This window comes from Epinephelus lanceolatus, chromosome 6, assembly GCF_041903045.1.
Source record: "Epinephelus lanceolatus isolate andai-2023 chromosome 6, ASM4190304v1, whole genome shotgun sequence".
In the NCBI taxonomy this organism is placed as follows: domain Eukaryota; kingdom Metazoa; phylum Chordata; class Actinopteri; order Perciformes; family Serranidae; genus Epinephelus; species Epinephelus lanceolatus.
Window position 1 is genome coordinate 14388279 of NC_135739.1, and position 124222 is coordinate 14512500.

The window sequence follows — 124222 nt, forward strand, 5'->3', positions numbered from 1 at the left end:
CTTAGTGGTACAGCAGCCGCAGTGGTTCGAGCAGGTTCGAGTCCAGACTGTGGCCCTTTGCAGCATGTCATCCCCTCTCTCTCTCCCCCTTTCACACTTAACTGTCCTGTCAATTAAAGGCAAAAAATGCCCAAAAACTATCTTAAAAAAAAAAGATCAGTAAGTTCTCAATGGTATTTGGAAAAAAAAATAAAATAAAATGAAAAATGCCACGATGATTTAAAAAAAAAAAGTAATTTCCTGCCTATTTAATGTTCATTCATGCAGATTATGTTAATTTAAGCCTTTATCCATATAGGAGGCTGCATGCAGCCAAGGATGTAGGTACCGTTTCCACATTGTGGTGGTACATTTGAAACAAGGGGTTTGGGGGTCCTCCGCCAGAAAATTTTGACCTTTCTGCATTCGGATGAATTTTTACACACAAAAGTCCTCTGCTACATTCATGTTTTTATTGAGGGGGATGTATCCTCTGTCCCCCCCCACACACACACACACCGAAATCTACACCTACGCATACAACACTGGTGCAAATGATGGCAACACTGTGGTCAAACCATCTAACTGCTTTATGTCTGCTGCACGCACTGCTGGGAAAATCCGTCATGAAAGTCTCGTCACTGCTGCCATCAGTCTAAAATTATCTTATAAAGTAGTCCAGGCTGATGAATCATTACAATAAGGTTTAGCTGCTCGGCAGGCCTTCTTACAAAACTTTCACTTTTCATTCTAGGTTCAGTTTCTTATTGTTTTTATGGTATCGTTTTTAAATGTAATGTTCATTGCTGCTGAAACAAAAGAGCTGTTTAATACGTATTCATCGTCAGTAGTTATCATGTCACTGACCTCTGACCATATTCTGTAGTGGCCTCATAGCAGACGGTCCCCCCACTGATTGTTAGGCCTTGTTCCTGAGGCCACCAGCAGAGTGCGCTACAACACAACACTGATGGAGAGTGCTACATGCACAGCTCAAACAGTAGTTTCCTAAAAATGTACATGTTTTAAATCTGTTTCTGCCTTTTTAATATGTGTTTTTTGTTAAGTAAGAAAGGCAAACAAGCAACTGTTATTTAGATTAATGTAACATTCACACTGATTCTTGCCTACAGAAAACATGAGGTGGAACTAAATTTATTTTTAATATCTTGACAGTCCTAGATGTTTATACTATGCATATTTTCTGATTTGTTAAATTGAAAATAGTGCTGCATTTAAACAATTATGCAACACATTCTGGTTTTGACAAGACTTTTTGTCACAGTTTCATCCATCCTTGACATCTAGATTAAAAAGAAGTCTCAACATGTGCAGATGTCTGGTTCAAATACTGGAGCTTGAAAATGACTTTGTAGACGTACAGGTTACACTGTGACATATGACAACAATAAAGCATTTTCTCATCCACATGGTCCTCTGGTGCATATTTCACAACATTAACATCTTCAGCTCATCGCAACAGGAAACAAAAATCTTAGTTGTCTACACGTAATGGCGTCTCTGCATAAAAATGGGGGTTGAGGTTAAATTTCCAGCCAAAGTTAACTTGTCTTACTATAATGTAGAACAAGTGGTTCTAAAAGTCGTACCGTAAACAGCAGATCAGTCGAGGACATTTAATGTGCAGACAAGTAGTCTGCACTACGACATCTGATAAGTGACAAACACTTCTGTTTTTCTGTGAATCTAAGGTGCCAAAGATTTATTTAACACTCAAAGAAAAATATCAGTCACTTCACTTTACTCATCTCAGTTATGATTTACTGTAAATATCTGAGAGACAAGTAACTGGTGATAGCTTTTCCCTGCGTGAGGCTTTGTCTCATATACTACTACTGCTGCTTCTGCTACTCTTACTGTTGCTCCTGCTACGACTAAGTCTTTCTGGATAAGGCATCAGGTAAGCACATGACGTACTGTAAAAGTCTATGTGGATGTAACATGTAATTAAATGTTATAAAAACTATCATGAAGCAACATACTGCAAACACAAAACAAATAGCATGGATTTACTTCATGATATACTGGTGTATTACCATATTCTGGGGTGTTAGATGCATATCCTTCTGCAATCATAGTATACAATAGAGAAAATATGTCTGCTTGAAACTGACACCATTGTATGGGTAAGACCCCTGTGTGGGCACGCCACCAAGACCACAACACTATCAAGATTGAAAGCATCAGTCAGACACTTTTCATGTGACAACAGAGGTGGACAGTCGTCAGTTAAAGACAGGAAAACAGCACAAAGAGTCAGACAAAGCAAAGAAGGAGAGAGAGTAAAGACATTATGAGCCCCCCTCTGTTTATACATGCATCTATCTTATGACGCAGTCTCAAAGGAGTGCTCTAAGTTGTGTATGGTGAGAGTGTGATAACTCTGAATTGGGTTGTTGGCACCTCTGCAACAGTGGACTTTCTGCACCCAGCGGTTAAAGGTAAGGCCCTGAGCTCACTTTCATGTCTAAAATTGTTTGTACCATGCATGTGAACAGCTGATGGATTCAGGGGAGGAAATGGTTTAGGTGTTAGTGACCAAAGAAAAGATGTTTTACGCGTATACTTAAATCATCTTGTGCTCATCGCAGCTCATCACCCCAGTGTTGTACGCTGTGAAATTGGTGGTCAACTCGATAAACCTTTGGAATCATCAAACTATTTTCACTTTGTTAAAATACAAACTTTTCAGCTGTTCATGTGTTTTTTACATATCATCAAAAAAAGACATAAAATCAATTAATTCAGAATATATTAGCAGAATGTTGCCCTATTATCTGTCAAGAATTGTTTGAGGAAGAGGAAGTGTAACTACCTTGTAAATATCAAGATAATGTAGGATGACAGTTTTGTACATGGTGTGTTTCTACTATAACAGTCCTTACTGTAAAATACTTATAATATTTTTATGAACTGAGCAAAGCTTGGATTAAATAACCAAACTTTTCAAATATACATGCAATAAAAATAGCGTAATAGTTTTTCACAATATGGAAACTTGAAATATTATTTTGTTATCTGGTACAAGGGAAGGGATGTTTTACTAAAATTGTAACAATATGTAAAATCAATTAGGATAACGGGGGATTTTAAATGTCCTTGACTCATGATTGTTTTGAATTACACCTGAAACATGATCTTAAATTATGGAAATTATTGTGTGGAATGATGATACAAGACAAAGCTCCTGACACAAAAGTCTGTGTCATGTAAATTTGATTTCTTTGCTGTCAATTTTCCACTGAGTGATCAAAAAAATAAAAAACATTTTTAAAAAAATTAAATAATAATAAAAAAAGTAGAAATACTTCACTGCTATGATGTTATCTTGCAGAACATACTGCAATAAATCGTCATCGTCATACATGAATACAGTAATGTTTGACTATCGTGCATACATGAGAGGTGGAAGAAATATCAACAGTACCTTTTAATATACACTAATATTTAACACAACATCACAGAGTTGAGTCAACATACAGAGAACTAAAGCGTTGCCAAATACAGCGACATTTTTTAAGTAAACATTTAAAACAAGATGGTGTCTATTGCAGTGCTATTGTACTGCATTGCACCACACAGGTAGTTCTACTCTTTTGGTCAGTCAGTTATGAATTACCAAACAGAAACTTTTATACAGTATATTTTGGGTCCCGGTTGCACAACACACATGTACAAAGCCCGAGATTGTGAAGGGGTGCAAACACCACATGAGAAGCTGTGTTTTTCTATTTATGATCATGTTGTGTGCAGCAGCCGCATGTATTCAAACTGAGAAAAACACATGCTCTCGGTCCATACTCTATGAAAGCTGCGAACGTTATTTGCTATTTCAAGGAGTTTGGCCTGTTTTAAATTAAACAACCATCTCGCACCTGTCTGACTGATGCGTTAATATCAAGACCTTTCAATACATCTCATATCAAATGGGTGGTTTTGAGTGCAAAGGAACCCAAAGTATTAATCGTCCTCCTACGGTATGTTATAGATTACTGGGTATGAGGAGGAATCTTGCACTAGACCTCAGTATAATAGTAAAACACAGAATTTAGATTTAAATAACATACTGTCCACCCATCCATTAAAGGGCTACTTTGGTGTTTTTCAACCGGGACCCTATTTTCCCATGTTTTTGTGTCTAAGTGACTAATAAAGACAACAGTATTGGAAACAGGCTGCAATATAAAATTAATGGGCAATTGTGCGCCAACAACTTACATCCAATAAAAGTGCTTGTTTTTGCCACTGACAGCTTCAGATTATTGATAACAAAACAACAACTGGTCAGCTCACTCAGTGTAGAAGTCCATGGTACAGACAGGCAGTTCAAAAATGCATCCAAGGCTCTGAATATAGTTAAAAATCCTTTATTGATTCAAGGATAAACCCATTGTTTCAACTAGAATGTATAAAATGCACTGCAAACAAGTGTGCAATTCAAAAGTTCACGTAGAGGTCATGTGACACAGGTCATGGGTCATAAAGAGTAATGCTGCATTCAAATGATTCTCGGATGGTCACATTTCCTGAGTTAGGAAGTTGTACATCCAATTTCGGTGTGTTCATGAGCTATTCAGTCGCAATGTGGAAACAACATGGGTGCTACAAAGACGATGTGCTGTGCTACATCTTATTGCTCATTTAAAAGACATGATTGAAGCTTTATATTACTGATTTTGTCTAAGACTTGTTTCTGCACTCTCTTACAGCACTAAAATATTGGTTTGCCTGAGGGTTAATGCTGATAGTAAATAACCTAACTTGCTAAACTAGGTCATTTTAAGTAGACAGCAGCTAATGGTAAAAACCTGACACTATATTACCGATTAAATGTGAGCCAAAAATTTATGCAATACACAAATCAACAAAAAGTTTCTTATTATCAACCAAACATTTATTTTCGTCCACCATGTTTCTGTGTAATATGACATCAACGCAGCAAGTCGTGTGACAAAGTGTTTGCTGACTTTTAAAGTTGTTGTTTTTCAGACTTGAGGGGGCATTCACATGAATTTTCCCAGTCAGGAACTAGTTTTTTTGATTATTACGACACCACATGAACACACAGTAAGATCATTTTTGTTTAACCAGACACAACCCTGACATCGCTATCACAAAACCCAACGTACTCAGTTTAAAAAAACAGAAATTGTATCATAGTAAAACACACTCCACTCAAATGTGACAGAAAATATAATTCACAAAACTGTCTTGGTTGGTCTTTCCACTGTTCCAACAATTACCAACACAGGTTTGGTTGAAATAAGCCCTTAATTCACTCAGTTAGATGTGAAAATATGCTGTCTCTATGCACGTTAAAATGACTGGTAATCAAAATGGAGTCTGGTGGGTTTGCAGAAAGAGATTTCTTGCCCTTTAACAAAATGGTCTATCTCTGTAATGATCCTCTCCACAATGTTTTCAGACACACTACAAATAACAACAAAAGTCAAAACAACAACAACAACAAAAAAACACTTTTTGTGGACATAAAGTGACGGTGCATACATGCTCTGAGTGGTTACACTGCAGCCTACTTCACAATAGTCACTTTGACACAAAGACAAAATAAGATCCAGGCTGAAAAATACCCAAGTTACCCTTTAATACATGATAACATTGATGGCTTAGTACCATACTTTATAAATAGATGGTGAGAATATTTCATCTATTTGTTTCCTCTTTTCATGATGCCGTAAATACTTTAATCACAGTTTAGTGTCCATGTATAGTCATCAGTTTAAAAAAGTGAATGTTAAGTTTTTATGATGCTTTTAATTTACAATATACAAAGAGTACAGGAATGAGATGGTGCTATAAGTAATTAGCACTGCCCTTCACGGAATTTCTGCGTTAACGGACAATTTAAGCCAAGACCTGAGGCTAAATTCTTTATTTCCCCAAGGCAGCATTCACGCACTCTAATTTCCACAATGGCAGTTAACCAGAGACATGGAACAAAGTACATCGAGGTGGAAAGCCACAAAACAGGGACTGACCGATTTCTCCCCCTATGGGTATTCTTTTTAACAACAGCTGCCAGGGTACACAGCAACACAACAGCAGATGGTGGGGTATGAGAAAACGGATAGACTCAAAAAGAAGAAGTTTGAGAGTTCCTTACTAAAAAGCAGGCTGGCTATAATTAGTCAATAAGAAACAGGTGCACATGTGCAGCGGAGTAGTGAGCAGGCTCAGCCTCAAGAGAGATTTCACTCAGGAACCCTCTCTTTTTTCATTTTCTCTCTCTCTCTGTATCTCCCTGTATGATTATTGTTTTCTCTCTTCCTGCTGTTGCTTTTTTGGGGTTTGCTAGCACAGAGTATAAAACGCTTTGTGTTGCACACAAGTATGCAGGTGTGCATGTTCTCACACAGACAAACAAACACAAAGAGGCTTTGGGTCTACCTTTCTCACTGGGCACAGGCTTGATTATTTTTAACCTAATGCACGCATTCTCAACACTGCACACAGGGTGCATGGCCTCTTTGATACTTTTGTTTTGATGCTTCTGTCTCAGCCTGACTGGCACGTCAACATATGACTACATGGTCTGTGAAAATGCTGAGAAGTTGCTCGAAGTGTGAATAACAGAAATAAAAATGAGAACTAACAATTAAACAGGACACTGCATGGTAATTTTTGAGGTAATAGACTGTGGAGTTATGGTTTGTGCTTATAGGTTCCTCATGTGTGACATCCTTAGTGACAGTTTATTTCGCAGCTCATTTATGAGGTGTCACATGTAGCTGCTAGTAAAAAGTACTGCACAATGTCGAATTAGGAATTTATCAGCCATAGTATTGTTTGCAAGAATAAGGTGTGAGGGAAACATCAATGAGTTGAAAGGCATGTGTGTGTTTCTGCGTATGATTGCACGCACAGAGGGGACGGCTGCGGTTTCAGCACAATGCTCATCCTTCTTGCATGCTTCCCATGAAACCACCCACAAACCCACGCAAATGACAGAGACTATATTGAAAGCTGACAGTATTTCTCTCAGACTGATTATTCAAAATATCTTCCTGTTTGATTCTACCTTCTGCCTTGTGCAACAGAATGGACAGATCCTTACTGACTGCATTTTCTTTGCCACTATGCAGAGTAAAAGCTCAGAGTGAAGTGAGGCAAGTAGATAAAAGAGATGGAGAAGGGGGAAGTGGTGACTGGGTGGACAAGTCCATCAAAGAGGAAGACGGGGTAGATAAAGTGAGAAACACTAAGTGTTGTCAGACACAGCTAAGGAATGAACTCACTGGTGGAAAACTGTAGTATATAATTTCGACATGACAAGCTCTCAATTAATCATCTTTCCACTTAACGGAGCAAAATTCTACGTCATCAGCAACTTTCTGGCCAAGGAAAACCTCGAAATACAATTCAAGAAATGTTCATTTTCACAATAAAAGTTTTAATTACTTTGCAAAAACAGCAACAGAGAGGTTCCTCCATTGTTGAAAGTTAAATTTACATTTATCTCATGTTTTAGATAGATTAGACAAATCTGCCCAAGCTCTCCAAAGCCTGTGGTGCACATTGAAGCACAGTAGCTATTGTTTAAAATATGGAACTAGGTATGATTGTTGAAGCATGAACTCATTGTTGTAAACAACTGTATGTAAATGTATATTGATTATCAAACACATTCTTCTTTGTGTGTTTGTTTCCACATTGTCACATTTTCTCATGTGGTCTAGACAGGTAGGAGGTGTAGTGAGGTCAGGAAGGGGGTTTGAGTGCCGGAGGCGCTAGACACTGTTAGGTGAGCTGTAGCTGCCTCTACAGCTTTTCGGAGAGAAAAAAGATACATGCGTGCAGCCTGATGTACTTGTTAATGGTTTTGTGCTAGACTGGCAAGAGAGTGCTTCGGATATATAGACTTTACATGACTAACAAAAACATATAAGTGGATATAAATTTACAAAACAAGGTAAATATCAAAAATATTTCCATAATCTAAGGTTCTCATCAATATTAATCATCTCAGCACAATACAATTAATGTTTTTACAATGACATTCAATACAAACTCAGTTGCAGACAGTCATTGTATTGTTGTTCTTTTAAGGAATAAACTTGACAACATGAACCATTGTTAAATTTTCATTATTCTTTTCCCCACAGCTCTCAACTGTGGATATTACGTGCAAGAAATACTACGGTGCTTTCAAAGAGAAACCAAGATAAGACGAGGTAAAACGCAAATCAGATAAGGGTACCATTATACAAAAAGGAAGTAACTGGATTACTCAACCTCCTACATAAGGTTAAAAACTCTGCTCTATTCCTTTTGATTTCAGGTCTCGGCTGGTTCTCACTCACTTTTCATCTACCATGGAGTCCCTGTCGTCACCATTTCATGGACGCCAAGACGGAGATATTTTACCAGTGGAAGAGGAAATGGCACGTAAGGGACCCCCCCGCCGCAAAAGGGAGTTCATACCTGAGGAGAAGAAGGATGCCCTCTACTGGGAGAAACGTCGTAAGAACAACGAGGCAGCCAAACGGTCGCGGGAGAAGAGGAGGATGAATGACTACGTGCTGGAGACTCATCTCATGGCCCTGAAAGAAGAAAATACCAGGCTTAGCGCTGAATTAATGGCCATCAAGCTGCGCTTTGGCCTGGCTCACCGTTCAGCCTACACTGCTCAGAGTAACCAACTGCAACAGCATATCCCCAGCAGCACCCAGCCTATCACTGCCACCAGCACACACCACCAGTCCCTGCAGAGGGACTACTACTGGGGTGGCAGAGACTCTTCAGTTATGCCAAGACACCAACCACCGCACCCTGTCTTCATCCCTGCATATGCCCTCCATACAATGAGAGGCTATTCATATTTAAACGGGTCTGTTACACCCGGCTCTGGCCTCCTCACTCCTCTTGCCCTCCCTCGAAATCTCCTGCCTTCCCATTCATCCCGTCCTGGAGCTCCACTACTGAAGCCCATTCCTACGAGACCTGCCTCAGATGGGGAGGAGGAGCAGCAGGTCCCAGGGGTGTTGTCCCATTCCTGCCCTGCTCCACCTCGCAAAATCACCTCCAGAGAAGACAGAAACTGCTCCCCACCGAGACAATACATATTAGACTGACTGTCCATTAACAAAAGGGTGTATCTCATGGATTGACAGACTGAGAAACAAATTATTTCTCCAAACTGTCAAATATTCCTGCTGACACTGTAACTTTAAAAGGGACAGTTCACCCCCAAATCAAAAATGCATATTTTAGGGCTGTACCTGAATCAGAATTATGCTAGTCGAATCAGATTTGGCTGTTCAGTATGAATACTCGACTATTCCTTCTTTGTTTTCCATGTAGAGTTTGAGGGTTTGAACAGGGTTAAGTGGGATGTTCAGTGTGACTGTGAATATAGTTAAGGCTATTCTAAGCAATCTCAGTTGACTGAGGGGTCTCCAACTGATAATTCGAATCTCTGACTTCCAGGGGGCAGCCCTGACATATTTTTCCTCTTACCTGTAGAGTCACCTGTAGTATCAGTGTAGTTTGTTTTGGTGTGAGATGCCAAGTGTTGCAGATATCAGCTGTGGAGATGTCTGCCTTCTCTCAAATATAATGGAACTAGAAGGCACTCAGCTAGTGGTGCTCAAAGCCCCAAAAACACATTTGAAAAACCCAACAACAATGTCTTTTTTTGGAAATCATGACCTGGTTGGTCAAGATAATCCACAGATCGTATTGTGAGCAGTTTTGTGTAGGAACTATTTTGTTTATACCACACTACACCCGCAAACTGTATCACCACACTGAAAAAAGCATGCATGTACTGCTAGTTCACCTTGCACCACTGAGCTAGCTAGAGTTACAGCTCAGCTGAGGAGTACGCCAATAATATTTGCCTCTCTCACAAGCATGAGCCTCTCGTCCATGAGAAAAAGCACACTTCCTTTTGCGTGGTGACACAGTTGGCAGGTGTAGCTTAGTAGAAAGAAAATAGTTCCTACATGAAACTGCTCACAACAAGGTCTGTGGATTATCTTGAGTAAACGTGTCATGATTTCTAGAAAGAGACATTGCTGTTGAGTTTTTCAAATGCATTTTTGGGGGCTTTGAGCACCACAAGCCGAGTGCCATCTCATTCTGTCATATCTAAGAGAAAGCAGACACCTCTACAGCCGATATCTCGAACACTCTGCAACTTACATCAAACAAGCTAGATTGATTAATAGCACTACAGATAAGAGGGAAAATATGTATTTTTGATTTTGGGATAAACCATCCCTGTTAGAGCTCTATTTTTATGAGTTAATGGTGCATACTGTCGTTCAACGGAGCACTGTTAAAAAGCACACAAGGCGTGGAAACTGCCACACTTTTTGTGTCACAGCACACACTGACGGTTCAATGTTGGATGATGATCATTCACACTATAGCCACATGAAGAACATTAGCAGGCGTTTGAAAAGATTCCATTTATGTACAAGTTCACAGCACGCCCTTCTGTGTCATAAAAATAGAGCTCTGAAGCGGCTTCAGCTCCTCTTTCTCTGTGTGCTTTCATGTCAAAGTTGATGTTCAGCTGTTGGTTATGAACTAAGTAACGGCACTCGCTGATCTCAGCTCATCAGCCTTGTTTTAGAGGACCGATAACCATCCAACCACTCAACTGAACCACTCCAAGCAGCAGAAATATGACTTTACTCTTTTACATATATGAATGGTTACCACAGCTGTGAGAATTGGGTGTATGTTGTATTTTGCTAACGCATGAACATTAACTGTTACTAATATACATCTGTTAACCATCAGTGGTATTCTTGACTAGAATTAATATGGAACCCCACTTTCTTTAGATAGTGAAATGCAGTTAAAAATGTGTTAATCCAGATCAAATCTTTATAAAATATAAGAAGAAAAAACATCTGGGCAATAAAAAAAAGATAACACAGGGTTTCACCCCAGACTTATCTTACTTTATCTTAACAAACTGCTGGCTACAACCTCCCTCCAAATGGAAACAGTGAAGTCTGATGATGTATTTCTTTGGTTTTCCTGTGTGGGCAGAAACAGCCACCTTCCTCCGTACTGTGGCCAGTGCCTCAGTAAGCATGGGAACAAAATTATTTTCAATATATATCACATTAAAAAAAGATTTAAAATATCAAATGGGTATTTTTTTCCACAGACCCGAAACCCTGCATAGCTCACAAAGGTCAAAAAAGTACTCCTCTCTTCCTCCCTAACCCAGAAACTTATGTTTACATCACCATGTTGCTGGCTTTCCCCAACAGAGGAGGAGATAAAAGCTGTGCCTCAGTACAGAGGCCAACTCCTACCATGCTGTAGCCTTGGGCAGACGAAAGGCTTGTGGGCTACAGTACTCGAAAAAATAGCAGTCCTTGGTCCAGGGACCAAAAGTAAAACTATTGCATTAGACTACAGAGACAGTAGCTTACTGCGCTCCTCTTCCAGTTGGCATCTGTTGTTTCTTTCAGTGTATTTGTGAGCCATCATCACCCCAGGCTACAGCAGGTTGCTGGCTCTTTGCCTGACAGCGCTGATGGCAACATTGCTGCTGGTCAGGCAAACAGCCAGTCCTGCTGGCTCAAAGAAAAATTCAAAGAAACAGTCGGTGCCAGTACAGGAACAAGACAGCAGCTGAGTACTGAGTGAGCGTTTTTTTTAATATAACATTTTTGTTTATGGCCAGGAATGCAATAACTTATTAGCTGCTGTGGTTATCAAACGGGGCTCATGAAACTGTTGATATCAGTTAGTTAAAAGTGCCCATAAGCAGATTCATAATACATTGAAGACAGGGCAACTCGGCTAACAACTTTGCACATGCACTTACAGTGAATCTATTATCATTTTTACATTTTGTTAATGTAGCCAAATCCCTTCATTAATCCCAATTTTAAGCAATATAAAATCATTTTGGCTAACGTTACTATCAATGGTGACTACACAGAGCCTGGCAGATATTTTTCAAATAATCTGTGCACAAGAGTTGTTATTTGAGTCCAGAAATTAATAATTAGTTTCTCAGATATGCTGCATTATGTCCTCAAATTATCTAATTAGTTTTCTTAAGCAAGGTGATGTTCACAGGTTGTTGATGTTGGTCCTAGCAGGTAACTCAGGAGTGTTAGCTAGCTAACAGCTAGCTAGCTAGCTAGCAGTTCACATTATGTTGTAGAGTTACATTACAGGTGCTTACTGATTTAATCCCCTAAAATATTTATATTAAGATATTACATTCGGTAAGTTTCCCCTTTTCGCCTTAACTCTCTTCCTCGTACAGTTTTCAGTAGTCTCGCTCACCAGGCTTTTCTCAAGAAAAGAAAGTTTTCAGTGAATTAACTGGTCTTGTTTTGTAGTCAGCATAAAGGTGCTAACGGCTAGCTAACACCATAGCAGGTGGAATATCTTTCATGTTTTTTGTACAGTGTTGTTTTAATTATGTCAGAGTGAGATATACTTACCAGTGTGAAGATGGCCAAACTGGTCATGCTGGTCCAAAGTCAAACATGTTTTTGTGTATTTTTCGCTTGTTTAGTGCCAGTGAACTGTTGTGTATTGAAAACCAGCCGGCAATTTACTGCGTATGTCGCCGCCATCTTGAATCGTAACGGTTCACCTATCAGCAAAGAGCTCCACCGGGAATTTGTGTCGGTGGAGGTCGGTGTCACCTTCACTGTGCACCGACCAACCGGTGGAAGTCACTAACGGAGCGGGAACGACACAGCTGAATAATTCTATCTTGTCAAACTAAAATGGGGATATCTGAAAGCAGTAATCTGCTCAATCTGCTTAGTTGTTTGTTGTTGTTGTTAATGTTGTTGTTGTTGTTGTTGTTGTTGTTTGTTTGTTTTTCAAATAGAATTTTTCATTTTTCCACAATAAAAATTGCCATATCCTAATCTGATTTCCCTTGGAATAATTTGACACAGGTTATTTTTTTTTTTTTTTACACTTCTAGTCTTAGTTATGTTCAAGGACAACACAAGTGAATGTATTAGAAAGATATTAGACATGTATTAAAAATATTTGCACCATCTCATCACAGGACGCCCATAAAACAATGCAACTGGCATTAATTCAGTTAGGTGCATTGTCCATCCATCCATTTTTATCCAAGGCCGGGTTGAGGGGGGCAGCAAGCTGAGCAGGGTAGTATTCCAGACGTCCCTCTTCCCAGCAACACTTTCAAGCTCCTCCTGGGGGATCCCAAGGTGTTCCCAGGCCAAATGCGATATATAATTGCTCTGGGTCTGCCCCGGGGGCCTCCTACTAGTTGGACGTGCTTGGAAAACCTCTAACTGGAGGAACTCAGGAGGCATCTTGATCAGACTGGCCCCTTTTGATGCAAAAGAGCAGAATATCAAAGGCAAATCAAGAGAAAATGGCTAATGTGAAGTGCATTTCTAAACATTATGAACACATATGCACACATACACATAAAGAGAAAGTTGTAATCTTTATGAACAGACACCTGTGTATGTATACAGATATGTTATTGTTGTCAGACCATTAGTCAAAAGGGTTTGAAGACTGCAGTCTTGGTGCTACGGACCACTGTGAGTCCCCAGGCCCCTCTCTGATAATCACTATAAGCTACATTATAATGAATATTAACTATATGTAAGCATAAAATAACATGCCATTACCATATACCCGTGCAGACCTAGTTAAATGTTATCTTATCCTGTTTTTAAAGGCAAACTAAACCCTGGACAACCTTTGTGATTTTGACCCCACTTTACCTTATTTTGATTTCTTAATAATACACTCACCTGTATGGTGAAATAATATTAAGTTAAAGTTGATTTAAACTTCGCTGAAATCCCTCTTGGTCACCTCACTTCAGACAGACTCCCTCAGGGCTACGTTGCCCAGAGCCATGAGCTCTTAGCATTATGCTCCTTATTAAAGAGAATTATAATGAGCAGCCGTGGCAGTGATCCAGTGTTGTTCCTGTTAAAGGTTCTTGTATCCACATGAATATTATATACATTATCATTATTTTATAATATTATGAGTGAGCTTTTGTAATTTAATCTGCAGCTGGCTCATCTTTGGTGCCAAGTGATGTGACCGTCAGCTGGCTGCTACACATTTTAATATATTTTCATCAAAGTCCTTTTTTCATTCCAGCAATTTTTAAATGTTCACAGGTGAGTTAAAGAGGCCATTGATTCCTGCATGTTGCGGCTTTGAAGCACATAAATGGATCCAGTGTTGATGGCGCAATGTTATTTGCGGTCTGTATCCAAACATGGATACAACACCTGTACTTGGCCTTATTTCTGTTCACATCTCTTTCACTCTTTTACAGCTTCACCATCAACAACAAGCTAATGTGGCAGCTGACCCTGTACCTCACCAGTCACCACTGACCCATCTGGGTTTCAACTAATTACTCACAAACTTCAGGCACCAAAACTTAACATCCCAAATTCAAGCGATGAATTTCATGACATTTAAGTCACCAGGGTGATCCTGGAAAGCTTTAGTCATAATGAGACTTGGGTAAACCTGGGGCTCCCAACGTCATCAGGTTTCAGCTTAGTTATCACCCACTGTAAATGAAATGAGTGGATTAAAAAACAAAACAGAAACTGCCTTCAAATGATGACTAAATTTAAATGACTGTCTGCAGGTTCTCTGCAAGCACGCCACATTCTGATGTAAAGATGTGCAGACATTCTTTGCAGGTGAGTTGTTTGTTCGGCAACTGCTAACCACTACAATCCCATTTAAACCGCCACATTTTAACACCATGGTAACACAAAATGTGTGATAACTACCCCCACACACAAACCTTACACACACACACACACACACACACACACACACACACACACACTGAGTTACATCATTTCAATCAACCATCATGTTCCCATCATATGGCCTGAAATAACTGGTGAAACAGAAGTAACACGTCTCTGTGTTAAAGTATACATCATTTCCTCTCTTAACCAAATGAAAGAGAGATGCTCGAGGGGAGGCTTTCAGAACTCTGTGCTCTTTACTGCTGCTGTTCACTCTGAGTAAACAAAATAAGTTATTACATGAATAAAACGTAGGGCAGCAACCCCATCTGAGCGCTTAACGTTGTAATTACACAGTCTGATGTTGATGTCTTATGCTTGGTTGATGACGCGTCTCTCAGTGGCTCATCTGAAATGTTGATGACACATGTTAATTCCTTTTAAGAGACATCACCACCTCCTCTGCTTCGATGCCACAGTCAACACTTAACAAAGACTGGGGGGGAGGTTTCAGGTACTTTGAAGAGTACTTACACTGAAAATCACTCACTGTGATTTCAATGAATGCGATCAATTCCCGATCATATTACATTTCAGTAGAGTTTCACTTAAGGTGTCCAACCTGGTGTTCATTTCACTCTTCAGGGAAGTAACATCTGAGAACAGCAGACAATACAAGGTGGCAAACTATCTGACTGCTGTGGCAGATCAGAAACTGAGAAAGACACTGACAATACAGACTCAGTGATCACAGCCTGGCCGCAGAGACCGGCACACACACAGGCAGACTGTGCCCGCTCGAGAAGACAGGCAGTTGCAACTCTGTCCACAGAGACAGGTAGAGACAGAGCAACATTTCCTGCTGCAGCGTAGCTTATATGACATCAGAACAAAGTTCTTTACAAAAATTAAATGTAAACTCCAAGATTTTGATTCACTCTCTGACAAGACTAAAATGGTTACTTGGAGAAGATAGTGTCAGCGACATAGGTGCAGCAAGATACATCAATGCATGTCACAGCCTAAGGCAGAATTTATACTTGTGCATAGAATCGACACCATACCTACAGCGTAGGCTCTGCGTCGACGTAGACCCTATGCACCATAGCCTAACATGCACCTCCCCAGACACGTTGCAGCGATGCAGACCTCCTGCCTATTTTTGTAAGCTAAAACAATTTCCCTCAGTGGAAACAAAGCTTTTATTTACTTTAATTTAGCAGATTTCAGTAAATTGTGAAGAGAATAAAGCCTCCACAAAAACAGCATTTAAAGTCTTGTGTGTGATTTATCCTGGCTTCATATGAGCAGAGGAAATGTGTCGCTAAGCTAATTTATACAATGTGAAATGCCATAGGCTTGTGCTAATAACGTTAGCATCTTATATTTGTTTAGAAAACGTGTTTAGCTTAAGACAGTTGTTTTGTTGGTGAGCGTTGTCCCTGGTGTCATATGAGAAGGGGAAAAAATCGCTAGCTGCTAGGCTAATTTATACAATGTAAAATGCTATGGGCTTGTGCTAATAACTAAAGTGCATTGTATTTGTTTGGAAAACGTGTTTAGTATAAGACAGTTGTTTTGTCGGTGAACCTTGTGAGTTGTAATGGAGCCGAATTTTGTAACATTACCTTTGTTAAATGTTGCTGTTGTCCCTGGCTTCATATGAGAAGAGGAAAAGGTTGCTAGCTGCTAGGCTAATTTATACAATGTAAAATGCTAGAGGCTTGTGCTATAAACATTAGCATGTTGCATTTGTGGGGAAAATGTGTCCAGATAAAGACAAGTGTCTGTGAATGCTGCGAGTTATAGTGAAGCTGATTTGTGTACTTGTGTTTGAAATTGTCGCTATTAAGCCATGTTTAATGTGTGTTTGATGTGTGTTTTGGATCAACTAAACTTTACAGCACTTCACAGAAACCTCCACCACTGACTAGTGTTTTGGTGTATGGTGAATGTGCTAGGAAAGGTAGTATCAGCCCTGTTTCTACCTGGAGCTCGCATGTATGGAGCCTGGGTTTGGTTGAAGATGGCAGTGCTGTTTGGGCTGAGAAAGCCATGTGTAAGTAAGGAGGAAGTCCAGGAAGAGGAAGGTTATTTAAGTGTGGGAGTGGCCTATTTGAATCCATTTTGTTTAAGGCCCTGCGGCAAGGTGAGTGTGTTTGCTGATCCTGTAAGTTTATTTAGCTCCTTTAACTTTAGCTTATATTGTAATTATGTTATGTAGCGTGTGAAATAGAGTATGGTGAATGTGCTAGGAAAGGTAGTATCAGCCCTGCTTCTACTTAGAGCTCACATGTACGGAGCCTGGGTTTGGTTGAAGGTGGCAGTGCTGTTTGGGCTGAGAAAGCCATGTGTAAGTAAGGTAAAGGAGGTTATTGGGTTGGTGCGGGGAATGGAGCAGTGAGACCTGGCATTAGGGGAGTGTCTCTGGGACGCCAGAGATCACTGTCTAGCCTCCTGGAGGTGTCGTGGGACCAACTAGACGAAACACTGGTGAAAGGAGGTTCCCACCCGATGACCCCAAAGACATGCTAGTTATCACTGCTCACTGGTTTTTATAGTTAAGCCTTGCCATATTAGCTTATCATAGGGCTTAGGTTTTTCACTGAGTGTTGATCATTCCTCTAGAGCACAAACTTCTTGTGTTTATTTGAACTTTGGAGGTATGACTGCAGAGTGACACAGACACACCACCGCACAAGCATGCATGCTCACGGTGCTGTCGGCAATGCGTGTAGGCTACGGCGTAGGGTCTACTGCACAAGCATAAATCCCGCTAAGAGACAACCAACACAAAAACATACAGTTAATTTCATCACAGATCACACTCTGCCTTTTTATTTACTCCTTCACTTAATATGTTTTTTTCTCCTTTAAAATTTAATGTCTATGCATTTGTAATAATACATTGTTGTTAGTTGTTTTTGAATTTCCACTGTCTTAAATTGTAATTGTGCTTTGGCAACACATAAGAAAACACACACACTAATGCTTTTAATAACTTTTAACCCACACCTTTTAAGGTTGTGTGTACAGTGTATTTTAGTGTACTGATACTGCCATTTATGAACTTGTTGTTTGTCTGTCACTGTTTTGTGTGAAGTGTTTGTCTTTTTGTCAGTACCAAAGAAGATTTTCCATCTCATGTAAATTAAATGGACGATAAAGTTTTCTGAGTCTGAGTCTGAAGAAATGTTATGCCAATAAAGCTTATTGAATTGAACAGAGCAACAGCATAATGCACATTTCTATACAATCCAGTACTGTGCAGTACAGGAGCTATAATCTTTTGCCGTCTGTGTACAAACTGCTTGCATACAGGTGCATGATACACTTAAGACACTAACATCCTATCGTGACATGTATGAAAATGCTGAGCAGGCCCACATTACTCTGATTTTGGATCACAAGAAAGTCAACATCTAAGCGACCTGTCCCAAAGTCAAACACATGTTTGAGAGATCAGCAGTGCAAAAGCATGGTGGTCTATAGAGGTGTGAAATAGAAGGGATATTATGAGTCATTTCTCAGGTGTGGGTGGGTGCAAGTGACGAACACCAAGAGAGCAGATGAGGTGTAAATGCTTGACCCCCACAGTGAGGGGTAGGGCTGCATTTTCCTGGAATGGTTTGAATCCACTTATCTCCAGAAAGAGGAGGGGTCACTACAAATCCATCCAAAGTTACTCTCTTAATTCGTTAGTTACACTCTGCCTAATCAACTTTATGCTTTGGTGAAACATCTGAGCATCTGAGACGTCTGTTCCAAGATGACAATAACAGCATGATCTGTTGCAAAATGAGCAGTGATGATGATGAACCATGATGCATGATGCATGAATCATATGCTGTCACCTTCACGGTGACTAAGTGAGGCCTCACGAGACATTTCAAATTGACGTATTAGACAACGCTTTTCTGTTTCGGAGGCTTGTGGTGGCACAACACCTCACAGAGACACGTTTGTAAATGCAGGAAACCTTGGCCTGTTTCACTCAGCTTTGTCAAGTTTGAACTTAAAGGTTCAGTGTGTAGTATTCAGGGGGATATATTGGCAGTAATAGAATATCATATAATGTTTCCTTTAGTGTATAATCATTTAAAATTAAGAATCATTATGGTTTCTTCACCTTAGAATGATCTGTTTATATCTACGTAAGGAGCAGGTCCTCATCAATTGAGTCCTGCATGTTGCAACCATCCAAACACTGGCTTTAGATAGGGCCATTTGTGTTTTTGCGCCACCCACCATAGTTAGCAGGCCTTCTGCAACGAGCAGCATCGGACAAACACTGCTTTGTAACATGAAACTGCTTTATTCAGTGTTTTTACGTGTTTGAATCACTGGATCTGTTTGTTTTGGAGAGCAGGAAACCTCTCTGGGTAATTCAACTCCCAATAAAAACCCGAAAAATTAACACTGAAGGAATCCTAAGCAAGGGTTTACGTTTGGAACATGGGGAAGTTGCAATCTGCAATCATCATCGCGAGATTCAATTTTTTTTCAATTTTCAATTTTATTTATAAAGCCCAATATCACAAATCACAATTTGCCTCACAGGGCTTTACAGCATACGACATCCCTCTGTCCTTAAGACCCTCACAGCGGATAAGGAAAAACTCCCCCAAAAAAACCCCTTTAACGGGGAAAAAAAAACGGTAGAAACCTCAGGAAGAGCAACTGAGGAGGGATCCCTCTTCCAGGACGGACAGACGTGCAATAGATGTCGTACAGAACAGATCAGCATAATAAATTAACAGTAATCCGTATGACACAATGAGACAGAGAGAGAGAGAGAGAGAGAGAGAGAGAGAGATGCAGGTAATGACAGTAGCTTACAACAACATTAATGAAAGTAATAATATTATAGTTATAGTTCTGGCTACTGTGGTACAATATGTTGAAAGTATGTATTAATATCTGACAGTATACTATATGCAACTAAATCCTACACACTGTTCCTTTAAGACATAAATATACCCTGCTAACTTGTGCATCATTTCTCAACACCTGCCTTGTTGAAAAACCCAGAATCTACATTTATGCAAATTAATGTTAAATTTAAATTCTAACCACTGGACCATGATGTCTCCCACTACACTCAAAAGTCCTTCCTCACTATGGAAAGCTGCATTTTGGACCCCAATCTTTTTACAAACTAGCTGTGAAACATCACATTGCACAGTGAAGTAACAATAAACACTTGTTTAGGTGGAGGGGGATTTTAAATGTTACAAAAATGGAACAGATAACATCTTCCTGTTGCTCTCTACTTCCTCCTTGAGACGTTCTTGTCATGCATACCACTTTTTATTTTGTCATCTGATGTGTTACTAGTCAGAATACTACAGAATGAACACATCCACTGAATAACCACACGGTTTACGGCAGCTGCCTAACTTGCTCTGATTACAATAAATACAGTCATTATAGCTAAACAGTTCAAACAGGATCAAGAAAATATAGGAGTGAATGCAAACCAATTTTAATCTGCTCACAAAATTTCCTTTATTTTTGTCGTTTGTGTTTTGATGAATGCATAGAAAATGATAACGCTCCACATATATATGCAGCACCCACACATATTAACTTGAGTGAATCATAACAGTATATCTAAATGCGTAGTGCAGATGGGACATCTGTCCATATGGTTTAACTGATACCATAAAAATGAGAATATAACAAACCCCTGGGAGGAAAAAAACAGCAACACAAAATTTCACAGTGTATTGTAGACTCTCAATGAACTTCGCAGACTGCCAATGTAAGGAGTGACCAGAAGATGACTGCTATAAAAAAATGGGACAGGGCACAGACATCATTATCATCATAGCGGGTAACATAGCATGCTTTATAAACAGTGTGCTTCTTCTTCTTCTTTTTTTTATAAAACAGTACAATACAAAACAGTTTCCAGACACAATGGTTTCCATATCTACAGGATAAATTCAGTAAAGGACAATGAAAATTATCAGCAGTTTACATTTCTAAAATGCAGACAGAAACTGATTCACAGTTTGTTATTAATTATTCTATTGTGTGAGCTTAACATGTTGTGCAGTGTGTATGTGGATGAACACAAACGCTAAATGAAGTAAATGGGACTCTTCATTCTGTTACACCTGCAGAAGGGGGGAGTGGTTTGCTGTGTGATTACAGTTAGTGTCATTTAAGTTGAAACTCATTTTCACCTTCAGTTTAACTGGATCAGGTCAGCCTTCCAAGACTTCACAGCTGTCTTTGGGGAAAATGAAAAAGGTTTCTTACTTTTAAATCTAAAGGTCGGAGAAGTCAAATTCTCTCACCCTTTTAATCAATAGCGCAGAATTCAGTACCATCTCGAGCCAACAGGGGGCAGCAGAGCAACACTGTTAGACCTGCAGCAGTTGAGCAGTCAGGTAGGGTGATATTAGTTCCCAAGTACTAACCCACGGTTCAAGAGACAAACCTCAAGGATAGAATAATATCAGCTGTTCACCTGTTCTCTCACTCTCTCCAAATTACATCTGAAGTCATGAAGGAAACTGGATTTAATGGCCCCAGTTTCTGGTTTTTATAAATTATTAAAACGACTACACATTGCCTTGCAAGGCCCAACACTTACACATTTGCATTTACAGTACGCGCCATGAATACCAGCTCAGGTTAAAGTTACAATCTCAAAGATCTCCGCTTAGATCTCTGGTGGCACCTGTGGCGATAAGTGGTAACTGCAGTGTGTTTGTTGGCAGACTTTAAGCTTGAAACCAGGCTGGTGAATGTATTTATATCAGCTTGTTTTATGAGCTCTGCTGCTGGAGAGATGAAAGGGTTATCACAGCATAGATGGTGTGTGTGTGTGTGTGTGTGTGTGTGTGTGTGTGCATATATGTATGCATTGGTGTGTGGATGTATGTATGTTTCAAGGTGTGTAGAAGCAGATTAATGATGCCATTTGTAATTTTTCCTGGGAATGTCACCAGACACCCACTTTGTAGAACAGTGGAAAACTTTTATAATGATCACATCTGTCAGAAAAGTATTGTAACTCAAGTTTTTCCTTCATTTCTCATGCAGATTATCATCTTGTTGACATTTGTATATTAATTACTTGAATATAAAGTAATGAAACGGACAGCTTCACTACCAATATCAATCCACCTGATGAGGGTGGCTTCAACTACAGGTGTTTTCACTGTGTGTGCTCTTTTTCTGTCTCCATTTCTGGCAGCCATGACTGTTTCCTGTTGTTTGTGTAGACTACACAAGGTCACTTGAGGAACAAAATGTTTCGCTGCTGCATCTTGTTGGCTTGTTTTGGCAGTAAGCTTGGAGTCGAATTTTTCATTGAGAGAAAAATGACTCTTTTCCCTATCATGGTTTCAATGTGCACACAGCACCAGCTTCATGTTGCCATCCGGAAGCAGAGGGATCACCACGAGGCAAAGGATCATGGGAGTAAAGTAAAAAGTTTTTAAGAAATGGAATAACTGTGTTTTAAAAAACAAACATATGTTGACATGTATGACAAGAAAATGGACACCATAAGCAGACGTGATTACTGTAAGCAAATATTTCAACGGCATTTGTATAGGAGTGATTCTGTCCCAAGTTTTTTGATCACTATTGTAACTATGATCACTGTAACCGGCCTCCACTGTTCAATCATTGGGCAGCAGGCTCAGTCACCACTGTTACTTCATTTGGCGATAGATAGTGACTTAAAGGAAGACTTCACCTGCAAAATGACCATTTGTATATCAATTACTCGCTGCGTGTTACCTTGAATTTGTGATGCCATTTTTCTTGCATGCCTCCAAGGTGAACGGAGAATCCAAAAAAGGCGAACATTCTTCATGAATTGAAGTAATCAGGGTGTGTATTTAACAACAGCAAAACAACTGTGGTTATTTGGGGGGTCCGTTCCTGGTGGAGCGAAAGGTGTCGCTGAAGGCTGAGGACTCTTAAATCCTGGAGCCAACTCATTGGACCAAACCATGTGCTGCCATGTCATGGGGGGGATTTGGGTTTGGCTAGTTTTGCTTTGTATTTAGTTGAAGTTGCCGTCCATTTTTGTTACTTGTGTATTATTTGGTTTGGCCAAGCCACTACAAATGCTCAGTCAGGTCAGTTTGTTCGGTCAACACCTTGTTTAGTTATTATATTGAGTATAGTTATGTTATGGCGACCTCTTTTATGGGCCCAGTTGTTCATTTCTTGTTTTGTAATTTTTCATGCATTTTTTTGTTCAATAAAAATCCATGATTTTGTCAACAACTCCTGGGCGAGCTACTTGTTGGTGGAAGTGTTTATATAATGTAACATTTCAGCGAAAATGAATGTGTTTGGGAAGTACTGAGTATACAACTGGATAAATGAGACTTGGATTATACTGCAGCCTCAACCCGAACATAGGCCCTGGACAGTCTGCTCTCAACAGCAAGAGATTGGCAGGTCCTGGTTGATCTAGGTAGGCAGCTGAAGTTCCTGGACACCATCACAGCCACAACATTCAGGCTTGATATGGTCCTGATGTCTGTCCCCTGGGTAGACAGGATGGAGCATGCATCTCTGGTGGCAGAGTGTCGAAGGCAGGGATGGGAGGCCCACTGGCTGATGTCTACACTAGGTCCTGGGACTCTTAGGGATCCACGGACAGCAGCAACAAAGAGCTATCAAGAACATCTTGGAAGCCACTGAAAAGGCTTCCCGTTGGCTTTGGATTAAGAGGGGTGATGAGTGTCGGGGCCTGATCATCCCCGGCTGGATCGCCAGGATGAGGGTGTCTGAAGTTAAGACCTGAAACACCTGATGACCCCGGGTTCATCTTTGGATTCTCTGTCACCGAGGAGGCATGCAAGAAAGCTAACACGGTGAGTAATTAAAACACAAACGGTCATTTTGTGGTTGAAGTATTCTGTTAACAGACATTTACAAGTATTTAAATGCAAATCTGTGAGGTTATTACTTTAACGAACCAAAAACACTGACTTACATTCTATGTAGTAGAAATTGTATTCACATATATATGTATTTAAACAATTCGAAATCACCTTCATAACCACTTCTACTTAAACTTTTACAAAATGCTATACAGCTATCATAGGAGGCATATATAGTTCTAACTTAGCATCCAGCCCTTTGTATTATAGTGGCAATGTCCTGGACTTTCTCTCCTCTCTGGCTCAGTTTCATTATGACCTTTGTCGACAAGTTTCTTTCTCACATTTGCATTTCCCCCGCATGTCTCAAATACATCAAGGTCCTGAGGGGAACCCACTTAACACCTCCCCCCCTACTGCTCAGCCAATCCTCCCCATTGTCACTTACAGCCCAAAAAAGGCAAGTGAACTGAAACCTGATGTAAAACGACCCTTCCTGATTTGTAGCGTGGGCTCAGGCATCTGATGACATGAGCAGGTGAGACTGGATTTGGAAAAAGAGACTTTAACAGTGGAACTACAGTAGAGCAGAAAAAATGATCACTCAACAGTACTATAAACAACCACAAGGATTTCAATGTCAGTGATTACAAAATATATAATACATCTTATACAGTGTATATCCTACCTATACAGTATGAGCTAGTCAACTGTGGGATGAATGCACCCCAATTTACAAATAATACACCTTATTTAAAGTAAGAAGCCAACTCTGTACACGCCTTCGTCTTTTACACAGTTCGTTTCAGATCAGGGGGGTACGTCTTTTGCAGTGTGTGAATAAACAATGGTAAACTAGCGAAGGGTGCGTCTGCGTGAACTGATTTGTCACCACATGAATGTGCACTGGGTCCTCTAATTGTAGCTTATCCTGTAGAGTCCTGTTTAAAACAGCTTTGACCAACTTTTAGTGGTATCCAATGAGAAGCAGGTTCTCTCTACCACATTACATGGTGCTTTACGGTCAAATTGGCAGTGTTGCAGAGTCTCTTGGTGTCTAATGTATTCTGTACAAATCCACCATCAGAAAAAAAAGCAGAGCCTCTATATGTCTGTCACAATAGTGCTCTAAAGTCCTGACTGTAAATAAGTCTAAATATGCAGTATATAGCTGGAACTATTCAAATACATATTGACAAGTCCTTGGCATTCACTGAGCACCACCCTGTTGTAATGTATTCATGAGTTTAGAGATAGAGAGCTTGAATCACCTCAGATGGAGCTGAGAGGTGACGTCCTTTAAAGATGAAGAGGACGGAGTTCCTTGTCGGGAAGAAGGACGGAGTTGGCAAAAGTTTTGTCGAGGTTAAAGACTGCTGGGACTGTGAGTGCTTTTGTTGCTTGGTCTTTTAACAGTCTATTCAAGATTCTGAGACATCTTTATACCTTTACAATCCACGTTTCCTCTGCACAATAATGTGAACACACAACAAAGCGATAGAAATGTATCAAATCCATGCAGATTTCATTTTTCCTCATATATACAGTAGCTTCAATAACAAAACCTTGTCTAGATAAAATGTCCTATAAATAACTGTATTTAATGTTCTGCGAGCACAAAGCTCCACTCCAGCGTCTCGTCCCTTTAGCTTGAGACTGCTTGTAAACAGAATCAGTGGAAGAATATTAATGAGAGGAACAGATCCGAATAATCAAATCATTTTCATGTTGAACTTGCGTGCCCCACCCTGTCCTCCGCTGGCAGCGGGTCCATCCACCTTTCTGAAGGAATACTCCACTGAAAAATTGTTCTTGTGCTGCCCTCTTCCTCGACTCCACACAAACAGCAGAATGAAACAGAAGAGAACTACCCCCAGGAACATGATACAGCCCATAGCTGTGGATATGAGGATGGTTTTGAGGTCCAGAGTAAACTTCAGGAAGACTCTGGTGTCATTCAGATTTGTGTCATTAAGGTCCCCAGCATAGTATGTGCGGTTGGCCATTAGGGCTGCATCTAGTGGCAGCCCGCTAACTGTAAGTGTGGCAAAATAGGTGTCATTTCCACCAGCATTGCTGGCTATGCAGATGTAGGTTCCACTGTCTGTCACCTGAGCGTACCGAATTTCTAACGTGCCCTCTGGTAACACAGTCAGGCGTCCGCTGCTCTTTGTGGTGATGCGGCGGCGTTGAGGAGAGATCCAGAATATAACTGGTGTCGGCTCGCCTTCTGCTCTGCAAATGAATGACACAACCTGCCCCTCGCGGGCTGATACCTGCTGCAGTTTCCTGTTGCGGATTTTGGGCTTCTGGCAGGTAAAGTGATCAAAGAGAGCTGAGTCAGAGAAAGCGTTAAGAGCTCGTCCCTGCACCTCCACCGGCGTCATGCACACTGGGGAGGCACCGTCAAAATTGAGGGTCTTCCTGCGCTGTAGGATCCATAGCAAGCGGCAGTCGCAGGCCAGAGGGTTCCCATCCAAGCGCAGCATCTCCAGAGTGTTGACAGACTGAAAGGCTCCCTCTTCCAGGGACACCAGGCTGTTAGTGGAGAGGTTAAGGAGGCGGATTTGTCTTAGACCACCCAGCGCATATGGCTGCACTACCATCAGGTTTGTGTTGACCAGGTGCAGCTCCTTCAGCCTGACAAGGTCCCGCAGCGCCCAGGACTCCAGCACAGAGATAGGGTTGTAGGACAGGTTGAGGCTTGTGAGGTGAGCCAGACTGCGTAGGGCAGAGGTGGGCACAGAGGTGATGTTAGTGTGGGTGATAGACAGCCAAGACAAGTTAAGACCCTGCAGGCTGTGAGGGGAAATGTGCTCCAAAAAGGGCCAGTGGTCGATCTCGAGGCCCCTCAGGTTCCCCAGCTTACGGAAGTTCTGGTCCTCTAAAGCAGAGATACTGAGGTAGCGGAGCCGCAGAGTCACCAGGTTATGCAGGTAGGACAAAGACTGGCTGGACACAGACGTCAGATTGCACCTCTCGATGGTCAGCTCCTTCAGCCCCACTAAACCCAAAAAAGCCTTGTTGGAAATATAAACTAGATCATTGTCTCCAACCTCAAGGTTTTTCAGACTTTTTAAGTCTTGGAAAGTAAAGTCCAAAAGAATTACAATCTTATTCCCACTGAGGTCCAATGTTGTTAGGTTGGAGAGACGAGAAAAAGCCCCCATGGGGACCAGTTTTAATTGGTTACCCCTCAGTGAAAGTAACTGCAGGTTCTGGAGACTAGAAAAGGCGTTCGGTTCCAGGACACTGATCATGTTCTCGCTCAGGTCCAGCTTCTCAAGACGTGAGTATGGAAGCATGTCCCCGTGCTCTACCCAGCGAAGTTTATTCCCACTCAGGTCCAGGATCTTGGTGTCCAGCGGGATGCCATCTGGGAGGGCGGACAGGCGTTTACCGTAACAGGAAACAGTCTTGTGTTTTGCAATGCACTCACAACGCTGGGGACAACCTTGCCCCTGGGTGGGTGACACTGTGATCATCAGTAGCAAGAACAGGAAAGGCGGGAGCCAGCCTATATCCTGGCCCAGGCTCGCCCCCATGGCCCTGCTTTCCACTGCTTCCCCCTGCTCCTGAATCACTGGGCCAGACACCTGAGGAGAGAGAAAGAAGGAAGAAGAGGAGGAAAGGGGGAGGACGTGGGAGGCCAGAAAGAATCAGAGGGGGAGACAAAGAGACAGACAGTGAGACAAATTAATTAAACTCAATTCCCCTTCTACAGCAGCTATCAAACACTCTAAATGAGTGGAATTACTATTATAAACTCTAATTGACCCGGCGCAGCAGTGAAATTAAAGCTAGAGCTCCAAGATAATCCTCAAAGGACTGAGTCTGTATTCAGTTAAAACAGTTTGATTTACAATGGGCGACTGTGCCTCGCGAGCAGGTTTTAAAATCATATGCCAGTACACAAACACACACAACGAAAAAAAAATCCCCTAATAGCTATGAGTCAATTTTATATCTGATGGTTGTTTTGCTCTCCAGCTAGTTCATGCATTGTAAATGAAAACAGGGAAATGGGGAAATTGAAAATCTATTGTATTCACAAGTCCTCATGTGAGACATCTTAAAATGCATGAAAAAGGAAAACAATTGCAGCCTCTCGAAAGCCTTTAACGGCTAATAGCGCTGCAAAACGTGCCCAAATGGTCTATTTATACAGAATATTGAAAAATAAACTCAACCTGCATGCAAACAGGCTGAATTAAATATGAACATAGCTCTAAACAATCCAATCTGGATCATATAGCACAGTATGTCCAGCCACGGTGTCTGTGACTAAATGCCCAACAAGGTCACTCTCCATAGCAGAAGGTTACGACTCAGTGCATCACAATAGCTCAGTCCATCACATCATCTGCATAAGTCTCTGAGGCATGAGGCTTATCATGAGAGGAGCCTGACCTGCCTATGGGTTTCATATGACACACGGACATACGCACACATGCACAATTCCACCCCTCCGTCTGCTGGTGGATGCTGGCAGCAGAGCGGTAATCCCTTTATAAACCCATTGTCAAATACCAGCCAGTGGGATGGAAAGTAACTCCAGGAAACATATTCCATAACGTCGTCATTATTGAGTGCTGAGGCTGACGGTGTGTTAAAACATACTGAAAGGCCGCTGTGCACCGGTGACTATAAGTGGTTCACACATCAGGAGGTCACTGGTCTACAATAGGAGCTGGTTATGTTGCTAAAATGACATGAAAAATGTGCTCAGTGATACATCGTCCCTAAAACAGAGAGAAAAACTGGGCACACACATCACATGAAACACTATCCATCATTTACAAAGGAAATCTATGACTGTTAAAAATAAGGGAGGACGGCGTTAAAGGTGTCAAATTCACACCTACTACAGATGACTTCATAATTCATTTAATGACCCTCACCTCTACACGTGTTCCAATTTACAATTCACCCTGGCTCGGAGATGAATATTCCCATTAGCCAATCTGCCACTGAATTAAATTAACTGTCTGAGAATGCGAGCAGAGCTGTCTGATAGCAGACAGGCTTAAAATGAGCCGAACATTGTTAAAAATCAGTTAAGGACACAAAATATGAACGTTTCAGATTTTTACAGAGCCATTAGCAGTATCTAAAAAGACACTGTGGTAGACGGCAATGTACGCTGCCAACACTCCACGCACGCATACATGTGTCAGACACAGCAGTCTGACACGTAGCCTTTCACAGTCAGCACATTTTGTGTCACTCACTGCGGTCTAACAAGGGACCAGTTGAAAAAGCAGAAGCCTTTTTCTGCACCTGGAGGCAGTCCTTGGGTTTGGGTTCACACTTTATAAATGGAAAAAAAAATGCAACTCAGGCACTGCTAAATTTTGTCTTTTGCTGATATATCATGGCACTTTTGTGAGAACCTGGTGCAGCAGAACCTGAGATATCGTCTCCTTTGGATTCTTTTTCTTTGTCAAAACCTGACATCTACGTTACCCACAATGGCACAGTTTTAACAGCTTGGTTGCATATTCAGATGTGTTATGCTGGTAGCACCAAGCAGCAGCACCCTCTGGGGCTGAAAAATGAAAATAACATGAAGTACAAAATCCGGCAGTTTGTTGGTGAAGTTTCTCAGTCATCCAGGTCGTGGTAATCCTAAGTGCTATATTGTAGGCAACTGGATATACTTGAGTTTCTTGAAGACGTTTCACCTCTCATCCAAGACACTTCTTCATTTCTAACGGACTCTTGTGGAGTCGTAAGCATTGAACCCTGTGTGGGTGGGTCACGAGAGGTGAAACGTCTTCAAGAACCTCAAGCAAGTCCAGTTGCCTACAATATAGCACTTAAGAAAAACCTCAGTTCATTGAAGAACCACTTGAGGTTGGTTCCAGTAGTGAGTCAGTCCTTATTGACCCCTATGTTAACATGTTCAACTTTACAGCAGAAATAAACATGTTTACAGCCTGTATTAAAACAGGCCCCAGCGCTATTTTTCCTCCTTCATGACAATTGTACTCCCTAGATTATGCACAATCAAGGATGTGGCTGCTTTGAGTGACAGGCTGTCTGCAAGGTGTCACCTCAGGCTCTCCGTTAGCTCCACTGTCTGGTCCAAATATGCTCAGGTCACTTCTGTTTCAAAAAATCCTTAGATGGCAAAGACCAAAACGCCAAATTTGAGGAAAGAAACAGGAGTCTACAAACCAATGGGTAATGTCACGGTGGCTATGTCCAAATCTTAAGCCCAGTTCAGGCCAAAGATTCTCAACGAGATGAGCTGACTGGAGAGATGAGCAACTACTTGCAAAGCGCTGCTCTGCAACATTCTAAAACCTGAAAGTTCACACCAATGCAACTACATGAGACAGAGTACCATCTCTATGCAACAACTCTCTGTACATCTGTTCTGATTTCCATCTTTCCAGGCTTATTTTGTGGCTGAATATAATTTGTAGCTTCTTAAAATATGAATGAGGACAGTGATAGTCAGATACTGGCTACAGCTGCATTTGTAGTGGTGATGAAATGGCAAAAAACAGAAGCAAAAAACAAGCATCAGATGGACTGTATTCATAATAAATATGCCACAATAATATAAATAACCGGCACTAATTAATCAGTCAATGAGAATGTGTGTGAGGGAGGATAAGCACACAGCAAGAGGCAGCAGTGACCCACCGTCCAACACCAGCACACCGTGAGGACAGAAACAGAGGGTGCAGCACCTGCCACAGCAAGGAAACATGCCATCTGTGGTCATTTTGACTGGACCAGTAGACTTCACTGCAAGTCCATTGGCTGTAGAAGCAGGTGATGAGTCATACGTTCTAAAACCAGACACTGCTGATTTGACCGGCTGAGTTGCAGGTGACACCATCAGCCGGCTTGAGTCGAGCTCAGACTGGCCAGTTCATACCACTGCAATTTTTTTCTGCAATGCTCTAAAGCTGTTTTGTCTTGTTGTGAATCTTGGTCTGAACTGGGCTTTACACTGTCTATGGTAGCAGCTAACATAACCTGGAGTTGCTAGCCTCAGCCAGAGGAGCAGGCTACAGAGGTCTGGTAAGCTCACCTCTTTCTAACTCCTCCAGATTTTTACATTGTCAAACTTGTAGCCCTCAGCCCCAGTGGACTCTGACACAAGTGACATCACCTGAGGCAATTTATCAGACTTTGCTCAGCTCTCTCTGGAACCACACAAGGCTTTTATACAACAATTCAGTACATGGAAAAAAAAGTCTGTTTACAAGACCTCTGATGTGAAAAATCAGTCCATTATTACTGAAATCAGTATCTGAATAAATCGTTGGCATGAAATTGGCCTTACAGCCTCTGAATCATCGTTCACAATTTGGTGAAAGTAGGTGTTCCAAAGGTTCACGATTTGAGAGGTGGTAAGTAACACAGTTCACATTCAAAATACACCACACACTCAATGATGTCATGATCTGAACCTCTGGCCTTCACCAAGTGAACCAGCTTCCACCTACGAGAAGCAGATATTTTCAAATCTATTGTCTCACAGTGAAAAATGACACTCTTTCCTTTCTTTTAATTCTTACTGGGATGCAAATCATCACATCTATTGATGCTGCAAATAGACTGTAGTGCTCCCAGGTGTTTGTAGATATTCGTTGTGGGGTGCATATATGAAATTCATTCATTATACTGGCTATTTGATCATTCATCTGTGCTAGATTTTTCACTCACTGGTGAAAGAGACACTTCTCACATCTGGCACGCAAGAAATTGGCTCAAAACTCTGAGTGGCTGCTCTCATTAGAAAATAATTAATAGTTACAGTTTTAAATGGTGTGTGAGGCTGTAAATATTCTACAGCATTCTGTAAACAAACTGCTTGCATATGCGTTTTAGGATGCAGTGACATTTAAAAGTTGTAGCAAGGACAGCTCACCCCAAAATCCAAAATACAGATTTTTCCTCTTGCATGTAGTGCTATTTATCAATAAAAGTCTATTCCCAATTAAACACCCAGTCTCTTTAATGAGCCTGGTGTAGCTACACATTTAAATAAAGGCCTGTCTCAATCAGACGCTCGGTCTGGCTGTCAAACAGTTCATTTTTATAGAAGTTCTTCAGATTGCTGGCAACTCATTTGAGTTGAGGATGTTAGCTGTTCATATCACACAAATAGAAATGTTTAAACTTTTGTCAATATAGAGATGCTACACATTGTTAGCTCCGTTTATTTCATTTTATTAAAACCATGAGCATCAGATTTCAGATTTACCAGCATGACGAAAAAACAAATGTTGACTCGTCACTGACTATCATAAAATCAGTGTGTCCATTCCTCAATTACCTGGTAAGTTGTTTATATTCCTTTAGTCAGTAAGAAAATAATAATCAAACAAATTAATGAATAAAAATGAATCCAAGTTGTGAGTATTGCTTAAACAGGTTAAAAAAGTGGTGTTGTGTCTGATGTCAAGTGCCGTTATCCTTGGGTGCCCTGAAACAAGTGTCATAACATTACACGTAATTAATATGTTATTCGAAGCCTAATTTTTATTCAAGTTATTTTAATAATGGTTCAAATAAACAATTTGATCATGTTTTCCCATCTTTGCTGAGCAACAGTTTTGTGTAAAAGGAATTAAAGGCCTATCTCAAATATAGGCCTGTTGAGTTCAGTGATTTAATCAAATAATAGCTATTAATTGAAGTTTTATAGTAGATTGTGTTGGTGTGAGTTGCCAGGTGTTGGAGATATAGACTGTAGAGATGTCTGCCTAGCACCACTGAGCTAGCTAAAGTTACAGTTCAGTCCAGGAGGACGGCATTAATGTTTACATTTCGCACTGTTATGAGCAAGAGCCTCTCATCTATCAGTAAATGTACGCTTCCCCCTGTGTGGTGATATGAATGGCGGGTGCAGTTTGGTAAAACAAAAATGGCTCCTACATGAAACTGCTCACAACAAGTATGCGGATTGATTAAGTTATTCTGGAAAGAGACATTGCTGTTAAACCTTTCAAATGTATTTTTGGCACTTTGAGCACCACAAGCCGAGTGCCATCTAGTTCCATTATATTCAAGAGAAGGCAGACATCTCAACCGACAATATTTCCGACACTTGGACACTCACACCAAAACAATCTAGACTGATAAATAGCACCAAAGGTAAGAGAACAAATATTTATGTTTAATTTTGGGGTGAACTGTCCCTTTAAGATATTTCTTAGTATATGACTTTGTTGTTTTTTTCCGTAAACAGCACGTGGGCAGAGACTGAAACAGTAACCACAAACTCCCTCCTCCGCCCAACACCCACCGCCCCCAGACCACTTTTAAAAATGTCAGTCACATGGCCGGGTTTCCAAACCCATATCTGGTAGCAATCACTCACTAATAAGCCCAGAGGCCCCCGGCCAGCTAATGCACCACAGGTCAACAGCAGGTGGATAGAGCAGTGTGCACTCTGCTGTATACAGCATGATGCATGATCCGCCCCCTGTGGGTACCAGCAGCTCCACTCAGAGCTGCTGCTGTCCAACAGACGACTGTTTGCTGGTCATAAGCTCATGTCAGAAGTAACAGGTGTAATCTTTGATTAAGCAGGAAGAGTACAACAGTGCTGCTCCCTGCTGCCCTTTAACAAAACAGCTTCAGTTTCAGGTTACTTTATTTGTTCTTGTAGGCTGATTTTGTTTGCAGAAGACAGGGCTCCATCTTGACACACATTTTATAAACAACAGAGACAACAGACAGACATGCTTGAAGTGCTCAAGACTCCAATGAACTCAACGGCTGAAATAAAATAAATAAACGTTGCTCATAGCATCTGTGTGGTGCTGCTACGTCTTGTTCATCTGAGTGACGGCTGCTGGAACAAAGCTGTTTTCATACGGCTTTGTTCTATAAACCTCTGTTCAGTAGGAAGATGAACAGAGGTGCTGCTGACAGGAAGGAGCTGTTCTTCCGCAGAGAAGAGTGACTGAGCACCACCTTCGCTCAGTCCTCCGATTGCGTTTGTACTTTACTAAACATTAGTATTGTTCGGTAAAGTTCAGTTATGTAAAAGCTCGTCAGTGAAGACAGGATGTTCACCAGGCCGGGCTGCACCAGCTATGTCTCACAGGCAGAATCAATATGCAGCTCTGATATAAATTGCAATGCTCGGATCAGCTTCGAAAAGGACAATACTGTAGGTGTCTAATGTTGTCATGGAAACGCCTGCACCATCTCCCCCCTTCTCCCGCTTCAAAGTCTCTTCATAGTCTCCTATCTTCCATACCCGGCTGAAACACACCTGTCCACTAGACGCCCTCAGCGAGTTTCCCGCCTCCGTGCGCTGACCTCACCTAAATGTCACCAGCCACCTGCCTTCACAGCTGCTGCTCATTTCTATATTAGCTCCTCAGTAAATATCTAGGTTGGTATTTTCATGCATATCACAGACAGGTAGCCTGGTTGCTGAAGTACCTGTCTTCTTGCTCCATAGTGGTGTCTGCATTGAGGTCCTGCTTCCTGTCACCTGCTGCCAAAAAAACTGTGACAATAGCCATCTATCTTTTGTCTGTCACTGTCAAACAGATGAATTATATATGAAATAGTTGCCAGTACATACTGTACACATATCCAGTAGCATTAGGCAAGAGGTCAGTTTTCTTTATCTTATCATTTGGTTGCCAGGCAACATTTACTCATCCAGTACTTTCTATTAGAGAAACCTGAAGTGATGTTCTATTCTGGAAGTGCCTCAATATTTATACACAAGGAGGTTAAAGTGAATTCAAACATCTATTTTCTGTTAAGTGTATTTGGGCATCTCAGCGGTCAGCAGACTGTCTTTATATGTAATGACTTTGTGAGGCCAAAGGGCTTAAAGAGACGCTGCCAGAATCATTAGGTAGTTTGGTGTGACCTTCAAGTGCATGAAAGTTTAACAGATGTTTCACTTAAAAGGTACAGAGTCAGATCTGATTGAGCTGGGAGGATGGTAGATCTTTACCACAGCAGACATTTTGACGTGTTGCTGTAGTAAAAGCGCAATTAATCTATTCAAGTGTCCCAGTATGACACAACGGTGACAGTGAGCCAGCATGCACGATGACTCTGAATATTGAAGAAGCTAAACAGAATTCAGGCACATAGTATGCTTCCCCTTATTTTTCTGTCATATATGATGTTATAATGTCGGATGATCATATTAAACATGGCCAAAGTTTTGAATAATGAGGTAAATGTATGTAAAAGTAATCCCTGTGATCAAAAAACCTCGGAAAAGTGTTTCCAACAGTTTTGTCTACATTTATGACAAGCTGACGTCAGCTCATAATGGATTTCTTTATATGGTCAACTGCTCCAGCCACGTTACTGCAAGTGTTTACATTACCAACACATTCTCACTCCGACCTAGTCACATATTGACATTTGGTCATAGACCTTTCACGTCCAGATACGACGTGAAACGTACCCTGGGTGCGTTGGTCGTTGACATTTGTGTCCAGTTCTGCCTGTTACATACATTGTCTTCTTTCAAAATACACTTTCCTTTTCACAGGAAATTTAACATTTACATACAGTCTCTTTCAAAATATACTCATTATGTCGGTACAACACCGGGAATTTACTCTTTTTTTTCCCCTCCAAGAACAAACACACATGGTTGGGTTTCGGAAAAAAGAACAGGGTTTGGCTTTATAATCTCACGGGGCACTAACACCGCTCTCCTGGGTGAAAGGTGGTGTTTGTTGGACCCATCAACCGACCCCCCAACTTACTCAGACTTTCGCCGCCTTAACTTTCACTCTTGTCCCGCTGTGTTACCCTCTGAAGCTGCCGAGCGCTGTTAAACTATAGTGGCCACTGGCGACGTATCATGCCGACGTTAAAGGACGGCTTTTTCAACAGTGTCTGATGTTGCAAGTCACTGCCCAAGCACTGGATTTTGACGTCTTCAGAGTGAGCCTGGGTTGACATTACATACACTGCTACATGTAGCCACATGCTACCATCATGGGAACTTGTTCTTGGTTGCTGATGTTGATTTCTCCGTGATTTCAGATCATATTCCTGCTGGAACTTGTCCGGTCATAAAGATTTTTGATGTGTGGAAGCTTTTATTGGTGATGTTAAGAATGTTTCAAGCATCTCATTTTGTTGGGACCATCACTTTTTTAAGTTAGACTTAGACTAGTTGACTAATATAAAAGTGAGAAAACACTCAGAAAATAGTCAAAATTGAGCACAATTTAATCTATTAGGTTGAAATAATAATAATATAGTATAAGAGCCATTTGAAATATTTATTCACATTCTTTTCAATAACCAAATTGTATTTAAATGCTGCTGAAATGTGTGGCACTTTTCATACGCATTATGAACACTGCACATTATCCTACACAACATGACAACATCTAAGTAATTAAAAGTTCACAAATAACATTTATTGAAAACAAGATTCTCTAGGAAAATAAATCTTTAGTGAACAGCAGTTTCATTGGGTGAAAGCAATCATATAAAATAATAATTTTGATAATAAGTAAACAAACTTACATTTCTGGTGCTGACTAGTGAGGGCGGTACCGTTTAATCAACTAGTCCACTAACCACACACATCCCCTATTTCATGGTAGAAACTGCCGCTACACTTCGTTACATATTAATATATTAATTGCTGCAATCATAGTGCAGAGACGCCAAGATATAGAAGAACCAGAAACACTGACTAATCAGAGCAGGGCTTTTTTGGGGGAGGGAGTCTTGAAGAGAGAGGCACTATAATGGAGCATTTTAAAAAGAGGGTGAATACGGGTGTTCCAGCACAGACAGTGTGAGAAAAATAATTTGCTTTTTGAACATTAAAGTGTGTAAACAGTTGTCAATTTCACGGGCAGCGCCCACATTAGCCCTTTTTACACAGAGATTGTGTGATACAGGCCACTACAAAATCCCTTCTTCATGCCACGTTTGCATTTTTACACAGAACCAAACAACAACAGCATCATGCAGCTCCAGTGTGTTAGTTTAGATAACATGCCATCAAGGAATCAAAAGAGGTGTAAGAGGTGTAGCATGTAACACAATCGGCCTCTAGTGTAATATATAACATATGCATCGGCATATCACTTTATAAATAATATTCATTTACTGTCTCTACTTTATGGCGGCTGATCTAAGGTGCTCCCGGACCTCTTTGAGTTCTGAATTTGCAGACATTTTCAGCGGCTCTTGTTCTTCTTAGTAGTAGCTGTTAGCTGCTAACTGCTAACAGCTACTTTTTAAATCTCCCATGGTGGGTTGTATGCATAACACATCTTCAAAACATCACACCCCTACTATCCATTATCCTGTCCTGACAGCTGTCCCATTTAGACATCCTTCTGGTGGTATTACTATCTCCAATACCGGCTTAAAGGCGAGACCATTCTGTACTCCATTCTGTGATCGTACCTTTCATACAGAACGGCAAGGCAGCATAATGGCATGTTTACCATAGCAACGTGTCAAAATGTTTGCTGTGAAAAAGGCCTCTGAGCAAACACCGTGTCTCTTTAGGGACGCAACATAAACGTCTTGAAATATAACACTTACATTTCCCAAGAAGGGTATAATTAGAGAAAAAGTGGCAAAGTGTAAGTGTGATCTGTCAGTTGTGACACATCAAAATGACATGGATACATCAGAGCATGAAACACACACTGTAAAATCACAACAGCATGTTTACACACTGCCAACACATGCGGCGTCTTCCACTACTACAGAGAGAGACTGGAACTGGTCTGTCATGACAGTGAAAGACAGGAAGCGAGCACAAATCAAAGAAAATGGCTTCATGCTGTTGTTGTCTGCTCTTGAGATGCTTGAATCTGAAGCTTATACTTGCATTGTGATACAAATTTTAGGTGACATGTTTGCAACAAGGAACAGATTCATGTAGCCTAAAGCATTCAGATATTTAAAAGGGTGTTTCTGACTTAATAAAAGCTTCACTACAGAGATGCTCTGCTGTTCTGTGATCCAAGATTCTGTCATATGTTGTAGTGTGGAAACTAGCTATTATTTCCATTCATCATTTAGGAATTCTTCAGTAATAATAGTAGTAAATTCACTGAAGAAAAGCTTAATATCTTCCTTTTTTCAATCACTTATGAGCACATGAATAAACCACTGCTGCATAAAACAGATTACAATATTCAGCACATGTCTGGATAATGGCATTCGTGTGCAGTGATTGCCGTGGTATCAACAGAAAGCAGTCTTTAGTCAGGGGCTGATGGAAACAACTGGGAATATGATGTTATTAAAATTTCATTAATGAGAGGAGCTGTTGTTGATGCCCCCTTTTTCATGATGTTGTACAGTAAATAACAGCTGCTGATGCAAACAGTGGTGATGATTAGTTGCTGGTGCCGCTGACTCACTCGTCTAGATTCAACTTTAGTTGAGCCAAAAGGGCGTTCCTAAATCTTTGCTTAGCCAAAATCATTTTTGTATTAAACTCCTGTTTAATGATTTTAATGGTCACCTTTAAAGCACAGATCAAGCTGGTGGATATCTCTCTGATCCTTCTGGGTTCACCACTTTGGTTCAGACTAAAATTCATCAACAACTTCTAAATGGACTGCCATGAAATTTTGCACAAACATTGATGTTTACCCTCCTAATGACTTTGGTAATCGTCTGATTTTTCCTCTGGCAACACTGAGAGGTTGACATGGTGTTTAGGTTCAATCAACAATTACTGGATGGATTGCCAAAAAACAATGCTATTACTCTATACCAGTGGTTCTTACTATTGTAGACTTTGGTGCTTGGAGGTTAAGGAGCTCCCGGACCCCATTGTTTTCCCAACTGGCAGACATTTTTGGCTGCTGTTCTTCTTCTTTGAGTTAGCTGCTAACTGCTACTTTTTACAAGAGCTACTTTTTAAATCTCCCATGGTGGGTCACACACATACAGTAACACATCATCAAAATGTCAGACCTGTGCTGCCTATTATCCCATCCTGACGGCTGTCCCATTTATACAGACATCGTTTCAGTGCTGTTACTACATCCATAGCCCCAAGTCTTAAAATGCTATGTGGTCAGGTGCATTATTGCCGTACTGCTATTGAGGCAGCAGAAAGAAACTGCGCCTTTGACCAACAAAACATGGAGTAAAGTCAGAATGGCGGAGTATTTTCCTGCTATGTAAAGTACTAATTATTCATATAGTAAGATGCGCCTACATATCCTGGTTCACAGTGCGCTTACACTTGTTACACACCGCAGGGACGTGCAGATGGGTTGCGGGTGGGTGAAATAATACATCATTAATGAGGAAAATATTAATTACATTGTCTAAAATGTAAACACAGCAGAAAGCAGAGCTGCAGAGCTTCTGTCTGGCTCCTCGTTTACCGAGACGCCGTGTGCATTTACCCACAGGGAGTAGCGTGACTTTATTGATTTTTTCAGAAGCTGTAAGTTCAGTTCTGTTTCCTCCGTCAAGTTTATAACCACAGGATTTAGTTTGGCTGCTTAAATGTCCAACAATATTTGCTGCAGTGACATGGCTGCTCTTACTGCATCATTCTCAACAGAAATAAATGCTTGCTTCTCCAGCTTGCAGTGCGCCAGGTGGAGGCACACCTGGCTTTTAAAGGGAAGGGGACACTCTGGTTGAATTCATGTTTCGCCCAGAACACACCTACGATTAATTAAGGGACTAAATACAACCCCTTTGCCCCCTGTGCCTTACTTTAGCTCAGATTATGTGCCGTTTCTCTGGTTGGACACACCCTAAATGCACTTTACACCATGTGCTACAGACTGTTTAAAAAGGACCCTTAGTCTTATTTAATCAAGTTGCTTTTACTGATATGCTGTTTTTATTTATCCTAAGAGGTGATAATTATACAATAGTATTATAAAGATGATAATTAATTGAGTTGACGTCCTCTTGATTACAGCTGAAGTCTAATAATTTAATTGCTTAAGAGGTATGCAGTCATCTGAGAATTACAGTCATCCGTTTCTCCTCAGGTTGCCAGGTGTCCCTTCTCTGCAGCTACAGTCAGCGTGGGCTCAGAGTCTGTAAAGTGCAGATGGAAGAGTGGGTGACCCGTTGTTCATGTCTTCTCTGACCGCAGCCCAATTACCGTCCAAACACTGCAGATACCCAGTGAGTTAGAAAAGGGACGAGAGAAGTGTGGCTTTTGAGTAAAAAAAAAAAAAAAGCCAAGTGCAGGTTAGATGGCAACAGAGCCAGATTTAGACAGTAAAATGGGCTGTGAAGCTGCAGGGGCATGGGGCTCAGTGAAATGTTCAGCCCCCTCCTACTCTCACCACCTCTCCCTCCGCAAACTGCTCCATCATTTATCTCTGAGACTACCCGTACTCCGACTGTACCTCCTCTACAGCCTCTTTTTGCCATTAGGGGCTTGAAAGACAGCAAATTACGCTAATGGGCCTTATGCAAACGCTGTCCTTCTCAGCCATTCAAAATAATAGATTGTGAGCCCCCCACATGTTTCAGCATGAGGGCATTAGGATGGGATCAGACAGAGGGCACTGCAGATGCTCAGCCAAATCGAACACATTAAACTCGCACACACCCTATTAACGTATGCATGAAACTTCCCTAATAAGCTGAAAAGTCTGTGTGTGTGGCATGTGTGTGAGTAAGTGAAGAGACAAGAGATTTAAATGCAGCCCAGGAGCCAGTAGACTGGGCATGAGTGGGCAGAAGCAGAGCTGTGTGTGTCTTAGCTCACATTTTCTGAGATGTTAAAGGATAAGAGGGTGATTTTCTATATTTTAGTTATATAATGTGTTTGTCCGACGCTCAATACTTTCAGAATTCCCCAGTCGGGCTATTGTGAGACCTGCAATATGGCAATACCATGCTATTAACAAGCCAATCACAGGAGATGGCCGCCACAACTGCTATCTATGTTTACTTTTTCTCCTTTTTATGGGAGCGCTGTGTACTTTCACTCTGCCACAAATGCCAGCAGCATGCTTGCCCTTTTTTTCTGGTCAGCGAGAGTTGAGAAATATTCAGCTTTGGGTAAAACACTGCAGCCAACTGTCACTGTCACTTTTTACCTAGCTATCACATCCAAGGAGGGACAGGACAAATACCACAAAGACCAACCATCACATCACTCAACAAGAACAACAGGTGAGAACTTAATACTGACCCCACACAAACCGGTGGGTCCATCATTTCTCCCTACGTGCCTCAGCCTTCCTTTCATCCAGAGTAGGAAAGGAGGCGTGTGCTTTACTGTGAATAAGGACTGGTGTCATGGTGGGAATATGAAGTGATCCCATTCCTGCTGTAACTGCTATAACATTACACCATGCAGATGTGGCTGCAGTGTGGTGCTGCTCGTGTTCAGGAAGAGTGACCCTGCAGCTGTCTCCTTGTGGTTGGGATGTGTGGACAGTTAAATCAGTCTAAAACCAGACACCATCTAGAAACACGGACAATTATGAAGCAACATCCAACGTTGTAAGAAGACACAAAAACAAGGACTAAATCACGGTGCACAAGTTAAAGGGCGAAAATCAGAAATAAAACGGGGATCAGATAGACTGTATTCATAATAATTATGCCACAATAATATTAATAACTAGTGCTAATTAAACTGTTGATGAGAATGTGTGTGTTTTGGGGGGCGGCATAAGCACATACAGCCATCCACTGCCCACCGCCGGCACACCATGAGCACGGAAACAGCAAACGAACACACCATCTGTGGTCATTTTGACTTGACCAGTGGACTCCACCACAAGCTGGTTGGCTGTGGAAACAGGTGACATGCTTTATGTTTGAAAAACCAGCCACCGGTGGTTTGACCAGCAGAGTTGCAGGTGACACCATCAGCCAGCTCAGACCGGCCAGTTCACACCGCTGCAACTTTTCTCTGCAGCGTTCTAAAATGGTCTCGTCTTGTGACGCACAGGGAATAAAATCTGGAGCTGCTTCATAGACAGAGAAGGAGACTGATTTTGTGGACCCATAGGATGTCTGTTTTCTTTTTTTATACCCAAATAAGCTTTAGTCTGTTGTAGTGATCTCAGCTCTGAAACATAAAATGTACTCATGTACTCAGATCATTCCCCTGGGTGCTCTCAGTGTCATCTAACATCTTTCTCAATTCATTGTCTTTGGAGCAGCTCCAGACTTTATACCCTACGACATCACAAATTTGAGCTTTAGCACTCTCGTTTTTGTATTAGGGGCAGAGTTGTTAATGCTTACTAATATTTTTGGACTGTCTTAGAACATAGGAAAAACATGTATGAATTCTGAAAATGGGACGTAGGTCACCTTTAATCACTGCAGGGGAATTCCTTCACTGCCACAGCCCTGTTCCCCAGGGCCCATTTGTTTCTACTGAAGATGTAAATCTTTTAAAACATGTCACGGAATATCTTCATTCTTCAAAATGAAAATCGTCCGGGCACTCAGTATTTAACAACCGTTACTCAAACAGAAGAGCATTTGTTGGGGACTATTTTCAGCCTTGGATTAAAGCACATTTGGTGCTGTAGTGAGTGTTTCCGGCAGCCGGATGGTGAATGTGGGATGGATGGAAAATAAATGACAGTGTTAGTGTTAATAATAATGACGGAACATGTCAGCCAGTGTGACGGTGTGGGTGATTGATGTGTTTTTCATAGTTTTTGGACAACAATGAAGCTTCACAGCACAAAGGAAGGAGCTATCTGGCTTTGGATACACACAACATTCTTGGTTGTTGGATTTTGTTATTTTCATGGGATTTGCTGATCCTCTATCCTCTAAAATTGTGAAGAGAGGCATTAAAAAATTCACCATGATGTACAGTATTGTTCACAAGCTTCTTTATGCCTGTACAGCTCAATATAAGAGCCTCCAAACACAAGCTGTCTTCCTCTGTCTTTCTCCATATAGATGGGTATATATGTGTGTGTTATCTATAGCAAGAAAGGGCCTGAAGGAATCAACAGCAACAGAACAGAGGGTGAGACTGTCAGACCAATAATCATGCTGCAGGTGTAGGACACAGCTGACAAATGAGCAGGTCAGGAAGTGTGTTTGAGAGTGTGTAGGTGTAGCCAAGCGCTCTCCAGAAAGGCACACAGAGGCATAACATCCACAAACGCTCCTCAAATGGCTGCTCACACTGATTTCAACCATGCCCACTCATTGCACTTTACATAAGCACAAACCCTGTGTGTGTATGTGTGTTTGTGTGTGTGTGTGTGTGTGTGTGTTTTCCCACCAGAGAAAACACATTACTCATGTACACCGAGGGAAGCCATCGTCAGTGTCCATCAATCCGTGCAGGGAGACCCAGAAGCCCCTGGCAGTGCATGGTCCAGGGAACACACACATACTCACACAGGCCATTACACACACTCACGCTCACCTGATGAGAGAGAATGGCACAGAGAGAGCGAGAGAGAAAAGACCGAGTTGCTTGTTCCGTTTTATGACCCTGTAACTTCCACCTCGCAGTCTGGTGATGGATCGTTAGTGCTGGCAGGGCTGTGCCACCCGCCACAGGCAAGGACACCCAGTCAATGGGCAGAGGATAGAAAGCTGGAGTATGTGTATGCATGTATTTACATGAGTATATATATGTGTAAGTATTTGACCAGCAGCTGTGGACAATGACGTGACAGGAGGAGTCAGAGGACGATGGATGAGGGGCGTCATGTACAAACAGTCCACTCATTCAACGTGGTTTTGTCCTCCGGCCCTGCATAATAAAACCACCGCAGTTAACTCATCAGATCTGTCGAAAATTTCCATAACACCACCATCACATGCCGATTCAGACGCAACACTATTTTTAAAGCTGCCAAATGGGACTTTAATTATAATAATGGATTACAGTGAGATTCTTAAATTGCACTTCTGTCCTATGCAAAGCATGAGCAGCAGTGAAACCAAAGGACACAAAGGGGTGATTAAGAATGTGTCTTGCCATGTGCCATGAATCTTTAATGAGAGAGAACTGTTGCAGGGCTTATGGACGTAAAGGCTTCTACGAACTGGGGCTAAATAATTTAAGACGTTATGCTGCATGGTCATGTCCCACTGACATGGAGACTTTGACCTTACCTGGAGCGACACTGGCCCCAGAGACATAGAAGGACAAACACCTGATACTCTCATACCACCGACAATAGCACTGATAAACATCGTTGACCGACATGACTGATGGCAGATAAAACACCTCAGTCATATATGATACACTTGTTATGCAAACTTTTGTGCTACATATTAGTTTCAACCAAGGTCTAAAAAATAAAGCCTATCTCCATTTCTTCATGCGGCTACACAGCCCTCCATCTTTTTGGACATTATAACCTCCTGTCCTTTTTAAAAAACACTTGCTGAAAGACAAACATCATTAAACATGACGTACGTGAGCTGCCAAATATCTGCACGGCGTTCTAAAAATAACATCTATGCTAATGAGGTCATTAATCACACAAATTGATGTGAATGTGTATTATGAGGGCAATATCAGTATGAATTTCCAGTCTTTTAAGTCCTTAAGGTAATCCTTAATAACAGGTTTTGTTATGTCCTCATTAACATACAGCTTTATGCAGCAAGGTGCTCCAGAATCTAATCAGATCCTGTGGTCGTCAGGGGGAACTCAGGGATGAATTGTTCTTGAGTTACTGTGTTCACATTCAAATTACTATGTGACATGCAAGAAGAGTGTGTTGTGTATTTCTATGTCTCTTTCTCTCAAATAAAACTTTTTAAATAAAGTCTAGAGTATTGTAACCTTCACTAAAGATTCACGCTCTATTACTTAGAGCTGCACCATCTTTAGACCCGGGCTTGCTTGTTTCCAAAGGTTGTAAAACTCTAATTGTTTTGCCACCACTTTAAAAAAGTGTTCCCACAATTTTATTTAACATCAGCTTGAATAAGGCTGATTCAGATCTGTTTGATACCAGTTCCAACTGCAGGATATCCTCGGATCAATAACAGACCTCATTACATTAAGTTTTTAATTAAATTACATCAGTAAATTCCGGGTTAATAGAAAAACAAAGTGTTTGACCCCCTATCAGTATTGACACTGATCGATCAGGGTGAGGCAAATTCATTACAGAGGATAGGAGGATAGCCTACCAGTTCTGTCAATAACTGTAATCACAACAGACCAGAATGCAATGCATCTTTGAGACGTGCTCCCGTTCTGGGAATTACAAGTGATCAATAAACTAAGTAACATTCACATGACATGGCCGAGGCGAATGCGGGAGCAATCCAAAGGAAAAAATAACACTTCCATCCAACAGTTACTTCTGTTTCTTTCGCCTTGATCCGAGAATTATTGCAATTTACAATTAAAATATTGTTATTGGGACTTAGATAAACTACAGCTATGATTTTTGTGCCATGTTACGTCCATCTACATATTCTCACAAAATACTACATCACAACTACAGATTATAAAACCTGCCCTGTTTTATCATAAGGGACCTATTGTGCTTCTCCTAATTTTCTATTAATGTAACAATTTCATGACCAGGTAGAGCAGGTGTCCCATGTACAAAGGCCATGTACTTGCTGCAGCGGCCACAGGCTCAATTCCAGCCTGCACTAGCTTCATGCTAACATCAAAGAAACTCTTGGTTGCTTATGTTGATTTCTGCACAATATTGGATTTCTGCTGATTGAGAAGATTTTATTTTAGAAGCTTTTGTTGGGGATTTTTCAATAGAGAAAGTGCTGCTTTACTTCAATACAGTCATTCCCCTGCTGCAACTACACTGCTACATGTAGGTTTATGCTAACATCAGAAAACCTCTTGGTTGCTGATGATGATTTTTGTACAATATCAGATCACATTCCTGCTGGTAGATATCTGATCCAGAAAATTTTGGTTTAGAAGCTTTTCTTGGCGATTTTTCACAGTTGAGACAGCTGCTACACTCCAGCTCCTACTACTTATAATTATTTCCTCGGCTGCAAGTACACTGCTACATGTAGCTAGATGCTAATGTCAGGGAGACATGTAATCTTGGCTGTCAGTGTTGCTAATTTCTCCTCGATTTTGAACCATATCCTGCTGGAGTATATCTGGTTGGGCAAATTTTAGTTTAGAAGCTTTTATTGGTGATTTTCCAAGGTAAAAATGACTGCCATACTCCGTTACAGTCATTTCCTTGGCTGCAAGTACACTGCTACATATAGCTACATGCTATTGTCAGGGAGACATGTAATCTTGGTTGCCAATTGTTGCTAATTTCTCCCCAAATTTGGATCATATTCCTGCTGGAGCATGTCTGATTGAGAAGATTTTGTTTTAGAAGCTTTTGTCGGTGATTTTTCAATAGAGAAAGTGCTGCTTTACTTCGATACAGTCATTCCCCTGCTGCAACTACACTGCTACATGTAGCTTCGTGCTAACATCAGAAAACCTCTTGGTTGCTGATGTTGATTTTTGTACAATATCAGATCACATTCCTGCTGGTAGATATCTGATCCAGAAGATTTTGGTTTAGAAGCTTTTCTTGGCGATTTTGCACAGTTGAGACAGCTGCTACACTCCTACTCCTACTACTTATAAATATTCTCTCGACTGCAAGTACACTGCTACATGTAGCTAGATGCTAATGTCAGGGAGACATGTAATCTTGGCTGTCAGTGTTGATAATTTCTCTTCGATTTTGAGCCATACTCCTGCTGGAGTATATCTGGTTGGGCAAATTTTAGTTTAGAAGCTTTTATTGGTGATTTTCCAAGGTAAAAATGACTGCCATAATCCGTTACAGTCATTTCCTCGGCTGCAAATACACTGCTACATGTAGCTACATGCTAATGTCAGGGAGACATGTAATCTTGGTTGCCAATTGTTGCTAATTTCTCCCCAAATTTGGATCATATTCCTGCTGGAGTATGTCTGGTTGGGAAGATTTTGGTTTAGAAGCTTTTATTGGTGATTTTTTTTTTACAATAAAAAGTGGCGCTATACTTTGTTACAGTTATTCCCTTAGCTGAAATGGCGGTGCAGAGACGCAACTAGGAGGAACACTCTCAGGAAAATAACACAGCCAAAAGTGCCGATAGATTTGAAGGATAACTAGATACTGGATGCCAAGATGGCGCCTATTCATTCCAAGTTCTTGCCTAGTGCAAAAAAGTCTTCTAGCTTCTGAGTTTACTTCCTTGGTATTTGGCCCACTGAATATTGGCTGTAGCGTGTCTCCCTCTGACCCCGCCAACGAGTTCCCCCTCGGCTCACAGACTTTACATTGTGATGTTGCTTTTTTTCAGCTTGAGGAAAGTTTTACATACATAAAGCTACCATGGCTCAAAAATTCAGAATAGAAAGATTAATTATGGACCTTGTTTGCAGCTCAAGGCGTTTTGTCAACAGTTTTACAGATGTCTCTTTGGAACTGGTGGTCTATGGGAAAAATGCTTTCTGGGCCGCAGAGGATTTTTTCGCTGCAAAACCGTGAGTGGCCGCTGGGAAAAATTTGCTCCAAGGCTAGGCGGCTTTCCTGGGAGCCTGGCGCAGATATAGAAGACCCAGAAATGCTGACCAATCAGAGATGACTGGGCTTTTCTGAGAGGGGGGCTTAAAGTGACAGGTGCTAAACCAGAGCGTTTCAGACATGGTAAATACAGATGTTCCATGTGGTGTTTTTTGAGCATTCAAGCATGTTAACATGTTCTAGTAGAAATCCAAAATCCAAGTATGAACCTGAAAATGAGCATAATAGGTCCCCTTTAAGGCTCCTTCATGAATATCATCCCATATGAGTAATGTGAGAGGACAGGTGGGGCTGGAATGTCTTACTAAGTCACTATCATGACAGGGTCTGACCTGGTTTCTTTTTTATCAGTTTGTACTGAGGCATGTTCACAGCTGAAGGTTAAAACAAATATTGGGGTTCCTACACAAACACAATCCCTCCTAGCACAGTCAGCTTGAGTTAACACAAAGGGATCAGTGGCTCAAAAGAACATTAAGTCTGATGCCACTCTTTGAGGGGCCACAGGCCGTCACTGTAATGCAGGGTGACACGTCTTCCCCCGGCCACATATACACACTCAGTGATGCCAGTCGAGGCTTATAGGACCCCGAGCTGTGTTATCGTATCGAACACACAACCTAACACACTTTCATTAGCAGCGTTCTGTAACAGTAATTCATTACTGCGCTCCATCAATTTAGGCCTATTACATGGGTGGCAGACTTATTTATCCTGTGCTTGTTTATTTCAAGGCCTCATGAGATTTGAGAGCTTACAGTGAATAGACTAATGATGATTAAAAAATCCAATTATAGTCATTAATGATTCACATCAGATGTTTGATATTTTAGCACTAAATGCTTTTCATTAAGTCAACAGGCATTTCTCCTTTGATACGAGAGAAAGTACTGCTTAAAGGAAACTGAGCTGATGTCCGGAGTGTTGTTCAGTATTTAATCTTTCAGAATAGATCCAGTCAATACAAATGTTATTACAGTTTAACATTTTGAACATATTTCATTGACCTTATTCTTTGCCTGAACCAGGGTGCTTCAGCATTGCATCATGTTGTAATCTTACTTCCATTTTAAGTGCAATAGCTTAGCATTGCCACCTATTAGGGCTGCCCCTTGAAAGGTGGAGATTCAAATCTTCAATCTGAGACCTCTCAGTCGAACCAGATTTATTTCTATATAGTCTCATTGTGTTCCCATTGTTGTACTTTAACACTGCCTAATGCGGTCAAAAACTGACTACAATCCAAATCAACACAAACTTTTATTTTTACGCACAACGCTGTTCAAACTCTCCTTTTGCCATTCGCACTAAACTGCCTTACCCAACCAAACCTGGCGTACATAACTTTTGCCTGTAATCTAACACGTAAATAAAGTAAATATAAACAAAATCTCAGCATAGTCCACGACCAAGCATTATTCAAATTATACAGAAACTGTTGTGTAAACTTAAATACTGTAAGAACCTGTATGATGTGTCATATCAACGCTTAATTCTTACCAAATATTAATACATGCTTAAGTGGCTCTTAGACAATTGTTAGAAGTGCAAGAAAAAAATGGGCGGTGCAGCATAAAGTCAATACTATGAGTCAATTTAAATGTGTCTGTGTCACTTATTTTAAAGGAACAGGGTGTAAGATTTAGAAGGATTTAGTGGCATCTAGTGGCGAGGACTGCAAATTGCAACCAGCTGAAATGTCTCCCAATTAGGATTCCTTCAGTATTTATTGTGTATTTTTTTTACTGGGTGTCGAATTATCCACAGAGGTCTCTTCCTGTCCAAAATGAACAGATCAGGTGATTAAATCAGGTAAAAACATTGAATAAAACACCTTACTGATTCTTTAGGCACAGAGGGGCTGCTAACTAGGGTGGCCGACACAAAAACGCAAATAGCCCTATTTAGAGCCAGTGATTGGTTTGTCCATTTTGGGCTACTGCAGAATCATGGAGGTGCAACATGGCGACTTACGTTAGTAGTAAGGTAGAGGCAGAGGTAATCGGCTCATTCAAGGTAACAAAAAACACAAGGACTCTTATTTTTAAGTGATTATACACAAAAACCCCTCATATTTATACTTAATTATACTCCGTTTCTGCCAATATATTCCCTGGATCTCACACACTGCTCCTTAAATAGCAGCCATGTCATTTTGGCATAAATCTAAAAAAACTGAATGGCAACATGGAGTGATCTGGAACACTTGTGGACCCGCTGTCCTTTGCTTTTGGGCAGGATGATATGAGTGTCTCAGCGGAACAACGACACTGGTCATCCACCCGTCTGTCTTTTCAGCCAGCTTGCCATGTGGACAGGCCGCCACTGGCAGCTAGCGTATTAAATGTCCATCCTCTCTTTAAGCCCCCGTGATCAGAGTGTGTCAGTCAACCGGCAGTCCCCCTCCCCAGGCAGCCACTCGGGCTTCAGCAGGGATGAGAAGTGACAGACCACCAGGACTGAGAGGACATAATTGGGCGAATTGGTAGAACGGACAGATTGTTTGTGCTCAGTGAACAGATCAAAATGTTCATTTGTCCTTGTCCAAATCTTTTGGGGCTGGTTTTAAAAAAGGAAGGGAAGTAAAGTAGAATTTGTTATTAGGTCGCTGGCCTGATTGTGCCTGGCAGGAACCGATAAGTTGACAGAATAACACAATCCTGTTTTAAGGCGTCAGGGGCCATTTAACAACCAGATTTGTGTCCTTGAGAGCCCCCTGATCAAATACTGAATGTAATGACTTGGAAACATCCATTACTTTGTGACTCTCATAACTTCAAAGCAAATGGCTGGCTGTCAACTCCTCTGCCTTTACTGCTTCAGTATGCATGGCACCTGTTCAACCTATTACTGTATATACTCTCTTTTACTTCCATTATGCCTGTGAAATAGAGACGCAGTTTAACACAGAACACTCCTGTTGTTTTCCCTCCTTCCCAATTAACTCAGACACAGCAGACCCAAATCATGACAATTCATCATCTGGCGTCAATGCTTGTGCAAACATAAACAAACACTGGGTACTGTCAGCACAGTTATCCCATATAAAAGTAAGTCAGAAGTAATAAATCAAGAAGCAAAATCTAGTCTCACGCAAAACTAGACTGGCAATCGGAGAGACTGGACCTCTGCCAAGGCCAGTAGTCAAGTCTTCTTCACAACCACTACTTTATGTCTGGATATATTTACAAAACTATTAGAACTAGACTTTAGCAGTATCTATTTTTCCAAACCTTCATATCCTCCTGACACCGAGGTATATGATATGACTGTATGTGTGTAAAAAAAACAACATAAAAGCTGAGCTACTGATGAAAGAAGTCATTGTAGCATGTATGTTATTGTCTAGCCTACAGTGCTGTGTTTCTAATGTGCAATTAGCCTACTTAGACAAGTAGGCTTGTTTAAATATTTACGGCATATGAAATAATGAACAGCAGCACGGTGGTGCAGTGGTTAGCATTGTTGCCTCACAGCAAGAGGGTTCTTGGCAGGGGGAAGGAGAGCCCTTCTGTGTGGAGTCTGCATGTTCTCCCTGCGTCAGCGTGGGTTTTTTCCAGGTTCTCCGGCTTCCTCCCACAGTCCAAAGACATGCAGGTTAATTGGAGACTCTGTGTGAACGTGAGTGTGAATGGTTGTCTGTCTCTATGTGTCAGCCCTGTGATAGTCCGGCAACCTATCCAGGGTGTACCCCGCCTCTCATCCAATGTCAGCTGGAATAGGCTCCAGCCCCCCACGAACCCTCACAAGATAAGCGGTTACGGAAATGAATGGCAAAATGAGTGAACGAAATAATGAACAGATAGGAAATAAGCGCTCTTCTTGTTGGAGGGCTTGATGACACTCATTGCCGCAGCGGATATCAACACATCAGCGAAATAAGATGATGTGTTCAATAAAATCATGTGGCTAATAAACCAGCCCGTTCTTATACTGAAGTCATCAAATACCGCCACTTTGGGAAGTTTGGTGGATGGATCCAACAAACCCTGGAAGCCTGGTGTTCGCTTTCCATATGAAAGTAGAACCAAACCATGATGTTTTTTTGTTTTTTTTTTTTAAACCTAACCATGTGCTTTTATTGCCTAAACCTAACCACAATGCTGTTCTTGACATCCCAGCGTTGGTTGCTGTGTCCAGGAATGTCAACAGCAGATGCAGGAGGATACCTAGCATGTAATATGTAGACCTGAAAGGAAACTGACAAAGCAGTGATATGTGACGACTTTGGATGAGAACGTGTTGAATAAACTGCTTTTGTAGTTGGAAAAAGTAATTTCAAAGTAAAGTTACATGTGGCAATACTCCCCCTTGACGGTACTGAAAATCAAACCTTCTGGATTTCTCAATACCCCAGTATACAGTAATACCATGATACCACCCAAGCCTAATTATAGCTGGGGGACTGAAGATCAGAAAGTCCACAAGTGCAAACTTCAGGGTCAATAATATGGCTTGTTCTCATGAAGCATAAAGTTTGAGCAGTTTTCCATTAATATCTCTGGTGGAGTTTTGCTGTGAGTAAGGGTGTAAATTAGCTGCATAATATTTGCGTATTTCCATTTCCATAATCACACCTTAGATTAAGGGAAAAAAAGTGTTGTTACAATTGTACAGGTTCTCACATGACACCACTGTCCCTGAGTGCTCCTTAATGACTGCTTGTCTGAAGTTTAAGCAACCACATGTGTAGGCTGCCGCACAGGATAACTGGTACCTGTGAATAACCCACAACTGGCTGTTTGGCCACTTTTTGAACTTTACAACCACAGACTGGATTTGAAGATGTGTGGCATTTATTCTGCCAAGGCCAAATGCCCTATCTCACAGTGTTCCTGAAAGTGAAAAATAATTGCCGTATCTGCCCTGTGATTCGGATCTGCTCCAAAATTTACTGGCTTCTTTCTTGTTGCACCTTTTCACCAAGTTTAATAAAAATCAAGCTGGTAGTTTTTCCATAGTCCAGCTGAGAAACTGAAACAAATCTAAAACATATCCTCCTTGTCGGAGTTAATTACCCTTAGAGAAGTGACTTTCCATCTAAGCATGACTACAACGTCAGGTCAAAGGTTAACAAGAATCATTTTCACAAGCTCAAATAACCAGCTACTGCGTTAGCAGTCCTATAAACACAGAGGTGTCCTGAATGTGACCTATTTTCACCCGCACATGCGCAACTACAGCTACTTATCGGTATAACAGAGACACTTTACAGTTTTCACTTGGCTATATGGCCAAGAGACAAGGACCAGAGAGACAAAGTCATCAAGAGGTGGAGGTGAGTGTGATCAGTATCTCTGCTGGCATCTATTTCCTGCCCGGCTGGCCTGTCTGCCGTGTCACCAGCCATCACTTCAGCCCAGGCTCTTTTCATGCCAATTGGCTCGACTCTCCGATGCTCTCGCGCTGCCTGCCACATCCAAAGAGGCAGAGACAGGACATATTAGGCCGGCATCACACATCACACGCTTAAAGTCCCTTTGCACACACACACACAGATTTATGTGTACTAATTTACACATGAAAACGGATGAATGCACAGAGATACAGAAACAGACAGACAGGCATGCATATTCAAACAAACACACACAGTGTCCTCAATCTGCAGAGGCATGTGTGTGAGCTGTATATTAAAAGGTTAGTGTCTTGGGGACACTGACCTTTAGAAAAATCCTTTTTGTTTACCAACATCTCCGAATAGTCAGCGGCTAAAGATCACAGCATAACAGAGGCGGAGACAGATAAAGTACTGCATATCACATACACTGTAAAAGATGTAAACTCTCGTTCTATATTCCGACTCTAACACTTTCCTTGTCCTTTCTCAGCCCCTCAAGGTTGAGAGACTTGTGGAAGCATCATAAGCCTAAATCTGCTGGAGCCGGCTCTAATCCTTCTTGAAGCCTGCAGGCTCTCCATGTCCTTCTCACTGGCTTCATTAAAAGGATCCCTGTCCTTTCTACTTTCCTTTCACTGCCTGCTGCCTGCTCATCAACCAGGCCAATTACAACCGGTTATCTGGAGTCAACGAGAATCTGAGAGAGGCCACACAGGCACGACTCCGTCCTCTTCCTTCCGGTGGGAAAGTGAGAAATGTTATCTAAGGGTAAGAAACGATGCCACTCACGTGAGAGTCAAACGCAGGGGCAGCAAGAGGAGCGCCCATTGTGTAACTATATACAGTGCATACATAGAGATTCATTTCTCAAACTTTTTATATGATTGGCGGGGTTAGAGTTTCAGGCGGCAATCTAATACTGCCCTCGAGGTCCCTTGAGAAAGAAGTCTGACTAGCGGAGCGAGCCAGTGAGGCAGCAATGGGAGCGGTGTGCAAATTGAAAGTAATCCTCAGGCCTGGCCGGCAGTGCTGTTGAATTCGCATGTATTCATAATTCATCACTCGACAGCAGTGAGGTGGAGAAAGTTATGTCCGTGTAATAAACCAGGAAGAGACATCTTTGAAAAGGCACTGATGGAATCGGGCAGATCAGCCTCTGTACTGCTGAAGGTCCCAGGTGAGAACAGCACTTGTTAAAAGCAGAAAGACAGATGGAGCAGATCGCCAGCAGTCTGCGTATTTCACATCATATTAGATCGTACAGCTGTCCATCCGCACTGTTCAACAGATAAGCTGACTGAGCCACTGTCAGTCTAACATGAACTGTCAAAAACCCTAATTAGACAGCGGCCAAGCTTTGCTAGCAAAGACTTTCAGAACTGAGAGACCACTTTTCCTCCAGTTGGAGCCATTTAAGCTTTTACCCACATGGCCACAGGGTAGTCAGACTGCTCAGACCTCGAGTCCAATCACCAAACACAATGGAAGACATAGGGATAACTACTGAAGCTACTCTTGGGCCATTTGAGGCAGTGAGAATAGGCTGTGAATACAACAAAGGACATAACTTTACTAGGATGTCTTGATCTATGATTACTATTAGGGATGCATGATATATATATATATATATATATGTATATATATATATAAGGCAGATAAATGGGACATTTTAACAAATAAACATTATTCTGTAAATTAAAATTATAGCCAATAGGGATGGGCATCAATTTTCAATTATCGATGATTGACTGTTAGGGATTTGGATCGATCACAAATAATTTTGCTCGATAGTCGCAGTGTTTCCCCTACAATGCTACAGGCCCGGCGAGCTGCAGTGCCTACGAGACCCCCCGCTGGACCTATGCCAGGCAAAAAATCAGAAACAGACAGAGGCTCTCATCGTTCTCCAAAGCTTTGGTGGCTTCCCTTGAGGCCTCTGAAAACACTACGCCATTGAAAGACGGAGGTTTCGCTGAAAACTGAAGCCTGTAATCTCTGGCTGGCAATGGTTGTAAACAGCCAGGGGTGAACTGAGCATGCGCGCCACTCTGCCTGGGGGGTTGAAGCTCAAAACTGGGGCAGCTGTGCTCTCTTGCGGCGACAGTCTGCACTGCACTCTTTTGTTTTCTCTCTTTTGAAATACTCGCTTATCAATGAATGGATAATTGATCGTTATTTGTTTTGATCGAATAATGAATTTCGACCGCTTGCCCATCCTTAATAGCCAATAAATAGCACCAACATCTACACACCCGACAAAGTGGGTGGTGGTACATGTACCTTAAAAGTTGGTTTGCGAGCCGCCAATAAACAAACGACAACAAACTGCAGCATGCTATCTAGAGCGCAAAAAATGTTGAGGTGTGGACGCCTTTTACAGTTTCAGAGGAAGACAACTGGATCGCACCAAGGGTCTGAGCTCTGACCGCCTGACACCCTACCAGATCAACAAACATCCTGCAGCTGTTAGACACAGCGCTGAAGGACCGTCTCCAGAGTGTAGTCCATCGCACTGCATCGTGTTACATCGGATGCTTTCTGTTCACACATGGAACTCCATCACGTTGGGTGAGTACATAACATTCTTTCTTATTATTTTTTACTCAGGATTTCTTCAAAAGAATCTGTCTGTTGGAGTGGATGGTGAATTTGACTGTCAATGGGAAATGAAAATGTAAAATACTGTTTTAGTTTAATATTCTGATGACACAATCGGCTTATAATGCATCTTATTGATTATGTGCATAGGACGTTCATCTCAGGAGGTTTGGAACATAGTTTTTTTCTGAAGATACTAAAGAAACTGAGGATATTTTGCATCGAGATGACAAATACATCCATCATTGTTACCATTAGGTGGTTACTTGCGTTCAGATTCTCTGTCTATTGGAATGAACAGAATAATATAACACTAAAGTATTTTAATTTTAAAAAATGCTAATGATTTATGAGTGAATTTTTTATAGCAGAAATTTACCAATACGATATTCATTATGTGTTGTGAACATGGGTTTTGAATAGGTTAAGTTAATACGGCAAACTTGTGAGCAGATAGTCACCTATATTCACACATCCAGCAGACATGGAGCATCATTAGAATTAATTTGGAGTCATGTTCTGCCCGCCTGACGATTTAAGTTCAAATTCACTCTCATTTTAGCTCTGTTTTAGTTTCCACCAACTCCGGAGTAAAATATCACTCTCTTTAGCTGCTACATGCTAATGCTAACTGCTAAACTAGGGTCACCAGTCGCTAAATTTGTCTGTCTGCTGTTTGGCGCTGGGATACAGTGGTTTTTTAAAGGCTTTTTGCCTGCTAGTACGTCTGAATGTGACACAATGAAAATGGTGAGAGTGAACCTAAACAGAGTTGTGGGCCTTAAAAACAAATCAATGAGCTCAAAGAAGCTAAATGATCTTATCAAGCTGAGGGAACTGCAGAGTCAGGTATAATAATCTGTAGTCATTTGATCTGTAGTTATTGTATGAATATATTTGTTATGGCCGTTTTATCACCTAACAGGAAAGAGTTTAACTCCATAACATCTGAGAAATGTCACTCTGGTTGTAGCTGCATCTGTGACAAACTCATTGTATTTCAAAGCAAATCCGAAGCATGAAAACAACTGAGGCTGAAAATGTTACTCGCTCATGTCCTTGAGTCCTTTGGCGGATTGATGCTGACAGTTTTGGAGGACAGCTACAGTCATTCAAGACGATTGATGATGACTGACAAGATGACAGCTCACAAACCGCACTCACTAAGCTCAACGCGACTGAAACAGAAAACATCATGAAAGTTAAAAAAGTTCAGCAAAGAAGACAAAACTTCACACACACAACAAAGGGGGAACATTTGAGGGCAGTCTGCAGAGGCTTTTCACCTTCAACGCACATGATCACAGGTTCAATGAAGTGCTGAAACACCCACAGCTTGTCTTGTGACAACACATACTGTACTGTACACTGTGGAGGTGACTTTGGAGGTTGTCGGGGATGTTGGCTGGCCCTGCAACTGAGAGGCCACCCACAGTTATGACACCAGAGTGACCTGAAGGTGAGCAGGAAACAGTGAAAGTGAAGAAGGTGAAAACAGAGGGTGAGATGGGCACAAACCGGCAGGAAGTAAGATTTAAAGGAACAGTCTGACATTTTGGGGAAGTATTCTTATTTGCTTTCTTTCTAAGCTGAGAAGACTGATATCGCTGTTACGTCTCAGCGTCTTAACATATTTCTTCTTTATTGTTATTTTCATACATGTAAAGGGGCTTTCAAGCTGCCACATAGCAACTCGCCACCTCCAGTCATTCAATGAGGGAAAGGCAGCAGAGGGGAAGCAGTTTCTACACAGCAGGAGGGATATGAAGTGGTTGCCACCCACACAAATGCGCACAGGTTTTGCTCTGCTGCACACAGCTCCCCATGTTGAACTTTTGGTGGTTGCCGCCTGGCTTTGGCCGATCAAAGAGAGGGTATAGCAGGAAGAAGACAAGATGGAGGAGCTGATAATGTTGGTGTCTGAAGTGAGTGAGCCAGGCCCTGAAGCCAATTTTCATAGTGGCCAAACAGTGGTACTGCAACTTCCAGGGTCTGTCATGTGATACCATAAGGCCCAAAAAGAGTTTTTGTTTGTCTGTAAATCTCTGGATATTTTTTTTAGCCTCACAACCCAAGAAGACACAAGATTTAATCAATGTTGTCCAGTAACAATTGGAACAATTGGTAATTTCAGTGATTTCCATTGTCTGGCTAAAGTCGTTGTTTTTGTTCTTCCATACTGGTTGGCGTTCTTCTTCCTTTGGCATTGAATAGCAGTCAAGAACAATTGTAGGCGTATATGCTGCCCGTCAGCTCTGGAAGAACTGCATCTCTGGTACCTACTGTACTGGAGAAAAATACGTACCATCAGGTTTTAGCCAAGGACTGGTTTTCATGACATCCCTATCTACCAGTTCCTTTAAAGCTCCCAAACATGTTATATCTTCTTTGTTTCATATATTTAAAAAATGACACAATGTTTTACTGAGGTTTATGTGCAGGACTATTTCAGTCAAACCCTGACGTGCTACTTGGCATTGCCATTACCAAAATGTGCCGAGATGGGTCATACCTGAGAAGGGCCATCTCCAGAGCCAGATCAAAGCATGCCTAACCGCCTCCAAGCAGGCTGCTGTGACGTCAAAAGGCCTTTGTCAACATCAGTAACGATACAGCGACTGATTTGGTCACAACTGTAACAACAGCCTGACGATCCACGATGGTAAGTAGCTGGCTACTAACAATCATTGCACAGTGAAGAGGCCGCTGCTTTTAAATGTCATCAACTCAAGACAAGCGTGTCATCAGTTAAAGAAACACCTTCGAGCTGGTAGCCTTAAAAGACACAAGTCCCTGCTGCACTGGGCAGCTGTGCCAAGTCAAACCGAGTCAAGCCAGTACACATGTATGGAAAAGAGCAACTGGAGTGTTGTTGTCACCTCCAGGAAGTTCCTGCACTCAGCCAAGAAATAGTCTGGCACGTACCCCTCTGTAAACATTAATTTTATTTACATAGAGCCAAATCACAACAAAAGCTATCTCATGATGCTTTTCATAGGTCTAGACCATACTCTTTAATTTACAGAGACTTAACAAATCCCCCATGAGCAAGCAGTTGGCGTTAGCGGTGAGAAAAAAACTCCCTTTTAACAGGCAGAAACCTCGAACAGAACCAGGCTTTAGGTGGGCGGCCATCTGCCTTGACCGGCTGTAAACCACAGCTTAATGTTTTACACTTATTTTTTTTACATTGTTTTTTGCTAACAGTCCTTATGCTACACTAAGCGGCTGCTACCGTCACCTTCATCTTTATCGAAAAGACACAAGAGTATCTATTCTGGAAATCTGTTGTGATAGAGATGGACGCTTTTTTAATACAGTCTTGAAACAAATGCAATAATATGATGGATCAGAGTCAGTCAAGAGTGTGAGAGGGTTCCTGTGATAAGAGACAGGCTGGCAGACACACACAGTGAGTCATAAATATACCAATAACCTATGCTACCTCCTGAGTACTTCTTAGAGCTCAGACTTACATCTTGTGTCAGTTAATATTGAAGCCAAAATGTGAAATGAGGCATTAAAGCTGAGCCGAAACTTGAAGCTGGCTTTTTCTGAGACTTTCTAACTGTAATGTGATGCTAGCTGGCATTCCTGACCTCTCCTTCGCCCCTCTCATTTCCATCTGTCTTCAGTGACTCTGAGCAGCACGGGCTCATCATCTTCACCAAAAAAGCAAGAAACGGAAGTGCCGTGTTGCTTGTGTGTGTGTCATGTCATTTCATGTAGTCCGTCTCATTAAATCCCTCCTGCATCTGAGAAGGTTCGATAGGGTCGTCAACATCCATCTGTGCTGAAAACTGATATGCGTTTCAGAAAATAAGCATACACAACATCAGTTTTCATTTGGGGAATTTCTAGTTTGCCCTGGAATCACAGGACGTTGTTAAGGATCATCTGTATCTGAATTCGAAAGGCTGCTTTAAATATTATTCCCTCCTCATTGCTCAGAACAGGCCATTAAATTTGGAACGCTCTGCTCATCATGAGCTGGAACGTTTAATCTCCTTCAAAGACAAACTTTTTTTCCCCACAATTAACACCTGGCAACAAAGCTTCAAACAACACCGGCGCCGCCATGGAAAGACACGTCTCTCCTGTCTTTCATGCTTTTCTGTAATGAATACAAACAACATAAATCAAAGTCCTGAAAATAAAATGTCACCCTGTTTCGGAAGGGAGAGTACATCACGGCTTTGCCCCAGATCTTTGTTTCCTAAAATGCCGACACACATTAAATTGGATTCCTCATTTTTGACATGAAGCAATCTTCCACCAAAACACAATTTCGGATAAAATAGGGCACATCTGTGATCAAAGATTCTGCATCAAGGTGGAAACATGAAAATCCACAAGTATCCCTGACCAGTAAGTATCCTCGTGTGACACACATGCAGCCGGTGCAGTGGCTGTCCTGGGATTACAGCATAATGACATGCTGATGAAATGTACTGGGCCATCCAGCTCCGTCTATGTTATGGTCTGTTGTCCATATTTCAGCTCAGCCTGTTTGTATGGCCTACTTCACTGTCCCACCCTTTAATCCTGTTGCCGTTGGGAGCTGCCACACTGCCCGGTCCACTTGCCGCCTCTCCTCCGCCCGGCTTTAATCTCGCTGTAGCCAAGACAGCGAGCTCTGAATCGGGCACGGCTGACAGTCGAAAAGCAGCCCTGGCTAAAATGTGACCACTGAAGTGAAATCTCTTTATTTTGTACGAATAAAAAGAGCAATAAATAATCTAATCTTGCAATACATGCTGTGCGCGTCTGCATACTCGTGTGCATTTTTCCTCCTCACCGCCTTGAGCCTAATAATGTGAGAATAGCCATGTCTGGGTTTCTGGCGTAATTATCCAAGAGTGTTAATTACAGGAAGAATTCTGAAGCAATTACAGGATCTCAAGCAACAACGCTGGCACTGAATCTGCTCTCACGGCACAGAGACACAGAAAGAGTCTCACGGCACATCACAGCGGCTAATTGTTGATTAATCTTCAAAACATCAATATCACATTCAGTGCTCTGCATTCACAGGAAATGGCTGCACGAAATCTGCGGAGATAATCATTCATTTGTTGAATCACAAATGTATTCACTGCCCCCCTTTTGCCATTATGTGCTGGTTAAATAATGATGGGGTGCCTGTTTATAGCTACGAGCTAACGTACTAGTAGTAGATCCTGTTTCTGTGCCATGCCTTCTGAGAGATTCGTTAATGCAACAATGAGCTTCTTGTTAAAGGAGGGCAAGAAGTCAAGTGTTTGAAGGGACGCGGCAGAGAGGAGCGGCGAGCATGAAGGTGCTGACCATGGGAAAAAACAAAGGAGTCAACAAAATAGGGAATAATGAGAAGAAAGAGGAGAAAGAAGAACGGGAATGCCTTCAAACATTTATTAGACACAAGAAAGCAGAGGGCTATGCAAAATAAAATTGGAAATAGGAGCAAAGGAAGAACAGAGACATTTTTTTTTAACAGAATGACAGATGAAAACAGAAAGCAGAGATGTGAGATGGTTTAGGGAAGGTGATGAGGGATTATACATCCTGACAGAGCCATGGAAGGAGGAGAGCCTTAGAAATGGATTTGTCGAAAGTGAAGCACTTCAGAGGAACATAGACTGGAACCGTGTGTGTGTGTGAGTGTGTGTGAGTGTGTTGTCGGATGGGTGGTTGACAGCCGCACTCTCTTATCTCTCTGCCGTAAATCTCAACTCGAGAGAGATTCCATCAACGACTGAGCTGCTGTCCGTGCTACAGTTCTGACTAATAGGAGCGTCTAATAGGGGACAGGCAGGCTGACAGTGAAAATCACAAATATGCACACATAAATTCTGCTAAATGCAAAAAAAAATTTTGACACACATACACGCTCTCAACTGAAGCTCTGCAGGGAGTTAAAAGTGAAGCTTGGCAAATGACACAGGTTGTCAGCTCCTGTGACGGAGGCTTAGTGAGAGAAAACAGAAGGAAGGTGGAGGAAGGAGGAGCAGGAGCAGATTGAGGATGAAGAGAGGGAGGAGAGAGTGACTCAGCTGCTATCCCTGAAGGCCTTCAGGAGGAAGAGAGGGATGAAGAGGCACCAAAGAGGAGGGGTGTTGATGCTCCCTCTGCTCTTCACAGAGAATCTCAAATTCAAGAAACCAAGACAGGGGCCTCAAATAACTCCTCGGGGGGGGAAATGTACCCCCAAAGCAAACAGCAAACGTCCACGATGAGAGCAGGGGATGAGCAATCAGTGCCCTTAAAGGGGCTCGCCATGCCACGCATATCTCACCAACTGAGTCTGAGGCCGATTACGACATCATCTGGCATGCAAAGGGGGCCTCTTTAAAGTCTCTAGGTACAGCTATGGGCAGCGAGTAATTGGGCCCTGCCTGCGCATTAAACATAGATCTGTTCTGACATCACACAGGAACTCCGCATCGGATGTACTGGGATGAAACAGCATGCTGGATAGAGTAAGAAACACACACTGCACCGCACCAAAAAAAAGAAAGAAAAAAAAAAGCCTCGTCCATACAAACAGACACAACCGCAGCTACATCCTGACGTACAAATTTTTCACAGGCTTTTCTGAAACTGTTTACACTGACACACAGACGCAGCCTTCCCCGACACCAAGACAGTCGAGAGATCCACTGAAAGTGGTTCTGATGAGACGCTTCAACGTGAGACAAAAGTGAGAGGCAGTGGGAGGCTATGAAGAAAATTCTTTGAAAGCTATGGGTGTACACTATATGGGACAGAGGGAAAGGAAGGCAGGCAGGGTTGTCTTTGAAAGAGATGAGGTGAGTTCTGACGGTGTGCTGTCATGCAGGCCGACTGTCATGCAGGCGGGACGATCAATGTTTTTCTAAGGCAAAAAAAAAAAAAAAAAGATGAATAATTCATCCTTAACCAAAGACAGGCTAGTGAAGACGAGGGGAGCATCAGCCCCGTGCAACACCGTCTCCCTGCGTGTCTGTTGGCTCCCATGATAAATTCATAACCCTGATGTCCAGGAGCAGCTTGTCCTCTTTACCTCAAAGTGTGGCAAACGGCACAGATCAGGAAGTTCCCCTGTCAAACTGAGGGAATGTGACAGGAGGGCGTTGGTAATACGTAGACGTAGATGTTTAGGTACATATGCATGCGCACATGGATATTCATAGGCACACAGATCCACAGATTATGATCTATACTGACAAGCATAACCCCATACTTCTCTGAAACAGCATGCAAGCCGCCTCCACAGATAAAAATGGAGTGAGTGCATAGAGTGTGCTATTTCACGAGCCGAGTGTAGCCTCTACAATGCCCCCACAACAGAATAGAAACTGGCCACAGCTGGGAGTCAGTTCAAAGAAAAGATCCTCAGCAGACTACCTCTGATCAAACACCTCTGACAAGCAAACTGAATCTGTTTGTTCCTCAAGACAGAAAGAGAGGAAGACGAGAGGAAGAAGGCGAGGGAGGAAGAGGAACCACAGTCTGTTAAGCACAATCTTATCACGCCCATCTGTCATGGTTGCACATGGACACATACAGCTGCAGATTTATTAGTCCAAATGATGCAGAAACAAAGCGAGGGAGAGATTTTCTTCCCGGCTTTGACATCCTTTTCAAACGGGAGGCTGGAAACAGGCTTTTGCCTTAAAATACGTTGTCCCTCTGCGGGGCTGCATGAAGAGACAGACTCACTTCAACACATGCCTGCACATTAAAATGCCTAAAGTCCTGCAATATAAACCCAACAATACACCATTAGATTTCCTTAATTAGCTTGTCATCATATCATTCAAACACTCTATTCAAACTGGACTGGTATTAATAAGGCGAGCTCTGTAATTAAAATCATCAGTGACGTCATTTTTCTTTGTCATCAGTCTCCAGACCTGCCAAGCTCAACCTTCACACAAAGAATCCAGGGTGAAAACACTTCTGTTTCTCGTCAAACTAAAAAGGTCACTTGAAAATAGCAACCCAGCTCAAATTAACATCCTCATAATTAAGTAATGTGTTACACTTTTTGTCAGCTGGCAGATGGTCTCAACACCTTCGAGCTACAAGCTCAAAAGCACTAATGAACGCGGTAAGTACAACAGGACGTTTCCGACCTCGCCGCGACCTCTACGTATACTAAGGAGGAATAAAATGTCATCCCTCTGGTGCTCAAAACCTCAAATGATGATGCAAATGATCTCTTGCATGCATTAGGCGGGTAGCAGTTAGCTTGCAGTGGTTAAGCAGCGACGTGTCAGCCTGTCAGATTGTGCTGCACAGAGGAGAGTTTGTTCCCAAGACACTTGTGTGCAACAGTAGCCTGAACATGTGCGACTAATACAAGAAGTCCGGCACATAACCTCCTGTAAAACAGCAAATTGTCCTTTTCACACTTTGGGTTTTGCACGTCTTGAACAAACAAGATACAATGTGTTAATCAGGAGCTTTAGAGGTGCTGGTAGGCAGATTTTGCCAGGCAAGCTGTTTCTCTGTGTCCAATCTTTGTGCTAAGCTAAGCTAACCAGCTGCTGGCTGTGGCTATTTTTTACCTATGCACACATGCAAGGGGTGTTGATCTTTATCGTCCAAATCCTGTTCACACGGGACTAGTGTTACCTGGGGATCTAAATGGATGTGTAACACTACTGGAGGTTGACTGTGTGTCTCCTGTGAACCTGAGATGTCTGTTATCTGTCAAGTTAAAAAGTTCCACCACAAATTACCTACCATATTTCACTAACACAGAGATCATGTGTTAAAATTAGAACTGGCATCTCAGTGATTTGGGGGGCAAGGTTTTTGTTTTCTCCATGTCTTTTTCATGGTTGAGAATGGGGAGAGTGGAAGCATATTTTAAATGTGCAGAGTTCAACTCATTCAGTCATTTTCTGTAACTGCTTACCATGTTGGGGTTGCGGGAGCCTGGAGCGTATCCCTGCTGACATTGGGCAAGAGGCGGGGTATATACCGCCAAACCATCACAGGGCTAACACATAGCGACAGACAACCATTCATGCTCACATTCACACCTACAGGCAATAAGGCCCCTTTTACACTGCCAGATTTTCGGTGAATGTTGGGCCGTTTTGCCGGCAAGCTGCGAGCGTTAATACACACAGAGCCGGATTGGCGAGTTGATCCAAGGTGCCCAATTTTCCGCCGCGTAGGGGTAAACATATTGACAGAACCTTTCTGGTTGAAAAAGAACAAGGAGCCCTTCCGCCACGGGAGGGGCTGTTGGTGACTTATGGGAGGAGCTGTTGATGACGCCACATGTGCGACCCACTGGCGGTGGATAAACAGGAAACAGCTGATAGCAGGAATGAGCAGCTAGTAGCAAGAGGGAAACGCAAACCTGACACTACAGTAAAGATGAGCAACTGGGGAGACAAGGAATTGCGCGCCCTCCTTGTCCTCGTAAACAAAGAGGCCATTAACCATCAGATGACAGGAACGGTGAAGAACAGGCCGACTTACGAGAGAATCGCTGAAGGACTGACTAGCTGCGCTTCCCTCCCACGTCACTGTTTACGTCACACGCTGAGCCACACGTTTTGTTACTTGCTCACGCCCCCCATTGCCCCGAAAAAGGCACATTCTGTATAAACAAAATTAGGTAGGCGGCATTTTGCCACACTCCCCGATTTTGTTTTTATACTGCCAATGCTGAAAAAAGACTGATTGGGCTTTCCTGCAAATTTGCACAATTCCTATCTATAAAGGGCTTATGAGTGACCAATTAACCTGACGTGTCTTTGGACTGTGGAAGGAAGCCGGAGTACCCGGAAAAAACAGAGCTAACAGGAAGAACATGCAGACTGCTGTGAGGTGACAATACTAACCACTGCACCACTGTGCTGCCAGCAGAATCCAACTATTTGCCTTTATTTTTACCTCTTGAGTTGCTCAAGTTGTTATTGACTTTCTTTTTTTTTTTTGCAAAATGAACCTGTAACCTATGATAACCTTAGCTGATAGGTGCCGTGCTTAAATAAAGACTCCATAAAATTTACAAATGTATTCTTTTTTCTCAGAAAACAACAAGTGAACAAGTGAATTTCAAAACATAATTTAGACTGCAACTTTTTTCATTTTAAATTACATATTTCTACCACAGAACAATGTCTCCAAACTGTCCCGGAAAGACAAAATTTTGGGGAAAATGCACTTCTTTTACATTTACAAATGTCTGGGTGGAGCTTTAAAAACTTGATAATTCAACACATTCTCACTCCGACCACATCAAGATATGACGTGAAAGGCACCCACCCTACTCTGACTTTCACTGTCTTAACTTTAGCTGTTGTCCCGCCATGTTTACGCCACCGGGTGCCATTAAACGATAACAGCAACCAGCCATGTATCATGCCGACATGAAAGGACGCCTGTGTCCAACGCCGGAAGTCACTGCCCCAGTGCCAGTTTTCGATGACTTTGGACTGAGACAAGGTTGGATAGTTTGTTTGCAGACACTTGTATCTGTTCAGGGATCAAATTATTTTCATATTTCATATTTTCTTTTTTTTTTTTTTTTTTTTTCTTTTTAAATTTTCATAACTGTTCAGGTAGGCTGTGAGTAATGGAAGGTTGTTTTGTGTCGATACACAAATGTCCCAACTGACCCTGCTTTTCCCTAATGGAGGCTGCACTGGCAATTATAAATGAAAGTGTGACAGCATCTTGGGCACAAATTCAGGAGGCTCATCTTGCTGTGATGAATCTGAAGGAAAATACATACTTTACTTATCCCATGTGAACGCGCTGCACAAAACACAGACAGCTTCTAAATCACATGAGGTCCCCTGGTACACTAGTCCCGTGGGAATGGGGCTTAACTCTCCTCCAGATAACAAATAAGTATATTAATAAAATTGGTGAACTACTCATTTAAATATTGAAGGTCACGGACTTGAACTGACACATGGACGGGGTTTAAACCGTAGCTCTTACTCTCCAGTTTAATGCCCCTCTTCTTCCAGAAAGCAACCAAGCGACCAAGGACACACGCAAGCTTCCGAAAGTACAAAGAGCCAGAGAGCGACACACAAAGCAACAAACAGAGAGGGCAAAATCAAGTGAAGTCAAACGGAGCGAGTGCGGCTTCACTGAGCAGTTCGCTCTCATCCCCTCAGTTCTACTGATCTCCACTTCACGAAAATGATTTGATCAACCGATTATCTGATTTATGTTCAGTGGCTGAAAAGAAGATAAAAGTTGGCTTGCGTTCCGACAGTGTGATCCACGGAGCGGAGAGATAGCGGAGCACTCGGGGTCATGGGCTGATATGAAGATGCAAAAAGGCATGAATCTTTAATCTTCATTTATACCGACAGCTCGCTGGGATATTTCAAATAGGTTCACGAGGTTCAAAGACCAATTTCTTAATGAGGAAAGTGAGGGGGCAGACGATATTTGAGAGAGCTCCATAAACAAATAAACACAGACGTCATTTTTGCGCTCACTTGTGATCATGCTAATCTTCATACATCATCATCATCCCACCTGGAAATCAATGATAAGATTGTTTATTGTAAGATGGTATGACTTGCTATAATACAGAGAGAAATATGTTTAGTGTTATGTTGAAGAGGTTGTTAAATTTGTGAGGTTACTGTGTTCCTGTATATTTTGACCCCTGCGAATATCTTTATTGGTCCTGTATGGCTACCGTACATTTAACAAGTGAACAGGAAGTGAAGCCTTTATTGTGAAATTTTCAGTCTGAGAAAATACACGAGAACGGCAGAGTGACACAATTGTTTTACCGTTAGTTTGTTGGCGTGAAGCAGTCTCCTGTCGTCATTAAGATGTGGTTATTTACAGAAGTGAATGAAGACGAAGACTAAGAACCGTGTTTTTGTTGCCTTCAATTGAGCCATTTATATATACAATGGAAGTGGATCCTCTTCCACAGAGATCGCCATGTTGCACCACCATGTTTCTACAGTAGCCCGGAATGGACAAACCAAACACTGGCTCTAGATGGGGCCGTTGATGTTTTTGCATTTTTACATTTTATGTAAAATTGTGTGTGTTTTACTGGTTTAGATCAGTCTAGATCAGGGGTGTCAAACTCATTTTAGTTAATGGCTAACAGCCCAACTTGATCTCAAGAAAAATAAGTGCAGTTTCAATAATATGTCACAGTTTTCCCACATTGAGCCTACTTCCTAGAATTTACGTGTGCATTTATCCATATAATTCTGTTTTTTTAGCAGTAGGGCTCCATCAATATTGTTTTAAGATAGACTCTATTACAGTTTATTTTGTACTCAAGCTGCTGATTGAAAATATTTGCAAGATGCTTAATATCTATTAGTATTTAGTGTTTTTTTTTTGTTTTGTTTTTTTTTTTTTTTTTTCAGAGAACTATATCGCCATCAGGGTGAATAAGCCTCTGAAACAGCATTTTACATAAAGCAGCCACTCACTGTTTAACTTACTCCTAAAATCTTGCACCTATTAACCAAGTCATCTGTTGGGACAGATTGGACCCTATGGTGAGCTGGCTCTGGCCCACGGGCCGTATGTTTGACCCCCCTGGTCTACATCTTAAGTTATCAAAGCAAAAAAGTGAGCACACATTAGCAATTGCTGCATCTCCGACATGTTGAACAGCGTCGGAAAAACACATATTTTTAACGTGAAACTGCTTCATTGCGTTTTTTTGCTGGTTCTAATCACCTGCTCTGTTTGTTTTGGAGAGGAGGAAATCTCTGTGGATAATTTGGCTCCTGGTAAAAACCTCCTGAACAATGAACACTAAAGGAATTCTAACCAGGAAAAGTCTCAGTTGGTTGCAATCTTCAATCCTCACCGCTAGTTGCCACTAAATCCCTCTAAATCTGACACACTGTTCCTTTGACTGTCGAGGACGACAGCAGGCATTTGAGGTATGATTAATTAATCATGAGCTTAATACGCTTGCACAGTGTTAAGTGCATCTGACCACAACACGAAATGCTCTCATCTGAGTCGGAGTCATTAATAGGTTCAGGACATAAGGGACATTTCATTAAAAAAAAATGCTACTTGTAATTGTAAAGCACTTCAAAATCAATTGGGAAAGGCTGGTGACAAGTGTGTGTGTGTGTGTGTGTGTGTGTGTGTGTGTGCAGCTATAGGCATCTGAATTAAATTACATTTCCTTCCAATCACAGGATGTTTTTTGTCTAAATGCGACAAGGGCGTGCAACGTTTCAGGGCTGAGATAAAGACAAATGAAACACGGTGAATGTGTGTGTGTCGTAGCGCAGACCTTGGAGTCATTCCTGCAACAAAGGCACACTGCATGTCAAGTGTTAATCTAATCTCTCTTTTTTTTTCATAATTACATAATTGAAGAGAGCTGATTAAAGAGCTATCTCGTGTGCGGGGCCCGTGGAGAGATGGTATGAAAGATGTGTGTAACTTGAGTCAACCCACAGGACATGGCTTGTTCTTCACAGTGGCTCAAAAATACAGTAAAGCCGTATCTGCCTCGCTCAGCTGCTACAAATGTAGTTCTTAACAGAGCTCGAAGGAAGCATAGCAAGTAGAATCTATCATTTGGTTTGTACAAAATAGAAACAGTATTTAGTGACTGGAAGTATTTCTACATTTAGTCTTTGATCCATGAGTGGTAATCTTTTAAAAATATGTATTTTTGATCACATATAAATGCAGGTAATGGTGTGAGTGTTTCAGGTGAAATAAATAAAAGGTTACTCTTTAAACTGTCTTAACATCTTAATAGCTCCGCGGCTCATTTAGTTGCTCATTTGAAGATGCAAAACATTTCTCAAACCTGGAGAAGGAGGCAAATAGCTCTTAGGATTTTATTGAAAGGATAAAAACAACCTTTAGTGCTTGGTGTTTATACAAAGTGCTGAAGAGAGCTAAGGTTAGATCTAATTAAACTGCACGGTATGCTGCGATGCTGTAGACACATTTGTTAAGGATCAAGTTATGTGGCTGTACAGGTGAGTTGGCAAATATAATTCTGGATGCTGGAGGGATCACATGAACTAGTAAAGCTGCATCTCATGAATTTACTGCATTATAAAAAATGCCCTTTGCTCCGGTTATCTGCCTCCTCGAGCTCGCAGGGATCAGTTAGGGTTAGATAGTCGTGACACAGCAAGAACTTTCCCCGTAGCTTAACTGAGTCCGCTGAGTCATGAACATGTTTTTGGGAATATGGTATTTTTGTGTTGTTTTGAGGACTGTTTCAGCATTAGAGAGGGCATATGTATCAACACTGAACATCAGGTAGAAATCAGACTGTATAAATAATGGACATAGCTACTGTGACATCTAGGGGTGGGGGAAAAAATTGATACAGCATAGTATCATGATATTTGTGTACCGTCACACAGTGCCAAGTATCGATATTTTATTATATAAATTATTAATATGACAATTACAAATTCAATTTTAGGTAGCCTACTAGAATAAAACAATCAATTGTTTTTTTTAGTCCACTAGATACATTTTGCTGCTGCAAAAGAATGGCTTAAGTGACATGAACCTACTGAAAACTTTATCTTATTAGATAAAACGGATGTTGATGAATTTTCTGCAAAATTTACTGCTGAAAAAAAGCTAATAAATCGCAGTATATTTTATCACAATACTCAGCATATCGCAACATATTTAAAATCGCAATAATATTGTATCGTGACTTAAGTATATCGTATCGTGGATCCTCTGTGATTCCCACCCCTACTGACATGACACACTGGTTTGTCGAAGGGCAGTTTGCAGCCTCAAGTTTAGCATTTCGGCTGTCGCCATTTTGTTTTTTTGGAGCCAGAAGTGACCATATTTGGATGAGACATCTAAGCTGTAGAGGAACAAGGGGTGGATCTGACTCTTGGACTGCAGCAACCACTAGCGACACCTCGCAGACTGCCTGTCACTAAGGCAGCCACACCTTTAAATATGTGTAATTTTGGGCCTTGGTAAAATGTAAACGGGCGAGTTTATTCACCCCATTTTTTGGTACCAGGCTGTTAACATGTTTTTGTTTTTTGGTAAATTTGGGCACTTTAACATGGAGGTCTATGGGGGTTTAGTCTGTTCTGGAGGCAGCCTCAAGTGGCCGTTCAAGGAACTGCAGTTTTTGGCACTTCCATGTACATACTTTGCAGAATCAATTATTCATTTTAGTCATTTATATTCTCCTCTATAATTTATCATTATAATGACAGATTCATTAATTATGTATTTAGAATAATGAATCAGTCTAGATATGAAAAAAAAACAAGTATTAGTGCATACTAATTCATGTTGTGTTATTTCCATATATTCAGTAAAATGCTGATTTTTGAATGTGTAGAATTAAAATATCTTTTTTACTTAATTAGTTATTATTTCATTGCCATTTGCAGCACTTTTATGGGAAACTTTGATGTTTTTTCAACCTGAACCCTATTTTCCCATGATTTTGCGCTTAAATGACTACTGGGAACTACAGTTTGTAAAGTTGGTCCAGTACTGAGCGACAGTGCTGTAGCAGGCACCCGCAACACAGGTTGCAATGTTACCACTTGGGGCATTAGCATGCAGTCGTTGCACATCCACGAAAAGTGCTTGTTTTTACCAGTGACATGCCCAGGTTTTTATAAAGTGTCTGACAACATTGTGGGAAGGATCCCTTAAGAGCAATGAAGATTTTTTTCCTTCACCTTCAGCTTGACCTTTGACTTTGTCCAACAACTCACCTCTTGCGAGACTGCCTCCTTGAGGCAGACTTTATTAAACACAATAGCAAACAGACTGGACAAAACAGAAGGTAAAGAAAAAGGTTTTATTTCTCTGTAGGGTCCCTTCCACTATACTGTCAGACACTTATAACTATCCAGGCCTGTCAGAGGCAAAAGCAAGCACTTTTAATGGACGAACACTGACGGTGCATAATTGCCCCCATGGGTTAAATTGCAGCCTGTTTTGCAGCTGCAGCGCTCTCACAAGACCAATTTCAACAACTGATGTCTCCATTAGTCATCTGAGAAGACAGGGTCCGGGTTGAAAAATACTTTTCCTTTAAGTTTTACTGTAATTTATATGAAACATTTCAGCTGCTAATTCACGTCCCCTTGTCTCAAAGTAATTTCAGTTCCTGTCTTCCATTGTTTTACGAGGGGCCAGTGGCTGATCATCATATAGGTGACATATACGCCTTTTCTACTAAAATTAGTGCATGTATGCAGGTGTTTTTAAACATGGGAAAACCCACTAAAACTAGGCAATAGACTCCTTCGCCATTGTCAGTAGACTCGAGCTGTGTACATGGCTCTGAAGCAGATGAGAATACCTTTCTGTGTATTTTAAAATTTTTATTTGGTGCGTCACCTTTAACGTCCTGTGGAAACTTTACGGTGGTTACTTCGTTTCTATATATCTCTTACTTACTCAGTCTCTCTTTCAAACTTGGTGCTGACTAATTTGGAACGATGTTTGAGCTCTGGTTGGACGGAGATGGACGATATTTTGGGGCACGTCATTGCGTCTCGCCGGTAAAGGTTTTCATCAATGCCGATCCTAGCCTGAGTCGATAAATACCTGTGTCTACTGCGGAGTCATTTGACCTGGGTGTGAGTGGTGATTGTAACCTTTCCCATTGCATAAAAAGCCAGATGTTAGCCGGTGTTAGTGGGTATTTGGGCAGTGGGAAAACACAGTTACAGTTGTGAGTGTAACAATAGCAGAGTATGTGCAACAGTGGAGTCATGTGTCTGATGTGACCCCCCACAGAGAGATAAGTGGGGTATTTCACTGTTTTGCCGTGTTGGTGTTGATTGAAGGAGATTATTCATGATAAGACTGTAGCCCGCTTCAGTCTAAACCAGTCAATCGTCTTCTTGTATCAGCGCTAATGATGCAAACGCAGTATGTAATCCTCAGACTGGTAAGGATGCCACCTTCCTGATGAGGGCACAGGCAGGAGCCTTGAACTCCATTTTCCCCAGCGCTCTCACTCATGATGGTCGATCTATACTGAAGAATATTGTTTTATGGCTGGACGGCTGCAGCACTTTAAGCTGCCAGCAGCGATAGAAATACATAAAATGAAATGAGGCGGAGAGAGCGACAAGTATATAAACTCCCCAAATGCCCAGCACTTCATCTCATAACACAGCTCAGTTTTTTTCTTGTTACATGATTTCAAATATCCACTCGTTCACACCAAAGGCTCTAATTGTTGATCTTTGAGGACGCTTAGGAGTAAATGCACATTAACAGGACCGTTGCTCTACATTTCCAGAGGAGCACTGGGCAAACAAAATGACTTGATGCAAGAAGAAAAAGCTATAGCGTATTCTCCGGACTGCTTTTAGATGTGTAAGCACTGCCTACCTCTACTCATGAGACTCCTTGGTTTGCCTTTTAGTACTTATGTAATCCTACGGTCATCTCATCACACATTCTTTCATCCAGAGACCTCAGAAAACATAAAATATGCAGCATCCAGAGAGCAAAAACTCCTCTTTCTCACCCCTCCACTTCCTCTCTGTATCTCCCGTGCCGCGGCTCTTGCCCTCCTGAGACGGCCCATGAAAGCCACACAGGACATATCATCGGCTTAAATGAACCGGTTTGGTTTAGAGAAGACTTCTGTGAAACATCTAGAAAGAGTGAACTGCAGAAAGCCCCTCAGAGGTAGATAAGAAAAGTGTAAGACAGCCATCCTGGGTGAATGGTCAGAGCTCGGATAAATGTGCTGGATGATACTGTAGCACTATAGCTGTGTGTGCACTCTGCCATATAATCTATAAATAGGTCCTGCAACTGGAAATGTATGTACGCTAATATACTTCTGAATTACAGAGAAATATATTTTCTGAGAGGGCGCTGGCATAAATTGCATCATCTTCAAAAAGCAAAACCACATTCGGGGAAGATAAATGGACACCTCAACATCAGAGCACTTTTATTAGGCTGCTGTATCGTACTGGGTTGACGTATTGCTTTGGCTTTGATCCTGATGGTTTCAAAAAACATAACAAAGCTCTGTAGTTACTAGAGGCTCCATTAGAGTCATTTAAATAAATGGCACTACAATGACAAACTGCAGTGTGCAGTTCATTACTGTGCTGCCGTACTAATTTGTCTCGAGCCTCAGCCTATTTTCCACAGGTCAACAGTGTAATTTGGAATAAAAACTCTGATATCAGGCCCTGCTTAATTTCCGGAAATACATACTATAGTCTAATTTCACTGTCGTACTGAATGTCTTTTACAGACTCGGGCCCATTTTAATGTCACGCTGATGATCGTTCTCTGAGGCAGTGATTGCCAACGAGGGATACTTGTACCGCAGGGTCTTCTTATGCAGTTGCCAGGGGTAACGTGGTAGGACTGCGGAGTAGCTTAACTAATTTAATGTAATAGAAATTATGATGTGATTTAAAAAATCAAAATCATCACAAATACTTTATCAATCCCCGAGGGAGAAATTGTGATTCATTACAGTCGCTCCAGTATAAAGAAAAGAGAATTATAATAAGTAAGAATAGTAAGTATGGAATAGTGGTTGTAAATTTAAGTAATAAAATAAAATAGAAATAAAAATGTGCATTATGCTATAATGTTTAGCACAAGCACTTAAGATATTAGGAATAACATATATATCTTCAATGTGCTGAGTCTGAAAGTGTGTAAAAATATAGAAATATGTGCATTCTGCTACATTCACTGTAAAAATTGCATTATGCTATAATGGTTACTATAATATTTACATCAATAGAACAAAAATAAGAATACAAATAAACATGACACATATGTACAGTTATGTGCATTGTATGTTGAATAAATATATACATTCAAGAGGTGTTGGTGTGAATAAAGTCGTGTACCTAAGAATACTGTACATTTGAATAACTACATGGTAAAAAAACCCATTACCTTATGTCACTATTGCACAGTAGAAACATGATAGATAATTATGAATTATAAATGCAGATATTCTGCTTCCATTTTAAGAACTGGACACAACATACTGGAATTCAGAGTACTAGTTATTAGTTGAGCAGAGAAACAGTTTCCTAAAAGTAATGGATAAACGATTGAAATATTAGTAATATGAATGTAATCTTAAACGTATAATGTGCAGGATGAGGCCAAAATTTTAGTTGAAAACATTCAAAATATGAATTAACATTATAAACAGAATGTGAAGAAGTAACAGTTTTGACGTGATATCAAAGACCACAATGAGATATCTACTGAAATTAGCATGCTAACCAGCTAGCCCCGTCCTGTCTTATAAATACAAATAAAATAGTGAGTCACTGTAGCGTCCAGTCTGCCCTCAAGTCCAACGTGAGAGGACGAAGAAGTAAAGCTACAGCCCCCAGTCAGTGAATACTGTGGATGTATAAAGATAACTGGACACAGCATTGGAAGCAGGGCCCTGTTCATTCCTATGAAAGTTGTTCAGTGATGCACAAAGCCAAAAAAGCTTGAATTCCATGGTCTGAAATGAGCCCGATCTTCTGCTTTACCATGGAGGGGGCTCACTGGAGACTTCCGCCAGCCAAGCAGCTTAATTCTGGTTTAGTGCTCTGCTAACTTGAATGAGGATGAAATGATTTTATCGTGCAGCTCTTTAAAACTTTTGTAATGTTATCAGATTGAATGGATCAAAAACCCGATGGTGGAATAAGTAATTTCGCGGGGGCTGTGACATTAAAAAAAAAAAAAAAAAAAGTATCCTCTGATTTAAAGACGTCTCATTCACAATGTAAGTCAATGGGGAAAAGTCTTTCTAGGCCCCACGGCATCACATGACGGACCCAGACATTATAGTTTCACATTTGGCCACAAAGTAAAATTGGCTACAAAGCCTGGCGCTGTTTCTGGGGGCCCGGTGAAAACACAACGCTCAGTGGTAAAAAGGAGAAGTGATATATGCTAAAAAGAGTCAACACTGGCGTGGCTTTATACAGCTGAAGACAGCTCCTGGTGAGCTCACAACACTTCTTTCAGACAGGTAAGTAACATGTCGTGTCAGCTATTTAGCAAAACATATCTTAAGTGCAACTAATGACCACACATATAGTACCGCAAAACATTACAAAGGGCGCCAATATATGGTTTCGATGTGGCTGTTTTTTTGCTGCTATAATCTTGCTAACACTGGGGAATACAAACTACACTATATATCATGATCTACAGGCCGATGCCACACGTGAAGATTATAAGACAGTGGTGTGATATGATTGGCTCTCAGAAATTCAGCAGTTTGGGTCAAAGTTTGCAACCCAGTTTCACTCTGATGTCATCAAAATCCGGCAGTTGGGTATTGACTTCTGGCTTCAGACAACCATGAAAAAAAAATCGTCCTTCCACATCGGCATGATATGCAGCTGGTCGCCATTACTGTTTCACCGCACCTGGCGGCGACAGGGGAAAACGCGGCAGGACAACAAAGAGTTAAAGCAGTGAAAGCCCAACAACGGGTCCAACAACCACAGACTTTCACCCAGGAAGCTGGTGTTCACTTCCCATAAGATTACAAAGCAAAACCCTGTTCTTTTTTTCCTACATCCAACCACATGCGTGTGTTGGCGAAATGTAACCATCAGTGTTTGTATTTGAAGGATAACCACGTCAATTCCCAGTGTTGTGTGTTTATTCTGAAAGAGACAAACGGTAAATTTTCTGCCAAAATTGAAGTGTATTTTGTAAACAGTCAATGCACGTAACAGGCAGAACTTGACATGGCGTCTCAGCACATCAACAACCAACACACCCACACCCACGCATCCTGACGTGGAAAGTCTACGACCAAACGTTGTTATGTGATGAGGCCGGAGTGAAAATTTTGCATATTTTTGCCATGCTGTAAGTTAGCGGGCATCTTTTTTTTTTTTTTTTTTTTTTTTTAAATAACTAATGACTGTAAATGTAGATTGTACGGACCAGAGAAATGCTGACCCGTATTTCTTTGAAGCATGTGACCAGGTATTACACACTGCACCTTTAAACCAACCTGAACACTGACAGTTTGATTATAAAAAAAAAAATACTGCAACACCCACTTTTATATCCATTTTTATGGTCCAATAAAATCCAGAACCATGAACACATTTCTGAAATAACAAATGATGTCTACAGAGATGTACGAGAGGCCTGTGTCACTTTGTCTGATAAAAAAAAAAGGCTGGAAACCACTGCTGTCATGTAACGAGGTCAGCCAGACTCTATCGTCACGATAATGTCAAATGAATCAATCATGTTTGGAAATAAAATACTTGTAAGGCCCAAATACTCTCTAAGCTCTGCATTAAGGTTTCAGCCTGATCTGAGCATCTGTAATGGCATTACAGTAGTCCGTGAGTGGGAGGACGGCCAGCATACAAAGGCCCATGATCGTTGGAGCGGGACATCTTAACCGCAGCAGCTGACATGCCAGCGTGCCTGCAGGTATCTGACAGCCGCTCACAGGGGCACACGCTCCTTTGCCTCCTCGTCACTCCGCACTGCCCTCTCCGTAAGAGCAGAGGTGCCCTCGTCTTGCTGACAGCGGATGCATCCGCGCTTTACTGCCCTCATAAATACTCCAGAGTTGAAAACAATGAGGCTGGGCATTGGCAGTGTTAAGCTGAGGTAATGTCACTATTGAGCACGGTTGACAGCTTTATGTGCCACAGAAAGCATCAAAATGAGAAGGTAAGTGTAGGAGTAGTAATGGGCAAGACTAACAGGCCTGATTCAACAATGCACTCCAAGGGCCACATAGACTTGTCAGCAGACATTTCATTACTGACACATAAATCTGTCAGATAGGGAGGCTAAGTGGCACCTCGGGTGCCATTAAGTGCTGTTGTATAATTGCATTCACTTCAATACTGCTTTTCTCCTGTTGATTTTCAGACAGGAGCAGCCACTGTGGCTCCTGACATGCAGGAGGGAGTCCATGAGACGGTGATGGTACGTCTAAGACAAGAAAGATACAAGTCCATGTTTAATCTAAATTTAAAATGAAAATTAATTGACCTGGAAATATGCTTTTCATTAATCTATTATTTTACACACTGTGTAGGCCAGCACGAACAATTTGGGATTCGGATCCTCGAGAACACTTCAACAAGACAAAAGGAGGTGCAGATCGAACAAGCCCACCTTTAATGACGACTCCTTCTTCCTCCTGAGCAACATCTATCCAAAAATCTATAGATCCAGTTCCCATGGGGAGCATACACCAACTTTTTACTGAACCGTGTCACAGGATAAAAGTCTGAGATATTTAATTGGATGGTAAACAAACCTGCTAATGCCTCCGTCGCTGCACACAAGAAGTGAGTAATACAGTGAGGATGAAGCGCTGGTGTTTTAATTACAGAGATATTACGGCAATGAAAAATTAAAAGATGTGCAACTCAGTGCGTATGTGGATTTTTGCACTGCTGTGATTGTGATTAGTAAAATATCTCTAAGAGGGCAAGTGCCATGCCTCATAAAGCTATGCGCTTAAAGTACTACCTGCAATTCATGCGTAGGTGTAGATGTCAGGGGGAAGCATGGGACACATACCCCTCGATAATTAAAACATATGCAATGACAAGACTTTACACCATAAATTGATGCAGAAAAGGCTCAAACTGTTGCATAAAAATTCATCAAAATGCAGGGAATTACATTTTTGATGCTCACAATTTTCTGGCACAGAACCCTCAACCCCCCAGTGTTGAAACAAAACCTTCACCCTTGGATTCAAGATGAAACTCAGGGTAGAAACCCTCATTAAGGGTTTAAGGCGTTGAGCCTGAAAAGTACTGTCTCTGGTTTGAATTCTGCCAGGGACCTTTGTTACATGTCACTCCCAGAAAGAAAGATGGATGTGCAATCTCAAGCTGCGTGTCTTTGTAACACATCAGGGTAAAAAACCCCATTAAGGGTACAGATAGTCCAAGGGCGAAAGGAGTTGACCATGAACTGTAATGTCCCCTGTTCAAATACTCCTAAGGACCACGCATGTCACTCCCCATTAATCACTCCCCTAATTTCCTGTCATCTCCCTGCTGCTACCTGTCTCATAATGCCCCAAAAATTACTTAAAGAAAACCCATTACAGTTGTGGCCATCATCAAATGCACAGAAGCTTTTCAGTTATGTCAAAAATAGAAAGATGGCCGTGGAATGTCAATTAAAATTTGCATTTAGTTGCATGTTTTTGTGATGTATCAGGATAAAAACCCACATTAAGGGGTGTACCGACAGGAGTTGACCATGAACTATTATGTCCCCTGTGTGAATATGGCCAGGGACCTTTGTTAGGTGTCGCTCCCCATTTATCACTCCCCTAATTTCCTGTCACCTCCCTGCTGTCAACTTTCTAATAATGCCAACAAAATTACCTAAAGAAAACCAATTACAGTTGTGGACATCAATAAAAGCATCACAAGTCTTTCAATTGTGTTCGAAACAGAAAGACAGCCGTGCAATCTCAATTATAATTTGCTTTTTTTTTGCATGTTTTTTAGTGTGTCAGGGTAAACACCCAAGTTAAGGGGTGTACCAATAGTCGAAGGGCGACAGGAGTTGACCATGAACCGAAATGTCCGCTATTCGAACACTGCTAGGGACCTTTGTTGGGTGTCACTCCCCTAACTCCCTGCCACCTGTCTAATAATGCCAACAAAGTTACCTAAAGGAAAACCCCATTACAGTTGTGGCCATCATCAGATGCCCAGCAAGTTTATTTCTATCTTTCAATTGTGTTAGAAACAGAAAGATGGCCGTGCTTTCTCAATTATAATTTGCATTTAGCTGCATGTTTTTTAATTTATCAGGGGAAAAATCCACGTCAAGAGGTGTACCGATAGTCGAAGGGCTAAAGGAGTTGACCATGAATTGTTATGTCCCCTGTTCGAATATTGCGAGGGACCATGCGCATTGCTCCCCATTTATCACTCCCCTAATTTCCTGTCACCTCTCTAATAATGGCACAAAAATTACCTAAAGAAATACCCATTACACTTGTGGCCATCATCAAATGTGCAGCAAGTTTAAGTCTATTTTCAATTGTGTTAGAAACAGAAAAACGCCTGTGCAGTCTCATGAATTATTTCTAATTTGTTGCATGTTTTTGTAACGTAAAACATCAAGGGGTATACCGAAAGTCGAAGGGGTAAAGGAACTGACCATGAACTATTATGTCCCCTTTTCAAACACTGCCAGGGACCTTTGATGGGTGTCACACCCCATTAGTTACTCCCCTAATTTCCTGTCACCCCCTGCTGTCAACTTTCTAATAATGCCAACAAAAATTCTTAAAGAAAACCCATTACAGTTGTGCTCACCACCTCTGCAGCAAGTTTGTTTCTATTTTTCAACTGTCTTAGAAGAACAAAGAAGACTTTGCAATCTAAATGATAATTTGCATTGAGTTTCATGTATTCAGGCTAATGTATGCAAGATTTGCTGATATAGTGACAAACCATGACAGACGGGGAACAAGATTAAAGCAAAACTGTATTCAGAGCGTCCTTATAAAAACAGTTTATTTCCAGAACTGCACTCAGAAGTGAACAGAGTCTGAATAAAAGCAGGAGCAGGAGCAAGAGCAGGAGCAGAGCGGGGAGAGGGCTGAGCAAACACAGGCACAGGCTTAGATGTGTCACGCCGACGACAGGCACCGAGCCTCTCACACTGAGATGACTGCAGGGATCGATCAAAGGCTGCCTTCCCCTCTCTGCCCCCCGTTTAGATCATTAAAACCTAATTGAGAACTGGTAACAAAACACACACACACACACACCATACACACCACGCTCACACAGAGTTGCTTTTGCTTGCATGGACGCAAAATCTCCAGGATGACAAAAGGAAAGCACAGGCAGCGTGAGATAATAAGAGCCCATGTCCATCTGAGTTAGAGAGCAAATCGATCAGGCGGGACTGCACCATGACAGTGTGAGAGGAGGCTGAGGGGGTAAACTAGTGTCACGATGATCACAGGGTGAATCTCATGCTCTCTGCAGGTCATTGGTCTAACTGAGTCCTGACCACTGAAATCTGGAGGAACACACAGGTGGTGGAGGCACAAAGGATTAATCCCATGTGCATTATCTCACAGCTCAGAGCTATCTTTGGTCTATAAAAGTGTCAGATAGCACATCAAGTGGACCACCAGATGAGTGTGTGTGTGTGTGTGTGTGTGTGTGTGTGTGTGTGTGAAGTTGGCTCACCCAGGACTAGAACTTGCACAGCTCTCCTTCCACATCTGCAAGCCTGGAGGTGCTCTGATCGCTGCTGGCCGTCTGCTCTGACTGTGGTTCTGTGCAGGATAATGTTGCTCCTCCAGCCTCTACAGACACTGAGCTTCCTCCTCCTCCTCTTCTTCCTCCTCCTCCTCCTCCAGCAGCAGCAGCGGCAGCAGCGGCAGCAGCAACAGCAGCTGGACTGGACTGCATTCACTCACCTTCCCTCCTGTCTGTCTCTCCTCCTCGCAGCACTGCTGTTGAATTATCTACCGCCTCCCAGATGAGGAGTCCGGCTCTGTGCTCTCTGCTCTCCTGTCCTTTGTGTGAGGAAGGCAGCAGGAGCTCCTCTCACAGCGGGCTCTCGGCTCTGTGGCTCGGAGAAGCGGTGAGGGCTGCCACCGGCAGCGGCAGGCAGCTCGGACTGGCGGTGCTCTCGTTATTGGATTGCATGTGTATGAGTGTCCTGGCATTTGTGTGTGTGGGATGTGGAGCGTGGTGTGTGTCAGCGTGTGTGTGTGTCGATCTGAAAGAGGACCCGGCTGCTGTTCATTGGGGCTCATCTGCGCTGTTGCCTCTCTCTCTCTCTCTCTCTCTCTCTCTCTCTCTCTCTCTCTCTCTCTCTCCCTGTTACTCGGGCTGTTTGGTGTTGCATTCACGTCCTGTGGGGGGAAAACGGAAGATGAGTTTTCTACTTAAAAATTCAGCTCACTTTAGCTTTCAGCTGGCGGGTGTACTCACAACACTCTGCAGGGACACACTGTATGGAAATACATGTGGGACAAAACATACTGAATAAGACATTTTAAAATAACAGTGTGAATACAGATAAATATAAAGTGTGGTAGTGTGGTTAACAAAATTATTCGTATGAAACCTCATTTCACCGTTTTTATTTTCTCCTTTTGAGAGACTCTTTTTAAAATTACAGGTGTAGACTCAAAATGTTTATATACATATTATATATACATATTATATACATACATACATATATATATATATATATATATATATATACACATATATATATACATACACACACACACATATAAATATATATAAATATTTTTTTCCCTAGCTATTTGGAATCAGTAGGACCCAATACGTATTAAAAAAACTAAACCTTGTCAACAATAATTAAGCCCCAATGTCCTCAAATGAGATAATCTCAAATCACATACTTCCCTTAGTACACTATGTAGTATACTATGTGCACTATGTACTCATTGGCGTAGTGCGCAAATTTCGACAGGGTAGTGTTGTCTCAAACCAAACACGTCTTTGTGCACTCACTGGAAATGATGACTACAAATTAGCTAGTTAGCAAACTAGCATTAGCATTCGCGTTATCGTTCACAGTACCAAATCCTTACAGACTGCTAAATTAACCCAATAAACATACTGCTGGTTTACATCCGACAACAGTATAGTGGTGCTTAGTGCAAAACACACATGTATTTATACAATGCAGCGACATTCATAGTTGCACAGTCCTCAGACGCTATTTTCAGTTTGAAAAGTGGTCTCTCCCTTTCCGCTACGTAGCCAAGATGGCAACCTATGAGGGTGAGAAGTGTCCATAGTTCCACACTCAACTTCTTGACCTTTTGAGTGCACCATCCGGGTACTCAGTGCACTGCATTTTAACATACTTCTCAGAAGTGCGTGATTTGAGACACAGCACCAGTGTCGTCAAATGAGCGCTTTCTAATTAACAGTGTCTTAGCTTGTTACTGTTGCTACAATTGGTCAAATTTGTCGCCGTATCAAACTGCAAACATCATTAATCATAAATAAACAAGTTTCAACCATAAAATGTGATCAAGTTTTGGACCTTGTCCACTTTTGTGTCAGGATCGTCTGCAGGCTGATTTGGCAGAGATGGCTGCCATCTTGTTTTTACATGGGTTACTGTACTGTGGTCTTACTACCACTAGATGGCCAAAAAAAAGGTGTCCACGAACAAGGACAACAGGTCTAAGTTAAGCAGAATGAAGTATAAGGTCAAGTAAACTCACAATGCTATGTCGTCCATATGAGGACACAGGGTCTCAGGAGGACATAATGTATGCCAGGGGTAAGTAACCTGCAGCTCCTTAACCCTTCTCCAGTGGCTCTATGTGGCTTTTACAAAAAATTATATGGAAATGAAAAAGTTATTTTTTAACATTATAATTTTCATTTTTCATTGCTCTACGCCTAAAGTTCCATCAACTAAAGTGTGTGTCATATGTCTACAGCCTGGCGTAAATTTTGGTGAACCCAAATAGTGGTAGCTAGTTAGCAGTGGAGTCTCCCTCTCTAGGCTTGCTACTGATTCCAAATCCAAAGAAGAAAAAGTCTCAGAGGACAACAGAGAACTTAGCCTAATGGTGAGTGGGCAGATTTCCTTGCTTTCACCACCAACGTTGCAAAGTAACAAATAATCAAAATCACAAATGAATGCTCATTTAGAACGATTAGCAATATTGATAGACTAATTTAGACCTAATAGGCTGTTACCTTTATTATAAAGCACAAATATGTATTGTGGCTCCAGACAAATTAAATAAAAAACTTTAGGCCCAAAAATGCTATTTTAATATAAAAGGTTGCTGACCCCTGGTCTATGCTCTCACCTTTCAGTTGATACTCATGCTGCCTTCCAGTTGGAGGTTGAAGCAGAGAATGTCAAACCCGAAATGATCGCATTCAAGCGGCAACCTCAGGGCCTAAAAATGAGAGGCGTGTATGGCTGCAGACACATTCATTTTGTCTCTATAGCTAATTCATCATTCATGACACCTGCACATGAATTTTTACATAACTCACACATTAACATTTTATCACGGCTTAAATAAAGGTTGGGCTGCTTTTAGTGCAGACTGTCTGCACATACAGTCCTTGACTTCTCAGTCAGATCCAGTCCTCGCTCCTCATCAACACCAGCCTCTCGCCCAAATATGATGACGTCACGGTAGCTATGTCCATTACTTTTACAGTCCATGGTTCTAGTACAAGTCGAAAAGCCAACATGTTGTAAGCCACTGTTAGCAATACCAGTTTATAAGAACACATTATGGCATATATTGCACATACAATGCGTGAAGCAGCCATCTTGGATCTTGAGGTCAGAGTTAGTGAGGTTCCTCAGACTTTCTGACTTGGAAATGCAACTTCAGGGGCTCTCCTAGTTGAAATGTCTGACTTTACCAGTGCATATGGAGCTCACCATAATGCCCGCCCCTTTGCTCTTCAGCCAATCAGATGCTAACATAGTTGCTAACTACTGTTAACTGTAGCCTGCTAACTCCTGTTTAATCATCTATGAAATGACTCAACAATTTATCAGTTTATTTAAACTTCACCTGTGGACAGCACAACAAGCCATAAACACAACACAGAAATATACTGTCACCTGATGAAGTTGATGCAGGGATGTTAGCAAACTACTGTCTATGCATATGACAGACCATAGAAACATCAGCATTCATGTCAAGTTGTGTTTCATGGGAATACTCTTCACTGAGCTCTGCTTCGGCTTCTACGAACTCCCGAGGGAAATATCTGGTTATTTAGCACCTGAAGAGCCACATTTCTTCACCAACTAGCTGCCAACATTGACTGTATACTGTGTGCTGCCAGGCAGGTACTGAACAGCTGGATTTTAGATATTTTTCCCAGCTGAAAACAGTTGCCTGCAGCGGTAAGAGTAAAATGAAATAGTAAAGTTGTGGGCCATAAAACCAAAAACACTGAGATGAAAGAGGGTTGTAATGCTCCACAGAGGTGAAAGGAAGTTGAACCCACTTTCTCCTCAACCTGCCAGGTCCAATTCAGCTTCTTTAGACAACCAACAGAGAAAACATGTCTCTATACATGGACTGAGTGATACCAACATTATATTACATTCATTTGGCAGACTTATTTGAAGATATATCCACACATGGGCAGCAATTCAGGGTTCAGTGTCTTGCTCCAGGCATAGGCTGTATAAAAGAAATGGATAAAGCCACGGTGACGTCAACCATTGGGATGTAGACTACCATTCTGTAACCCTGTGTTTGACATTTTGGATGCAGCCATCTTGGTTTTTGGAGCTAGAAATGACTATATTTGGACAACAGGGTGGAGCTTTGGAGAAGTGACGGATGGATCTGACTCAGAATCCGAGAACATCGACGTGGTAGTGACTTGTCATCACAACAGTCCAGTTTAGGACTAGGTGTTACAATCCCTGATGCACATACTTGAGACTATGAGTGGGAGTAATAGTGCCATCTGGGGTTCCGAGTTGGAGCCAAAGGGTTGGATGGATAGAAAAGTAGTAAAGAGTAAAGGTAGACAGAAAAGTAAGAAGAATACTCCCTCATTTTGATGAGGGAAGAGAGGGGAGAGGAGAGAAGAAACAGGAGAAACTTTAATCGAGGTGGAGTTTAACTGGTCAATTGTTGCTGCACATACTTGTGATTGTGGGTTAGAGTTGGGAGGGTAAAAGCTTCATTGGGGTCTTCAGGAGGGTACCCTCCTTCACTGGTGTTTCGATGATAGGCCTACAACACCTCCAGAGAGCTAATCGTCATCACCTGGCGTCCCAGGTGTGCCCCCCACTGCTTTTACTCCCTCGCATTCTGCTTTTGTGAGAGGTATTTCGGGGCCACGCTCTAAAGCATTCATTCATTCAACCACTTATCCTGCGGGGGTCGCTGGGGTGCTGGAGCCTATCCCAGCTGACACTGGGCGAGAGGCAGGGTATCACCAGATGGAGCTTAAGGTGCTTACACACCAAACCGACATCAAAGAACTAGCGGCAACGAAAGCCAACTGTTGCATCGTCTAAGTCGCCTCATGTCGCCCTGTGTCAGTTGCATATGAACACACTACAAAGACTTCATCCGACGGCCAAGTAGCACATACGTTCTGCGCCTGCGTGAGAGGAAATAACGCAAAAAGGGAAACCGGAAGTCCGAGGAACGCATAAGATAAACAAAGTAGTGGGGTGAGAGAGTGGTACATCCTGTCAACCGAGGGGTTTCCTATCTGTGCAGCCGAGCACCGCAGCACCTCCACCGACTATTACATCCAGACGGTCCTGGTGTTTCCTCCGCAGGCTCCACTTTACTCAGCTGCCCGACAAACCCGCTGCTTCTTCCCACTTTAACCTGAATAACAAACCGGGGCTCGGTGCTCCGGTTGGATCCAAACAGATCAAGGCCTTAACACATAGAGACAGACGAACATTCACCCTCACAATCACACATACAGGCAATTTAGAGTCACCAATTAACCTGACATGCATGTCTTTGGATTGTGGGAGGAAGCCGGAGTACCTGGAGAAAACCTACACTGACACGGGAGAACATGCAAACTCTACACAGAAGGGCTCCCCCCTTGATTCGAACTCCCCACCCTGTGAGGTGACAGTGCTAACCACTGCACCACGGCACTGTTAAGCAGTTTTCTTCACGTGTATTCCTACCAAAAATATTTTGTGCTGGTCAGGAGGTACTTAATTGAAAAACTACTGGCCTAAATTGTACCCTGCTTTATTGCCTATTTCACTCTAAATGGGACCATCATTTACAAAATAAACACTAGGCTGTATTTAAGAAGACTTGAAACCAGCGATTGAGACCATAAACTCATTAAGAAAATCTATACTGAAGTAAAAAATCAAGAGAGAGGTGGGGTCATTGTATCATAGACTGAATCAGTGGAGTCGCCCCCTGCTGACCATTAGAATGAATGCAGGTTTCAGGCATTTCCACATCAGCTTTACTTTTCAGACCCTGAGGCTTCATCCACTTCTTTTTCACAGTTTACGGCCCCAGGACACAAAAGCAGAGCTGCAGATTAAACCACCAACTCTACAGCCAAACCCACTCCACCAACTGAGCAACAGCTGCCCTTACTACAGTGAAAGTGGAGAGAGGGTGGTGGCAAGCTGTGCCAGTTGGTTGAAACTGTTAGACAGCGTTGAGGGGTGGATTATATTTCATTTCATGGTGAGTGTCGAAAGAAGCTCTTGCTTCTTTAAATCTCCACGGAAGTGAAGCCAAAACCATTTGTATCCTTAAAATTCCATTACAGGATACAACTTAGATGTTTAGTGAACACTTGCATGAATTTGTTTTTTTAATCTCCAAGTCATTTGCATTTTATACCAAGGATATTTTCTGTTGGAACCAGTACAATATATATGTAGAATTATTCCCACAAGACACGACTCAAACATGAGTTTTCGTACAAGAAAGATAAATACATTCAGTTTATTATTGTCGTTATCGATCACAGAAAGTACACCACAGCCCACAGGAAGTGTCAATATGATCACGTTACCATATTAAGAATGTGTGAGCTAAAAAGATGTATGGATATATTTAGTTTTAAGCAGACTGGGCACTTTTCCCACACCATTCATTCTTAACTAAAGTGCTGGGAGTCCCATTTTTACTCTTTAATGGGCTCAGATGCCAACAAGGACGGGGAGACTCGCACTCTTCCTCCAGGCATCCTCACACATCTTTTACATTTCACTGCCGCTTTTTAACAGAGCATAAATCGGAGCCCGAGGCGGTGCATGAGTGTCATATCCAGGTGAAAATGGAGGCTGTGCCATGTTTCATCCTAACTGCAGTCTGCGTTGCTGTCCTCAAAATACACAATGGAACTTTCCTGTGCTGCAGTCTCTGTGCATGTGTGGTCTCTGAGCGCTTGAGTCACTCCTCGAGTGAAAAATTAAAATGGAGACTGTACACGGGCTGATTTTTATTACAGGATCTAAATGTTGCTACTGGTTATTGCATTTTTTATCCCAAACTGTTGGACTGCAACAGCCTGTGGTACAATGACCTTCATGAATGTCATTTTCCCCTCAACTGTCTCCAGGTAAAAGCTTTGCTGTGAGGACAAAGACACTATGTTTTTTGGCTGAGTAGCTGTGTAGCAGCTTTACAATAATACCACAGCATAGTAATAATCACCATTCCTTCCCTTCATGCTTCGTACCTGCGGGAGGCTGTGAAACAAAGTCCTCTCTGGATTCCAGGGGCTTTTCTGGCTGAATATTTTCAAGGGTTTCTGCAGAAGTATTGAGGGGGTGGGTGTTGATAAATACGTTATACATAAAACATGAAGGCGATGTACCTGCCTACTGTGCAGGTTGAAAAGGCTGTACATCAACTCTAGGGCTTTACAGCCATTTGTCAAATTGAAATCACTGCTTACCCTCGCTTTCTGTGTGTGGGTGTGAGGGGCTGAGTTACCAGAAAAACAAAAACCACAGTCATGGTCCTGAGATCCGAACACTGAGGTACTCAGACAGAGATCTACAGCACTTTAATGCATTTATGTAAGTACACTCATTAAGCACATTTTTTAGTGGTGGTACTTACTTTGTGGTATGTACTTATTTTAGTCTGCAGCATTTCAGAGGGAAATCTGCACACCCTTGATCGCTGGTCCTTATTTTATTAATAACATTTAAGTCCCCAGACCTTCATCTGATAAAATTCATACAGTGAAGCAGCACCACATACAGTATTATGCTCCCTGGCATTATGAATTTGACCTGAGAAAGGTCACTTGTCAACTTAACTTTAATCGCTAATTGGTACCCAGAGGAAAATATTGCAAAAATAAAAAATAAAGCACAAACTTTTCTTCACAGCAAGTACAAAATGTTTGCAACTGTAGTCTTAATATATGTGTTTATAAAGGATTTGAGTTCTTGTTGTAAAGGTCCAGTGTGTAGGATTCAGGGGGATATATAAGTGCTTTCTTCAGTGTACAATCACCTGAAAATAAGATTTGTTGTGTTTTCATTACCTTAGAATGAGCTGTTATTGGGGCGCCGGTGGCTTAGTGGTAGAGCAGGCACCCCATGTACAAGGCTGTTGCCGCAGCGGCCCGGGTTTGACTCCAGCCTGTGGCCCTTTGCTGCATGTCACTCCCTCTCTCTCTCCCCCCTTCACACTTGTCTGTCCTATACATTAAAGGCTAAAAAAGCCCCAAAAATATCTTTAAAAAAAAAAAAAAAAAAAAAAAAAAAAAAAAAGAATGAGCCGTTATATCTACGTAGAGAGCAGGTCCTCATCTACGGAGATAGCCATATGGCAATGCCACGTTTCTACAGTAACCCAGAATGGACAAACCAAATACAAGCTCTGGTCGTGCCATTCGCATGAGAGCATCGGAAAAAAAGATTTTTCAATGTGAAACCAGTTTATTCAGAGTTTTTACCGGTTTAAATCACAGGGTCCCTTTGTGTTGGAGAGGAAAAGACCCCAGTGGATGATTTAGCTCATGATTAAAACCCCCCTGACTGTCTGGATCAACAAGGTGAGCACATGCTGGCAGGTGCTGGGCTAGCGGGCTGATCTGTAACATGAGACTGCCTTATTCAGTGTTTTTACTTGTTTTAATCATCTGTTCAGTTTGTTTTGGAGAGGAGGAGACCACTGAGGATAAAGATAAAATAAGATAAGATAAGATACATCTTTATTGATCCCACAATTGAGAAATTCCAGTGTTACAGCAGTCAAGGAGAATTTAAACGTAAAACTTAAAAACTAGGCATGCAAAATAAAGTACAAAAATACAAGAAATGGCGATAAATAATAATAATAATAATAATAATAATAATAATAATAATAATGAGCAGTGAATAAAAACGAGCAGTGGATTAAAGAGAGCACATCTAGTGCAAGTGATTGTATGTGCAAAAAAAAAGCAAACAGCTGTGGTGTTGGCTCCCAATAAAAACCTCCTGAGCAATGAACACTGAAGGGACGGGAGTTTAGTTTCAGCTGGTTGCAATCTGCAGTCCTCACCGCTAGATGCCACTAAATCCCCCTAAATCTTACACACTGTTCCTTTAAGGCTGCAGGAATGTGTACATTTTTCTTGTATTGACACAAACTCTTCCATTAACTTATCAAAGACAACTGAGAGGACAACAGAGTAGTTAAAATCTGTATCTCTGTGAGTGGTGGGCAGAACTGAAAATGTATACTCAAGAAAAAGTACAACTACCTTCATAAAAAAAAATGACTCCAGTAAAAGTGAAAATTACCATATAAGAAACCTACTACCTAGCTATGGTGTGGAACCTTATATGAAGTATAATTTAAACAAAAGACAAAGATCCGGATATGCTCAGTTGCACTCAGGAACATCACCATTAGCTTTAGAGACTGGAAGGTTTAACACCACCCCAGAGGAGGACACTTTTGTTGTATAATTAAGGTGAAGTTAAGAGTGAGGTTCATTTCTTGTTCTACTGTCCTGTATATGAAGACATAAGGGATGTACTTTTCAGTAAAATTACCCCTATTTATTTTGATTTCTTTTGGTTGGATATTCATGAAAAACTTGAGGGTTGAGTATGTGTTTGTGTGCATGACTCAAAATAAAGAAGATTCATCATCAATCATCCAACTCAAGGCAAAGTGCCCAGTTAATAAATTACTCAAAGAACAATTTACTTTCCATTTTAATATTCTCAGGGTGTGCAGACCAGTGCAAAATAATTAAAACACTTGTCAATAAAACGTTCCTAAATTAATCCTAACTCCTTTAATAAGGATTAAAGTGTTTAAAAGTCTAACAGACCACTCACTGCTACATAAGTTAATGTCATTATCATAATATTAAAGATTATCACAGGAGAAATAAACATACTGGTTAGCTTGTTAACTACACATTCAGCTACATTATGTCAGGCTTATGTTCGATGTGCTTGCAGCGGTCAGAAGGGAAATTTTAAGAGATCTCAGTGTTTTTCAGAAGGCACAGCAAGCACTTTATAAACTTTTTAGAAAAGTATGGCCAGGGTAGCCGCCGGAAGCTGCCTCTTGTTCTGGGTTTTGCTGGCATTGTGATCAAAAGACAGGTGGTGCTTCGTTTTCTTTCAAGCAGCTGGAAGCTTTGCATCTGCGTTAGAGGTGCTCCTCATGCTCTCCCCACTACACTCAATCCTCACATTGGTAGCAGGCTAGTTGGTATAAATGGCACATTTAGTGAAGTAAAGAGTAAATTACTGGCTCAAAAATATACTCGAGTAAAGACTAGAAGTACAGTTTAAAAAAAGGAACATGTTACGTGTTCCTTAAAAAAATTAAGTTTTACTCATGTTTGTTACTTGTAATGCGTTTCTACCGCTGATATAGGATACAAATATTTTTGTATTATATTCTGATTTGATGTTGTCTGCAGTGAATACAGGGAGACAAGACATATGAATGGATGGTAATATTATTAACTGTCAGCTTTACAGAGATACCGTCTCAATAAAATGGCTGTTTCTGAATTCACAGCAGTTTGTAGTGTTTGCAAAATATCTTCCCTTCACGCCATTAATCTTGCAGTGTTAGCAACTGGTGCAACAGCATCTGACGCAGCGACTACAGTAAATCACAATTACAAATGCAGCTACAAAAGTGAGTCATATTAAGTTGAATACCAATCAGTGTTACAGTGTGTGTCAGCTTGAATAATTAACGGGCAATAGCCTTTTAAAATGAGTCTCAAAAGAAGGAAAACTGCAGCGCACACAAGTAGACCCTTAACAATACTGAGTGAAAGACATTTACCAACATCACAAACCTAAAAAATTACCATCAACGCTTGAACACTATCAATAGTCTATACACAAGAAAACAAACATGACGAGCTCCTCAAAACAGTTATTTACTACAGCAGTGTTGCTCTGAGCTGAACACATCTACAACCACAGCCCACCTTGACTGAAGGCCATTAGCAAAGATTTACCAAACGCTTCTGCAAGTTTTATGTCTCTGAGATTCACCCACTCACACACACAAAAACAACAAGCTAATGGCCTCGGGCAACTTAAAGAGGTTCTGCTCATTAATGTACGCCCACTCACTCGAAACAAAACACATCACAAAGAGGAAAAAGTGCAGATTTGAGTGAATGGAGGACAAAGATAAGCACAGCAGTGGGATGTGGCACATGCCTACTTTACATTTCCTGAAAAATAATTCTGCCAGAATTCAGAAAGCGAGTGGTTGAGTGGGGAAGTTTGAGAGTATTTTGGGGGGAAAAACAACAGGGCATGAATATATGAATACCATTCTGTTGTAGAGGACGGATTTTGGCTTAATGGGATTTTTTTTTTTTTTTTTTTTTTGGTGAATAGTAAAAATCATCAAGATATGCGAGTGTTCAGTGCACTGGCTCCCAACTTTTTTGGCGTGTGACCTTTTAAAAGGTCCCGTGTGTAGGGTTTAAGAGGATATGCTTGCAGAAATATGTTTCTTTAGTGTATAATCACCTGAAAATAAAAACTGATTTGAGGATTTAATCAACTCAATGGTGTGTCGGTTAGGACAGATGAACACAAGCAGGAAGTTGCACTTCACTCTTTTACTTTAAGGAGGTTTGGGTCGGTTTTCTGATAACAGAAAAAAAAAGAATATTAAACTAGACATCGTGATACCTGATTTGTGATAATTAACAATCAAACAAAGGTAATTTAACTTCAAACACAATACCTATCACCTAGGAATCAGGAAATAACTGAAATTCAACCAGGAAAACTTTAGTCAGAGCAAAGTTAATTTCCATTTGGAGTATTATATTTAGCCGTATGGCTCTGTTCTGGGGCCTCTGTCGTTCCTCGGGCCTAGGCAGAAAGCCTCTTCCAAGCGCCTATGTGGAAAGCATAAGGCGAAGAGAAACCTCTCTGCCCTTTCATGTGCACGAGGAAAGCCTGAGGCAGAGGCAAACCTCCCTGCCCTTCCATGTGCCTACATGGAAAGCCTTAGGCAGGGAGAGTAGCAGCAAAGAACCCCAGTGACAGAACAGAGCAGCACCAATGACAAACAAAAATGACATTGATAAATTAGACACAGCAAGAAAAGGAGGAGCTGGGGTGGAGCAAGGTAGCAAAGTGGTTTGCAGAGGAGGCAGCAACAGTAGGCAGGCCAGAGCAGTTTAAATAAGGCACCCTGAATGAGATTAGCCAAGTGGTTGCATAGAAGGGAATCATGTGATCTACCAGCTGACTCCCTTCTATCAATCAGCTGAACCATCAGTTGATTGACTGTGTGAGATCAGCTGATGCAGCTGGGATGTGAGCTGAGCTTAACACTGTGTCCTGCCTGAACTAACACTTTGCTCAGTTAAAACTTAATCAACACCACAAATAAATAATGATCCTCTAAGGATACTCTAAATGCATTTAAATCAAAGGAGACTCACAATCCATGTCCTCAGTTCAAACAGTTTGATGGAAGGATCAGGCTGGCCCACATGCTTCTTTGTTCTCCAGGGTAAAAAGGACTGCCAGTTGTGGCTACACATAGATTCTGGGCTCCGCCTATTCAAGAAGAGGGAGGCACATATATTATACACATATGATTATTGTCACATATGTATACTATCAGATATTAATATATATTAATATCTGATAGTATACAGATATTAATATATATTTTCAACATATTGTACCACAATAGCCAGAATTATAACTATAATATTATTACTTTACAGATAGAGGGGTGCTTGAGGATCTTCCACACCCTTAAACGAGCAATTTATATCTACAAAGGGAGCAGGTACTCGTCCACGGACTCCGCCATGTTTCCACAGTGGCCCAGAATGGACAAACCAAACACTGGCTCTAGATAGGGTCATTTACATTTTTGCATCATCCACCTTAGTTAACAGCATCTTCGTAATGAGCCAGGAAAAAACTTATTTTTTAGTGTTTTACTGGTTTAAATTACGAGTCTGTTTGTTTTGGAGAGGAAGTGACTTCTGTGGATCTTTCGGCACCTAGTAAAAACCTCCTTGGGGTGTCGGTGGCTTAGTGGTAGAGCAGGCACCCCATGTACAAGGCTGTTGACGCAGCGGCCCGGGTTTGACTCCAGCCTGTGGCGCTTTGCTGCATGTCATTCCCTCTCTCTCTCTCCCCCTTTCACACTTGACTTTCCTATCAATTAAAGGCAAAACTGCCCAAAAAAATATCTTAAAAAAAAAAAAAAAAAAAAACTCCTGAATGTCTGCATCAGAAAGACAGGTGAGCACACGTTAAGTTACCAGAGAAAATAGGTGAGCACACATTGGCAAGTGCTAGGCCAGCAGCCCTTGTGTGACAAATGAAATGAAGGAACATTTGCGGAAAATTTGGTTTCCGCTAAAAATCTCCTGAACAACAAACACTGAACGAATCCTTAGGAAGTTGGCGCTTGGCAATGGGAGAAACTTCAGCTGGTTGCAATCTTCGATCTTTAGGCCTACCTCTAGACGCCACTAAATTCTACACATTGCTTCCCTTTGTCTCCTCACTATCCCTTGTCCTTTTCCCTTGTGTCTTAGTTAAGTGATCTGTCTCTGAAAAACAGAAACTCTTTAATCCAAATTGTGAAATGGGTTTGTAAGCTCATAGATGAGTCACAACTCAACCTATCAGCTCTTTACTCTTCACAGCTGCAACGTAAGGTGATGAATGATGAATTCCAGCTTCTTAGCTCTGGCCTTTGGTTTGCGCCCCCTAAGTCCAGGAGAAAGTGATTATAGAGATACCTTGGCACCTGCAGCTACGGCACCACTGAACAATGCTAGCACAAGATGATGCACTTATTGGCACTTAAAGCTTTGGAGTGAGCGGATGAGTGAATGTAAAAGTCTTGACATTCTTAGGTGTTCTTATACTATGATACTGTTTTGATGTGGAATGAAAGTTGTTTTAAAGTATTTTGTTTAATTTTCTTTGAGTCTGTATTGCTGTGATGTCTCGTTTTGGAATGCTGAGTTTCTCATCTGCACAACAAGTTTACCCTTGGGTGCTAATAAAGAAACTTTGACCTTGTCAGTTTTCATATGTCTGAGAGGTGCAAGCAGCTCATGCAAAGACTGATGTTGCCTTCTCGAATAGTCTCATTCAAGCAATTTTTACAAGCCTCAAGATGTCACAACAAACAAATTCAAGAGTCTACAGCCATGCAGCAGCTTTGAGAGACTCTGCATAGACACAGTGCTTTGAGCTAGATGCTAACTTGAGCATGCTAACATGATTACAATGACAATGCCTACATGCTGATGTTTAACAGGTGTAACATTCACCATATCCACCATCATGGTTTAGCGTGGGTGGGGGTGGGGGTTGGGGGTATTCCGTGGTCACAACCTTGAATTAACTACGATTTGATTGAGGGATACCAGGGCCAACATGGAGTTTGACTATTTTGAAGCCCTTTCTGGTGATCTGAGCCAAGACAGGCCTATATACATATAAATATATTACTGTACTTTAAACTTGCCAAGCATATAATGAGCTTTGCACCTGTACAGCCAGTCACTAAGCAGCTCTTTGACATGTTATATATATACATCTATATATATATGTATATATGTATATACGTATACATATATGTATATATATATATATATATATATATATATATATACATACATACATATATATGTATATATGTATATAGGTATACATATATATATACATACATATACATACATACATACACACACACACACACACACACACACACATATATATATATATATATATATATATATATATGTATATATTAATTGATTAATTGCCATTTTTCAAGGTAGTTCAAAATAGTGCCGGAGTGTCTTTCCACCAGAGTTGACTTTGAGAATGCAGAATATCTTTATTTAAGCCATATCTTTATTAATATTTATATTTTATCTTTATTAATTCCACTTATTGCACAACTCCTTTATATTGCACTCAAACATATTGTCACAGTCAAGCATTTGTGCATTCATTAAGTGCAGTTACTGTTTTTGGATAAAAGCTGTTAACTGAGAACTGGATTAACTGAAAATTTGACCTGATGATGACACTAGAGGAAATGTCAGAGGTTCACCAAAGTATTAGAATTCATCCTGAGGGTGACATGAATATGTGTACCAACTGTCATGGCAATCCATCCAATGGTTGCTGAGGTATTTTAGTCTGACACAAGTGATGGACCAACTGACCTGCCATCAGCAGAGTCACTTGCATGGCTAAAAATAAAGATTACAGAAAGCCAGAAAAAACTTAATAGATAATTTGTGTAGCAGAAATGATTTCCTATCTTGTTAATCATCTCGCAACGCCTCTAATTCAGCTTTTAACTTCTTCTGGGAAGTCATGTTCTCACTTTGTGGGTTTAAAAGACATAGCAGATGCGCACATCCAAAAACCGCTTAAGGCAGGTGCTGGATGAAAAGAACAGCAATAAACAACATGAAAAAACGTCCACACATTATAGCTCCCTTAAGTGCAATTCATTGGCACATCACAAGTATTGTCTTGTGGATGTGCCAATAACTTGCACTTAAGGGAGCTACAGTGCGCAGATTGTTTTCATTGTTTTGATAACTGCTTTTAACTCTTGTTTTAACTTATTTTTTCTTTTCTTGCTGTTGTAGCACTTTGAGATTTTTCGTTAAATATAAAGTGCGTTACAAATAAAATTTATTATTATTATTATTATTCATGTTGTTTCTCACTCAGTGGGTGAAAACATACATCACAAAATACACTGGATTCATGGGTAGTACTTGTTCAGCATATCATTATCATGAAACATGTTTATTTGCACCTGTCAAAATACAAAGTGCTTTAAACACAACAAACGACAAACATAAAAACAGAAATGAAATAATATAACATGATAGTACATAAGACGGTAAATGGTTGTGCATGAGGCATCACATTTATGTGCATCCATGTGTACGATACCTGCTTTGCATGCACACCAGTGAGTGTTCAGGAGTGTGTCCTGCAGCTTTACACTGAGTGCTGTGCTGAGCCCATCTGGCCTTTGGCTGCTGCTGGACAGGCCAGACCGCTGCAGCTGTGAACCACCAACGAGAAGAGCAACCACACTACTTACAGGAGCTGTGTGTGTGTGTCAGTGAGAAGGCATGCAAGCACAGTGTTAGATCTTCACTGCAGCCGTGAAAAAGGCTACGTGAGTAATCATTGCTGCTCAGCTCGTCTCTCTGCTCTGGACTGCCTGTGGGTGAGGCGAGCTCAGAGGTGGTACATGTACTTCACTAACAGTGCAGACATATTCAGGCAGCAAGTGCATTTATCTCACCACAAGCACGAATGTACACAAAGTTGGCACAAATAGCATCTGCCTGTGCTGGTGTGGTGAGCCGCTGATTTCTCCTCTGTGCTATCTGCGGTGCAATTAAGAGGACATGCCTTGTGAGGACAGAAATTAAGTGACAATGCTCTGTGTAAAATGCAGAATTCATCAGAAGACAAGCCAAGCTCGAAACATGACGCAATCAAATATGGTGGGTACCAACAAATTGTTAAGGCCTGTGCTAAATTTAACTTTGATGTCATGTAGTTCCTGCCTGTGACTCAGTGTCCTCATCCTCATCACTGCAATGTCTCCTCAGTTCCACGGCTCTCTGTATGTGATGTTTGTGAGCAGGCCTTTTAAACTTTTCTCCTTTAATATGATGTGATGACTTGAAGTGAGGATTTCCATGCTGTATCCAGGCAGAGGCAAGATGAGTAATGTGCTGGTGCTTCAGTGTTTGTGTGACATATTGTGTGTATGTGTGTCTGTGTAGGCTGGACAGTCCTACACCCGTCGGCTTGGACAAAGGTTGGTGACTCACTAGAGCATCGCCGAAGCAGGAAGAAAAACAAAGTGATATAGAGAAGGCAAGGAACTGGATTAGTGGTGACTCAGAGGAGAGGAGAGGATGGAGGGATGGAGGTCCATAGGGAGCCCACAGACCCAAAGGGAGAGGAGAAATGTGCGAGCAGAGAGTCGCAGGAGGAAGAGGCAAAGAGGGGACGTCTGTATCCCCCTGAAGACTGATCTGTTGGGAGTGAGGGAAGGCTGAGGATGAAGTAAATAAAGATTGGGAGAGACCAAAAGGGGAGGCTAAGCAGCACCCACTGGGACTCTGAGGGAAGCAGCAAGGAGGAAGAGGAGAGGAGACAGCTTGGAGGAACTCTGGAGACTAAAGACACACAAAATTTCTTTTGGCTGTGGACAGGAGACCATATTTGCTCGAGTAAATACAGAGAATGTGTGTGTGTGTGTGTGTCTGCGCACGCAATTACACACTTGCTTTTCTTACGACAGTGTTTACATAAACAGGAACCAGAGACCGCAGTGGCTGTGGGCCTCGAGCAGCTTCTGACTTCTTGCATTATGTCAGCCTGCTTTGCAAATCAGCACAGCCAGAAGTGGAGAGGTATGGAGCTTAACTGTTTCCACTGGGAGTAACTGTGATGATTTAACAGACTTCTTCTTACTTTCTGTGCTGCAGAGCCTGAACATCATCTTAAAGGCACCCTGTGGGGTTTTGACCTCTAGTGGCGCTTTACATGTAAAGCAGAGCATTGATGAGTGTATCTCTGAGGCAAGTTGTAAATATCAGTCAGTGGTTGTAATTTACGACAGGAAGAAGACGAAAGATCAGAGGCCAATGTACAAAATGAACAAAACACATAGAAATGGTTTTGCAAACTGTTCGATGAAGTAGTAAATTATTTCAACATGCGTAAAGGCACAGACACACCAAACTGACATCGAAGAACTGGCGGTGACAAAGGCCTGTTGATTCAACAAGCTGAAATGGCCGAAAATAAAGCCAACAAAAGCCGACTAGTGCCAACAGTGCAGGACACACGACACAAACTACGGCAACAAACACTCACCAATGGCCAGTGTCAGCACCTAAAGGCCTTAATGGATAGATTCTTTTAAAGTAATACACTGTCACATGTCCATATGTAAGTTGAAAGAGTTATTGGTCACTGCAATCACTCGTCATATCCACACTGTCCCTGAGCCGATTCCCCCTTAAAGGCCCAGACACACCAAACTGACTTCGAAGAACTAGTGGCGGCGAAGGTCGCCAACAATGGCCAACTAGTGCCAACGGTGTGGGACACACTGCACAAACTGCCTGACTATCTGCCCGACTGTTGTCTTGGAGTGTCAGCACCCTAACGCCTTAAAGGACAGATTATCTTTAAGTAATAAAAGTAATAAAAAGAGTTATTAGTCACTGCAATCACTCCTCATGTCCATGCTGGTCCTGAGCAGATTCCTTCCTGAAAGGCCCTGAGACACCAAGTCGACAGTAAGCCAACAGTCAACGTGGAGCCGTCAGTAAGTGTCTGTCGCCCTACCTGATGCAGTGTGTCCTTTACCATTTGCCCTTGTCAGCCCCTGTCAGCTTTTTTTTGGCTGATTCAGCATGTTGAATTGGTGTCTGCGACGGCAGAGCCTGTCGGTGAAATGAAATTACTCTGATTGGCAGTTCAGCTCAGTGCACGAGAAGAGAAACAGAAGTGAGGAAAGTAAACAAAAAGCTAAAGGCAAGCAGGAGTAAGACCAAAACGAATTTGTTACACGAGGTAAGATTATTTTTCTTTAGCCATTGAGCTCTTTAGCAGAAACATTTCGTGATGGTTTGTGTCATTGTTCACTGGTGCAGAGTAAATATGCTTTGTTTTTTTTTCAATATTGGATTGTGTTGTTGATGTGCTAACTGGCTTATAGCATCAAGACGGTCTTCCAGTTTCCTTTTTTGAATAACAATTACAGACTACTGCCGTCTGTTGGTATGGAGAGTTGTTTCCTCTCATGCAGGGACAGACATACATGCTGGCTGAATGTCAGCTGTGGTCTTTGTGGTGTGTTCATGTGCAACTTTTTGGCCGAGACACTGTGATGTCAGGCGATGCCACAGGGGGCCTTTGTCGGTCCTAGTTCTTTGAAGTTGATTTGATATGTCTGACGGAGGAGGAATAAACTTTTGCCAGGATAATCTTGCATACTTGATTTGGCTAAGTCAATCTACTGAAGCCTCATATCAGATACTGCTGAAGTATTTCTGCACAGATTAAGATAGGTAAAATGGGTTTTAAATTTTTTTTTTTTCAATGAAAACTACACTCAAATGTATTAACATTGTTTATTATTAAATATTACTGAGTATATTTAGGATTATTAGGGCTAGAGAAAAGACAGTTGTCTATGAATAAAAACTAAACTTCTTAAGTATAGTTACTTCCATACGGTCACTGTGAGTGGACCAATGTGGCTTTCATCATGTTGTAATTATTTTGATACCTATCAACTCATCCTTTAAACAATTCAGTGAAGGCCATCTATTCTTTATTAAAAATACATTCATTAAGTTTGACTTATAATGGAAAAGACAATCAATGCAAACTTATGCCTGATTTAGACAACATGATATCAGCCTGATTACAGCCCGACCCGACCCTCCTGGGGTGTCTGCTTAGATTAGGAACGACAAAGGGCACCGGCTGCGTCAATTGATTGTTTTATCCCGTGTAGTGTGTCATTACCGATGCCACGTCTTGGCTGCCTCACAACATGACCGTCATGACTTTGACTATGTCCTATAGGAGCACAGAGCGCTCTGCAACTGTAAACATGGTGAAGCACAAGAGGAATGATGTGAGAGATGAAGATGTTGTTTGCGCTGCAGGTGGAACTCTGAAACAGAGAAAAGGTCAGTCGATGTTTTCTTTCTTTTTTTGGGCTTTTTCAAACACAAGACAGCCAGCATCATACACACTGTCATAATTTGTTTATATTCTTGTTCCTGGAAGTCAGCCCTTAGCGCCTCCTTTCCAATTACATCATGAAAGATGGTGAGCTTTGATCGGCTGGGGACCAGCATGCAGTCTGTCATGCCTCTCAGCCAAGTGACAGCAAGATTTTATAATCACCTAGTCTGACACAATGACCATCATAAACAAAAATACAGTGTAATCCTAACCAGCATTATATGGAATTAATTCATAAATGAAATACAGCAGTACCATACAGACCCGACGTCACAATGATGTCATTTTGTTAGCTGGAGGCAAAACATGACTCCACCACAGGGCTGTAGGCTACATAGGAGACTTAAAATGTCATCTTGTTGTGTTACTGGGAGCCAGAATAGAAGGAGTCATGGCTCAAAACTTCAAAAAAAAAAATTTATCACATACCACCCGACACTGCCCATCAACAAAAACAAAGACAACTATGGTTAAATGTGATAAGACGAAAGGACTGGACGGAGGCGATCATCAAAAACGCTCCCATGTGCAGCACACACTTCATATCAGGTTAGGGAAAAAGTATTTCCTGTTGTAGGGATGAATAAAGTTATGTGTATTAAAGGTTATCATGTCCACCTCATCAGAAACTGGGGAGGTATTACAAGGAATATTGGATTTCTCTGTAACACTAACTTTTTAGCACATTCGCTAATGTTAGCTTTGACAGCAGTGTCGTCCTCCTTTGTAAGACTGGCATAGTAATCAACCACAAAGCTTCCTGTGACATTGTCCATCCACTGAGTGAGAGCATACAGGTCAAAGTCTGGTCCCGTTGGTCAGTGTTTACTTATTCAAATAATATTTGCGGACCTGGAGAGTGAGTGACCTGACATGGTGCATTCGTAAATTCAGGCCGATGCTCTACACTAAAATGAGAGCTCTTTTGGTTGAAGAAACGGAGTGTTATATTTCTATTTTTTTTTTAAAGATATTTTTTGGGGCATTTTTGCCTTTAATGCACAGGACAGGTAAGTATGAAAGGGGGAGAGAGAGAGAGAGGGGGTGACATGCAGCAAAGGGCCACGAGCTGGATTTGAACCCGGGCCGCTGCGGCAACAGCCCTGTACATGGGGCGCCTGCTCTACCACCAAGCCACTGACGCCCCGGAGTGTTATATTTCTACATGAATTAACGAACAGTTAAGTTAATCACACGTTCACTCCGTTTGGCGCTCTGCTGCTCTGTCTCCCCAGACAGAGTGCCCAGAGTGTGCTCTGCCTACATTGCTCTGTCTACATCAAGACTGCGCTCCAAATTTATGCACAGTCTAATTTGTACCAGAGTGAGCTAGGATACTCGGAATGAATATTTCCGAAAACACCACTCAAATCATCTTCCTCCGTTGTCTAAAACAAGTCAACAGAACTTGCTGGCTAGCGCTGGCTAATGTCTGTGGAGAATCGTTTTGCCTCCAGCTAAGCCCCGCCCACCAAAAAACATCATACTGTTTGCTAATGGTAAAAGGGATTATAACTATTCGCTTATGCCTCATTTGTTTTACTCAGATGGAAAAACAACAGATTTCAGATTGCACTTTAAAAACTTAAACAACATAAATGGTTCTTTTCACCTGTGCTACAAATTTTAAAGCAAAGTAGAGTCAGAAAACATTTGTATCCTTACATAAAACGTCCCACTGAGAGCCATGGAAATAAACTTCTCTAAGTTAGTTTCTGTTGCTCAGTTTTATTGGAATTGGACAGCCATTAATAGCCAAAACTCAATAGTGATAATGCTATTTTAGTATAGATTCAGTCGCACACTGAGAGAGCATAGATATCTGTCTAACCCACTTTCACATTTTCTGTCTGCCACATCACATGTCACTGTTAAAGTCAAGCCTGCAGGGATGGAAAACAAAAATGTTCAACCCCTCAAGGATGAAATCTGAACTGCCCACAGTTTTCTTTACTACAACACACATGCGCACACACACGCACGCGCGCGCGCGCACACACACACACACACACACACACACACATAACAGTGAAGCCAAATGGACTGCGAGCTGCATGTTTCTGGGTCAATGTCAGCCGTGTTACAGTGAGAGGTTGGCGCTGCACTTGAGAGACGGTCCCTAGCCTTTAGTGTTGAGGGTCAATGCCTCCCAAAAGAGATGTGGAATATCTCTCCAACTCTGCACACATCACTGCGTCACACAAATAACCCCGGCAGCTTCCTTCCAATGTCAGGGACGCACAGGGCATATAAACACCCACAGCGACAGCCGGGACGGGAACCAAGAGCGACATGAGGACACATTTATGACACATCTCTGATTAAACATACAAATATAGTATTTGATTTTTTCCCCCCTGCATAAGTCTGTATAGCTGACAGCGGGACGTTGGGCTGAGCTCAACAGATCCAGAGCCACGCAGGCAGCTTCAATTAGATGTTAAATAATTGATTACCGCCTGGCGATAAGAATATAGCAGGTGTGAATGCTGCACATAGTATATGACTGGCTCAGGCTGCATATGGATTCAGTAATTAAGTCAAAGCTTCAGGACTGAACTGAACTCTGTAGAAGAGATTAAATTCCCCTGCTAGGTTAGCTAATTAAATCACAGCAATTATTTATAACACAGGCATAGTTAAGTTAAATGAATGTTTAATTTTAAGCCAAATGTAGGGATGGGTGTATGTATGTAAGAGACAGCGAGGGAAGGATATACTGTAGTGTCAGCGCAATGAGCCGAGAAGTTGTTATCACACTGAGGAGAAACAAAACACCAATGACAGGTTGTACGGTTGTGGAAGACATAAATGAAAGTACACAAAACACAGGCGCACCTCAAGGATAATACACAACAGCTGAGATTATCCATCATATAAAGCTTTTAGCCTTGAACGAGCTGAGGCAGCAAATGAAGGTGCAGGTGGAAATCGGTCACGGATTTGTGCCTCAATGAAGCTGAGGTTGGCAGAAATAAAGTGAGTGAGGAGAGCGCCTGCAAAGGAGGAGGAGGAGGAGGGAGGAGGAGGAAGCAACACACAGTTAACTAAAACCATGGAAGCACCAGAATAAACAGCCCGGGTAAAGAACAAACCAAATTATATTCAATTATACAATGCCACGTCAAAAACTATTTGTTCAGTGCTGTAACAGACTGGCAGCTCCAGGTCATCATCATCCTTGTGTCTCTCTTTAACACACACACAAACAAGTCTGAGCAGACAGCCGTGGCATTTGTGTTTCAAAAATGGCTCCGATTATTGCACAGCTACGACTGTAAACAAATAGGATGCTTGATCTGCATCATGCTGACTTCAGACACACCTCACCGACAATGCACAGCTGGATGCTTATTTCCAAGCCACATGGAATCATGGATCATATCAAATCAGAAAGGGTAGAGCATTCATTTTAATCTCACAGGTTTCCTGGATCCACAGCGCACGGCTGCATATAGAGAGGATGGCATGTTGCGTGTACTCAGGGGAAATGCTTATTTGCTTTAAATGAGGTATAGTCACCGGGAGTCGCCTTTAATTGCTTCGTTCTTTATTTGACATGCACATTTGCAGTGTGAGCATGACACAATGGTTATTTTGCCCATGGCAACACAAGCCTCTCTCATTATTAAGGCAACAAGCTTGACATTCTGCTGCACGGGACTTTAAGCAGCGCAGTCTTTCTTTCTGGCTGCCTGCAGTGACTGAATGTTAAAGTTGACAAAAGAAAACAGCCGTTGACAATAATGGCAAATCAAGTGTTAGTTACAGACTCATCTTTTTCCACATGCTCATTTTGCTTCCAGTACATCTGGCTTTTTTTTAATTAAGAGAAGCTCAGATGCTCGGCAAATTCATCTATTGTGCTATTTGCATCAGCACGAGACGTACGGTCCTTCCACTGAGATTTACACTCCACCTCTTCACTTAGATACACACTCTATAATTACACTCGCCATTTGTGTTGTGTTCTAATACCCAAACTATCATACTATTTATCATGCCAGAAAAACATTTAGTATGCTCCAATACATAGTATTTCAAACACAGTATGCCAAAGAAACACCAGAATGTTCTCCTGCATCTGGTCACATTTTGCAGGATGCAAGCCAGCATGATTTTCTGACTATCCTGACCCACAATCCTCTGCACAGCGGGAGACTCATCGTGCTGACTGAGCCGCAGACAGATGACAGCTCTTAACAGCTAACTGACAGCTGACAGAAGCCATAATGACTATAATCAATCAATCAATCAATCAATCAATCAAAAACAATCTACAGTATGCAGTTAGAACTTAAAACTACAAACATCACAAAGTAACAATGGACCACTCTGGATTGACCTACGTCTCTGGCAAGGTAGGCAAATAGTTTGTTGTATTTCCAAGGTAACAGTAAATGGTAATGATTTGCTGTCTTCCAAGTCAAACACTTTTTCTTTTAACTTCAAATTTCGTGCCACAGACTGCGACAGCTAAATTCGCCAGAGGGTGTTCAAGGCATAATGTTATGACCAAGTAGTATATCCCAATTGTATCTCCCTCCACGCAACAGTATGTACTTTGTAAAGGCAGCAGCAGACAGGCCTGCCCACAGAAATGGCTGCGCCCCTGAAAAGGTCGAGAGAAACCTCTTATTCATATCAATGCATGCCTGGTCATATGGTCAGTTCCCCACATTTTTTTTTGCAACAGCTAGCTACCAAAAGAAAAAAAAAAAGACTTAATTTTCAGGAGAGAGCATTTTCAGTATGAAACATGCTACATTTTACTACAGCAACAATAAATACAATGTTTATTTTTGTTGTTTTAATAAGTTATTGTGAATATTTTGGCTCAAAATAATATGTGCTTATCTTAAGGATAAACATCATAATTGCTGGCTTGCTGGCCCCCCACTAGTGGCTGGTGAATTTGCGAATCCTAGGATAGCGAAGGAGTGGCCCGCCTTCCTCTGCCTTAAGGCAAAGAGCACTGAGTCAAATTTTTTCCTCCGAAATGGTCGCACATCTAAACATAAATACAACCTCACATTGCATCAATCACGTTTGCACAGAGTCCAAAACTTTGGTCCGTCATAAAAAATTTCAGAACAGGTTCGATTTACTGTTTTCTGATTTACTTTATCCATCAGAAACGGATGAGAAGAATCAGTGAAGAAAATTTGGCAGCGGGACACAGCTACTACAAGATGGAGACCTTCAACAGGTCAGATCGGAATATTCAGGTGGATGATGATGAGGAGGAGGAGGATGTGGAGGACAGCTCTGCCCCTTCATGCAGCTGAGGTGCCAAATGAAAGACAGGGAGGGAGGTGGAGTGGAGAGAGGCAAAGAAGGAAATGTGTCTTATGATTTTGTCACAAGAACAATAAAACACATCAGAATCAGTGTGCAAGGTTTCTGTGCGTAACAAATTTTTTTTTCAGATGATAGATGAAAAGGCCTTTACACTGCCTCTGACTGGTTTACCCTGACATTCTTACCCTAAATCTAACCAATCCAACCAATGAAGGCAACTAGTACTAGCCATAGGGAGAGTAGGGCAGGTCATTCCTTCACTATCCTAGGATTTGCAATTTTGCTAGTGGCTGGGCCCCAGAAAGCTTTCCCCTTTTTCCCTCCTTATGGGCGGCCCTGGCTGCAGCACATACTGAAAGGAAAAGTATGCTATTAGGGATGCAACATCTGTGTCCATCCTAGCTGCAGTCGAGAGATACTGATGTGAAGTCAAGTCAGTTTTCCTTTTAATAGTTCAAAATTAAGAAGTTGAATTCTTGCTCACAAACAGCGTCATTTCCAGTTTGGATGTGAGACTTGGACTGGTTTCCGTCCAATCTGCCTCCCCTATCCGCTATTTATACCTAATAGTACTAATAGCTTATTTTGCATTCCTCATCTAATCCTTTGGAAACATTTCTCTTTCTATTTTTGTCCTATTTCATTTGTATTCTATGGATCCGCCGATTATGGTGAGCAATAACGATGTGTGACCAAATTTGCAGAAGAGGAATCTTGCGGTCCATTTGGGCCTGAGCATTGGTTCCCATGTTCATCTCTGTTTGCTGGCCTGTGTGCCACTGGGACGGCTAATGAGCAATGTGAAGTCCAGCCAAGCGCTCGATCTGCTGCCCACAACATCATGGTAGAGCAATTCTGGGCACCGAGCCAGCACTCAAACAAAGTGCCTGGCTGTCACGGCCACCCTGTGTATATGCTCTGGCTGCAGGCTATAGGTGGGCTCTCTGTCATCTCTCCAGGAGTGAGGATGTGAATAGACACCAGCGACATTAGTGTGTGTGTGAGTTTAAGCTTGTTTTGGAGTGTACTGAGACAATCTGTTATTCAGTGGGTAAACAAGAGAGAGAGGATATTGATTACTTTTGAGCTCATTTTTGGATTTAGATGCTGGTGCCCTTTGTGTGTCGCTGTGTATGTGTGTGTGTGTGTGTGTGTGTGTGCGTTCATGTTCAGACAGAGCCATCTGTTCCAGTCTATGGATTTAATGTATCATCCACTCTCAGTGTCAACACTGGTGTCTACAAGTTGAATTATGCGTGGCCATGCCAGTAAAACTAACTGAATTAAAATTTAAAACACGGATGCAAAGCTTCAGAGGGGAAAGAGGTGACAAAACCGGGTAGGTAGCTAGTAGCTGATAAAAAGGGGGTAACTAAAAATGTATGTTTTTTGCTGCTGTTTGGTAAATTAAAATACAGGGCTTAGATGGGGCATTTACAAATTGATTTCACAGCCACCACAACTAAAAGAAAAAATGTCACAAGGTAATTTCAATCCAGCCTCTCCTGTTTTCAGTGAGCTTGGCATGTGTCTCTTCTCAAGGGACATAATTAGGCTGCCATTTAAATGCATCTTAAGTAACGCAGGTCTATTTTAGCTAAACGTCTAGACACTTGTCTCATGAATTAGAGTCATGTTCCAAAACAAATCCAAAAGCAAACTGTTGAATCATGTCAAGGTAATGACTAGGGCTGCCCCCTAATAGTCAACCAAACACTAGTCGACCGGACAGGTCATTAGTTGGAAAGATTTCATTGGTCGCTTTGTCGCAGAACAAAAAACTCCAAAAAAAAAAGAAACTCTATCAGGAGCTGCGCCTCGTCAAAATAATTCAAACTCTATATAACTGGACCATGTGGGAATTTAATTTGAAAGGACAGACACAGGAAGAGGCCACGCTCAGCAGTCAGACAGGAGTCTCGTTACAAACCAATCACAGCCGACAGATAGAATACAATATACAGATACAGTATTTACAGATAGTAAATATTCAGTCTGATAAATACGGAAAGGTTGATCATGTTAGTGCAGGGCTACCCAGAGCTTTACATCTGTCCCACGGACGATAGGCCTACACACTTATAAACAGCGCCTGGAAGAAGATCAGCTCTGTGCCCAGGATTTCAGGTAAATAGGCTGTACGATGCTTGTTAAGACACAACCTGCCGATGCGCTCTTGAAAGCTCGAACAAAAAAGGCACAAGAGTAGCGCCCAGCACCCGACCTCAGCATGTGTACGGCCCCTAATTTCCAGGGCTGGTACCTGCGGTTATTCCACAGGCTAGTTAATAACGTGTCAGGCAGGAAATCCAAAGTGTGGGATCATTTTGAGAAGGTGAAGGACGAACCCAAGGTGATATGTAAACTCATCTTCATTGGTCGACTACAAACATGACGTATCATCTGAAACATGGAAGTAGCTACATGCCCATTAGCCCACAGCGTCATTAACAGGCGGCTCGCTCAGTGTGTGACGTGCACTTGTAGATAAAATATAGGCCTATATTAATGAAGGTTCATTAATACGGTTTTGTATTTCTCTGTAATGTAGCACAGTGTTAACAATGTTACTGATACTATTCTTTCTCACACCTTCAACTCAAACCATTGTGTTGCCCTGCCTAAAATATATAATTCAATAAGTAAATTAATATTGTAAACATGTGGGCGACTAGACGACTAATGGCCCTAAATGACAACTATTAGGCGACTAGGAAAATTCTTAGTCAGAGGCAGCCCTAGCAATGACAGCTTTAGCTTTGCTAATAGTATCTTAGCATAAAGAAAATGGACACATCACTGGCTAACATTAACATGGAGTAGTTGGCCTTTTTGACCGTAGAGCTTGAACAGGCCCTCAGAAAGTGTGTCACACTTCAACACCAATTTGACATAGTGGCCAAACTGTGTAATTTCAACTTCCAGGTCCATCACGTGATGCCATTGGGCCCTTAAAACTTTTCCCCATAGACTTAAATTGTAAAAGAGACATCTGTAAATCAGTGAATATATTTTTTGGAGCATCAAAATACCTGTAAAATCACTTGTTTAACTATCTGCATTCGAGCAATCCGGTTCAATAACCATTCTAAACTCTACAAGAGCCACTTGATTAAATCATTTTATCCCCATTCAAGTTAACAGAAGGCCAAATCGGAGGCAGCTGGCAGAAGTTAGCCACTTGGTCGGCAAAGTCTCTAGTGCGTTTGCTCTATGAGCCCAATGCTGTGGAAGATTATTTTACACGCAGGAAGTTGAACTTGTTTGGCTTCATGCGCCACTGAGCAATTCTCATAGGAATGAACAGGGCTCCGTCCTCAACCTTGTGTCCAACTCTCTTTATACATCCATGAGCTCAACTTTTTTTTTTAAATCATCAACAAAATGGTAATGTTGGTGATTTCAATCAAGTAGTCTCTGGATGCTAACATCAGTAACGTTTTACAAATGAGGCTCTAGATAAGTTCAGTCAAGTAGACCATACTTTTCATGCTCAGGCTCTAAGTTTTCTTTCTCACCCTGCCATTCACTTCTTGCACTCATGCTCACTCACTATCTCTTGGTGTCATTGTCCAGGTAGGTCAAATGATCATCAGCTGATTTACAATCAACCAATAACACAGCGACACACCTTCTCTGTCAGCCTATCATCTCACTGCTCCTCATGTTAAATATGATTCTTTCTCTGCCGTAGTTCTTTCTTGCTGCTGTCGTGCGTGCCCTCCACCTCCCCATCACCACTTAGTCTTTACGGATTCATCAGCCTCATCCGCCTCAGCAATCAGCAGCCTCAGAATCAGCAGCCACCACCAGTGTCTGGACTATATGTTTGGATTTTTCTTGCTGCTGCTCAGATGTCACAAAAATATCTCCCAAGACTTCTGTTAAATCTTAATCAGCACAAATAATCTGTTAATCTGTACACTCATATTCTGTATTAAATATTATCTTTACGTCATTCCTCTGTGTCTCCTAACTGAAGTGGAATTTGGAATAACAAGTATGCTAGCTAATGTTAGGCTGCATAGACATTACGTCAAGCTAATGTTACATCCAAATTGAGATGGCTAGCATCTGCTTAATCAAAACAACTCAACACTGTCAGGCTAATTAACAGAACCAAGCTTGACATATTGTCATATAAGCCAATTAAGGTTATCATAATACTGCTGTAAGAGATTAAGGCATGCGGGCAGTCCAAAACTACTGACCTCATTTAATTTCCCCTGACTGTCCTCGCAGCCCACCTGCTAATTGCTAATATCTAACTCAATAGCTCTACATAAATCACATGAATAACCTATTTTGGATTCAAACTGTGAAGTTTTTTGCCAAAAGGTAACAAGTCTGCAGCCTGTAGAAGATTTAACTGAGAGTCTATGTGTAAATTTTAGTCAAGCTTTATACAAAAACCTGCATGTGCTTCTTCCTGGAGGCAATCCTCAGATAAATCTACATCGCTGAAGTACAGACAAGAGCAGAGAAGAGGGTTCAGACAAACAGCCTATATTTTCTCGCCAGGCAGGAGCCTTTGCTCCCATCTTATCAGACAGTAATGACAGAACTGTCTGTAGCTGTCACCCAGAGAAACACACTGGCCTTGATTAATCCACCTCTTCCCTTTCTCTGTTCTCCTAATCCAATCTCAACTCCTCTCTGTCCTCTTTTTTCTCCAGTCTTAACAAATGGACTGTCCAGTCCTGAGAGAGAGACACAGAGAGAGAGCGAGGCTGGAAGACTCACAGAAAACAAAAACGATGCCAGGCTCTGCTATTGATGAATCCCTGTAGGAAGCGGGCAAGCTTGGACTGCAGGGAGATGGGGAGGAAGAGAGATATCAGGAGGGAGAGACAGGGAGAGAAACAAGAGGAGGAAAAAAACTCACTCCTCTGTGTAAGGCTGGTCGACTCTAAAAGTGAGCGTGGCTGAGGAACAGTGTGGAAAATGTGATCACAGTTTCAATTTGAAGCTGTCAGGAGTAAATAAGGAGTGTGTGGCGGGAAGGCACAGAGGGCAGGATTACTGAGCCCCGCTCTGCTGCAGCTCATTTCCACCTTTACTACAAAAACACCCAAAGACTGAGAGACTTTAAACTGCTTAATGCCAGCAGGAGGAAGGATAAGCCAACAAAACTATATGGATCCTTCGCTGCAGAAAATTCTAAATGATCACGGTGAAAACTCATGAGCTAAATGAGGATGATTGTGGAGGAAAATCCTGCGTCCTTTCAGGCTTGTGAATCTGCGTTTCCTCTTTTTAGAGAATCAGCTGCAGATGTGATGTGATGTCACACTCTGCAACCTCTTAACCGAGACAAAAATAACTTCAACTTGGATGTAAAATATGCAGCCTGTGGATCATGTCAGAGGGGATTATGGGAGCTTGGTCATAGTGATATTGAGCAGTAAGTTACAAATCGTCTGAGTGCTTAGCGAGGAGGAAAAAAATTGGGGAAGTTGCAGTATTTTTGTCACAACTTTGGACTTCCCTCTCAGCATTTTCCGTGGCTCATACTTGAATCGGCGAGGTCAAGCGTGAGATATAAATGCACATGCAAAATCAGACATTAATGCAGAGTTTGCACGCAGCTCGAGGCAACCATTGTTCATAAAGACTCCTCTGAGCTTTCTATCACATTTAGCTTATTGAGAAAAACATACTGCATCAAAATAGAAGCTAGCAGAAATATCGTCCCCGAAGTGTATTACAATACATCAGCATTCTCAGAGTATCTTAAGCCTCTGGCTACATTTGCTTCACATATGCAATAACAACAAAAAGCTTTTTATTTCTTGTTTGTTAGACAACATTTTAGTGCAGATCCACCCAGAGAACAATGAACTGCAGGCACTAAAAACATCGTCAGTTGTGCAAAAATCCCTCCCTGCACACTTTAATGGGGCCTTGATTACACTTCTGGTACCCTTATCAAAGGTTTTGTAAGTTAACTTGAAAAAAATCCTGTTTTCTAGTCACATCTCCTTCTGAAACTGTTAAATAAACTGCAGTCAGTTTACTCTGTAGACACAATCAAGCATCTACATTGGCCACAACAGTGACAAACACAAGACTGACCGTCATCATGATGACAGAACACTGGAAAATCAATTACAATCATATTTAGAATAATGTTAGTATCTTGTACCATTGGCTCCATGATAATAAGTAGCTTGCTGCATGCAAATTACTTCATCAGCTGACATTACAAAGCAACTGAGAGCAGATCCAGATCCATCCAGTGTAGCTTTACGCCTTATTTCCACTTACGTATGTGTATGGAGACAAGTCAACCGGAAATCCATTCATTCCTATGGGAATCTGTGTGATATCCGATGGGCCCGCAAAATTCCTTCAATTCAGTTGCCTATTGACCGTCAAGTGAGTTTGTATGACTAAAAAGAACTTGTTTTATCTAGTGTGAACACATTGTCAATCTGATTAATGTTATTCTACTAAAATATGGTTATACATTATATGCAGTCAGACAGCCATTTGTCTTTTTAAAATGTTTATACAAGTGTATGATGGCTATAAAATAAAATTTGTTTGGTTTTCGTAGCCTTATAATTATGCTTTTATATATACATAAAGTAAGGACCTTGCTTTAGAGAGGTCGCCATCTTGCGCCGCCATGTATGTACGGCAGACCGAGTGGACAATCCAGCCAGCCAGAGAACGCGTTTCGCGTGTATAAATGAACCAACAAAGACAGCGGTAGGAAGGAAGAAGGAGGAGGAAACAGCAGAGTGTTAGTAGTTCGTCGATAGAGAGTAGTGAAAAGTTTTTTTAGTTATAAAGTTTGCGAATGCACCACACTTACCACGCAACAGGAGAGAATGAACCCGAACCGTCATCTGTGAGGAAAAGAAGACGCAACTTCACTCCTTGTGATGCACTCTCTGCGGCGCTTTTCCTCCTGGTGATATCTCCCCAACGATGGTAGCAGTAGCACCGAATCCCATTCTGTGCATTCAGCCTCTCTTCTCGCCCGCTCAGCATCAAACACATGGAGTTCCTCATCTGTATGCTCCAGCTCAAACAGGTATGGCTCTGGGTCTGTGTCCGCTACAAGAAACTCTTCAAAATCGCGTTCAAAGTCGTCCATTGCAGCTACTATAGTCTGGAGATATTGCTAGGCTAAATAAACAGCTGATCTCTGTTACCGGCTACGCTGTCAGTCAGTGTGCGGGCTGGAGATTGGCGGAGCAGAGAGGGGAGGGGGGGTCCCCACTTAGTATCGTAAACGAGTACGTGTGTAAAGTTAGAAGTGTGTCTGTTACGCCAGAAGAGTCAGAGTTTGGGACGGAGTGGTGTGTTACCGGAGTTCCTGGAGTGCTCAAATAAACGGGCTTTTTTCCCGAACGCTCCTCTGGTCTCCTGCTCGTGAGGGATTCATTACAATATCGTAACGTGGTTTAGATTTCTAAATAAACATTCACCTCATCGCTAGATAGACCTACTCCTGAAAAACTCGTGCGCAAGGCTTTTTGTCCCTACAAGGCCACCGTCATTTACCTGACGGGAGGGGTGAGCGAGTGAGCCCTGCAATCTAGAATTTGACCACTGATGTCACTGTTTCCAACGGTTTTCAACCCATTTTACACACTGGCCCTTTAATGAAGTATTTCACAAAATATGCCACGTAGCTGGCAGGTCAGCATCTTTATGTATTTGTTGTCATGTAACATTGGTCCTGTTTTTGTCCCAGTCATGTTCCACACGCATTTTCCAAACTACTGGATGGTGAAAAACGGACAAAATTACCCTCTCCCCCATGGTTACAGGTAGTTTCTATCAGGTTTCTATCCATCCGTAAAGAAATGCACTTCCTTGTGTTGGACACTAGAGGCATCATCCCTATATTTATGGATCTAAGGACACCAGTCACATAGGTAAGTGGAAACGAGGCGTTACAGCTAGCTGGCTAACCTTAGCTGAGGTTTTGGCTGTCAAGCTATGGTGCATGGTGGTTAGTTGTTTCATAGCTGATAAATTAATTTGTAACCCAGCCCCTGGAGTCTGGATGAATTAGCTGATGTACCCATTCAATACAGTATTTTGCTAGATTTGATAGCCAGTATTTGTTTGCAATACAAAGCAAGCCAACGTTAGCCAGTCCCTCCAGGATTTCGCCATGTTGCGATCACAACAATTAACACAAATTCAGCCAATCACCATGATTTCTGTGAGACCTTGCAATTTTGTACAACCAATGCAACTCTACCGCAAATGTGACTAACAGGTCAAACCTCATTTTATCGTGGAGCTGCACGCAGCGTATTGATTTGCTCAGCACCTGTCTCTTTCTCTGTTTATCATGAGACTGCTGCTGCAGGACCGGAGCTCTTCGACTGAGGTCTCCCACACACAGTGACAGGGCTAACTGTAAGCAACACACAGCTAACGTTACCTAATGGTAATTTACAGGTTTAACGACAGTTGAGCCATTCTGCTGTCTGTGTGAGATTAACGGCTTGATGTGAAAAGTTCACTGCTGCTGCAGGGATTCGGCCCAAGCGGCAAAAAATGGCTAGTAGTGATGAGATCATGCTGTGCTGTGTTAGTTCGTGCTAACACAGCACAACATGAGAGTTGTGAGAGAGTAGGAGGAGAGCCTTTCCCAGAGACAACCCTTCAGTGCAACGTTCAACATAAGGTGGCGATCAACTGTTGCTGCCCCACTCCCCCCACCATCACAAATAGATTCTAATTCTGAATGCTCATAACAATACACACTGAATCCGAGACAGCATTACAACTATTTTTGCAATTTTGATTTCACGCTGCGATTTTATTGCAGAAAACACCTATAAATATAAATTCATTGCAATTTTTTAAGAAAAGCTGATGTGAAATCAGGGACTTTCAGGCCGCAACAATCGCAAAAACAGCCCGTGAAATTCTGGAGGGACTGCTAAGCTAACATTAGTTGGCTAAAACCACAATATAACAATATATTTCACATCAGTGTTTCCTCTAGGATTTTTCCCAGCACTGGGGAGCATTGCAAATAGGATATGGGGCACTGAATTTGATGAATTTACTGTTTACCAGACCACAAATGAGACAAGATTTAGCTAGCGCATCCGGAGATGGACCATCAGTCATTGACTGGAACAGCTAAACGGTACCAGCCAGCTGTAAGTGAAGGTCTGTCTCTTGGTTGCCGCTGCAAAATATATATAACAGAAACAACATGTGTGGACTCTGTGTTGTGGTGGGCGCAGGTCATTTGTTGACATTTGCAGACCCCATTAGCTAATGTTAATGTTGCACAATGTAGTGCTGTAGCTTAGCTGAAGAGAGATGCAGCACGTTGTCTGCCTTGTTTGCTGTGAGGGGTTTGTGCCAGAAGGGGATTTCTTGGTTAAGGATCAACACATCGTTTGGATTTTTCGTTAAAAATACAGTCTGCGTCTTTTACATAGAAGTCAGTCAGCAGGTTGTATAGGAAACCGAGAAAGTCAGTTGAGGTCTCACTTTTTAAGTTGCAGTACAATCTGTTCATCCATTGGTAATAAAATAATGAGAAATAGATGTAAAAAGTTACAAACAGTACCTTTAAATGAGAAGTGGTAATGTGTGTGAGGTGTGTGTGTTGCCCATATTTCATGTGGCATCAGATCAGTGAGTTCACACAATAGCCTCCCACATCGTATGCAGATCGAGGCAGAGCAGAGGATAGTGGGTGGATTAGAAAGCTCTGGGGTTATGTTTCTCTTTACTGCGGTTTCCAGCCGGTCTTAACAGCTCAGACAAGAGGAATCCAAATCACTGCACATGATACAAGCGAACGAACCACGAACGATACAGTAAAAAACCAATTAGATGAACACAAAAGGAAATATTTTCCATGCTGCGGCTTTGCAGAAGTGGAAAAAAGAAAATGTTATCAGTAAGTGTACATTTCAGAAATTGGATTTTTTAAATTACTTTAAGTGAGCTGGGAGATCATGTTCTCGCTTCGGCCTCTGATGTTTTTCTCATAACTTACACAATGCACTGCTGCAGATGATATGTATATATAGCTGTATTTATATGCAGCACGTCTTGTCTGCAATTGGAAAAGTATTCATACACACACAACGCCTTCTCATTTGCATACCCCACACACACACACACACACACACACACACACACACACACACATTACAGCACCAGTGGTCAACTGCAGGGTGAAAATATCCGTGACGGGCTGATTTTTCTTGCTGACCACTGCTCCGTTTTGCCTTAAGCTTGTTAGCGCTCAGGCCAGGAGAGCAGATTAGGATGGTGGGCCAATGGAGTTAAGCTGACTGCTGCGAGCTCACAAAAAAATCATCGCAAATGTCAGGAAGCGAGGAGAGTGTCGGGGATTATAGAGGAGAAAAAGATGGGACGTCCACCTATAAATCAAGAGCTATGCAATCACTAAAGGTACAATAGGAGGCGTTGCAGTGGGGCGCTGCGACAAACTAAAATCAGCACAATGAGTCAACTGGAGATTATTTCCAGCTACTATCAAAGCCGCACAAAAGGGCGTCTCTTCGCCCCTGAGCACACTTTACAGAGATGGGGAAAAAAAAAGGTTCACCCATTGTACTCCCACTCACTCTCTGTCACCACATTGTTCTCATCTCCTGCTTATTTTTAGACCTCTGCTTTGGTGCGTCCAGGTATCAGAAGAGCTCTCCGTGCCCGGCAGTTCATCAGCCGTGCTCGCATGCCTCTGGCTACTCTCCTCCTGCTTTTTATGTTATGTAAGGAGGCCAGAGCCAAGTAGCACATCTACAGTTGCCAGATTCTGTCCCTGCTACTAATGTTACAAAGCTACTCTGACGCCACTCTCCATCGCTACATTTCCCTCTCTCTACGAGCCGGTTTTTAAAAGCTCACACTCACCCCCGACAAGTGTCTGCTCGCTCTGGATGCTTTAGTCTTTCAGTGTGTCATGCCTCACTTCTGCCCTCATTTCAAATTCAAATAACAAACACTGAGACTCTGTTCTGGAGCTCCATCAGTGTGGGTGCGCAGGCGATGATGAGGCCAAACAGGCGATTGCCCTTCATGGCCTTTCACAGTTAAATCAATCACACAGCTGAAAAACCTTTTGAAGGATCACAGGTATGAACTCACTGTGGCCAATAACCAGTAGCCAGACAGCCAAGGTGAGGAGAAATGAAAACCTATTAAGCGCTGGGGTCTCCAGACAGTAGAGTTTCCAAAGAGGAGTGACAAACAAAAAAAGCACATCAGAGTGGAAACATTATTTCTGTGGCCGAGGGCTCTTTGAGTTGTCTCAACCTTGAAGTGCTGCTGAGGCTATGAGGTGTTACCTCCCTGGTTTAATTTCCCGTTGGCTCACCAATCACAGATATCATCAACATGGACAGGAGCCTGAGGGGGTCTGAGGGAAACATTAATATATCACTTAAATCGATAACACACAGTGTGCACGTACCTGTACCTTTCTGTCTTCACATCACCATCTATCCCTTCGACTGAAAATCAAGGCTGCCCTCGTCTTTGTCCTGCGACATCGTTTGCTCTGTGGCCACGAGGGAAATTCATATTTGAAAAGAGTGAATCACTGATAGGAAGTCATCAAATGAGCTACAGGCTGCAGCCAGGGAGCATGTACTTTTACCTCCAGTGAGTGCGTGTGTGTGAGGGCGTGTGGGGATACACGCAAACACTGAACAAGGACTGTTATTCTGTCGCAAAAGATGACAAATCTCATTAGTGCCAGTGGGCACATCAAAGATGCAGGTTTAGGATTTGACTCTCGCTCTGTGTGTGTGCGTGCATGTTTGTGTGTGTGCAAGCTCTCCATGTGACTAAGAGGAAGCTTAACATTCACTCTGCATGTTATCACTACTGTCACTCAGCTGTGCTTGGCACATTCTCAAAAAGCGCAGGACTACACAGAGCTGTGGGGAAAAACATAATGACAAACAAACGACAGCAGACCGTGAACCACAGAGAACAACATATCGAGACAACCCCGGTGTCTGGGAGATGCAGAGCTACGAAAAAAATGTGTAATTTCGGCTAGATACATAAGGTTATCTCGCCACAAAATAAACACTGTTTTCAGAAGCCAGAAAATCTGAAGCTCCGGTACAATCCTCTGCAGTGGATGTTCAGCCTCCCTCCCCAACACAAGTCTTCACCATCACAGCCCCCCCATCCTTTTATTTATCTGTCCTACATTCTACATCCAGCATCGCCAACACAAATTCCATTCATGTAACGAAAATGGTTTCGCCACAAGAAGAAGAAGCTGCGAACAGATATGGGTTAATTGGACAGCTGGTAATTGGAGCGTATTAGTCTGTGTGCTGCCACAGACAGTAATCAGTGGGAACAGGAAAGCGAGGGATTTGGGAGAATCTCAATGGCCTGAAAAGCCTCTGGTGTGATGTAAAATATGTAAGAAGTGTGGCCTTCATAAATGAGGCTGGAATATCACAATCCAAAAAACATCACATCAAAGAAGCAGCTGGTCCTCCGCACGACATATTCACTGTCAAACTGATTTAAACATCAGAGACAACGGGGATCGACTTTGTTTTTCACTCCTCTGAATGAAGTACGTTCTTCCAGTGTTGTTCCAGGATCCTGTAATTTACTGTGTTGAATAGATTGAGGGTTTACAGAAAAAAGGGATATGAGAAAGTACAAGTGGAAAAATTATATATAAAATAAAACACGTGCAGCGTCTTTTGTTTTGCCTCCCAAAAGCTTTTCTTTTTGCGTCAGTACCCAGTACCATATCTAATTATTTTTGAATGTCGCTGCCCTCCCACTCTGCTGTTTCTCACTGCATGCATTTGTGTGTTCAGCATTCCCAGTTGCCAACATGTCAGAGGATTTTCTTTCTCCAATGGTGGAAAGTAACTTAGGTCATTTACTCAAGTACTGTACAGAGCTGTACTCGTTCTATCTTATCTTTAATATCTTTCAGGGGGCTGGAGCTAAGGGTGTGCCATATCATCTTGTTCATGATAATACCAGTGCAATTTCTAATATGACATGAAAAATTCATGTAGTGATACTTACAATATTTGGACTTGTTGACATATTGATGTCATACTGTTGCCCACAGCAACAACAAGCATGGCTGAAAGCGACATTATTACCAACTCTGTGGTGGTTCCAAAAAGAGGACCAGTTTCAGTAGTATGAAATAAACTACGGCACTGTTAGGCCAGGGCCTCCTGAATGTTTTATGAACAGCCCCGGACTTCTCAGACTCTTTTAGTGTCTCTTTAAACTGTATCACTTATTTTGTTGTAATTCTATGTTCTTGAATTAATAAAAATTTATTTTTTATTAATTTGTCATACTGTCAATACCGCTATCACAAAAATACCCTGAAATATTGTGATATTATTGGCTGGAGATAATGATAATGTACAGAGAAATTAGACGGTCTTGCATAAAAATCAGTGTTTCTCCTTTACTGTTTGGCATGTTGAAGAAAGCCCGCTAGCCCACCACCTGCTAATCTGTGCTCATCGTTTTCCTCTGATAACTTAAAATCCAGACACTCATTAAGTTTTTAGCGGGAGCTGAATTATCCAGAGGTGTCTTGCTCTCCAACACAAAGCGACCCAGTGATTTAGACTGGTAAGAACACAGAATGAAGCAGTTTTGCATTAAAAAATTGGTGTTTTTACAACGCTGCTTGTCGCGGATGCGCAGTTTACTACTGTGGCCGACGCAAAAATGCAAATGGCCGTATGTAGAGCCAGTGTTTGGTTTGTCCGTTCTGGGTTAGTGTAGAAACATGGCAGTGCAACAGTGCAGTCTTGGTAGACAAAGACCTGCTCCCTAGGTAGAATACCGGCTCATTCTAAGGTAATGAAAACACAACAATTCTTATTCCAGATGATTATACATGAAAGAAAACACACTTATTATATATTTAATTTCTGCCAGTACAACTGCCTAAATCCTCCACACTTTGAAGAGAGCTCAAAGTAACATTTTCAAAAGTCTTGTTTTTTTTCCATTCAGCAGTCCAAACTTTAAATCTTTTCAGTTTACTGCAACCTAAGACAAGCCAAAGCAGCAAATCCTCACATTAGAGAAGCTAAAACCATGAAAGGGTTTTGCATATTTGCATGAAAAATTACTTAAACGACTGATTAGCTGTCAAAACAGCTGCCGGTTATTTTGTTTTTACTACTGACTAATTAGTTTAGGTTTTTTTTGGGTCATTTTCCAACTCATACAGCTGCTGTGAGACTGTGCCTATTGGATCAACAAAAAGTTTGTCTTGGGTATGTCAGTACAAAAAACAAACTAGAAAGTATGGCACTCATACATAACTTAAAAACATACAAGAAGAAATACTAAAAACAATAATAAGCTATTACTTTTCAAGCAGTGACAAACCAAAGCAAGTTTATGCTCATCAAAGAGGATGAAGCCTCGGCTTATTCTAGCTAATCATCCAAGCTTACATGTTATGAATCATTGGGGAGTTCAATCTTTTACAGTGCAGCATATTTTAATAGTTTTTCACATGTTAGCAACTAGTAACAAAAGCAGTGAGATAAAGTGAAGTCACTTTCAATATTTCCCTCTGAAATGTGGTGAGGAAGAAGTATAAAATCATATGAAATGGAAATATGTTCAAATTTGTACTCAAGTAGGCCAAACAGTACTTGTGTGAATATACGTACTTTTCTCACTGCATTTCAGAGGCAAAAACTGAACCTTTAATAATCAATTCCATTTATTTAGCAGCTGTTAATGATTACCAATTGATAAAGTCATCAACTACATGACTTTACTAATCACTCAGCAGCTTAATTAACTACACTCTGACATATATCAACTGTCCAAAATGCCCAGAAAGCCAGATTATTACTTGACACAATAACTCCAGTGTTACTTACTGAATTTGAAATTATAATACCCTACACCTCTTGTTACTGAAAAAAAGTAATTCCTACCCAACACTGATAGTTACTTCCAAATTAAAGGCTCCGCACACCCACAGATGTTTGCAGTGAATCTAATTAGACCTCTAGTCTGATGTAATTTGGGTGGAGCTCTTTCACCAAACTCTGTACTGATAAGAACGACAACAGGGTGATTTGTCCCACCCTAACAAGTACTACAGAATCAGCATTTGTATGAGGGAGATGTCGATGAATATATTTACATGGACAAAATATTCTGTTTTTTTGCCCTGACAATTTTCCTGTTATGTTGTTTACATGACTAATGATGATTAATATTCCACAGATACTCCCGTTTACATGCAGCCATGCACACTCCAATTAATGTGCCCGAACATGTCGTTTATCACGCAAATATGTGGAAAAGTGGAACAGCTGGAATGGTTTGACTTCTTGCTTCTTTGCATCAACACGGGAAGTTTTAAGAATTTTCTACAAGTGGTGGATTTGTTGGATTGTGTGAGCTCAGCCTCTCTGTTTCACTCCTTTAACCACCTTCTTGAAAAGGTCAGCATTGTGATATTTGCGAATATCCAAAATCCTGTTGATATCCAAGTCTTAGTAAGTGTGTTTCTCCTTCTGGCAAAGTAAAAAACAAATAAGTCAGCACACCAAGTGGTTCCTGTTTAGAAGGATTTTAATGCAGAGTGACGTTTGAGCCACACGACGCTTCGTCAGACTTCTGATACATGACAGAAAGTCGCCATCTTAAATAGCCATAGTGCTGCCTGAGCCAGTCATGTGACATGCCAAACCTCTAGCTAGGGCTGTCCCGAATACCATTTTTTAACCTTCGGACCTTCGGCAGAATTTATAACGAATATTGGGGGGGTTGTTGCCTCCCCGGTCTGCCTCCGGGTTTTTCTCGGACCTAATTGTATTGCGGAGTTTTGCACAGCTGCGACCAGATCTTTGCTCTCAAACCACAAAAAAATGTGATGGCACAACAGTCTCCTTCAGTACATTATTCTATGCTTTCTTTGGATTTTCACATTGGCTAGTCATCCTGTTTAATTTGTCTTCTGATTAAATCGGAACCGTTGAAACAAGCTGTAGGAAGCCTCTGCAAGTAATTGGTTGCTGGCAGATACTCTGTGCTGCAATAAAATGGTTAATCAGCAGTGCCGTGCACTGTAGAGCCGATGCGCTGCTGGTTCTGCCGGCCTGAATAGAATATAATGTCTATAGCCTTACTGTTGTTGACCCGTAACCTGCGGGACCCCATTTTCAAAACACACTTGTGTCACGCACTCCAAAAGAAACTTGTTGAAACTTTAACAATAATTTATTGTACAAAACGGGGGAAACAAACGTTGACAAAAACGGTTCCATAATTCATATTAAATTCAAAAGATAACGAAAAAACAGCTACAAGTTAGAGGGAATAGTGATAAGGTGGTAAAACCTGGCATTGATCCACAGCCTCAGACGGATGCGCTCAAGCGTGCCGTGCGCACAAGCTCAGTTGTTAGGATATACTATATTTTCCCATTTTTAACAATGCAATTTAAAAGTTTTGATTTTTATTGATAACCTACATTTACCAACAACAAAAAGACTACATTTAGCACCAAAAATAAATGTAAAACACAAAACAAAAAAAAAAAAAAAACAGAAACAAATATTCGAATATCCGAATATTTGGGTACAGCCCTACCTCTAGCCCATGGTTATACAGGCCAAAAGTTTGGACGCACCTTCTCATTCAATGCGTTTTCTTTATTTTCATGACTATTTACATTGTAGATTCTCACTGAAGGCATCAAAACTATGAATGAACACATGTGGAGTTATGTACTTAACAAAAAAAGGTGAAATAACTGAAAACATGTTTTATATTCTAGTTTCTTCAAAATAGCCACCCTTTGCTCTGATTACTGCTTTGCACACTCTTGGCATTCTCTCCATGAGCTTCAAGAGGTAGTCACCTGAAATGGTTTTCCAACAGTCTTGAAGGAGTTCCCAAAGGTGTTTAGCACTTGTTGGCCCCTTTGCCTTCACTCTGCGGTCCAGCTCACCCCAAACCATCTCGATTGGGTTCAGGTCCGGTGACTGTGGAGGCCAGGTCATCTGCCGCAGCACTCCATCACTCTCCTTCTTGGTCAAATAGCCCTTACACAGCCTGGAGGTGTGTTTGGGGTCATTGTCCTGTTGAAAAATAAATGATCGTCCAACTAAACGCAAACCAGATGGGATGGCATGTCGCTGCAGGATGCTGTGGTAGCCATGCTGGTTCAGTGTGCCTTCAATTTTGAATAAATCCCCAACAGTGTCACCAGCAAAACACCCCCACACCATCACACCTCCTCCTCCATGCTTCACAGTGGGAACCAGGCATGTGGAATCCATCCATTCACCTTTTCTGCGTCTCACAAAGACACGGCGGTTGGAACCAAAGATCTCAAATTTGGACTCATCAGACCAAAGCACAGATTTCCACTGGTCTAATGTCCATTCCTTGTGTTTCTTGGCCCAAACAAATCTCTTCTACTTGTTGCCTCTCCTTAGCAGTGGTTTCCTAGCAGCTATTTGACCATGAAGGCCTGATTGGCGCAGTCTCCTCTTAACAGTTGTTCTAGAGATGGGTCTGCTGCTAGAACTCTGTGTGGCATTCATCTGGTCTCTGATCTGAGCTGCTGTTAACTTGCCATTTCTGAGGCTGGTGACTCGGATGAACTTATCCTCAGAAGCAGAGGTGACTCTTGGTCTTCCTTTCCTGGGTCGGTCCTCATGTGTGCCAGTTTCGTTGTAGCGCTTGATGGTTTTTGCGACTCCACTTGGGGACACATTTAAAGTTTTTGCAATTTTCCGGACTGACTGACCTTCATTTCTTAAAGTAATGATGGCCACTCGTTTTTCTTTAGTTAGCTGATTGGTTCTTGCCATCATATGAATTTTAACAGTTGTCCAATAGGGCTGTCGGCTGTGTATTAACCTGACTTCTGCACAACACAACTGATGGTCCCAACCCCATTGATAAAGCAAGAAATTCCACTAATTAACCCTGATAAGGCACACCTGTGAAGTGGAAACCATTTCAGGTGACTACCTCTTGAAGCTCATGGAGAGAATGCCAAGAGTGTGCAAAGCAGTAATCAGAGCAAAGGGTGGCTATTTTGAAGAAACTAGAATATAAAACATGTTTTCAGTTATTTCACCTTTTTTTGTTAAGTACATAACTCCACATGTGTTCATTCATAGTTTTGATGCCTTCAGTGAGAATCTACAATGTAAATAGTCATGAAAATAAAGAAAACGCATTGAATGAGAAGGTGTGTCCAAACTTTTGGCCTGTACTGTGTATATATATATACACACATATATAAATATATATGTGTGTATATATATATACACACATATATAAATATATATATGTACCTGAGCAGCCCAATATTGCACCAAAGCTACTTTTGAACCACATATAAAGGGAAAATACCACTACATTTGAATGGCAGCTAAATACTCCTCATAATAACACCTTCACATATCTTGCCATTTGTTTTATGTTGGTAAACAGTCAGACCTGCCTCATAAATCAAACTAGAAGTGAAATCATCAGTCGTCAACATGTGAATAGGTGTGTGACCTGCTGGCAGGGTCAGAGGAAGCAGCTGCCTCTCCATCGTCACTTGGGGAAAATGAAGACATCGATATGGCTGACTGAGAGGGACACCAGTCACACTGCGTGACTGGTTCACACGGTCAAAGAGGCTCCACTCACTTCACTGCCCCAAACATAAAATGAAATCCAAAACCAACTCCAGTTTGTAGTGGCATGCAAGACTTTGGTCAATCCTGGTTTCCAAAAGGCATGAAGGTAAAGATGATACACTCTTTTCAACACTGTAAGCAAGATTACTTTTTAATATCAGTGTTTCAGTTTCAAAATAACAAAAAAAGAAAAGGGCCTGAAGCAAAAGTTTGGTCACCCTGCATGGTCAGTAGTAAGTAGTGCCCCCTTTGCGAAGTATCACAACCTCCAAACACTTTCTGTAGCCAGCTACGAGTCTTTCAGACCTTGTTTGGGGGATTTTCACCCATTCTTCTTTGCAAAAGGCTTCTAGCTCTGTGAGATACTTGGGTCGTCTTGCATGCTCTGCTTTTTTGAGATCTATCCACAGATTTTCAATCATGTTTAGGTCGGGGGACTGTGAAGGCCATGGCACAACCTTCAGCTTGTGCCTCTTGAGGAAGTTCATTGTGGATTTCGAGGTGTGTTTAGGATCATTGTCCTGTTGTA

The 124222-nt window shown here is 41.7% G+C and overlaps 2 protein-coding genes across 2 annotated transcripts; one reads left to right on the forward strand and one right to left on the reverse strand.

Annotated features, from left to right (window-relative positions):
- The first annotated feature begins 2222 nt into the window (after positions 1–2222).
- nfil3-4 (nuclear factor, interleukin 3 regulated, member 4) lies at positions 2223–12869 on the forward strand. The gene is made up of 3 exons (XM_078168683.1): positions 2223–2441; positions 8124–8192; positions 8300–12869. Exon 3 carries the CDS (start codon positions 8334–8336, stop codon positions 9090–9092), a length of 759 nt encoding a protein of 252 aa, XP_078024809.1. The 5' UTR covers positions 2223–2441; positions 8124–8192; positions 8300–8333; the 3' UTR covers positions 9093–12869.
- A 10435-nt stretch (positions 12870–23304) lies between these two features.
- Positions 23305–80586, reverse strand: lingo3a (leucine rich repeat and Ig domain containing 3a). Its single transcript, XM_033620689.2, has 2 exons — positions 80149–80586; positions 23305–27192 (listed from the first exon to the last, which is right to left on the reverse strand). The coding sequence occupies exon 2, from the start codon at positions 27139–27141 to the stop codon at positions 25309–25311; it is 1833 nt and encodes a 610-aa protein (XP_033476580.1). The 5' UTR covers positions 27142–27192; positions 80149–80586; the 3' UTR covers positions 23305–25308.
- Positions 80587–124222: the final 43636 nt, after the last annotated feature.

What these genes read in the sequence shown, in the direction of transcription:
- nfil3-4 (XM_078168683.1), top strand. Translation starts at nt 8,334, where the DNA reads ATGGAGTCCCTGTCGTCACCATTTCATGGACGCCAAGACGGAGATATT.
- lingo3a (XM_033620689.2), bottom strand. Translation starts at nt 27,141, where the DNA reads ATGGGGGCGAGCCTGGGCCAGGATATAGGCTGGCTCCCGCCTTTCCTG.